This window comes from Ochlerotatus camptorhynchus, unplaced genomic scaffold, assembly GCF_037179485.1.
Source record: "Ochlerotatus camptorhynchus isolate MF236.1 unplaced genomic scaffold, CSIRO-AGI_Acam_v1.1 ptg000933l, whole genome shotgun sequence".
NCBI lineage: Eukaryota > Metazoa > Arthropoda > Insecta > Diptera > Culicidae > Ochlerotatus > Ochlerotatus camptorhynchus.
Genome location: NW_027041379.1, coordinates 125,804 through 236,010, shown reverse-complemented (window position 1 = coordinate 236,010; position 110,207 = coordinate 125,804). Strand labels below are relative to the sequence as shown.

Genomic DNA, 110,207 nt, shown 5'->3' with positions numbered 1-110,207 from the left:
CTGCTTTCAATTTTTTTGAAAATGCATCAAAGTAAAATTAATTAAAATTAGTAAAAATAAAAAAATTAATTAAGTGGAATTAAATGGAAGATAACCCTTTTTGCTGTTTTATTTAGCATTCCGCTAACAACCCAATTTCATTACTTTATTATGACGGCTACCAAGCCTTTGGGATTTTCCTTATTAGAGAGTTGAATAGATTTTTCTCCTTTAGCTTACTTAAATCTTTGGTTTTAATTAGTTAGGTAGGTTCCGATTCAACACATTGTAGTTTCATTTATATACCTGTGATCTTGACTTTTATACCTAGGGGATGAGTACTTAAGGGGGTTAGATTTTGATAAGTTCTTTAGTGGGAATGACACTGATGAAGACTGCACATTGTAGTCGAAATACGTATCTGTCATGGATACCAAAATTAATTAAGTGGAATTAAATGGAAGATAACCTTTTTTGCTGTTTTATTAAAGCATTCCGCTAACAACCCAATTTCATTACTTCATTATGATGGCTACCAAGCCTTTGGGATTTTCCTTATTAGAGAGTTGAATAGATTTTTCTCCTTTAGCTTACTTAAATCTTTGGTTTTAATTAGTTAGGTAGGTTCCGATTCAACACATTGTAGTTTCATTTATATACCTGTGATCTTGACTTTTATACCTAGGGGATGAGTACTTAAGGGGGTTAGATTTTGATAAGTTCTTTAGTGGGAATGACACTGATGAAGACTGCACATTGTAGTCGAAATACGTATCTGTCATGGATACCAAAATTAATTAAGTGGAATTAAATGGAAGATAACCTTTTTTGCTGTTTTATTAAAGCATTCCGCTAACAACCCAATTTCATTACTTCATTATGATGGCTACCAAGCCTTTGGGATTTTCCTTATTAGAGAGTTGAATAGATTTTTCTCCTTTAGCTTACTTAAATCTTTGGTTTTAATTAGTTAGGTAGGTTCCGATTCAACACATTGTAGTTTCATTTATATACCTGTGATCTTGACTTTTATACCTAGGGGATGAGTACTTAAGGGGGTTAGATTTTGATAAGTTCTTTAGTGGGAATGACACTGATGAAGACTGCACATTGTAGTCGAAATACGTATCTGTCATGGATACCAAAATTAATTAAGTGGAATTAAATGGAAGATAACCTTTTTTGCTGTTTTATTAAAGCATTCCGCTAACAACCCAATTTCATTACTTCATTATGATGGCTACCAAGCCTTTGGGATTTTCCTTATTAGAGAGTTGAATAGATTTTTCTCCTTTAGCTTACTTAAATCTTTGGTTTTAATTAGTTAGGTAGGTTCCGATTCAACACATTGTAGTTTCATTTATATACCTGTGATCTTGACTTTTATACCTAGGGGATGAGTACTTAAGGGGGTTAGATTTTGATAAGTTCTTTAGTGGGAATGACACTGATGAAGACTGCACATTGTAGTCGAAATACGTATCTGTCATGGATACCAAAATTAATTAAGTGGAATTAAATGGAAGATAACCTTTTTTGCTGTTTTATTTAATATTGTGGAATAAATTCATATTAGCGCATTGCTGGTTTGTGGAGTAATAGTAAGCTTAAATAAGTCTTGATCAGTCTTTAGATCAGCTAACTTACTAAGGTTGAATTATGGGGATGCAATTCGCTTTAAACACTACTAATCAACTATATATTCAGCATGGTGTTATTCAGCTTCGTAAACCTTAAATCAACCAATAATCAACTTCTGTTCTTACAATTCAGCTTGAATTGTTACTTGGGCGGTTAAATAAACTATGAGCATTAACTAACTGTCTTTTCCAACCCTTGTTCAGCCTTCTAGTTTCATTTAGAAAAAAAATTGAAGACCGCTTCATATCATATATATTTTATAGGACCGCAACAATGTGCTAACTAACTAATTGGATTTACATATTTATAGTGTTATTATAAGTCTTTTTTTCACTCTTTATTTGTTCCAAATTCAAAATAAATTACATTCCATTTTACCCTAGGTGCTCCAGTTACTGCAGTAACTTACCAGCCTTAATTGTTATGATATATATCTAAGTGTTTTAACATTGTTCATGTCTTGGCAATTCAGTATTTTAAACAGGTTTTTTAACCTGCATGTCAGTATAACAATTGATATCTTAAAACTAAAAACTAAAACTAAATCTTATCTAAGTATAAAGAGAATTAATCGTTGCAATTGAGGATTGCAACGATTTTTGTCTGAAATTATTAATTATTTTGTTGGACATTTGTTCTAAAGTATCAACATTCGAAATTCTATGTACCTCGGTAGTACTGTACCAGGGAGGCAACTTCAAAATCATTTTCAGAACTTTGTTCTGAATCCTTTGAAGTGCTTTTTTCCTGGTAGTGCAACAACAAGACCATATTGGCACAGCGTAAAGCATGGCCGGTCTAAAAACTTGTTTAAATATTAGAAGTTTATTCGTCAGGCAAAGTATGGATTTCCTGTTTATAAGAGGATACAAACATTTTATATATTTGTTACATTTGCCTTGAATGCCCTCAATGTGATCTTTAAAAGTTAATCTATGGTCAAGTATTAATCCAAGATATTTCACTTGGTTTGACCAGGAAATAGGAACTCCGTTTATAGTGATTATGTGACTACTACTAGGTTTCAAAAAGGAAGCTCTAGGCTTATGTGGAAATATTATAAGTTGAGTTTTGGAAGCGTTGGGAGAAATCTTCCATTTTTGTAAATAAGAAGAGAAAATATCTAAACTTTTCTGCAGTCTGCTGCAAATAACACGAAGACTTCTTCCTTTAGCGGAAATGCCTGTGTCATCAGCGAACAAAGATTTGTGGCAACCCTGAGGCAAATCAGGGAGGTCCGAAGTGAAAATGTTATACAATATAGGCCCAAGAATGCTACCCTGAGGAACTCCTGCTCTAACAGGTAGTCGATTAGATTTGGAATTTTGATAATTTACCTGCAGAGTTCTGTCAGTTAAATAATTTTGAACTAATTTCATAATATAAAGTGGAAAATTAAACTTTTTCAATTTAGCAATCAAACCTTCATGCCAAACACTGTCGAATGCTTTTTCTATGTCTAGAAGAGCAACTCCAGTTGAGTGGCCTTCAGATTTGTTTGAACGAATTAAATTGGTAACTCTTAAAAGTTGATGAGTAGTTGAATGCCCATGGCGAAATCCAAACTGCTCATCTGCAAAAATTGAGTTCGTATTGATGTGAAGCATCATTCTTTTCAAAATTATCTTTTCAAAAAGTTTACTTATTGAAGAAAGCAAACTTATTGGGCGGTAGCTAGAAGCTTCAGCTGGATTTTTATCCGGCTTCAAAATTGGAACAACTTTTGCATTTTTCCATTTATCAGGAAAGTATGCCAAATGGAAACATCTGTTAAATAATTTAACCAAGAAAGACAAGGTACTCTCTGGGAGTTTTTTGATGAGGATATAGAAAATTCCATCATCACCTGGAGCTTTCATATTTTGAAACTTTTTAGTTATAGACCTTACTTCGTCCAAATCAGTCCCCCAGGAATCATCAAAAATATTTTCCCGAGAGAAAATATTCAGAAAATCCCGAGCAACCTGATTCTCAATAGGACTAGTAAGACCCAAACTGAAATTATGGGAACTCTCGAATTGCTTAGCAAGTTTCTGAGCTTTTTCCAAATTTGTGATAAAAATTTTACCACCTTCTTTAAGCGCTGGAATAGGCTTTTGAGGTTTTTTCAAAATTTTTGTGAGTTTCCAAAAGGGTTTGGAACTCGGGTCAAATTTAGAAATATTATTTTCAAAAGTGTTGTTCCTCAGGGCAGAGAATTGCTTTTTAATTTGTTTTTGCAAATCCCGCCAGATAACTTTCATGGCAGGATCGCGTGTTCTTTGAAATTGTCTCCTACGGACATTTTTAAGACGGATCAAGAGCTGAAGATCATCGTCTATTATAATTGAATCGAATTTAACCTCGCATTTTGGTTCTGAGGCAGCTCTTGCTTCAACTATAGAAGTAGTCAGAGATTCAAGAGCATAATTAATTTCATCTTTGGTTTGCAAAGGAATGTTTGGATCGAAGTTATATTCCATAAATGTTCGATATTGCTCCCAATCAGCTCTATGGTAATTGAAAATAGAGCTGTTGGGATTACAAATTATTTCTTGGGATATTTCAAAAGTTACTGGAAGGGGATCAGAACCGAAGTCAGCATGGGTAACCAGTAGACTGATGCAAAATTTGAAATTTTCGTTCCACAGTGCTTAAACGGTTCCAAATTGGTTCCTGCTTAGCCTCCCAAAATTTGAACTACTTTAGTAAGAAACTGACTTGGCACAAACCATTTCAATGTTTATATGGGAATTACTATGGGAAAACTTATGTTTTTGTTCATATCTATGTAACAATTCCCCACATCACTATGTTTTTAAAAATGATAGCAGTTATTATAGCAAATTTTCTCAGCTACAACTTTGTTGAAAACCACTTTTCGATCAAATGTAAGGAACAAAAGTTATTAATGCTTCAAGTCACTGATGTCTTATGATTATGCTCATTCAACTGTTCAGCAGGCAACATTTGTGTTTCTAGTGCGAAGAATAGAGCACACATATCATGGCTACTATGTCACACTGCAGAAAACAGTGTTGCCCACAGAACAGCTGCTTGATCATGCCATAAGATTATCAATCTCTTAAACAATTAATAACAATTTAATTCGACATTTGGCTGAAAAACGATATTGCGCAAAGTTGTAGCTTAGAAAATTTCTCGTAAGAATAGTTACAGAAATTTTCGAAAAAGCCATATGGAAAATGGGTAGAAGACAGTGAACAAAAAGTTTGGTTTTTCCATAGTAATTTCCATATAAACTTCGAATAGTTTGTGCCAAGTCAGTTTCTTACCACATGAGTTTAGATTTTGGGAGGCTAATCAGGACCTGATTTGAAACCGTTTGAGCACTGTGGAGCGAAAATTTCAAATTTTGCATCAGTCTAGTAACCAGTTGGCTACAAAGTTGTCATGAATCAGTTAAGACTAAATCAATAGTGGAGGGATTTCTTGCAGAAGAAAAGCATGTTGGGCTATTTGGATATTGAATAGTGTAATAACCTGCAGAACAATCATCAAACAGAATATTACCTTTGGAATTGCTTTTAGCATTATTCCATGAGCGGTGTTTTGCATTAAAATCACCAATAATGAAGAATTTAGACCTATGACGGGTAAGTTTCTGGAGGTCACCCTTGAGAAAATTCTTTTGCTGGCCTACGCATTGGAATGGCAAATAGGCAACTATAAAATTAAGTTGTCCAAATTTTGTTTCAACAGAAGCTCCCAAAGTTTCAAAAACTTTGGTTTCAAATGAAGAAAGTATTTTATGTTTGATTCGTCTATGAATAATGATGGCAACGCCACCACAGGGTCCATCAAAACGATCATTTCTATAAATCAAGTAATTTGTGTCCTTCTTAACCTTATGGTCAGGTTTAAGGAACGTTTCAGTTATAACGGCAATATGCACGTTATGAACTCTCAAAAAGTTAAATAGCTCGTCTTCATTATCTTTAAGAGATCGAGCATTCCAATTTAAAATGTTTAATGCTTTAAAATCCATTACTGAATTTTAAAGTCATGACAATATTATTTGCAAATTTTACTCCAGTTTGAATAGCATCAAACATGGAGTTAGATTTAAGCATATCAGAAATCATGTCAATTAATGAATTCTGTAAAAATTCCATTTTAGGGGCAGTAATGCTTCCTAAGTCAAAATTGTCAAAATTTCCGTTAGAACGTTGGTTAGTATTTTGATTTCTACCCGGTGCAATAGCAGCATAGGTAGCTCCATTAACTCGCTGAACATTGTTAGCAGCGAGGGGAGTAGGTACAGATGAAACATTTGAAGCAGAGGTGATATTTGTACCTACGGGTACGAATGTAGAATTTGTTCCTCGCTGACCGTTGTTAACAGCAGAGGAATTTGTACCTGGTCGGAAACGTTGAGCGTTTCCTACCTGTCGCTTAGAACGAGATTGTAGGATCGCTTTGCGAGTCTTACATTCCCAAAAATTGGATTTGTGGTTTTCACCACAATTTGAACATTTAAATTTCTTAGGATCTTCCTTCACAGGACAGTCGTCCTTTGCGTGAGAGGAATCACCACAATTCATACATTTAGCTGGCATGTAGCAATTTTTAGTTCCGTGACCCCATCCCTGGCACTTACGGCACTGAGTGAGGTTTTGGGAATTTCCTCCAGTCTTCCTGAAGTGTTCCCACTTCACTCGGACATGGAGCATAAGGCTAGCTTTTTTTAAGGCCTTAAGGTTGTTTAGTTCACTAGACTTGAAGTGAACTAAATAAAAATCATTAGAAATCCCGTTGCGCGAATCGCCAGGACGGGATTTCATTTTCATTTTGAATACTTGGAGTGGAACAACTCCAAGTAATTTTGCCAGTTCATCTTTGATCTGATCCAGGGATTCACCACTGGGCAGTCCTTTCATGACAACCTTGAATACACGTTCAGTTTTGGTGTCGTAAGTAAAAAAATTGTGCTTCTTTTCAGTAAGATACTTGAGAAGACATTTAAATCCGTCCAAGGTTTCAGCCAATACACGGCATTCACCCCGACGTCCAATTTGTAGTGAAAACTTAACTTTCACGAAATTCAAAAGTTCCATGCGAAGAGGAGAATCTTTTCCTTCTTGGCATTAAGCCGGGAAAGTTTATTAGAATTTTTCTTGGATGATGGATCATTCTCATCATCCGTGAGCAAATCAAATTGATTACTCAAATTAATTTCTTCAGAAGGGGGGTCAAGAGTTTGCCCCTTTCTTTTGCGTTTAGGCGCCATGGCGGCAGTAAATTTTTATCCAAATCGACTTCCAAGCAGATTACTATAAGAATCTGAAGGATCGAAGAGGAATTTTCCAAATCGATATCCAAGAAGGATTACCTCGGGTAGGGTCCAAACAAGGATCGAAGAGGAATAAGAGTTGAACAAGGTAGAATTTTTTTTTACAGGTTGAGCACTGAAAACCCAAGCAACACGGCTTGTCATAAAGAAGTTGAAAATACTTTGTAATGACTAACGCAAAGAATCACTAATACCGTAATATACATCATTTAATACATTTATACAACCTAAAAAGCGCAAGACGCGGAGCTTATACAACTAAATAATGGTCTTATAACATGTTTTGGAAACATCATAAAAACCAGCGACAAAAAAAAACAATAAAAAAATCTTGAGCATGGGATTCGATCACTGGTCCTTGGCGTGGTAGACTTGTTTCTACCTAACTAGACCAACACCGCTTGATGAAAGGTTTGTTATAAGTATCTATCATGTTCTTGCCAATGGCATGAAAATTATTTTCTCGTTCAACACGCCTTCGATCCGTCATGAAGACGTTTTGTTAGTAGCAAAGCGTGCATCTAATTGCCAGAATGTTATTTAAACGTATTTTCAACTCCTTATAAGACAACCTGCACATTTTCAGTTGTATTAATTTATGAGATGTCATAAAAATGTATTTTCAACTTTCTTTATAACAAACCTCCGAATACCTCATAAGAAACTGTCAATCACTGCATGAAGAGACAGTCCGGCTCAATGTTTACGTCAATCTGGATTGATTTTGTATACGACAAGTTTTATAGGGGTATTAAAACAGTAAGATGCACGTTCAAATAACATTTAAAGATAAAAACAAAAGAAAACTATTTTGGAAAATGTTGAATCAAAGAAGTATGAAGAAAACATCTTTAAACCTCATATATAACGTAGGATGTTTTCTGCATCTCTTATAATACATTTATACAACAATCCGTTCTAATTCTTCTTCAAAAGATGTTTTATGGGTTACTTGGGAAGTGCTGTTTAAATTTGTTGTAGCTTTAGGTAGTAGTAACACTTCCTTCAGCAAAAAGCAAATAGATCCGCACGGCAAGAGAGCACGATGCGGACTGTTATTATAAGTCTAAAAATAACCTTTGCATTTTGGGATTCAAACCGGCAGTCGCTGATTCACAGGCATTCAGTAGTTTAAGCGTCGTTTTACAACAATGCTACGAATCGTCTTGAGTGTATTTAGAGGAGATTTGTACGCTTTGCTTCGTTGGTTACCCTGGAGAGACCCTGTAAGCCTCCCTACCCAAGTAACATTTAAGGTTTTATGAGGGTTCTGTAGACCATAAATTACACTTGTAGAATGCTTTAAATCATCGATAAAACTTGCAATGTTGCTTGGGTAATGACAAAAGTCGATGTCTGTAACTTGTTGAACCTACAACTTCTCAGTTTTCACCGTATCGTCGCTAAGACTGTCTTCATCGCTGATCTCCTGCGTTCGGACATTGACTGTAGTCCACTTTTTCAACCGCTCAACATTAACACAAGACGAGTAAATTTGCGAACCCACTATTTCTTTGCTATCCCGATTTCTCGCACAAAGTACAGTGCAAATATCCCGTGGCCTTAGATTAGTGCATGTCATATTACTTCATCACTATTGAGAAATGATGGAGTATTCGGTTTTGATAAGTTGTCATTCTTCATCGCAAGAAACCGATTCTAATTGAAAGGTCCCGCAATTTATAACCTTCGGAATGTTGGAAGACCCTCCTAAGGCACGCCCCTTTGTCAGTCAAAATTGGATTCTTTAGCAACAAAAATAAGCAATGACACTGACGATGACCATGCATCAGAACCCTAGTCCTAACCACTTTAACCAAAGGAACAACGAATAGAAGATTAGGAATCACATATATAGGTGAATACTAACTAACTCATTTTTTCCTTGTTTCAAGATCATCCTCGGCCCAGTCAACCCGAGGACTTATCACTATCAGTGCTGTAAATTCTCAAAATCATTTGAACATTTTTGATGAAAATGAGAAAAGTAGCTATTCGCTATCAAAGGGGACCTCCTCCGATTGGGTGCTATCAGTTGCTTAGTCATTTGACGAAGGCATGGATCATTCTCATTTGAGAAACGCTATATATCATTCGATTGAGTGTAACCTACACACAAACGGAGCTCTGGTCGACATTCCGGCGAAAAAGCTAAGCCAACCCGACACCAACCTGACTTCTATCAAACCCCAACCCGATGTTGACCCGACATTGACCCGACATAAACCCAAAATTGACCCGACATTAACACGACATTGGGTCGACATCGACCTTAAATTAGCCTTACATTGATCCGACATCGGGTCGACTTGTCTGTTCGGGACCATTTTCCTGGATTTCTTCCATACTCCACTGTCGTATATCAAATGATACTGAGTGACTCAATTGACAGTGACAATGAGCTTCGAATGAGAAAGGGGCTCTGCAAATTATGGTCATGTGAGAATTCGTTTACACAGAATTGATTGAATGGTTGTAGTGGTTCATCTTCAATCGAATGATATGAAAATTTACAGCACTGCTTGTTGATAGTGAATCACTATCAACAAGGCATAAAAAGTAACAAGGACTAAGATGTGTTCCTTTGATTACTGAAAAATCCCGTTTCCCCTGATTTGGAGTAGTCAGGACTAGGAATCGGTGGTTGATCTTACATCCCGTAACGTACCACGAAAAGGTGATCTACCCACGTTACGGGGCAAAATGAACCAATTACTAGCATGTATAACATTTTTAATCGATGTTATAACTTTTTATTCTTCAATGCTTCCCGTGCTAGTCTTAAGTATTTATTATGTATTTTTTATCATCCTGATTAAGTAAATATTCCTGAATTAGTTTACGCATATACCGTAATGCACTGAATACCAGACTGTCCAATGATCCAGACATTTAATTTATTAATGAATATTACGTCTACTTTGCAACATAATAAATATGTGTGACGATTCAGAACGATTCTAAAAGACTATGATAAAATTGTCGTGTTATTTTGAGAATGGTACGCAGTGATAATCTTGATACTTTTGAAATGGGCTTTTCCCTCCTGTATAAATAAATAAATAAATAAATAAATAAATAAATAAATAAATAAATAACTAAATTACTTAAAACCCAGCCAGCAATTTAAGCTGAACAACAGCTGAATAAGCTCTTATTCAGTACTTAATGTTTGGTTGGAAGTGTATCGACACTTGTCCCTGCACAGTGGTTCAGAATGGGAATTCGGCAGGAAAGATGCATTTAACCAACTGAAATTGAAACGTTAGAAAATAGTGTCTTCTGCTAAGTTGTTCGTTACAGTTAAACCCTCGTGTTGATGTCAATTTATGCAGGATTTGTCTGCACTTTTTCGGAAAAATGTCCCGCTGATGTCCCTAAAAATAGCACTTTCGACACGCAGAATGTTTGAGCAGTAAGTAAACAACAACACACATCGATGAACAGTTATTAAACGTAATGTATTAACAAATGTGATGAACTAGTATATATATAAACTGACACATTATATAGATGTAGTATTGATTTGTTGGAAATAAGTGTTAAAAAAAATTGAAACTTATGAATATAAATCTCATATAAGACCCAATAACAGGCAGCTTCATCGTAATTAATCCACCAATCTAAGCACCAATCTTCTCCACCTTCATCCACAGTCCACCCTTGATCATCAAAATTGCACTGGAGGGCTCAAGTTTCGGAGGACCCGTAATCTGCGTACCCAACTTAAAGTGAAAATTCTTCAGCAAAGTCGCCAATCCAATCCGAGTCTGCATCAGCCCGAAGCGCATCCCAATGCAGACACGAGGACCCTCTCCGAACGCGAGGAACGCAAACGGATGGCGTGCTGCCACCTGGTCCGGGTTGAATCGATCCGGGTCGAACTTCATAGGGTCCGGATAAAATTCCGGATCGTGGTGGATGGCGAGTGTGGGAATCATGACCGACGTACCCTTCTCAATGGTCAGCGACGTCCCGGGCACATTATAGTCCTGAGTTGCCGTACGGAAAATGTTCGATGCAGGTGGGTATTTCCGAAGGCCCTCTGAAAGATTTATGAATTTTGAAAAAAAAAGTGTGAAGATGAATGTAGAGCATAATCTTACCGTAAATGCAGTTTTCCAAGTATTTCATCTCATGAATTGCTTCATAGGAAAGTGATCCATGCTTGCTAATAGTGTCGAGGACATCCTTCCTGGCTTTGTCCTGGAGATTTTGATTCAGGGCAAGTTCATACAAACAGAACGACATCAGTGTCGAGGAGGTTTCAAACCCAGCAAAGAAGAAAACGAACGCCTGAGCAGCCACTTCCTTAACGGATAGCGTATCCAACTGCTGATCCGTGCTGCCCTGTTCCAAAGCTTGTCCGTTTTTCAGCTTTATCATCAAGTCCATGAAATCATTCCGTTCGATTTTGTTCTTCTCTCTGTACTCAATGTTGTCCGAGACGGTTTTCAAAAAGAACTTCGAAACACTTGGAGTTAGTGTCACGGCTCCAAGCGCACGTGATAGCGTCCTAAACTGCTGAGTCAAAAGAAGCTTCACGAATCCAAGACCACGCAAGTCAAATACATCTCTTCCCATGGTGCGAAACTCGGCATTGGGATCACGCAAACTGTTACACTCCAGTCCAAACGCACAATTCCCAATTACATCCGTCGTGAAGCGTGCGAGAATATCTTTCAACTCAATCTCACCACCACCAGCAGTCTCCTTCACGATACATCGCTCCAATTCATCGGCACAGTCCCGAACAATCGGAAGCATCATTTTCATCTTACCCGACGTAAACGTGGGCGTTAGTTTGACGCGCATGTTTTTCCACTTGATGCCTTCCATGGTGAAGAGGTGAGCTGTAAGCGGATCATCCTTTTCGTTGAAGTAAATGGACCGATCGTGAAAGGAGTTAAAGTCCTTCACCAGAATGGTTTTGATGAAGTCAAGATCCAGTGCCAGAACCACGGGGTTGATGAAGAAGTAGATTCCTCCGAACAGTGCATTTCCCTTCAGTTTGAAGTACAGGTCTTCCAAGACTTCCGACAGGTGTTGTTTCGTACCAGTTCCCCACAGGTTCCCGAGGGGGAAGGTGGGATTCGCGTACGGCACTCCTCGCACTTTCCAGTAGTTGAAGCGTTGCTTGATGAACAGCACCACCAAGGTCACGGCAGCGATTAGCAGTAGAAGAATCATTTTAAAATAGACAATTTGAATTTAAGCACAACGTAACGAAACACCGACCGGTTTGTTCGCCGTACCGTTCCGGTTTGCCAGCGGTTACCGTGTGGACTGGTTTTGGTCTAGCACACTAGCTATGAAACTGACGCATAGCACTGTGTTAGTTGCTGTACATATAATCGTAAGCGACTAGTTGAAAAAAGGTTGTATACGGACAACGAGACAACGTGCGCAGTGCGATGATTGTTGTTTTGTTTGTACACACATGCAAGTTAGTATGTTTTTTCTGCCGCACATCTGCCAATGGTGCTCGCATACGAGACAATCTACGCTTACAGTGGTACAATCATTGAAGATATGACCAATGATAATGCAGAAATTTGAACTGTTTTGGGATGACAAGAATGAAATTGCAAAATGTATACCTTATCTAAGTAGGGTAGGAACTCCTTCGGCCTAATCGCCCATTTTGGGCCTATCGAGCAGAAAACTTTAAATAAATCCATGATTTCAGAGTTAACAAGTCAATTATGCGTTTGGTACGATACTTTAATTAATAAGCTACCGAACGAAGTCAATGAGAACGCGTGATATGAATATTTGCACCCATTATTCCCAAAAACAAAAGAAGCGCTCCGACAGAATTATGTTTTATCTTCTTCCGATAGGCCGAAGTGAATTCATTGGCGTTTCAATGGCGTTTCAAGTTTCAATGCGTTAGGCCGAGTTTAGAATCCGTAGGCCATGTTTGGCGTCAAGAAGCAGTGTAAGACTTTTGACAATATCTCAACGATTGGTTCCTCTTTATCAAATCTTACGCTACGTACGGAAAGGTAAATAAATTTGAAAGCCATCAGTAATAATAACATTCCGTTTGGTGCTAAACTGCACTAGATTAAGAAAGACTAAGTGTGGGTTGTGCTTAATAGGCTGGAAATGGGGTAGTTAACCCTATATTTTGGAAAACTGCTGACTGATTAAGTCGAACACCGATGGGTCAGCAGACGCTTATCAAGGTGTGAGTTTCGAGTTGTTGCTAATAACAAGATTGTTATGAAGCTCATTTCAAGGCATGCTATTTTAAAGTTAAAATTGAAATTCAATCGGTTGTCCGTAGCCCAAAAATTACAACATTATCACTTCGGGCAAAAGGATTCAGAAAAAGCATACATTGTTGACATTGCGCACTTTTGCATACTACTCGCAGCGGCGGATCTTCTGCTTCTCGTTTAACTTTCGACCTGGTTAACTAAAGGTGGCTGAGGACACTGGCAATATTGTGGCACTCGTTAATCCTTTACAAATGGTGCAGCAAATTGCAGTAATTTAAGCTTCCTCTCACCTTTTGCCGTTGGATGCTGCTAGGGGCGCACATATGGGATCTAGTGAACAGGATAATAACAACAAGCTGTAGCAATGTTTTTCTCCTTTTATTCTCCTTTCTGTTATTGCCATGTAGGACATGACTTTATTTGAAGAACAGTTCTGTTTTTGGCTGACATACTGTTGTTGTTGATGATGATGATGATGATGATGATGATGATGATGATGATGATGATGATGATGGAGCCACCTCTTATCCCTACAAAGGTTCGAACTGATTACAGTTACCGATATAAATTCTCTCAAGAGTTGACAGTTGCTTCACCTCGTAGTTCGCCTTGCTGTCCACCTAAAATATTCATATGCAGTTCTGTGTTCCTAAAATTTGAGCTAAGTAGTCGCACCCAATATTGACCAGCGCCCTTAAAATATAAGTCTGCCTGATAAAACAATGCATTCACCCCCGACGTTGATGGCGTTGTTTCACATAGTGTATTATCTAGATTACATGGTACGTTGCAAAACATTTGCACGTTATCAAGCAGCACCGTACTCGACAGGTGGCGATACAGGGACTCCTTTCTTCTTGAAATTATGATTAGTTTCCGAAAGTTCCGTCAACATTTTCCAAGCACCATAAGGCCGGAATAAATACCCCCCCCCCCCCCCCCTTCAAAATTTTGGAATATCACCAAGGGGGAAATATAATAAAACTTTCAGTGTATATTTATTTTTCGCAAATACATTTGGGTATGGATACTCGCTTTGCTAGATTTTATTATGTTCTTGTTGTTGTTGTATCACCTTGTTCTTTTAAAGAATTTTCACATAAATTGGTACTTGACCAGTATTGCATGACAGGTCCTTGAAATCGGATCAGCCGATTTCAGTTGTTGAAAACAGATTTCATCGAACATCATTCCTAATCTTGTTTGGCAACTCACAAGGTAAGCCACCTTCAATCTGATCGATCCCTCTTGTTCGTTGCGCACATCTTCATCTTGCTCCAGTCGGATCACTACCAAGAACCATTTTCATTGGGTCGTTATCCGACATTATTACGATGTGACCAGCCCACCGTTGTCGCCAGATTTTTGCATTCGATCTAAATTTCTTAACTTACAAACCTTCTGCAATGATACTTAATGATTCACTTCTTTTCTACAGTGATTCAACAATTTCCGAGCTAAATCCAATCTTTTCAAAATTGGTTTAAAATTTTTAGAAGTGAGACCAAATCAGAAACGATTCAGGAAATTCCTAACTGAGGTGACACTTTTCAAAGCAGATTCAAAACTGAGTCTGAACTTTTTTGAAATGAGTTCAAACTTTCGAATAAGTCATCAATATTTTTCTAACTGAGCCTTAACTTTTCTGATATGTTATTCAATCCTTTTTTAAGTTGTCAAAGCTCTCCTGAAGTGATTCAACATATACCGAATCCAAGCTTTAAATAATTAGTTTTGCTTTTTCTGAAGTTAGGCAACATTAGCTGATTAATCCTTTTTCCTAAATGAATCCAAGGTTTTCTGCATTGATTCAACTTTTTCCGAACTGAAACCAAACTTGTCAGAGCGGGTTTGACATTTTCCTAAGTGTTTACTGCTTTGGCATTTGGCAAGAACACAATCTTGCTTAGTGAAAGTGTAGAAAGTTTTCCGAAGTGAACCGACAATTGTTTTAGCCTATATTTTCCAAATGGTGTCCAACCTTTTCTGAACTGGTTCGAAACCTTCCTTAGGGAGTCCAAACTTTTCTGTTGAGTGACTGAATTATATTGAATGTTAGTCTGAGCTTTCCTGAAGTTATTAACCTAACTTTTAACGTAGATTCCGCTCCCTTAAATCCCTTCCTCGTTCTTGTAAGATTCACATCCTTTGAAAATTAGGCAGAGATTTTAAAGAATGGACTTTCGTGTGTTCATACCTGATGGTAGATTTTTTTAAGTAAGCACAATTGTTGAGAAAACTGGGTTTACATTCACAAAAAGTACGTATTTTTATAGAAATTTGGATTTGATCAGCCAAGTTGGATTTTGGCTCCGTCCTTTGAAAAACAGGCTTGGATGTTATAGAATAGACCTTTGTGAGTTCATACGTGATGGTGGATTTTTTTGAAGCCAGGTTGGATTTCGGTTCAATCTTTTGAAATTTGTGCTTGGATTTTATAAAATGCAACTTGCTAAATACCGGAAGGACGCACCTGCTTAATATTCACAAAGGAAGGTATTTTCATAGAAAATTAATTTTTCTGTTTTGCCGAACTGAATTGTGGCTTCTATCTTTGAAAAATAAGCTTGTATTTTAATAGATGTTGCTGAACCCATACGTGAGGGTTGAATTTTTTTCAAGTTTTGAGAATACAGAGTTTAAATTCACGAAAGTACGTACTTTCACAAAAACTTTGATTTTCTGTTCTGCCAAGTTGAATTTCTGCTCCGATCTTTGAAAATAGACTTGAATTTTATAGAACAAACTTTGCTGAATCAATACGTGATGGTAAATTTTTTGAATCATGTACAAATTTTTAGTAAACTGGGTTTGAATTCTCAAAAGTACGTATTTTCATAGAAATTTGGTTTTTCGGTTCTGCCAAATTGCATTTTGGCTCATATCTTTGAAAAAATAGGCTTGTATTTTTTAGAATGGACCTTGCTGAGTCCATACGTGAAGGTTGAACCGGGTTTATAATTCGAAAAGGTTTTTTTTTGTTTTCCTTTTCTGCTAAGTTGGATTTTGATACTGTCCTTTGAAATTTATGCTTAGATTTTATAGAATAGACCTTGCTGAATTCAAATGTGATTATTATTTTTTTAAGCACATACAAAACCAGGTTTAAATTGACAAAACTACGTATTTGGTTTTTATGTTCAGCCTAGAGGTGTGCGCCGATTAAAAAATGGTCGGTGGCGGCGTGCGGAGTAATTATGCTCGGCGGCGGCGGTGTCATCGGCATCACGCCGACAGCACTTTTAGGCGGCGGCGGCGGCGACGTGAATCGGCGATATTTTCTTTTAATTCAAAAGAACATAAAACAAGAATAATTTGTTTGAGAAAGAACATAAGTCCATTCGATGCAAAACAAAAAAAACGGAATATTTGAAATGTTTTCCCAATTGTACTATTTATGAAGATGAGGTTGATCAATACCAGTGATGGCCTGATATCTGAGCACTTGTTTGCGTAAATGTTCAATCAGGCTTAAAATAGAGAGCTTTTTAAAAAGTGAACTTGAGCTGTTTCTCAAACAATCGAAAAACGCACTAGTTTACTTTGGCTCTTTTTGATAGTCTTATGTTGACGTAGTGCTCTAATTATGAACAAAAGCCATAGATATGATATAATATGAAATTGGCAATCGAAGTCAGGGTACAAAACCAGATTTTTACAAGTCTCACAAGTCACTTCAGATACTTGTCAACTTTTCAATCAAAAGCTTTTGGGCCCTTAACGCATGAATCGCCCACGCCCACGCCCACGAAAATCAACAACACTCACTCTAGAAAGAAATTCTACTCTTCTCAATAGTTTTCTTCTTAGCCTGAACATAAACATCGTGCGAAAAAGATCTTACAACTTTTAATTACAAAATTGTGTTGGCCTTTTTCAAACAATACGCAATAAATATTGAAACTTACCTTCCAAAAGCTGCTTCGGAACTACCGTCATCTGATTTATGATCGTCACTGTCACTGGAATCATTGTTTTCAACTTTCTTTCTTGCTTCTTGTAAACACAAATCGCAGAATACTTTGTCCTCCCACACATGGATCTTCTTATTAGCCTTGGTATAAATTAGTTTGCCAAAATGTTTCCAAACATCACTTTTTCTAGTGTCCGCGTTAATATGTTCTATATTCATTTTTAACACTGAAATTTTCAGGTCACTAATCGTGCCATTGCCAACTTCACCAGTTCCGTTTCCGCTTCCACTTATTTTCCACTTTTTAATTTAACACCAGCACTGCTTGTTTTCAAATCAGACGTTCTTTCAAATTAAAAACTGTTTCCTTCTAATCTTCAGCTCAACGTCGTCGCGGCAATAGTTTCCTTTTCCGAGAACAACAGCCAAGCACCGTTGCGGCAACGTTTATACACGAAACTAATGACAGTTTTTTACAGCATTTATCACTGGAGCGAAGAGATAAGACAAAGTCTGCAATACTTTACGCACATATTGACAGATGCTTATGGGGTTTTGTAATGGGAGTAAAGAGTTCAAATCGTCTATAAAGTGAAAAAGCAATAGGCAGTGATCCATGTCAAGGACTTCGCCCGGCGTCTAATGGAAATGGAACAGCGTGTTTGACGTTACACTCGCTGTTGACTGATAACAGTAGGAGAATGAAAGAGACGACAAATTCACATCGCCAGACCTGTTCTTCTTGACATGGGACAGTGAGTCGAAGAGACGATTCGTCAAAAGAGATATATAAAGGTTTGTATGTAAGGTATGAAAAAAAGAATACGCCATCCTTAGAGCCATATGCACCGTAAAAAATTTACCGTCGGTGTAGGAAATCGTAGACCGGCGGCGTGACGATTTCTGAACAATCGGCGCGCCGATAAAATTGTGTCGGCGGCGGCGTGGCCCAAAAAGTGCCGGCGGCGTCGGCGTGGCGCGGCGGCGCACACGTCTAGTTTAGCCTAGATGGATTTGGCTCCTTCCTTTATTACGCTTGGATTTTGTTGAATGGACCTTCCTAAATCCATACGTCTGGTTAGATTTTTTGAAGCACGAACAATTGTTGAGAAAACTGAGTTATATTTGGGTAGGGAGGAAGTATCGAAAACAGAACTTTTTTTTTCATAAGAACTGTTACGTTTGTGGTATTACGCTTGATGGTTTTTTTTTATCTAGTTCGTTTATTTGGAAGGCTCAATTGCGTTAGCTTTACGGAGCCGATAATTCATTGTTCACTGTGTGTAACAAAATTCACTTAATTCTATGTCTAGTAGGAGTTGGGCCGATTACTCGCGGCTTACTCGAGGTTAGAAGGGTACATTTTCGAAGGATAGGATCAGGGGAGGAGCTTGGGGTAGGGTTTCGTTGTCTCATCAGAGCGTTGTCGCCAGTATGAACGGTAGTGCTGTTCTAGCTTCGTCCGGAGTTCGACCGGCTATGGTGGGTGACCAGTGGGCGACGATGAGACTCATCGAGACGGGGGGACAAGACAAACAAAAACTAATAAAGAGAGACAAAAGACAAAAGGAATTAAACTCTTATACTAGACATTTAAAGAAAAACATAATCGGACTGCATATAGCAGAGATCACGGGTTGCCAACACGTCTCTGATAGGAACATAGGGTTGTCTTCCTTGGGCCTCGAGGGTATTCAAAACCATCATTATCCGTACATTGCCAAACTGCGTGTTCGATGTCATCGTAACCGTTTCCACACCGACAGATGTTGCTGTCCACGAGGTTTATTCTATTGAGATGAGCATCTAGCGAGTAGTGGTTGGACATAAGTCTACTCATCACCCGAATGAAGTCACGACTTAAGCCCAAGCCTTTAAACCACGCTCTCGAAGGAACATTAGGAATAATTGAATGTAACCACCGTCCAAGATTTCCAGTGTTCCAATCGGTTTGCCAACTCGAAAGGGTACTCTGACGTACTAAATGGTAAAATTCATCGTGTGAAATTTGCCTGTCATACAATTCGCCTTCCTGCGCGCCCACCTTTGCGAGAGAGTCCGCCTTCTCATTGCCTGGGATTGAGCAATGTGAGGGGACCCATACAAAGGTAATCATATATGATCTTTCGACCAGCACACACATCTGCTCCCTTACCTTTGAAAGGAAATAAGATGAGTGCCTACTTGGTTTCATCGACCGAATAGCCTCAATCGAACTGAGACTATCCGTGAAGATGAAGTAATGGTCTGCGGGCATGTTGGAAATCATCCCCAATGCGAAGTTGATTGCTGCCAGCTCAGCAACAAAAACGGAAAAAGGTTCCTGGAGTTTGCGGAAGGCGCTAGAGTTTTCATTGAAGACACCGAAGCCAGTGGATCCATTGAGACGGGACCCGTCTGTAAAATATCTTTTCATGCAATTGACTTGTTGGTACTTTTCAGTAAAAATACGCGGAATAATAATAGGTCGAAGTTGATCGGGAATCCCATGAGTTGCTTGTTTCATGGTCAGATCATATTCAATTGAGGAACTGCGATTGGTGAAGTGAACACGGTCTGGAGTATAAAAAGGAAGACACATATCTGATGATATGTAGTGGTGGTAGATTCTCATAAATCGAGATTGTGTGTTCAGCCCAAGAATTTCTTCAAAATTAGCAATTATAAGTGTGTTCGTCACTCCGCATTTGATTAGTATTCTGAGAGAGCTCCCAGAAACGGTTCTGGAGGGGTGTTACTCCTGCCAGAACCTCGAGACTCATGTTATGCGTTGAGTGCATTCAGCCAAGAGCAATACGCAGACAACGATATTGAATTCGTTCCAATTTTATTAGGTGACATTTTTTTGCCGAGAGAAAACAGAAAGAGCCGTACTCTAGAACAGAGAGAATAGTTGTTTTATAAAGCGTTAAGAGGTCTCCCGGATGAGCACCCCACCATGTGCCGCAAATTGAACAGAGAAAGTTGATCCCCTGTTGACATTTTTGCTTCAAATACGTAATATGGGTATTCCAAGTGCACTTTGAATCAAACCAGACCCCAAGGTACTTGAAAGACAATGATTGAATAATGTTTCTGCCCAAATTGCATTGGGCTGGGTACCGCTTTCTAGTAAACACTACCAGTTCAGTTTTCTGCGACGAGAATTCGATCACTAGATTCCTGGCCCAAGACGACAAGTTATCTAAGGAACTTTGCAATGGTCCTTGCAAGTCCACGGCATGTGGACCTTTTACGGAAACCACACCGTCATCTGCAAGTTGTCTTAGCGTGCATTGTTCTGCCAAACAGTTGTCGATATCTTTGACATAAAAGTTATAAAGAAGAGGGCTGAGACATGAGCCTTGGGGCAGACCCATGTAGCTAATTCTGGAAGTTGTCAGTTGTCCAAGGGAAAAGTTCATTTGCTTTTCTGACAACAAATTGTACAAGAAATTATTTAAAATTCCGGAAAGTCCACCTCTGTGCAGATTGTCTGACAGAATTTCAATGGAAACTGAATCAAAAGCCCCCTTAATGTCCAATTGCTGAAGGCAATTGCTCCTTGTGCGCAACAGCCAGTTGAATATCTGTGGAAAGCAGCGCTAGACAATCGTTTGTTCCTTTGCTCTTGCGGAATCCAAACTGAGTATTTGATAGCAAGTTATTTGCTTCGACCCACTGATCGAGTCTCCGAAGGATCATTTTTTCCAACAATTTCCTAATGGACGAAAGCATAGCAATCGGACGGTATGAGTTATGGTCAGACGCTGGTTTGCCAGGTTTTCGAATGGCTATTACTTTGACCTGTCTCCATTCAGGCGGTACAATGTTATTTTCTAGTAAGGAATTGAATAAGTCTAGCAAGCGTCTTTTAGCGATGTCTGGGAGATTTTTCAGAAGATTGAATTTAATCATATCGCTTCCCGGTGAGGAGTTGTTTGATGAAAGAAGAGCCATAGAGAATTCCAGCATTGTGAATGGTCTATCCAGAGAGCTGCCGCTCGGAGACGCTTCTCGAAGAATGTGTTGTGCTGGAACTGAGTCCGGACAGACCTTTTTAGCGAAATCGAATATCCATCGGTTGGAGTATTCTTCACTCTCATTAGAAGATGAGCGGTTACGCATGTTGCGAGCCACCCTCCACAAGGTGTTCATTGAGGTTTCTCGTGAGTGTCCCCCGATGAAATTGCTCCAATAACCACGTTCCTTTTCTTTGATTAATTGTTTCAGCTTTGTCTCAAGCTTTGAATATTCCTCGAAGTATTGAAAGCATCAGATTTTTCTACACACAATTTTGTGCATTCTTCGTCCCATCCAGATGTGGCGGGTCTCCTTTTGAAGGGGTCACTTGGAACTTTTCTTTTTTGTGCTTCCAGTGAACTTTTGTACATCAAATCGGCGAGGAATCGATATTCTTCCAATGGTGGAAGCGTATATATTGATTCGGCACCGATTGTCACCTCCGTTGCATATTTCTGCCAATCTATGTTCCTTGTAAGACAAAATGAAACTCGAGATGGTTCTGCAGAGTGAGGGGCACACTTAATTGAAATGATGAATGGCAAATGATCGCTACCATGGGGATCATTGATAACCTTCCACAGACAATCCAATGATATTGATCTTGAACACAAAGATAGGTCGAGTCGGCTTTCTCGAGCCGGAGGTTTTGCTATACAGTGTTCAAAATAGTCAAATTGAAATCGTCGCATAAATCGTAAAACATAGCCGCTCTATTGTCATCATATAGATTGCCCCACCCAGTACCATGGGAGTTCATATCACCCAGAATTAATACTGGGGATGGAAGAATCGAAACAAGATTCCAGAGTTGACTACGGCTAATGGAGGTTCTTGGTGGAACATAAACTGAAGCTATGCTAAGGTATTTGTTCTTCACATTTATTTGGCAAGCGATGATTTCGACGCCTGATAGAGCAGGAAGGGAAATTTTGTAGAAAGGGTAGCACTTTTTGATCCCTACAAGTACTCCTCTATAAGAATCGTCTCTATCCAGGCGTATAATGTTAAAATCGTGGAAGATGAGTTCTTTATCGGAAGAAAGCCATGTTTCACAGAGTGCAAATATATCACAATCAGAATTGTGAGGTAAAAATTTGAACGAGTCTAATTTAGGCACTAGACTACGGCAGTTCCACTGTAGCACAGTGATCATATCTTCAACCTCATTCGACGAATTATCCATCGAAAGATATGATTGATGCAAGGAGGGGCCATGAAACGCTCAATTGCTTAAGATATGATTCTAATGTTGGAAGCAAGGCAGAAACTAAGCTTCTAAGAGGGTCTTGTATGTTGAACATATTTAATATGAATTCCACAATGTCCGAAAAAGCTAGCAAACCTCGTTCAGACTTGGATTTCTTTTGGGAAGTTTGAGGAGCAGCTTTGTTATTTTTCTTATCTTTTATGGGCAATGGTGGAAAATTCCTGCTGCATCCAGGGATTGACTTTTGTTTTCTTACGGCGCACTTTCGGGGAGGCTTGGGGCCTTTCGGGGAAGGGCATTTTCTTTTTGAGGATCCGTCCATTTTTGAAGGTGCGTGTACCACCGTAGAATCACCTTCATCCGATGAGTCAGAGTCCGATTCTTCAGCTGACAAAATCGAAAATTGGTTTGCATCTTGGACGGCTGATGCAGGCTTCACCATTTGAGCATATGTCTGCTTGGAGCGTCCAGAGATTGGACGCTGCACTTTATCGGAGTGCTGCTTGTACATCGGGAACTCTTGCAAGGGGTGAGGATTCTCGCCACAGTACGTGCATTTTACTGATTCTTTATGGCAAGAATCCTCTTTGTGGTTTTCACCACATTTGCCACAACGATTTTTGTTGCCGCAATGGCTGGCCGAGTGTCCCAGCCTTTTGCAGTTGGTACAATTGTTTACCCTCTGTACAAACAGCCGCACCGGAAAAAAAGCACCATAAATTTTAACAAAGTTTGGGAGAACTGAACCTGCGAAAGTCACCCGAAACGAGTCTGAATACCGATAAACTTTTTTTTATCGTCTAGCAAAGATGCTGAATGCAGTTGCCTTACATCCAGTATCTTCACTAGCGCGGTAGCGAATGTGGAGTTTTTAAAACTTCCCGAGGCACGTTTCAAGTCCTCGACAGTCAGACTAGCGTCGGAGACCACGCCTTCTATCTCCACATCTCGAGAAGGGATGTACATGTTATACTCAACACAGAGAAAGCTCTTGTTCAGCAATTGTATTTGTCACATCATAAGTCGGTGCTTCTACCCGCAGTTTGTTGAATCTTTCCTTGTGAACCACGATTCCCGGATACTTTCGCAGCAAATTTCTCCTAATTTCGAGAGTTTTTAAAGGATTATTTTTGGGCTGAAAAAAGACAACCCATGGTCCTTTCGAAGACGGTTGGTAGTATCTGATTCACGCAACGTAGGCATCCGAAGACGCCATAAGTGTTCCGCAAAAGCGGTGCACAACCGCTTAAAAATGAAAAAAAAAACTTAGAAATAACCTTCCCCAATTTATTTACTAAACTACTAGTTGTTAATATTTTGTTGCCCGGTGTGCGAGCAACCATACGAAAAAAAAAATATCAAAAAAAAAAATTATGTAAAAAAAAATTAACTCTTTACTAATTGCAAAAATGCCCCAACCTATTAAGAAGAGAACACTGCCACAAGGCAACTTTGCTATACAATAGCAAGGCAATCGAAAAAACTATCCTATTATACTTATGTCGTTTGCTGCTGCTTGCTTGCAGCTGCAGGTGGCGATACATTGGAGACGTCGATCACTGCGATACAATACTAATACTGTTTTAGTACAAGACACTGAAGAAGTCTGCACATTGTAGACGAAATACGGGTATCTGTCAAGGATAAGCAAATAAGATTTAATAAATGGAAATTACTAGTCCTTCTCTCTCTCGCTTTATACAATTACTAATTATCTTTATAACATCTAATGATTTCATAATTTAAAAAAAAAAACATTGTTTTACAGCAAGTGAGTGGAAGCAATCCTTTTTCGAATTCCAAAGAGTTGACACAGGAGGAACTAATTGACGTGGAAAACTTACTTAGACGACAGGTGCAAGTTGAAGAGTATCTCGACGAGGCAGCGGTCGAAACTGTAAATCCCGTTCCAATTTGTTTCCTTTCTCTGTTGTTTTCTCTGATTGCGGAAAAGAGATAGAAAATAATCAGCCATGCCTCAAATCGGATGATCCCAACACTCAGTGCTATTTGAAGGGCATTTCTAAAACGTCAACACCTTTCTTTTCAATATGGTGACAAAAATCCGTTTCAGGGGTACCATTACTGAGCCAAGAAAGTTTAAATTACTAGCTTCAATAAAAAAAAAAACTTTTCTTTCATCATTCTTGTCACATTTCCTTGACAAGTTGCTTATCTACTTAGTGCAACGCATACCACCAACAAGAATGGTGCGCTGGAATCGGTTCCGGATTAAAAGGCTCCAGGCAATATGGAAGATTTGGACTGATGTTGAAAAACGTAAAAATTATATTCTCAGCATCGTACTGTTAGTCGCCGGAGTTCACCTGGATTCGGAAAACAAATCCCTCAGAAATGCATGGAATGCATATCGGATTCTGCTTCTTACTCATCCAGTTTTGTTGTGTTGGCGGTTTTGGATATGTTTCAATAGTTGGTCAAGCTTTGCATCAGTATTGGAATCGTGCCATGCAACCATCGGCATTGCTGCCATATTTACTCGTTTGTTCATTATCCAAAAAAACTATCACCTGTATGTGAAAGTGACGAAATTCATACAACGATTGGAACATCGAAGAAACGACGAAGCTGACATTGAGATAAGGCGCCAGGGAAAAAGAATCATCAACCGAGCCATCAACTTCTTCCTGGGAAATTTAATATTTCAAACAATGCTAGCCTTCTTCGGCAAATTTGAAGCTGAAGTGGTGACTTTGCCGTTTGATTTAAGCGACTGGAGCCAAGTTGCAGCAGATATTGTGCAAAAAATCTACATACTGCTTTTGATTCCTTATTGTTTCATGGTGTGCGTTAACTTTCTGATCATCTTTATACCAATGATAGGGCTGCTGTACGAACTGAAAGTTGTGGTGAAAGCTTTTGAATTTGGTGAAAAGTTTCCAGGAATAGACCAGCTGAACAATTGCATAGAAGATCACTCAACCGTTCTCAATGAACTGAAGGACTTTAGCCGAGTCACGAAATGGTCGTTCTTTTTGATCTACTTCACTACCATGATGAGTATAGCATTCGGAACAATTGTATTCATTTGGATTTCAAAACTTAATATGTACGCTCTTATGTTGCTGGACTACAATTCACGATATTTGATTGAGTGCTTCGTATTTTGCCAATTGGTGACGGTTTTAAATGAGAATGTAGGATCCGTACAAATACGTTATTGCATTAAGTATGAAGTAATGTTTTTTTTTTACAGAATTCCAGAATTGGCCAGGTTATTTTTCAAACGGAGTGGTTACACAATCATCCCTATTCGTCAAGCTACAAACTAAAATATCGATCCATAAAGGCGTCACTCCTGATGTTGATGGTTCGATCGCAGCGCAGCTTGAGAATTAGCTGTGGAGGCATTTTTGAAATGGATAAGCATTGCTTTACAAGCCTGATGAAGATGTCCTATTCTATAATAACATTTCTGTGGCATTTGAAGGCTTTGGTGGAGAAATCGTAGTTGATGGATTTGGGTGTTTCTCTACAGATTGGACATTCTCAATATACGTTGTTGCTTGTTGTTAGTTTCTCGCTATTCGCCTTTGTCCGAGCTGAGCAATTCGAAAAGACCACCATTTTATTCAGCAACTATTGGCTAGGAGTTACACTATAGACGTCTACATTCATCAGGATACTATGTATTTCACAAATCAATCACGAGACTGAATCATTCAAGGTGAATCTTTCGAGCTACATCTATGGTTCAAAATCTACTCAGATATTGATGTATTGATTGTTATTTTTACTAACTGGAATATTTGAAATAAATTTGATGCTTTTTGTGTTTTAAAAATCCCATATTCGTAATTTCTCCACATGGTCCGAAAGTCCGTCACCGCACACTGGGCATTTGAGGAGTAAACAGGATTATAATTGGCTACCGCTGAAATCCTAAATATGATATCTTTGAAATACAGCATTCAGAATCATGAGGGCCTAACTGCGATGATCGATTCCCTTAATTGATTTTATCTTTAGCTACTGACTCAATTATAATAAAACAGCAAAAAAGGTTATCTTCCATTTAATTCCACTTAATTAATTTTGGTATCCATGACAGATACGTATTTCGACTACAATGTGCAGTCTTCGTCAGTGTCATTCTTAAGTGTACTTAAAGGGGTTAGATTGTGAATAGTTCTTTAGTGGGAATGACACTGATGAAGACTGCACATTGTAGTCGAAATACATCATGGATACCCAAATTAATTAAGTGGAATTAAATGGAAGATAACCTTTTTTTGCTGTTTTATTTAAGCATTCCGCTAACAACCCAATTTCATTACTTCATAATGACTCAGTTAGATTAACATTTCACGGTGCGTTTCATATCGCTTTTGCTAACTAATACAACTTTTTACCATTCTGTGTTAGAAAAAAATTACAGAAAATTGGACCGCTTTACTGTAACATTGAAAATTGATGACGAGAATCGGTCATCGCAGTTTGGCCCTTATGATTCTGAACGCTAGAAATATGTGTTATCTTAACGTGAAGCTCGCAGTAACGAATATAATATTTTTTTGCTGGTTTTGGTTTTTCTAAAATAATGGGAAAATATATCAAAAATACAATAAAATCGGTTTTTTTCCTGCGTTTGTGAAGAACATTTCATAGAAAATTTTGTTTTGCTATTTCATCATTTTAAAAAGTTGGGGAAAATATAAGATCCACGTAAATTTTATTTAGAGAAACAGGGAGAGCTGATTTTCTAGGATTTGTTTTATAATGTTTCGCTCTTTCCCGCTGGCGGGTGCAAGCTTCGTGTTAAGGTAAATATAAGTCCCATTTACGTTCATTCTTAGTAGACTTGAGAAAGTCCACTTTTTTGCAAACTTGAATCAAATTCAACTCAATTTTGAGTCGATCTCATCGTCCGTGTAGATGAACCAATGCGGGAAGTCTTGCGCGTCCGCTCGGAGCTCCCTGGCGATGAAAGTTCTCCCGTTACTTTTCCGTTTGTAAGCCATTTAGCTCCCAGCGTAGTCACATTCTACTCGGCTAGCCCCGGCAATGGATTCAGCCTACGCCTGTAACATTGTTACAAAATGGTCGTAAAAAAAATAGTAACATCTGTAAATATATTCTCTTGAAGTGTGTATCTTCCACTTCTCAGGCTACAAGAAAGTCAAAGGGAAGGCAATTGTATACATTTGGTGATGTTTGCATTCGAGCACTTTTTATGCATCGTAGCGCTGTGAGTGGCGAGAATTGGAAACACTCATTTGAATCTGATCGTGAAGCAAGACATACCACTCCGTTTGGATCGCAGATAGTATAGCCAATGTTTTAAAAATGAAATGATGATATGCAAATTTTTGAAGCAATGGTATTAGTAGGGATCCCCGCGTTGCGTAACACTTGGCAAAGAAGGCCATCTTCAATTACCATTCTTTCTCGTTTCGATCGGCATAGTGGTTGGACGTAGTCCCGAAAAAAACTTAGTGGAAAGTTATCGTTTGTGAGAATTTTAGCCAATCGAAATAGTTATAGTGAGTTTTAATAAGATATCGACCATAGGAAAAATACGTAAAAAAAAAAAATAACATCTTGTATTTCAGTAATCGGGAAATTTAGAAAAAAAAACAATAGTGGTTGAGAACGCGTGCCTAAAATCTATTGTAAACCTAGTGAGTTCCTCTGCTAATTTTGTTGAATGTAGCCTAACCTAAAATTTGTTGTAGCATATGAATAGGCTAAAGTTGTCTTTAAAAGAGAAAAGGTGAAACACACGAAATAATCTGCTCGAGGTCCAGGTAAATATCCACAACTCGACTGTTGGAAGTTAGAAAAACAAAATTGTAATTGGTGCGTTTCTGTTCACTTGAAGGACCGAATATCCTTCAAGCGAAGGTGTTTCGTCGAGGTAGGTGTAGGGGTTCGCGTATGCCACGCGATCTCTGGGAAGGTCCGAAGACTCGTCAGCTTGTAGCTGGTCTCGTTGGCGGGTTAGCGATATTCCCCAGCGCACTTACGGGCCATCGGAAGTCACCACTACTTCCGGGGTTGTATACCGGTCGCCAATTGCCGGATCACCCCATGTTTGGCCTCGAAGCAGCACTCGCGCGAGTAGAAAAGCGGGCCCGCTAAAAAAACCGAATCAAAACGTGTAACCGTGTGGTGGCTGTCTCGAGAAAGAAAATTCGTCATAGCCGAGACACGTACCACTGACAGCATTATCAGCGAGAGGTAGTATACGGCTGCAGCCGCTCCGAGCATAACAGGTTAGATCAGTCCAGGTAACCTAAAAATAGAATAAGAAGGCATCAACACACACACACACCTACCCCGAAGATAAGAAGGTTCTAGAATAGCAATAAATGGGACAAACCAAGTGAAGTCATTAGACAGTTGATTTTGAACTACGGTCGGTATAGCAGAGCCGATGGCTATTAACTAACCCCTTTCAAAACCGAATACAAAGTGTATGAAAAAAAATAACCAACCATGATTGTCGTGAGCAAAAGAGAAAAATCTGATAATTGAGTTTTTTTAGTCCGTGCGTTGACTTAGTTTGGGTCCCCGTTGACTACATTATCTAGGGGTCATATTGGGAAGCGTTGGTTGTGGTACGATCGGAAATCGGAGTAGTATTTTGAAGGACTCGCCTTGAGGAGTCTCACCGGGCACGAGCAAACCTTGCCTCTTCACATGCAAGTGATTCCTTTGCTTGCTTGGCGCTTAAGTGGAGAGGTTGATACACTTGGAAAAGAATCTTTCGGCGAGTAGCCCGTTACACGCCAACGGAGAGTTCCCCCGGCTACTACATTCTAGCTCATCTTCTCGCCATTTTCGCTGCAACGCTAACATGTTCTGTGTTACTGCTCTGCTGACGGCATTAAAGGTGCCCTTCACTCAACACATTTCTTCGACGACATTCTCCGCACTAAGGGCGAGCATCTCCTCTCGCACAGCATCAAATCTAGGACATTCGAAAACCACGTGCTCTGGTGATTCTTCCTCATTCCCCCACTCCGGACAGAAGGGTGACGTTGTGAGTCCGAACCGATGTAGATACTTCCTGAAGCAGCCATGACTAGACAGGAACTCCCGCCGTGATTCTAACCAGAACCCGATTCTGGAAGTAACTACTTAGAATCATGCAGAGGTAGTCTGGAACCCTCATTCTATGGAGCGCCTTGGCGATGGCCTTCCAGCGGGCGCTATTGAATGCAGTCTTCACATCAATCGTAATCACGGCGCAGTATCGATCGCTTCTGTTTGGAATCTTTCTTGGCTCTGTCAATCACTGTCCGAGTTGCATCTACCGTCGATCTCCCTTTACGGAATCCGAACTGCCTCTCCGACAATCCGTGTTCACTCTCCGTACATTTTGTCAGCCTGTTCAGGACGATCCTCTCCAAGAGCTTTCCGACAGTATCCAGCAACCGTATTGGCCTATACGGGTCGGTAAATGCTGGGTAATGCTCAATACAGATCCCATTGAGATCACTAGCCTTTTCCCAGCAACTCCTATCCCTACCTCCCCGTGGTACCGGCCAGGAACTGTGAGCAACCTTAGGGAAGATCGGGTAACCAACCCCGGTGGGAGCTTTGGTCATAGGCTGACAGGGAGGGGGGGAGGGGTCTACTTCGGCAAGCCTGAGCGTCTGTTCTCCAGGAGGAGCGGCTCACAACAGCGTCTGTTCCCCATGTTAGGGGCTCTCGATTTCGCCGCCTCCAAGAACATGGCCATACGTAGCACCTTTTTCCAACACAGCCTCCCTTATCGTTACACCCGGAGATCACCACAGCAGTCGGAATCGCAAATCGACCACGTTCTGATTGATGGACGGCACTTCTACGACATTATCGACGTCAGGACCTATCGTGGCGCTAACATGGACTCTGACCACTACCTGGTGATGATCAAACTGCGCCCCAAACTTTCCGTCATAAACAATGTACGGTACCGACGCCCGCCACGGTACAACCTAGAGTGACTGAAGTAACCGGATGTCGCCTTAGCATACGCGCAGAATCTCGAGGCAGCGTTGCCAGAGGAGGGCAAGATCGATGTGCTCCCTCCAGAGGACTGCTCGAGTACAGTAAAAGCAGCCATCACCGACGCAGCCGAGAGCACCATCGGATACGTGGAAAGAAGTCGACGGAATGAATGGTTCGACGAGGAGTGCAGAGCGATTTTGGAGGAGAAGAAAGCAGCGCGGGCGGTAATGCTGCAGCATGGAACCTGACAGAACGATGAACGGTATAAACAGAAGCGGAAACAGCAGACCCGCATCTTTCGGGAGAAAAAACGCCGCCTGGCAGAAGCGGAGTGCGAGGAAATGGAACTGCTGTGCCGTTCCCAAGAAACACGGAAGTTCTACCAGAAGCTCAACGCATCCCGCAACGGCTTCGTGCCGCGAGCCGAAATGTGCAAGGATAAGGACGGGAGCCTCTTGACGGACGGACGTGAGGTGATTGAAAGGTGGAAGCAGCACTTCGAGGTGCACCTGAATGGCGAGGAGAACGTAGGCACGGGAGACCAGCGCAATGGAGGAAACGACTACGTCCGTGCAGCAGAGGACGGAACTGACCCAACTCCCACGCTGAGGGAAGTTAAGGATGCCATTCAGCAGCTCAAAAACAACAAAGTAGCTGGTAAAGATAGTATCGCAGCCGAACTCATCAAGATGGGCCCAGAAAATGCACCGGATGATAGTCAGGATCTGGGAAACAGAACAGCTACCGGAGGAGTTGAAGGAGGGTGTAATCTGCCCCATTCACAAGAAAGGCGACCATTTGGAATGTGAGAACTTCAGAGGGATCACCATTTTGAATGCCGCCTACAAAGTGCTATCCCAGATCATCTTCCGTCGTCTATCACCCAAAATGACCGAGTTCGTGGGAAGTTATCAAGCCGGCTTCATCGACGGCCGATCGACAACGGACCAGATCTTCACCGTACGGCAAATCCTCCAGAAATGACGTGAGTACCAGGTCCCAACGCATCATTTGTTCATCGACTTTAAGGCGGCATACGACAATATCGACCGCACAGGCTGATCAGACTGATCAAAGCAACGATGGACGGTGTGCAAAACTGTGTAAGGGTTTCGGGTGAACTATCCTGTTCATTCGAATCTCGCCGGGGACTGCGAGAAGGTGAAGAACTCTCAATCCTACTATTCAACATCGCTCTAAAAGTTGTAATGCGACGAGCCGGGCTCAACAGCCGGGGTACGATTTCTACGAAATCCGGTCAATTTGTGTGCTTTGCGGATGACATGGACATTATCGCAAGAACATTTGGAACGGTGGCAGAACTATACACCCGCCTGAAACACGAAGCAGCAAAAGTCGGACTGGTGGTGAGTGTGTCAAAAACAAAGTACATGCTAGTAGGCGGATCCGAACATGACAGGATTCGTCTAGGGGATACTTTCGAGGTAGTGGAGGAATTCGTTTACCTTGGATCCTTACTGACGGCATACAACAATGTGTGTCGTGAAATACGTAGGCGCATCATCAGTGGAAGTCGTGCCTGCTACGGGCTCCAGAAGAAACTACGATCAAAAAAGATTCACCCTCGCACCAAATGTACCATGTACAGAACGCTAATAAGACCGGTGGTCCACACGAGACATGAACTATGCTCGAGGAGGACCTGCAAGCACTCGGAGTTTTCGAACGACGTGTGTTAAGGAAGATCTTCGGCGGTGTGCAGGAGAACGGTGAGTGGCGGCAAATAATGAACCACGAGCTCGCTGCACTCTACGGCGAACCCAGCATCCAGAAGTTTGCCAAAGCCGGAAGGATGCGGTGGGCAGGGCATGTTGCAAGAATGCCGGACAACAACCCTGCAAAGTTGGTGTTCGCTACTGATCCGGTTGGCACAAGAAAGCGTGGAGCGCAGAGAGCACGATGAGCGGACCAGGTAGAGCGTGATCTAGCGAGCATTGGGTATGACCGATAATGGAGAGCGGCAGCCCCAAACCGATTACTGTGGCGTATTATTGTTGATTATGTCTTATCTTAAATAAATGTGATGTTGTAAAAATAAATGTATTGACCTATACGATGCAGGCTCCCCCGGTAATTTTCCGTGCTTCGGCAGCAGCACAAGGTTTTGTACCTTCCACCTATCAGGAAACTGACCTTCAGACATTTCTACAGCACTATCCTGAACATGTCCAGGAACGTCTGGATCATCGGTTTCAACGCCACGTTTGGAATTCCATCCGGGCTGGGAGCTTTCTTCGCCTTCAACCCTTTCGCTGCTGCTAGGAGTTCATCGTTGGAGATTTGTTCAACGTTGTCTCCATCTTCCTTTATATGGTGCCAGGTCGTTGGGTCATGCAGTGAAAAAAGTCCCTCCACGATGACTTTCAGCAGCACATTTCAACCGGCATCGTTGGATCCCTGATCTTCGCCATCGTGACTCGTTATGGGGTTGGCATCTTCGTCTCGGCACAGCTCCTTGAAACTTTTTGACTTGCTCAGCTTTATCTCTCCTACACACTGTCGTGACGCTTTCCGGCCATTTTCAAAATTGCTGCTTGCAGTGAATGCACGACCAACGCAGTAACTATCGCTAACAGAATCCCCAAATCTACTACACACACTAAGAATATTTCACAGATTTCTGTGAAATTTTACCGAAATCTGAACAGCTGAAATCTATTCATGAAAGAAGGATACATGTGTGGTAATATAGTAACAGGTTTCCTAATGACTACTGACTACTGATATTAGGCAGAATATAATTTTTCAACAAACACGTGTCGGTCGAATTAGGATTTATCCCAGGCTACTATTGTAGAAAAACGTAATTGATAGATATTGGGCGGAACGCGTCGGAATGTTTAGAAAAATAGGGCGCACGCTTGATCCGGTTTAAGATACATTGTTGACTGCTTTCGGAAACGTGATTTCATTTTAATAACTTGTTTACTTGTTAAACCATTGAACGTCGCGTGAAAGTGGAACTTAATGAAGGCATCAGTGCTTTTTCGTAACTTTTAGTTTTCCGATTAGAAAAATCATCGGTTGCAGGACAGTGTTACCGATTTATATTGGATAATCCAAAGCTATGTTGACCATTATAACATTACATTTTGAATAACAAATGATAAGACATTTCCTTTTCCCAAGTCCTTTTCCTTCTTCTCTTTTCAGAAAGCGAGTAATGGCGCTATAACCATATGCCATATAGGGCTAGGACAAGAGTTAGCGCTCAGGTCCCAACCGCTAGAAGAAAATGGTAGCGAGCAAGGGCGCTATAACCTAGGCGAATACAGCATTCCCTCCGTATAGGTTACGTCCGCACACCGCTCTCTGTTGTCCTTCGACTGAGGTCGGCAGTGGGTTGGCGGTGCCGTCCACGCTTGTACGGAGGGAGGACTGTACGCTCGAACACAAGGGGTAAATACCTGTGTTCCATCCCAGGAGATCGGACAACCAAGGAGTGTGCATTAACTTTCTTAGCTCTGTCACTCCCAACGATTTATATAGCCTATTTTCAAATCCTGCATACGGAGCGGTTGGTACGGTATGTCCCCGCTCTTTGATTACCTGTTGATTAAATGTTAACCACTGTCTATACTTATTAAGTAGACATGGTAAACATTCACTTCCACAAAAATTAACTAAACGCTACACAGTAGGCCTGGCCGCTTTATTGTTTGTTTCACATCCTTGATGTGCAGCAAGCATTAATAATGACAAGAAAAATGATAGATGTATCATTTTCCAGGATTCTTTCAAGTACTGGCTGTGTATGTGTAGACTAGACAGCTGAAATCTATAAACAGTTCAGTGATTTTTCACAACTTTTCTGTATTTTTTCACAGATAATCTTAGTGTGTAACTTGATGAAAACAGCAATTTAATATACATATTCGCGAGCAGTAAATACTTTACGCTAAAATCAGATCACATTTCAAATACAATAAACAATCATTCTCACTAACACAATATTCTCTATAACTCGGTGAAAATTCAGGGTACTCAAACTAGACGTGTGCGCCGCCGCCGACACTTTTGCACACGCCGTCACCACCGACGTTTTTGAGTCGTGTTTCTTGGCAAACACTGCACAGAATTATACAAAAAGTACCAAATTAATGGTATTTTTACTATAGACCAGATATTATGAATTGGTCAACTGGTTCCGGAGATATGTTCAAGTTAGTATGTATCCCAAAACTATAATATATCACATGAGAATTCAAACGCTAGATTAATGGAGGTCATAATGAGTATCCAAAACTACATTGTTCATATTCAGAAACGTTGCAGGTACCTCTGAGCAAGTGGTCAGACTCCCTAAAGAATGTTGTAGTAAATCCATAAATTTAATTTGGCTAGTTATAATTACTATAAAAACCGCCAGTACCGAAAGGGTTCCAAAACCTTTCAACGATGTTTTCGGCAACAATTTAAATCTCTCAATACTCCTTATACGACTAGACTACCATGCGTCTCCATCGATTTATAGCGACTGTGCTAATTAGTCCCAGTAATAATTTTCCACATGAGAAAACACGCGTTCGAACGATTTTGAATCATAACCCGATCAAATTCGGTTAACACAATGAAAGCAAATCGATATTAAAGTTTTCAGTTCTTATCTTAATCAAAACCAATTTTGCTTTCAATTGTCGGTACATAAGTCTGATAGCATATTGTTTCTTTATTATTTTTTCAAGAGTTTTTTAAATCTCTTTTCCTTTATTTAACGTCGATCTCTGTTCCGCAATCTAGTGCCAATCACCGACGGACATCGATTGCCATCCATTGACGGCAACCGAATGTGCAGGAAGGCAGCTTGCTTCCACACCTGCCACTATGGGGCATTTTCATACAACCAGGCGGTCAAAAATATTTCTATCATTTTTTCACAATTTCTGCTATTATTCTTGCTTTGTTTCATCAATATAAGGTGTGCGTTATCACTTTTCAACATTTTCACGACCATCTTTTGAAACGGGCCTAACTTTTGATTAATTAAAATTTAATTTTTACGATTTTATAGTTTCAAGCTTGTTTTCAGAGAATAAAATCTATTGAACAAAGACAACCTACCATGGTTTTATTGGGGGGAACACCGTAAAAAATAAAATAAAAACCTTTTTTTTTTTGGAAATATGTTTATTTTTTTCAACAAATCTTCTGTAAAAAAATTCAAAAAGCCATGATACAATAATCAAAATCAAATATGTTTCAACGAATTTCTTTTTATTCCTCTGTTACAATATCATCATGAACAAATTCTTCTTCAATTTCATCGACTGCTTTCATAAGTTCCTCCAAAGCATTGAAGTTATTAGTATCGACTACTGAATCACTTACAGAATTTTCAAATATCATGAAACTTTTCACGATGTCGGGATAATCCAGGGATACTTTTTTCTGTCGTCTTTTCGCCATCCAAATGGAACTGATCAGTGGGTCCGATTCATTAATGGCACGAATAAAGACATCATGTAAATTTTCTACTCTTGATCGTTTTCTTGCATGATGGGTTCGATATATTTTCAATTGTTTATGTTGACTTTCTGCTGCCTCTTCCGCTAATGAACCAAGTGGTGCTGGTGAATGTATGATTATTTCTCCGGCATGAGTGAGAACTTTATGCACGGTAGTAGGAATTTTGTACCAATCATATTATTTAAGATAGAGCCTATATGTTTCCTTGCAATATGCATCAAATTTTTCCGGGTTTATTGGCTCTTGGCAGTTAATAGCAATTAATATATTCCGGAATCTGAAAATTAACTCTTCATTAATGTTCAGCACGGAGCTTAAAAGCTTGGGATTTCCAAATGCTCTTCGACAAACGGTTCCTGTAGTACTGGTACCTGCTCCACCCGATCGTGGTTGATCTACTCTTATTCCAAATTTTTCGTAAAGCTGTGTCGTCACATGTTTTTTTCTTTGTTCATATAGTTCTTTGAACGGTTTCGTTACCTTCCATTTTTTGATATCCATATATGCAATATGCAAAAGACATTCGAAAAATCTTATCCAAGCATGAAGTGGAGATATGCCGTAATGCAAGGCTTCTTCGTTTGATATAAATCCTTCCTCGAATTTCTCTGCATCATTCATTACATTTGGTGTTGCCCAACATATTGGACAATTCTGCATCGACGAATTTCCAGTGATATAAGTTAAGACTTTTCCGTCTATCATACTGAGGACAAAATCAAAATCAATAAGTATAAACGTGTCGTTTGGGAGTTCAATTTTCACTGGCGTTAGTTGACTCATTTCTTTTTCTACATCCTGTTTTGTAGCCAGAATAACTTCTTTACTCTCTTTAATGAATTCAAGGATGAATGGCCTACAAAATCGAATACTTTGAGGCATGGGATTAAACCACATAATTTCCTTTCGATCATTGTACATGAACAACTGAATTGGTGTTAAAGTGGACGAAAATACATCTGAATCGTCCTGACATCCTTCTGGTTGCGAATATCCAGTTGATCCGTCCATACCCCAGCTACATAGCAGAACCAGTTCCGTAGAAACTAGATCGTTGCTATCCATATACTCGTTGAGCTCTGCATCAATTATTTGGACGATTCGTTTCACTGTATTTTCATCAGCGCCTGGAGTTTCACTCTTATTTTCAATGCACTTTCTTCGATGAATTCACTAGGAGGGGCGCATATTTTTTTCACTGCTCCGATCACATAGTAAGGTGGAAATCTTGAAGGTGATTCACTATGTATTACTTCGTATTGAAATCTACTCAATCCAGCCTCGATAAGTACACTAAAAGCCTCTTCTGGTGACATCATTCCTCGTTGATCAGTTAGTTGAGCCAGCATGGTTTTAGAGCTTTTTTGGTTTTTCAAAATATGCCCAATAACTTTAACTAAATTAAAATCCTTTCGATTATAAGCGGTCCGTCTTGCAAATAACAAAGCTTTCTCGATGGCATCGAATTTTGAATCAACTGCTTCTTTATCGATGACGCGACGTTTTCCTCTTTCACTCAAATCCAAGAAAGGTTTTGAAGGTCATCCACGTTTTGTTCCCGAGGCCGAGGTTGAGGCAACACATTGCTCCTGTTCGATGAATTCCTCGATGCCAAATTCTCCATCAAGCCAATTCCGAAAATACGACTCAAATCGCTCTTTCGTGCGATTAGCTTCATGCCATTTGTTGATGTAACGATTTTATGGATCTTTTCATCGAGACGTTTACGTTTTTCCACCGAGATGTTATAATTTTCACAAATGAATTCAATGGCTCTGTGAACATTGTCACTATGGCTTAATTTTGCGTCTAATAGATCAATAATGGTTCTATTATCCATGCTCACACTTGGTCTCAACCGTAAATTTGAATTACACTGTAGTAGTTTAAATAAAAGCTACACAAAATACACTATGGCTTCAAATTGACACTACAGTAGGATAAGTACAGACTTAGGTATAAATTAAACTCATCCGCGCATATGCGTAGGTACATACTTACGCATATGCTTCTATAATCGTCATAACCCAGGTACTTACTTTAGAATAAAGCATAAACGAATGTAGTTTTACGTTCATCCAACAGTGAACTTTATGATAATGATGACTTCTTTTTGTACAAAAGCTTAAGCCCTTTTTAAAAATTGTTCATGAAATATTATAAAATGTTCTTCAACAATATATTTCGACTATACCAACCGAATATAACTCCAAAATTTGCAAAATAATTGTTGAAAAAGTTTGTTTCCAAGCCGGCTTTTGTACAATTTGAAATCTCCCATAATAACCGAAAATTTTCAAATCGCTTATATTTCCAATGGGCAGGTTGGGACAGGCAAACTCTTCAGTACTTGTTAAAGTACACTCAAAACTTCATCCAGAGCTGAGAATTAGCCTGGGAATGTGCGAGACTCGAAAGTTGGTGATCAATAAAGTTAAATTTTCATTAATTTTCAATTATTTTTTTTTTTCTAATTTTACATCAAATTTCCAAATGGATTTTCTTTTCGGAAAGTTTATTAAATTACCTTTCCAAAGATGTATAATGATGTGGTAGTTATATGATAAATAGTGGATGAAATTTTATTTGAGTGGTAGTGTATTTTTGCGGCAAAATTTGTACTTTTCTTACTCTTTTCTGACTTTGACATCCGATATCTCAGAAACTAAAACTGCTAGAAGCTTGAAACTTTCAGATTCTCTTAGTTGAAATGTTTACTATCGACCAAAAATAACGGAATAAGGATTAGTGAAAGTCGATTTTTTGATTTTTAACCGCCTGATATCTGATAGTGCCTGTGTAGGATATCGCACCCACTCAACACACATGGGCCGGGACCAACGGCTTTACTTCCCTTCCGAAGGAAGACGTGACCAGAGATTTTTATGCCTCAGAAAAATCCCACCGACCTCATCTGGGGATTGAACCCAGACCCATTGGGGTGTTAGAAAGCAGTCACGCTTACCACTACAACACCGGCGCCGGCTTGAGTTTTTTTTTTAAATGAAAGCAATAACTTCAAGTTTTGCTGTTAACGTCTTGTTGAAAATTCAATTTATGTTAATTTGTCGTTGTACTAACTATATTTGTTTTTTGTTTGTTTATTTAACACATTTTTGGTCAATCTTAAATATTATGAATGCAAAATGGGATTGGGATTAACTGGAAAAATAAGTTACATCATAACTTAAAATTTTGATTTTAATTTGATCTCCAGCTTTGCACGGGAAGCCCCACCCAATGTGTCAAGTGCTACAATATGGATATTTTTCAAGTGCTACAATATGGATATTCTTATTCTTTTTTTTTTATTATGGATACGCTGAATTCAGGTCGAAATTCATGAAGTTAATATGATAGAAGTGAGATATGAGTTGTTAAATGGGAGCAGTAAGCTGTGAAAAGTTAATAAATAAGAAGTGTAACGCGTAGAGTAAGCTGTGGAAATTGAGTGAGATCGATCTGAGTAGTAAGTATTATTATTAAAATTTAGCAAATATAAGAAAAGTGATGAAATCCGTTAAAATTTTATTAAGATATGAAAGTCGGCTGTACTTCATTTTGTATTTTTCTCAATCTTCCGCACATTGGAAACCAGAAGCTGAAAGTAAGTTTTGTCTGCTCAACAGAATTGATAAAAAAAAAAAATATCCAGAAATTTGGACTCCTAACTGCAACATATCCAAGGGATGATCTATGAAGCTCATTAACTGATGTCAGTATATCTAGGTGCCATTCAATTTATTGATATTATTGTATTACATAGCAATGAACGAGTAAACTCAAGCATCCATCTTCTCCGCCTTCACCCACAGTCCACCCTGGAGCGTCAAAACCGCACTGGCAGGGTCAAATATCGGGGTAGTCTCCATTCGTGCACCCAACGTAAAGCGGAAATTCTTCAGCAAAGTCGCCAATCCAATGCGAGTCTGCATCAGTCCGAAGCGCATCCCAATGCAGACACGAGGACCCTCTCCAAACGGAAGGAATGCCATCGGATGACGGGCTGCCACCTGGTCCGGGTTGAATCGATCTGGGTCGAACTTCATAGGGTCCGGATAAAATTCCGGATCGTGGTGGATGGCGAATGGGGAAATCATAACCGACGTACCCTTTCCAATGGTCAGCGACGATCCGGAAACATTATAGTCCTGAGTTGCGGTACGAAGAATGTTCGGTACAGGTGGGTATTTCCGAAGGCTTTCTGAAATTTGTAACTACTTTTATAGCAACGTTTTGATGACTAAGAAACTAGATCTAACCATTAATGCACTTTTCCAAGTATTTCATCTCATGAACTGCTTCATATGAAAGTGATCCATGCTTGCTAATACTATCGAGGACGTCCTTCCTTGCTTTGTCCTGGAGATTTTGATTCAGGGCAAGTTCATACAAACAGAACGACATCAGTGTCGAGGAGGTTTCAAACCCAGCAAAGAAGAAAACGAACGCCTGAGCAGCAACTTCTTTAACGGATAGCGTGCCCAACTGTTGATCCGTGCTGCCCTGTTCCAAAGCTTGTCCATTTTTCAGCTTTATCATCAAATCCATGAAATCATTCCGTTCGATTTTATTCTTCTCTCTGTACTCAATATTATCTGAGACAACTTTCAAAAAGAACTCCGAAACTTTCGGATTCAGCGTCACGGTTCTTAATGCAAGTGCCAGCGATTTAAACTGCTGAGTCAAAAGAAGCTTCACGAATCCAATTTTCCCAAAGTTGAATATTTCCCTGCCATATTTGCGAAACTCGGCATTGGGATCACGCAAACTGTTACACTCCAGTCCAAAAGCACAATTTCCAATCACATCCGTCGTGAAGCGTGCGAGAATATCTTTCAACTCAATCTCACCACCACCAGCAGTCTCCTTCACGATACATCGCTCCAATTCATCGGCACAGTCCCGAACAATCGGAAGCATCATTTTCATCTTACCCAACGTAAACGTGGGCGTTAGCTTGACGCGCATATTCTTCCACTTGATGCCTTCCATGCTGAAGAGATGGGCACTCAATGGATCATCCTTTTCGTTGACGTAAACCGAACGGTCGTGAAAGGAGTTGAAGTCCTTCACCAGAATGGTTTTGATAAAGTCGAGGTCCAGAGCGAGAACCACGGGGTTGATGAAGAAGTAGATTCCTCCGAACAGAGCATTTCCCTTCAGTTTGCAGTACAGCTTTTCTATGGCTACGGAGAAATGTTGTGTTTTACCTGTTCCCCCCAGGTTCCCGAGGGGGAAGGTGGGATTTACGTACGGCACTCCTCGCACTTTCCAATAGTTGAACCGTTGTTTGATGAACAGAAACACCAAGGTCACGACAGCGATTAGCAGTAATACAATCATCTTTATACGGAAAATTTAATGTTACGCGTAACGCAAACAAAACACCGGTCTGTTCGCTGCACCAGCTTGCAATCGAATACCGAATGAACCGGATTGAGTTCTGTATACTAGCTGCAAGTTGTTGGTTAATGTAGTGTTAGTAATTCTTCATGGAAGCGTAAGGAGTTAGGAATTGTGCACACAATTCTAGCTGTTATAAGTTCCACTTTAGAGACAACGTTTTCAACACAACGGTTATTTCGTTTGTACACACAAATAAGTGGTATGTGCTCGGCTGTGAGGAGATCTAGGTAGACAATGGAACACACTGAAGAAATTTTCAATAATGAATCAATACCCTCAATTTATTTGCTGGGCAGACAAGGATGAAGTGGCAAAATTCGGTGCCTTATCTTTTTTATTTTCTTTTTTTTTGTAACTTATGATTGATTGCGTAAAGTGCCTTTCCATTTTTCAGACGCTTATCAAGAAAGCAATTTTTGTTTGTAATCAAGAGATGGGATGGAAACACAATTCCAAGTGTATTCTATTGAATTTTATTTATAGGCAGAAAAGCTTAGCTGCGCATATGTTGAAAACAAAAATACCGCTGTAGTTTTTAAATTCCAGGAGTTGGAAGGGGTTGCATTAATTTAATAGCTAAGTAGAATTAGTAAGATTTGTTTGGTTGATTATTTTTAGTATAGCGTGTTTCATCGACGGCTGGCAAATGACTGGGATAATGCGTACCGTATCGCGTACTTGAAGGTCATAAAATAGAGTCGTCACGCAAGTGAAAGTAATCCTTAGCCTCTTGCCCAGTAACTCCTATCCCTTCCTCCCCGAGTAACCTTAGGGAAGATCGGGACACAACTCCGGTGGGAACTTTGGTCGTATGCTGACAAAGAAGGGGGAGCTGCATCCTTTTCGGAGGATGTGGCTTACAAAACCCGTGCGTCTCCATGTTCGGGGCGTATCAACAGCGTCTGACTGGCATCCAGCGGCTGAATACTTCCCGAAAGTTATACCCAAGATGGCAGTCCCATCACGGCGGAAAGGAGACCTTAGGCCAACCACCTACTGTCTCAGAAATCTTCAAATTGTTACAGAAACCTATAATGAAAGATTACGAACTGATTTTATGGCAACGACTTTTAGCGCTAAACAACGGACAAGAATCGGAACATGGAATGTACTGACGCTAGCCCAACAGGGTAAACTGACACAACTCGCCAGTGAGGCCCGCCGTATGAAGCTAGAAATCCTGGGACTTAGTGAAGTCCGCTGGCCGAACTGTGGAGAACACAAGCTGCCTTCGGGACAGGTACTTTCATATTCTGGTATGCGAGGTGAAAACGCTCCGCGACATCGTGGAGTTGGCTTTCTGCATAGTGCCCAAGCGCTAGGGGTCGATCGCATATCAGAAGAGATGCTCAAAGCTGACCCCATGCTAGCCTCACAAATGTTGCATCAACTATCTGTCAATATCTGGGACACCGCGACTTTTCCAGCCGACTGGATGCAGGGCATCTTAGTGAAGGTCCCAAAGAAGGGGGTTCCAACTGTATGCGACAACTGGCGAGGCATCATGTTACGGTGTATTGTTCTCAAAGTTCTGTGTAAAGTTATCCTCAATCGGATACAGGAGAAGATCGACGCGGCTCTCCGACGACAGCAGGCAGGATTCCGTGCTGGAAGATCCTGTGTGGACCATATTGTCACGCTCCACATCATCCAGGAGCAGGTCAATGAGTTCCAAGAGTCCCTGTACTTGGTATTCATTGACTCCAAAAAGCTTTTGATTGACTAAACCACGAAAACTTGTGGGGCGCTCTGAGATGCAAGGGAGTCCCTGATAAGATCCTGATCAACCTCATCGAAGCGCAGTACGAGGCTTTCACATGCAGAATGTCGCACAACGGAGCTTTGTCTGACCCGACAAAGGCACCCACGGATGTGAGGCAAGGATGTATATTATCACCGCTACTGTTCCTCATCGTAATCGACGAGATCATGGTTGGAGCCGTTGACCTTGTACCGAACCGTGGGTTGCTTTGGCAGCCTATTACCATGGAGCATCTCAACGACTTTGATTTGGCTGATGATGTTGCATTATTAGCACAACGGTGCTCTGACATGCAGAGTAAGCTCGACGACATTGCGAAACGCTCCTCTGAAGCAGGTCTAACCATCAACGTCAACAAGACCAAATCGTTGGATGTCAACACGGAAAACCGTTCCAATTTCATGGTAGCTAGGCAGGCAGTGGAGAAAGTCAAAAACTTCCAATATCTTGGCAGCCAGATATCGTCGGACGGCGGCATCAAGAGCGACATAGGTGCACGGATTAAGAAGGCGAGGGCTGCTTTTGCCAGTTTGCGAAATGTTTGGAGAGCGAATCAGATCTGTCGACGCACCAAAATCCAAATGTTTAACTCGAACGTGAAGTCTGTGCTATTATACGCCAGTGAAACATGGTGTGTATCAGCGGAGAACTCTCAGGAGCTGCAGGTGTTTATCAACCGATGTCTGCGGTACATAATTCGTGCCTGGTGGCCCCACAATTGGATCGCAAATTCCGAGCTTCATCGTTTGTGTCATCAGAAGCCGGTAGAGACAGAAATTCGTGAACGGAAGTGGAAACGAAATCTGCAAGCAAGCACTGGACTGGAATCCAGCAGGACATCCCAGCAGAGGCAGACCCAGAGGCTCGTGGCGGCGGAGCCTAAACAGTGAAATTAAGAACGTTGACCGAAATTTGACTTGAGCACAGGTCAAGGCCAAAACTAGTAATCGCCCAGGATGGAAATCTTTCACAAAGGCCCTTTGCATTCCTGGAGGTGCGCAGGATCTTTTTTTTTTCTTTTTTTTTGTGATTTTTAGCCGTAGGCTAGTTCATCACATTTGATAGTAGAAGGTCAGGCTTAGGGCCTACCTTCAAGGAAACGTTTCAGTCTAACATTAACGTAACGTAAAACTGGCTCTGAGACAACATTTAAAAAAAAAAAAACTTAATGTAAAATGGGAGTTACATCGGGACTGTGGTGAGGAATGCATGCGCGAACAAGGTAGAGCTCCACCGTAAGAGACAGTGCCCCAGTCCGGCAGAGATACCCCGACGGCAGGAAAATAGGAAGGTGAAAGAACAAGGACAGCGCAGCCAACGACGAGAGTGCTAGATTTGGTTGTACAGGTGGGCGTCCTTCAAGAAAGCAATCAGCGTAGCCAGCGTCGAGGGGTCGTTGCCAAGTAGCTCCCTGATGTTCTCTGGGAGTCGGTGTTGTTCGCGTAGCCTCTGAAACTCTGGACAGACACACAGCACGTGTTCCACCGAGGCAAGGATGCTGCAGATTGGACAAACCTTGTGGAAGGGTGTCCCACCAAAATTGTGGGAAATCCTCGCATGGCCGGTCCGGAGTCTTGAAATGATCCGTTGGTCCTTGTACTTGTGGCTGTCTAGCCAGGGTCGAACGGTTTCTTTGATCTTTCTCAGGAAAGTGGTCCGCGACTGAAACCATTCCTCCTGCCAGGCTTCCATGATAATATTCGCGATCCAACGTTTGACGTCTAGGAGTGGTACGTTCCTGGTGAAGCGAGGACCAGATGGACCGGATCCCGCCAGCCTGTCCGCAGCCTCATTTCCAGGAACACTGCAGTGCCCGGGAATCCACGTAAAAACGGTTGAGGATGGGGCATATCGTGTAATGGCTTGTATCCAGGGGTGGCTTGGGGCTTCGGCTTCCAGCGCCTGGATGACGCTGTGTGAGTCCGTTAGCACAAGGATCGGTTGATCTGCGGAAAAAACGGAACACTCCTCCGGTAAACTTTGACTTGTTGCGGAGTTTGGTTCTGCCCCTCCGAGTCCCACTCCAGCCCGTGATCGCGATCCGTCTGTAAAGCGATGAACGTGCCCCGGATAGACCGACCCAAGAAGTGCGCAGGATCGTTAAGTGAGTAAGTAAGTTTTTCATCGACAGTACCTGTTTGGATTTGCTTAAGGTGATTTCGATGGAACTAATTGTATACTTTCATCTCCTCATCTATCGTATAACAATTACCACTTTAGTCTATTATTTGAAATTAGCATCTTCAACTATGTAAATCGTTGACTTCACGCAGAAGTAATACTCAACATATAGTCAAAGAATTCAATTAAATGTTATATTAATACGTGCAAACTCGCTCGGTTTTTCTCAATTTGTTTACATTTTGCTAGTTTTGCACTAATCACAATTTGCTCCGGAATTGATGAATGAATCATTTCCCTAATAAGAAACTCCAAAACAACACGCATATTACATCATTTCTGTTTGCGAACAAATACACTTGGATTGGTGTGAGCGTGCGTTGCTTAATACCAGTAAAATGTTCGTGTCGTTGAGACATTGATCGCCCATTCATAAACACGAATAGTGACCGCAGTTCACTCGTGATCATTCTGGGCGTCTTGAGAATTCATCCACCCGTAAACTGTTATACATAAAGCCAAAGTTACATGTTGAGTTGTGGGATGTTCTTGACTTTTTAAAATCAGTACCGCTCAACATCCCAATCGAACAACACGTGTCGAACGCTAGCAAGTGCCAAAACAGCCAATTTAACCGCCCAATGCCAACATGTGGATTTACCTGTTTCTGTTGATAGTCTCGCTTTCTTTTCTACTCGTACGGAGAAGATACTCGTACTGGAAGCGACAAGGTGTGCCATTCATTCCCGCACGGTTCCCGGTCGGAAGTTTCGATGGTGTTGGAATCCATGCCCACCCCTCACAGTTGCTGACCAAATTCTACAAGCAAAGCAAAGGATCACACCCATTCGTTGGAGTGTACTACTTTCTGCAACCGGTGGTTGAGGTCTTGGATTTGGACTTGGTGAAAACCATTCTCATTCGAGACTTCCAGTACTTCCACGATCGTGGTTTGTATCACAACGAAAAGGATGATCCCATCTCGGGAAATCTACTGAACCTCGAGGGAATCCGATGGACCAATCAGCGCAAGAAACTGATCCCGACTTTTTCCTCCGGGAAGCTACGAATTATGTGCCCTACGATTGTGAACGTAGCGAAAAATTTGACAGTGAGCCTTGACAGATGTATCGCCGGAACGCGGGAGGTTGAGATCAAAGATATTTTGGCACGATTTTCAACGGATGTGATCGCAACGTGTGCTTTTGGGATCGATTGCAGCAGTTTGCTCGATCCGGATAACGAATTTCGGCGCATGGGTACGAAGGTGTTTGATGTCTCGACGTGGAAACTGATGAAACTGTTCTTTGTGTTTGCCTTCGGGAACCTGGCACGGAAGTGTCACATGAAGCTGATCGATGCCGATATATCGGGATTCTTTTTCAAAGTTGTTCGCGAAACGATCGATTTCCGAAAGAAAAATTCTGTGCAGAGGAATGACTTTATGAACCTGTTGATGCAGCTTCAAGAGAAAGGTGAACTGGAAGGGTCCGAGGAGAAACTTGGAAATCTTTCGTTAAATGAGGTAGTGGCACATTCTTTTGTGTTCTTCCTGGGTGGATTTGAGACAGCCAGCACAACTATGTCGTACTGTGTGTACGAGCTGTCGTCCAATGAAGACGTTCAAGAGCGTGCTAGGAAATGTGTGATGGATGCTGTTACAAAATATGGCGAGTTGAATTACGATGCTCTGATGGATATGCCGTACCTTGAGCAGTGTATAAATGGTAAGACTCTATCCAACAAGGTAGTTTTATCGATATACAAAAAAAAATACAATTTTGTTACAGAAACTCTACGAAAATACCCACCTACAACGGTGTATCGCATAGTGACCAAAGACTACCAGGTACCTGACTCAGATGTAGTATTTCCAAAAGGAATGAGCGTCATGGTCCCGGTATATGCCATTCACCATGACCCGGAGTACTGGCCGGATCCGGAACGGTACAATCCGGACCGGTTTAGTGCCGAGGAGTGTGCCAGTAGAAACCCGCTTACGTTTATTCCATTCGGTGAGGGTCCCCGAATGTGTGTTGCTGCTCGACTCGGAATGCTGCAAACCAAAATCGGACTAGCAACTATGCTGATGGGCTTTCGGTTTTCAAGCTGCTCGTCTGCTCCGTTAAGGTTTTCGCCGAAGCATTTCATTCTGACACCCGTTGGCGGGCTGTGGATGAGAGTTGAAAGACTCTAAAAGGGGTGAAGTGCGATGAATATGACGTGCCTTCTATTCAGAAACTATACACCAACTTTCACACCTGGTTAACAAATGAAAACAAACACCATTGGTGACACGGAAGAGGTTTTTTCTACCTGTTTGGTTAGATTGGTGTAGGTCATATGAAGCATGGTGATTAACGAAAGCTGGTTTTTTCGCTGAAGGGCAATCCAATAGGAATTCGTTATTCCGGTCCGGTTTTAAAAATTATGTAAATACGAAGGTTGACATCAAATAAACTGCTCATCATCTTGTGCTGGATTGCGTTTTCTGTTTCCTTGTTAACATAGAATTACTGTTAATTAAATGTAAAAAAAAAAAAAAATTAATTCTATGCGAAATCTGGCTTTTGTAAGGGGGGATTTTGAAAATATATTTGAAAATTTCACTTCTAATCAACAGGTTTAATTTAAAAAGCACGAACCGATACCGAATCATTAACATGTGAATATCTTAATAAGGTCGGAATTTGGTATGCTTAACTTACAAAACTTAGATGAGCACTCATACATCTAGTTTTCACTATGTATGAGTTTTCATTGCAAGACCGCCTCTTTTACATGATATAAGCCATAGTTTGTACGGGGTATAAGCCTGCGAAAGTTAAATAACAATATTCGACAATGTATTAGTATAAGCACTGGCGTGCACAGGGTGGGGCAATGTGGGGCAATTGCCCCTCCTTTTATAAATAAGATTTTTATTTTCACATTTACAAAACTATGATATAAAATAACTTGATTTCTTGATAACTTAGATTGAAGGTAAAATAACTTCATTTCATAATATAAGGCCACTGAAATACTTTTATTGCGTCAATTTCTTTGAGATGGTGCCTGAAAATTGCACCAAAAGGTGCATGAAATGACAAACTTCAATTGGGTCAAAAAATTGCACCACAAAAAAAAATTCTTGTGTGAAAAAATTCACCTTCGTGGTGATAAATCGAAGAAAAAGCTTTTTATTTAATATTTCCGGTGCAAACATATCATCAAGGTGGGGCATGGAGGGACTCATCAAACTGAATAACTCTGGTGTAGAAATGGAATCACGCTAAACATTTGGAGGAGCACATTTTACTGAAAATTTCTGGTGGAAAGTTTGCAACATTGTGGTGAATGTAGAAGCAAGGTTTATTCATTTTTCTGGTGCATAATTTGCATCGTTCTGATGAATGCAAGCTTCATTGAAAATTTATGGTGGAAAATTTGCACCATTCTGGTACATGAAGAGACAAAGCTTGAAAATTGCACCATAAAAAGGTGCATGGTGAAACAAACTTCACTGACAATTTTTGGTGCACAGAACGGTGAATGGAGGAGCATGCTTTATTGAAAATTTTTGGTGCAAAATTTGCATTGCTCTGATACATGAAATGAACGAAATATTTCTGGTGGTCTGGTAAATGATGGCATAAGCTTTATTTAAAATTAAGCAATATTGAAAATTTCTGGTGGAAAATCTGCACCGTTGTAGTGAACGGGTGGGCAAGCTTTTTGGAAATTTTGTGTCCTAAAATTTGCATCCTTCTGCTGAATAGAGAAACAAACTTTAATAAAAATTTCCAGTCTAAAATTTGCACAATTCTGATGATTGGAGGGAAGCTGTTTTACTGACAATTTATGATGAAAAGTCTGAAAATAGGGGCAAACTTTATTTGGAGGAATACCTGCAACATTCTAATGATAGGAGAAGCAAGCTATAAGGAAATCTGCACCAATCAGAAGATTGGAGAAGCAATTTTTATTGAAAATTAACGGTGAAAAATTTGCATCGGTCTGATCAATTGAAATTTTCTGGTGTAAAATTTTATGGGGCCAAGTTTGTGTTGAAAATTTCTGGTGTAAGATTTCCAACAATCTGCTGCATGGGAGGCAAGCTGAATTTAAAATTTCTGGTGTAAGATTTGCAACAATCTGGTGCATGGAAGGCAAGCTGAATTAAAAATTCCTGATGTAAAAATTGCACAGTTCGTGTGAATGGAGGGGCAAGCTTTATTGAACATTTCTGGTAGAAAAACTACAACGTTTTGGTGAATGGACGGACAACTTAAACTTGACTTCCGAGAAGAACCTCAAGGGTATTGAATTCTGACGACAGTTCTAAAAGAAAATATTTCTGGAGATGATTTCATGGAATAAAATTTTGAATGAAATTCCAAAGGGATGTTGAGAAATGTTTCAAGGGAGTTCCGAGGATAACTTCAAGCGCATTTTGGGAAGAATTTCTGGAGAATACAGAGGTAATTTTTCTGAAACTTTAGGGGAATTTCAGTTCCAAGGTGTTCTAAAAAAAAAAGTTCAAAAATATTCCGAGAAGAACCTCAAGGATATTGAATTCTTATGACAGTTCCAAAATATTTCTGGTTAGAATTCAAAGAAAATTCTGCGTATAATTTTTAGTGCATCTTGCAGATAGTTCCAAGATTATTTCGAAAAGAATACCGAGAAAATCAAATTCAGTGCCGACATTTCAAAGGGGTGTAATTGCTTTTGTAAACAATGGCTTAAGCCGTCAATTTCTCGCGAATGAAATCTCACCTCTCCAAAATGCTGCTGGTAGAGGAAACATTTCTCTACGTGTTGGTGTCATTATGAGTGAGCTCTAATTCACGAGAAATCGACTGTTAAAGCCATTGTTTACAAATACAATTACGCCCCTTTGAAATGTTGGCACTGAATTTTGAGTGAAATTCCAAAGGGATTTTAAGCAAAATTTCAAGCAAATTCCGAGGATAATTTTTAGCTCATTCAGTTCCAATGTGTTCTGAGAAAAAATCATGAAGATTTCTAAATATAATTCCAGTGGACTTCTGAGAAGAATTTCAAAAGAGCTCTTAGGAGAGTTCGAGAAGAACCTCAAGGTTACAGAATCCTGAGGACAGTTCCAAAGAATTTCTGGGGAGTATTGATAATTTCTAGCTCAAGCCGGGAATAATTTTTTTGAGGAAGTTCTTCTGAAACTCTATGGGAATTTCAGTTGCAAGGTGTTCTGAGTAAAAGTCAAGAAGAGATCTAAAAATAATTCCAGAGGACTTCTGAGAAGAATTTCAAAAGAGATCACAGAGTTCTAAAAATTTCGAAAAGAACCTCAAGGGATTCTGAGGATGAACTTTTTCGCAACTGTACAAAGTTTAAAGACAGCTTTTGGATTCCCTTGAAACACCCTTGAAAAGTGGGTATTAGTTTGCCATTGAACCTTGATCTTACTAAAAAAAATCGTCTAAGAATCTTCTCTGAAAATTTCAAGTCATTTTTAACCGTAGTTAAAAAGTTACATGTTGAATGCTCGGAATCATTTTCTGTCACCGACTGGCGGTACTTTGGGACGGTTCACGATGGATGGGATTAAATTGCCAAATTCCATTGGATGTCTGAAAACAGTTTGTATTCAAGAAGATGAACCACCACCGGAGCAAAAAATATATAAAATTATCTAAATTAAACAGTAGGGAAACAGTGGTGGGTGGACAGCACCATCTCCCACGCACTTTGTAGTACTCCCCATCCCCAGATTAAATGCACCATAGAAAAAAAAATCGCCCCTCCTTAACAAGATTCCTGTGCACGCTAGTGAGTATAAGTATTAAAGACGAGCAGGGCGAAAACCATTTTATATCGATTTGTTAATTCAATTCGCAGGTAGATTACTATCAATAAATGTTGTAAAATATAACTGTAAAAATCATAATTGTCTTTGTGATGTTCATAAAGAAAACAGCAATCATCCTGATTGACTGGTGAGAAAAAATAATAAAACTAAACGTAGATTTCAGTGATATATGTGGATGTTCTTTTTTTTTTATAAAATATCAAATTTGGTTTTTAATACATATAATTTTTTAGAAATATCAAAATATGAATCCTACCGAAATTAAAAAAATGGCATATCAAAATATTTTATCAACATGATTTCAAAAACACAATGATATTTCATTTTAATAGTATTTTGATATCTGACTTTGCTCGGGTACAGACGTCTGGAGCTAATAAAAATCAACTTGTTGTTATTGAAAGTAATATGTCACAGCACTGGTCATAGAAACGAGTTGCTCGTGAAGGAGGAAGTCGCCGAAAGGTGTACCGAGAAGAAGGAGGAAGCCAAGAGAAGCAGTCGACGAAGAAAAGTGGTGGTTGGAACTGTGTGAGGCCCCGAAAAAGAAGCAAAGGACGACGAAAAAACGTCAGATACAGCTTTCCCCCGAAGAACGCGTTACCTACTGAGTTCTATCCACCGCTTTGTCTCGGAGGGATTTCAACCATGCGCTCTAATTTTCTACGAGTGACTAGTTCTCCATTGACCCTACTCACATGCAAAAATGTAGATCGACTGGTTGAAACCCCGCCGAGAAAAAGCGGTGGGTGCAACTCAGTGGGTAATGCGTTCTTCGGGGGATAGATGTAGTTAGAAACGTGTTGGCAGAAATGGAAGTTTGATAAAATAAAGTACTGTAGGAGTTTTTTCCTGTGCGCATTACGACTGGTTTTTGCCCAGTCACTCAATAAAAAACTAAAAATTGGCCAACAGCAAACGATGGAGGCATTGATGACAAAGTCAAATAGGTCAGATACTTCGTTAAATTGATGAATCATGGTGACAAAGGAACTGTTTGCAGCATAGTTGGTTGCATGTGCTCCTTCATGCAGCAAGGCTCTCGGGCAGGAACATACATTTTCATTTTGATCAGTAACTCAGGAACTCAGTAACTTAGCAACGAAGACGGTCTGCGAGACGTTTTGTCGCTCAGCAAGAGTATCCACACCCAGCAAACGCCAGCAAAAAGATAGCGCAGTGTGTATCTGATGAATTAGCGTTGAACAGCTTCGAATCGTGTACTCCACACTGGTAAGGATTCCAGACTTCTTCTTCTTCTTTTCATTTGCGTTGGTATAATTGTGTGGCAAGTACAATCATACCAACCGGTGGAAAGTAACGATTTTAAATTGGATCACTACTTGACTAGCCTATTGGTCTCAAGTAAATCGATTAACGTACCCCATTCTAGTCGAAATTCTAGTACTACACTATGTTTGTTTTGAATCGCTATAAAAGTTTGACACATAAAATGAGGGGTTCGTGGATTTTCCTATGTTTCGAGGGGTGGATCGATTAGCTTGGGACCGAAGCTAGTACCAGAGCTAAGCCAAAAAGTTGAGCATATTTATTCGGGACCTACTAGTCTTAGAGTTACCTCTTTGAAGTCCAGGGAAGTCGAGAAATTTTCCAACCCGAAAAATTCCTAGACCCGACCGGGAATTGAACCCAGCCACCTCCAGCATGGTCTTGCTTTGTAGCTGCGCCTTTACCGACCGAGCTAAGGGAGGCCTTAAGGGATTCCAGACATCAAACGCAAATTCCAGTAGTGCTCGAACCAATGATCAGTAAAGGGCTTTAAAACACAGAGGATCACGGAATTTCTTAGAGATCTTGAACATGAATGCAAGCTGACGATTTGCTTTGTCGATCGTGGTTGAAAACGGCAGTCCTAGTTCGACGGAAACTAATTAGGCAGCACTTTGAGACGCACAGGATCATGAAATTACGTTCACATCATTAAAGATTTCCAGAGGGTTTTGTAGTTCTAGATAGTCAGCATAGTCTCGAACAACTAGGTAAATGTTCAAGTCATCGGCGTCATGTTGCCACCCAAGCAACACGGGATGTAATGCAAAAGTTGAAAATACATCTTCAATACTAACTGTAGGTATTAAGGATTAACTTAAATACTTACATCTACACAACCAAAAAAGCGCAAGGGATTGCGTCATTTAAAACCAGTTTTAGTAATATAAGATGTTATTTCAAAACATCTATAGCACAACTGGATAAGTTCTGTAAACATTATTAGCTACATCGTTAAGACTAATGAGCTTCAACTATCTCCATTTAATACTTTTTAAAGGTTTAAAAATATGTCAGAAACACATTTATAAAACTGAATGTAAGTTGGCTATAGCTGAAAAAATCATACTCTCACAATTTTTAACAGCAAAACAAAATATCTGTTTTCTTGTTTTTTTTCAACTGATAAGTTCTTAAATTTCTGGATCGTTAAGAACTGTTTTCTACGTGATAATTACATTTTAAATAATTAAATATGTTTTTATCTTGCCATTTATGCCCGAATCTTAGGTGCACTTTGAAATTAATCGTGAAATGTGTTGTTTTGCTTCCAAAATTAAAGTGGGCCTGCTAAATTTTACAATATTTGAGATATTATCTTTGTGATTCATCTGGAAATAACGCTCAATATGAAAAATTATAAAAAGAAGATCGACGGGAGCAAAAATGACACATGGTGTCATGAAAATAAAAAATAAACTGCCGATTGAATAAAGGGTGATACGGTCAAAATTTGGTCAATATCAACTTGACGTATTTCTTTCAATTTTGCATTTAAAAAACCTGAACACCCCTCATTTTGAAGGTGTGTGTGTGTAGAATGTTGCTCCTTTTTTGATTTTGGAATTCACTCTTCAGTTGTCAAAATGCCGTCCAAGCAAGAAGAGCAGCGTATCAAAATTTTGCTCGCGCATCGCGAAAATCCGAGCTACTCGCACGCAAAGTTGGCAAAATCGCTAAAAGTTGCCAAATCAACCGTTACAAATGTAATTAAAGTGTTTGGGGAACGTTTGTCGACAGCCAGGAAGTCTGGATCGGGGGGAAATCGAAAACCGGAAGCCGCTGAGACGACAAAGAGAGTTGCCGGTAGTTTCAAGCGAAACCCTAACCTCTCTCTCCGAGATGCCGCAAATAAGCTGGGTGTATCGTCTACAACCGTGCATCGAGCCAAAAAACGAGCCGGACTATCGACTTACAAGAAGGTAGTGACTCCAAATCGCGATGATAAACAAAATACGACGGCCAAAGCGCGATCCCGGAGGCTGTACACGACGATGCTGACGAAGTTTGACTGCGTGGTAATGCACGACGAAACCTACGTCAAAGTCGACTACAAGCAGCTTCCGGGACAGGAGTTTTATACGGCAAAAGGAAGGGGAAAGGTAGCAGATGTTTTCAAGCACATGAAACTGTCAAAGTTCACAAAGAAATATCTGGTTTGGCAAGCCATCTGTACCTGTGGCTTGAAAAGCAGCATTTTCATAGCTTCCGGGACTGTCAACCAAGAAATTTACGTGAAAGAGTGTTTGAATAAACGTCTGCTGCCTTTCCTGAAGAAACACGGTTGTTCCGTACTGTTTTGGCCGGATTTGGCATCTTGCCATTACGGTAAAAAGGCCATGGAGTGGTACGCCGCCAACAACGTGCAGGTGGTTCCCAAGGACAAGAACCCTCCCAACACGCCAGAGCTCCGCCCAATTGAGAAATATTGGGCTATTGTCAAGCGGAACCTAAAGAAGACCAAAAAAACTACCAAGGGCGAGCAGCAGTTCAAGGCAAACTGGCTTTCTGCGGCGAAGAAGGTGGACAAGGTGGCTGTACAAACTCTGATGGCAGGGGTCAAGCGTAAGGCCCGGCGGTTCGGATTTGGAAAAGCGGAGGCCTAACTGAATATTTTTCCTGAATTTTATACTAATTGAACTTGAAAAAGAAATTTAATTTGATTTTTTAAATAAACGATTTCACCGATTTACACGCGTTTTCCCTTGACCAAATTTTCACCGTATCACCCTTTAGCAAACAAACTAGCACACTTTCATCACACTTAGTTACAGCAACTTGTTTATGACTGAAATAAGTCGTAAATAAGTTTCTACAACTGATTTGTGACAAGCGTGCTTCTAGGGCAGGTAGATGCAAGTCAATAAGGAATGAAATTAAACAATACGACATTTATAGAACATGATCTGTCCAGTAATTTCAGAAAATTAGATGCAGAAATATTGTTTAAAAGAACATCGTTATAGCTTTTAAAATACCAAAAAAGTTTTTTGTTACTTCTCTATAACTTTTATACAACATAAGTTTTTATTTTTTTCGAAAACATGTTTTCTGTGTTACTTGGGCAACAATTTTAGAACAATGGTTCAGTTAAAGGTAGGATGTTCAAGGAGGTCAGTTAAGGTTAGGGTTCATTCTTTCGTTTTGTTATTATTAGGGTAGATTTGTATATAAAGTTAATAAATAAAATTCATATTTAAAATTTAGTATAAATTGGCACTTATAATTTGTAAACTGAACCTAACATAAATATATAACCCGTATACATAATTAGTTACCCAACCCTGACAATTACATCCTATCCGTAACGTCAGTGATACACGGAGAACCAAAACTACCCATAGGTTGAGCTTTTTAAACATACCTTTGAGTTAATGCCTCTCACTTGCTCTTTTGTTGTAGTTAAAAACGAAAAGAGCAAAACAACCCGAAATTGAGTTCTATTCACTCAGCTCGACAGTACCGTGCGCCAAGATAAAATTGAGTAAGTTGTTTAAAACTTAATTTTGAGTAGTCTGAACTTGACGTTGAGTGAAAAAAAAAAACTTAAAAGTGAGTAAACCGGTTTACATGCGAGTGAATGACAACAACTCTAGAAGAACTTTAGATTAAGTACTTTTTTCTTTCCGTGTATTTATGTCTCCAATGTTGGCACCACGGATCATTGGGAAAAGGAGAAGGGATGAGATATTTAGAAGAGATAAAAAAACCTTTTTGTTTCGAGAAACACGACTGTCGGAGTGCGTTGATCAGGTTTACCACAAGCGTTCGAGAGAATTCGAGTCCTGGGAGTGATTTGTCCGGCAGATCATCGCGCCGGGTGTGATTTTGTACCCGTGAGTGAAGTACGGATAACGATCCGTTCGTTAGAATCCGCCAAGAAATAAAATTTCGGGAGTGTGTGTGTAAGGTTAGGAGCACCACGTGGAGTGCCATCACTGCCACGATCCGGAAATGTAGGTACGAGGAATCTCGGCAGACGAAGTTCGACGAGTTGCGTGCTAGTGGCTGACGAGCGTCGAGCCATTGCTGAGCAACACACGACGGTCGAGCAGTAACCTCAGTTTTGGAAGTGAGGGTGCACAATATCCGATGCGTTACTGTCCCGTCGGTGAGCACGAGGGACGTCGGAAAGCATCACGGACGAAAAACTATGGACACAAAGTGGGAGGAATCGGCACTTGGTGGCAAATTTGAGTCCGGAGCGAAGAAACCAACCCAGTCAAGGTAGTTATTGGAAGGTCCCGAGTTGGCGAGTCCCGTGCTGGTGGTTGCTTAGTAGACTGATGCAAAATTTGAAATGTGCTCAAACGGTTTCAAATCAGGTCCTGATTAGCCTCTCAAAATTTAAACTCATTTGGTAAGAAATTGACTTGGTACAAACTATTCGATGTTTATATGGAAATTACAATGGGAAACGAAACTTATGTTAATTGTCTTCTACCCATTTTCCATATTGCTTTCTTACAGGAAATTTTCTCAGCTACAACTTTGCACAATATCGTTTTTCAGCCAAATGTCAAATTAAATTGTTATTAATTGTTTAAGAGGTTGACAATCTTATGGCATGATCAAGCAGCTGTTCTGTGGGCAACAATGTATTCTGCAGTGTGACATAGTAGCCATGATATTTGTGCTCTATTATTCGCACCAGAAACACCAATGTTGCCTGCTGAACAGTTTAATGAGCATAATCATAAGACATCAGTGACTTGAATCATTAATAACTTTTGTTAATTACATTTGATTTGTTTTGAACAAAGTTGTAGCTGAGAAAATTTGCTACAATAACTGCTATCATTTTTAAAAGCGTAGTGATGTGGTGAATTGTTAGATAGATATAGTCTAGTCTAGTCTAGTCTACACATACACAGCCAGTACTTGAAAGAATCCTGGAAAATGATACATTTATCATTTTTCTTGTCATTATTAATGCCTGCTGCACATCAAGGATGTGAAACAAACAATAAAGCGGCCAGGCCTACTGTGTAGCGTTTAGTTAATTTTTGTGGAAGTGAATGTTTACCATGTCTACTTAATAAGTATAGACAGTGGTCAACATTTAATCCACAGGTAATCAAAGAGCGGGGACATACCGTACCAACCGCTCCGTATGGAGGATTTGAAAATAGGCTATATAAATCGTTGGGAGTGACAGAGCTAAGAAAGTTAATGTACACTCCTTGGTTGTCGGATCTCCTGGGATGGAACACAGGTATTTACCCCTTGTGTTCGAGCGTACAGTCCTCCCTCCGTACAAGCGTGGACGGCAGGGCCCACCCACTGCCATCCCTCAATCGATCCAGCCGACCTCAGTCGAAGGACAACAGAGAGCGGTGTGCGGACGTAACCTATACGGAGGGAATGCTGTATTCGCCTAGGTTATAGCGCCCTTGCTCGCTACCATTTTCTTCTAGCGGTTGGGACCTGAGCACTAACTCTTGTCCTAGCCCTATATGGCATATGGTTATAGCGCCATTACTCGCTTTCTGAAAAGAGAAGAAGGGAAGGGAAGGAGAGGAAAAGGACTTGGGAAAAGGAAATGCGGAATTCCTTTCCTCATTAGTATTTGCATCGTCAACTTTTATGAAAACTATATAAATCATTTTTCCTTGGATGTGACCGCGATTTATCATTATCAGGTAAAAAACAGGTAGTGTTGTACTTATTGCTATGAATGCTACACTTCAAGCTGAACAAATCGCTAGTGAAAGACCAAAAGAATTGGAAGATATGTGGGTTGAAATTTTAATAAACGGTGAAGATATTTTCGCTTCTGTCTACTTTCCTTCACACTTTTCCAAAAAAACCAGCTTATGAAAAGTTTTTCACTACTGCAGAACTGAAAATTCAAAGAGAAGATTCAAAAATCCAAATTCATATTTATGGAGATTTTAACCAGAATACTGTTAATTTTATAGAGGATAGTAATATAGTAAAGATTCTCTGCTGTTACCAATAGTAGGTGAAAACGATACTTTGCAATTCATCTTTGATGAAAGCAGCCACTTAGGACTTCATCAAATTAACCATGTTCGTAACCAGCTCAATTCCTATCTGGATTTTATGTTTACTACTTGTTCAGAAGATTTTTGTATTGTAGAAGCAGCAGTTCCATTATGGAAGAATTAAAAATTTCATACGGCTATTGAATACTCAGTGTTCACAGACTCGCATCGGTCACGCTCAAGCGTTGTTGATTTTAAATTAGTTTGTGATTTAAAAAATGCAATTTCTCCTGAATTTCACAGCAGACTGAATCTAATCTAATCTAATCTAATCTACTCGTTTAAACAGTTTCGTAAATACGGTTCCCGCGAATACTTTGAGCGGTATACGGAGCTAGAGGAAAAGTTTAAGAGCTTGGTCAGGGCCAAAAAACGCGGTTACTGGCGTCGGTTCGTCGAAGGGCTATCGCGAGAGACTTCCATGCAAACGCTCTGGAATGTCGGCAGGAGAATGCGTAACGCGGCATCGTCGGTCAACGAGGGCAAGGAGTACTCTAACAAGTGGATTTTCGACTTCGCGCGTAAGGTTTGTCCCGATTCGGTTCCGGTCCGATGCAACACTCGCGATCCGCCGCTGGAAAACGATGACATGGACTCCCCGTTTTCAATGGTAGAATTCTCAATTGCTCTTCTTTCATGCAATAACTCAGCTCCGGGAATTGATCGAATCAAGTTCAACCTGCTCAAGAACCTTCCAGAAGTCACAAAGAGGCGATTGTTGAACTTGTTCAATCGATTCCTTGAGCTCAACGTTGTTCCGGATGATTGGAGACAAGTGAGAGTTATCGCCATCCAGAAGCCCGGTAAACCCGCTTCGGATCATAATTCGTACCGTCCCATCGCGATGCTGTCGTGTATTCGGAAGCTGTTAGAAAAAATGATTCTTCTTCGTCTGGACAAGTGGGTCGAGGCGAATGGCTTACTCTCAGATACGCAATTTGGATTCCGTAGGGGCAAAGGGACGAACGACTGCATTGCGTTGCTTTCAACTGAAATCCAATTAGCCTATGCTGAAAAACAGCAGATGGGTTCAGTTTTCTTGGACATTAAAGGGGCGTTTGATTCTGTTTGCATCGACATCCTTTCGGACAAACTCCATGCGAGTGGGCTTTCTCCGATTATCAACAATTTCCTGTTTAATTTGTTGTCCGAGAAACGAATGAGCTTCTCTCATGGCAACACGGAAATTGCACGAATCAGCTACATGGGTCTTCCACAAGGCTCATGTTTAAGTCCCCTCCTGTACAACTTCTATGTCAAAGACATTGATGAATGTCTGGCCGAAAATTGCACGCTAAGGCAGCTTGCAGATGACGGCGTGGTTTCCATGGTTGGACCAACAGCACCGGACCTGCAAGGACCATTGCAAGATACCTTGGATAATTTGTCTACTTGGGCAATGAATCTGGGTATCGAATTCTCTCCGGAGAAAACAGAGATGGTTGTTTTTTCTAGGAAGCTTTATCCAGCACAGTTTCAGCTTCAACTTATGGGTAGAACAATCACTCACAGCATGTCGTTTAAGTATTTAGGTGTCTGGTTCGATTCCAAGTGCACTTGGGGAAAACACATAGCGTATCTGAGGCAGAGATGCCAACAGCGAATCAATTTCCTTCGTTCCATTACCGGCACTTCATGGGGAGCCCATCCGGAAGATCTGATAAGACTCTACAAGACCACCATTCTCTCGATTTTGGAGTACGGTAGCTTTTGCTTTCAATCGGCGGCGGGGACGCACATATTGAAGCTCCAAAGGATTCAATATCGTTGCATTCGAATCGCGCTAGGTTGTATGCAATCGACGCATACCATGAGTCTTGAAGTTCTTGCGGGCGTCCTCCCCTTAACAAATCGTTTTGCGGATTTATCGTTCCGGTTCCTCATCCGCTGTGAAGTCATGAACCCGCTGGTGATCGAAAACTTTGAGAAGCTGCTAGAGCGGAATCCTCAAACACGATTCATGAGCTTGTACTACGAGTACATGACTCTGGACATCGGCCCCTCCTCGTTCAACCCCAATCGCGCTGTCTCCCATCATTTCAGTGGTTCTTCCGTGAGATTCGATCTCACAATGAGGCAGGAGATTCAAGGAATTCCAGAGCCTCACCGTGCCCTGATTGTCCCAACTATTTTTGCGAACAAATACCGCCACGTCCCCACCGAGAAGAGATTTTTCACAGATGGGTCGGTGATAAATGCGTCCACTGGTTTTGGAGTATTCCACGATCTTCATAGCGCCTCATACAAGCTTCAAAAGCCGTGTTCGGTATACGTTGCTGAACTAGCAGCTATATCGTACACGTTAGAGCGTATTGCCTCACTTCCACCGGACCAATATTTCATTTTTACGGATAGCCTAAGCTCCTTGGAGGCTATGCGTTCAATGAGGCCGATGAAGCACTCGGCGTATTTCCTCCAGGAAATACGATCGTCATTGAGTGCTTTATCAAACAGCTCACATGTCATCACCTTGGTATGGGTCCCTTCTCATTGCTCTATCCCGGGCAATGAGAAAGCGGACTCGCTGGCCAAGGTGGGCGCTATGGAAGGCGATATTTACGAGCGACAAATCGCCTACCACGAATTTTTCACGATTTCTCGTCAGCAAGTCCTCGCCAACTGGCAACAAAAGTGGAATGATGGTGATCTGGGAAGATGGCTACATTCTATTGTCCCACAGGTGTCGATCAAACCCTGGTTCAAAGGGTTGGATATGAGTCGTGATTTTATTCGTGTAATGTCCAGGCTCATGTCCAATCACTGTTCGTTAAACGCCCACCTCTTCCGTATTACGCTTGCCGACAGCAACTTGTGCACCTGTGGAAACGGTTATCACGACATCGAGCATGTTGTTTGGTCCTGCTCCTTGCATCATGAGGCGAGATCCGTTCTGTGTGATTCCCTTAGGGTCCGAGGAAAACAACCCTTTAAGCCAATTAGAGACGTCTTGGCTTGCCGTGATATCGACTTTATGAAGCTTATTTACGACTTTCTTAAAGCTGTTGATTTATGTGTTTAGTGTTTTGTGTTTTAGTCATCCTTTACGTTTAAGTTTTAAATTAGTTCAAAATGCTTTCCCTTGTCCTCCCTCCAAATGATAAATAAATGTAATCCCTAATCTCGAGTAAACCGCGAGTAATCGGCCTCCGTTCTACTAACATTAGTTGTAAGAAAATGATATTCACACACAATTATGTAAAAATATTCGGCTCCGCAAAGCTAACGCATTTGAGCCTTGACAAATAAATGGATTATAAAAAAAAAAAAAAAAAAAAAAATAATCTAATCTAATCTAACACCAACATAGCCAGTTCATGAAAGCATCCTGGAAAATGATAGATATACCTTCATCACTTTTTTTTCCTATTTGGTATATGTTGCACATCATAGATGCGCAAAATATATCAAAACGGACAGGCCTACTGTGCAGCATTTAAGGGGCAAGATGATTTAGAAACATCGGGCCTGTTTAAATCCAAGATTTAAGCACGATGCTTCAGAATCCAATAAATGGATGAAACGTGGACATCTCGTACCATACGTTCCATTGTATTGTTATTTATAAATCATTTGTCGTTGGGAGCATCTAGTCTAAAAAGGGTAAGTGATGCTCCATTTTCTTCTAGCGGTTGGGACATGAGCACTAACTCTTGTCCTAGCCCTATATGGCGAGTCTAAAATTCCGGATAATCGAATCCCGGATAATCGAGTCTCCGCATAATCGAGTCTCCGGATAATCGAGTCCGACCTGTAGTTCCAAAGTAGCTGAAAAGCAATTGAATTGAATTGCATAAATTTTACCGAAAAGTTCAGTTGTTCAGATTTCGGTAAAAATTACCGAAGTCGGCGATAATTTCTAAGTGTGTAGCCTGGGATAAATCCTAATGTCTCCCCCCCCCCAGACCCAACTATGTTCTTGCACTCGCAAAATAGATCATGCGCGATTGAGGTTATCCCGGCAGGAAACAAACGTGTTGTTTTTAACTGTAACAAGCTCACCAAATACAATCACCATGGCAGCACCAACAACTACATACTCGAGTCTTGTTACTATTAACAAGCCATTAAAAATAACAAGGTCTAAAGTGCGTTCCCCTTCTCACTGAAAACTCCTGTTTCCCTCCTGTTCAGTACTAGAGTTCGGTGAAAATTTTGTTCCAGTAACACAACAGGAAAAGGTGTGGTAGATTATGATCGTTACTGGATTGAAAAGATATAATGAACAAAAAGGAACGAACTCACCAAGTTTAGCCGATTGAACCTAAAGGCAGCTTGAGATATGTTGATGGTGTTCACATTGCACACAGATACATCAACACACTACAAACACTATTTGCTTCGTTTCCTTGGCCGTGGGTAAAAGACTTCCACTCTTCCTGCTTGATCCGGATCTATTCGCCGTTCAAGGGAGTTCCACTGCGCCGACGGGAAGCTGGAAAAATCCTCCTGCTCCTCCAGCGCTAGTCCTCTGATTCCGGCTGCAGTTTTTCACCCGGTGGTGCTACTGCTGCGAGTGCTTTCTTCCTGCTGCCGGCTAACCAGCGGAACGCGTTTTGTACCCTTCGTTCGCGTTCGGCCCAAATTCGGAATTTCACCATTTCAACACTCGATAAACCGCGCATCCGACCCGTTGCCGTCCGTAGTTGAAAATCCGTCCGTAGTTGAAAATCATTCGAGTCAAAATGTAGAAAAATTTCAATGTGGAAAATTGAAAAAATGACGGGAGGACACAAAAATCGCGTCCGTTCACGAGCACAGCACACTTCGATCGAGTATAAAATTGATACTTTCGGTGAATTGTTAGATAGATATGAACAAAAACATAAGTTTTCCCATAGTACTTCCCATATATACTTGAAATGGTTTGTGCTAAGTCAGTTTCTTACTAAAGTAGTTCAAATTTTGGGAGGCTAAGCAGGACCCAATTTGGATCCGTTTAAGCACTGCGGAGCGAAAATTTCAAATTTTGCATCAGTCTATTGCTTAGCGTTGCTTCAATGCGCCACCACACGCGACGGGCGAGCAGTAGCCGAAGGTTTGGAGGGGTGGGTCAAGTGAGGTCTGGTGGGTTCGTCCACGCTTCCTAGCACCCAAAATCCGATGAGTTACTGCCCCGTCGACAAGCACGAGGAACGTTGAGTCAAGCAGCGACAAGCAGTGATGGCCGCGAAGAACCCCGCCCTGGTCTAGAGTCACTAAACACCAGAGCAGACATCGAACCACCAGTTATCAAGGTAATCAGCACAACTATATCAAACGCAACTTTAAGATCAGTGTATATGGCATCCACTTGAAGTTCTTGCATACATTTTCCATGCAGAACGACGTAAAGCTGACGAGATTCGTTTCCACGGAGCGGCCAGGAAAGAAGCCATGTTGACATGAACTTATGTAATGCTTGCATGAAGGAAACAATCTCTTATTTATCAGCGACTCAAATACCTTAGATTCAACCCCGTGCGAGGTAATTCCACGGTAGTTTTCCACATTGCGTTTGTCTCCTTTCTTGAAAAGCGCGGGAAATTTCTGCTGACGAAGCGACAGGTTGAAGAGCAAGGACAGCGGAGCAGCTAAGATATCGGACCATTTTTTCAGGACACCCGATGGAATATCGCTCGGACCTGGTGAAAATGATGATTCGGTTTTACTTATCACAGAAAGAACCAATTGCACATCTACGGTAAAAATATCCATGTTTTCGACGTCGGTTGGCATATCACGGACGGCTAGCTCGATTTCTGCTTGCGATGGTGAGTCATTCGAGCAGACGCTTAAGAAGTGCCTGGCAAATAGATTGGATTTGTCCTCAGTTGTCAATGCACCGTTATTGCCGGGAAACATTTTTGACAGCAGAACAGTTTCTTTCCTCTTGTGTTCACAAACGACCAGAATTCCTTGGCGTGGCTTTGCAGATTATGTTGAGTACGAATTACATACCTCTTGTAAAGAAACTTGTAGTAGTGGCGATAATCATTGCTGGAAATTGAAAAATTTAGCTCGCACTCGTTTCAGGTTGCGGAGAGTAGCGTTAGACCAAGACGGTTTTCTTGGAGGTAGGCACTTCGGTACTGAAGCACAAACGCAGTTGCGCAAAAGGCAATTATTGCGATCGACTGCTGTATCGATATCAAGTTCATTCAACACGTTCCAGTTGATCTGGGACAAGGAACGCAGCAAACGGAAATCGATCTTCCGAAAATTGAGACAATTGGCATCGAGGTTTCATCAAAATGAACTTGAGATCCGTTCGCGATAGATGTAATGATAATGATGATGATGGTCCCACCTCTTACCCCTACAAAGGTTTGAGCTGGACGATTTATCTTTAAGATAATTGAATATGACATTTTAACCAGGTTGGCAAACAAAATCGAACTGGTTTCAGTTACAGATATAAATTCCCTCTAAAGTTTACAGTTGCACGAGGTACGATCTAAGCAAGTTGCAGAAAGAAGCAGAACTGTATCCAAAGCAGGGTGGAAATTCTCAAGAGAAAACGATGCCGTCAGGTGCTTCAGCGACGACACAGCCCAGAAGTGCACTTTCGCTTACAAAAACCAAGTTAAGAAAACAAGACTGGCAATTGGGAACAAGGTCTATCTGACTCAGTCCATGCAAAGCCATGCCGTCTACAAGCAAGCAGCTGGCAGGAGTAGTTGAAGATGCAATCGGATCTGGAAACGCATAATCCTGGCCTGAGGGCGACCAGATAAGCCCAGGCTGATTAAAATCACCAAGCAGAAGAAGCACATCCGTTATATCAGCATCAGCATCCAAATGAAGCTGTATTGTGCTGCAGTCATGTCAATGTTCAGAGGGAATATACCCACTCCAGTGAGGATGTTCCACAAAGTGAGGCTAACCTTAAACCAAACCGCTTCAATTGTAGTAAATAGTTCGTCGGCGATCACGCAGGAGGTGAATGCGTTGGAAACAGCAATGAGGACATCACCACCGCGAGTAAGAATGCTGTTGGATGAATTACGGTCTAATTTGTAGACAGTAAAAGAGTCACCAAACAGTTACACTGAATTAATCCTCCCTTCGAGCAAAGTTTCCGTGAATTCATAAGCGTCATATTCCCCGTCAAGTGCCAGATAAACATCGTCCAATTTAGTCATGAGCCCCCTGGTGTTCTGATAGTAGACTCGTAAACCGCTAACGGATTCGGTGCGAGCCGTGTCAATGGTAACTTGTCCAGGATCCGAGCGGGAGAACGGTGAACTATCAGGCAGCGAAAGATCACCTGGCGTAGAAAGGCTGAAAGTGGTGGCTATAACCGAAAGCGAAGATGAATTGAAACCAAGCGGCGGATCAACAGTTGAATTCACATGGACGAGTTCATACTTGGTGAACGAGTGGTTGGAAGACCCCTTCACCAGGCTCACACACAGGGCTGGGACGGCTGCTGGTCGCTGGTGGGGTCTGTGGCAGGGGGCTCGGGGGCTTCCAGAAGTTGATGGTGTATGCCATCACTCTTCGGCAAGACTAGATCAGAAGATCTGGATGGTTCCGGTGAATTTTCTGTGGTGCGTCTCGACTCGTATACGATGGCACTCTTGAAACCAAAATCAAATCGAAAAATAACTGAAAAAAAAATTCAAAAACCAAAGCTGGATCCTCACAAAATCTGCATTTTCTTAAAATATATATTAATTTCCGGCCTTATCATGGTTTTCATTATACCGAAGAAAATATTCTGGTAGTCTTAGCAAACCTCTGATGATTTAGGTGAAAAAATAGTCTGTTTTCATCTAAAAAAAATCATGTAATATGTATCAAGATGCTAAATTGCTTTCTCAAATAAAAACTACAATGGGACAGCCCCTATGTGGTCTTATATAACACAATCGTGCAATTTTCAACAGTGACATTTTGAAAAATGATATAGTCTTAAATTTAACAGATTCGTAGAAATATTTCTGATCGACTGGTGATAAAATTATTGAAATTGGTCTAGGGGCAGCTGAGCTATTACGTCCAAAATCTTTCATAATTTTGTTATAGAAATCACAGACGCAGTCCTACGTTAAAAAAAGAGTTTGATTTCTACACGAATAAATCGTGGAGTAAACTAATTATTGGAGCAGAGCCCTTTAGATTTTTTTCTGTACTTAAATCAGGGGTTATTAGCTTGGTTGATTCCGATTATGCACGTTGTAGTTTCATTTATATACCTGGGATCTTGACGTGTTTCCCTAGGGGATGAATACTTTAGGGACACCTGTAGAGATCTATAAAAAAGGTTTTTTTTTGTAATTTTTAGAACATTAGAATAAATGAAAACGGGTTTTCAGTATGTTATAAAGCAACATTTTAGCTTTATTTTCAAAAAAAAAATCAACCTTAAATATTATTTTTTCCGTTGTTGGCAGCCCTGCAACCAGACAGATGCAGGCGATGTTTTATCGCTTGTGGACAGCGTTGTCAGCACTGAAACATCGGAGAAAAAAAATAATTAGTGTTTTGAGTTTTTCATCAAAATATCTAAAAATACGATTTTTTTTTCAAAATTCGCAAAACTACCAAGCGTTTGAAAAAAAAATCGATTTATCGTTGAAAAAATCACGACTCAAATGCGTGTTAAAAATCGAAGAGATGGCAATTCCTAAAATTCCTACGTTAGATAATCCGTTTTTACATCGCGGACAGAATAATCAGCTAAATTGATCGAATAGTCTCCGAGATCCCTGTCTCGCAAGGTAAAAATATTGTGGTTTAGAGAAAATTGCTTTTAAATACTTGAGTTATTTGTAAGTGCGTTTAACACAACAATCGATTATCTGTCAAAGTCATAGGAAAAGTCATTCCGATCGAGCAGAAGACCTGTCAAATGGATAAGATGTCGCCTCTTTATAAATTCAGGCTCTTTAGACTAAACCAGTCGTTACGTATTGACATTTTGACACGGCATTCTAGAAGGTGTTAGGATGCCAAACATGCAAAAAAGTGTGTAAGATTTTGAAAAGTTTTTAATTGGAATCGTACTGATGAAGACTGTACATTGTAGTCGAAATACGTATGGATACATAACTTACATCCTTTTAGTTTTTGAGTAAAGGGTGTATTCGATAAATATGGCACAGCGAAAATCTTTTGTAACATTTGAACCGTATGAGTAAAAAACCAGAAAATTTTAGTAAATCTTATTCATAGTGTATTGTTTACATCTCAAGAGCCACATGTAAAAAAGGGCATACAAACTTTTTGTAAATAATCCTTTATAGGCCCTTTTCTCATCAACCGAGGGTCGCCCACGCAAACCAACATCATCGGGAAGGGGAAAATTTGCCCTACCGGGTGATGTTGATGGTTTGCGTTGGTGTCATATGGGTGGCGAGAAAAGGGCATAAGAAGGTTAGCTAGTCATGTCATAGAAACAAAAAAAAAAAAAACCGTGAAAAAATTTGTGCACTTGCAATCAAAATCCAGAGGCGTCCCACCAATGAATCACTAAGAAGCTTGGAATTCCAAATACAACTGTGTCTCGTGTGATAAGAACCTTCAAGAAGCGTCTAAAGGAAGGGAATGATCGTAAAAATGGTCCAATGTACAGTAAAATTACTACGAAAGTGATGTATCAGTTGAAGAACCGTCCAAACATGTCAATTCGAGAAGTATCTTAAAAGTCCAACGTATCAGTCGGTTTTGTGCAGAAAACCATGAAGCATGCTGGGTTACATATTAACAAGCGTTAGCGTTAGCGTTGTTATGATATACTTCGTAGATTGGATACTAGCGACACTCACGTCTCTTCTGAAATTCTCAGTTAGACTACTTTCAGGAATAATGCTGAGGAGTAAACATTGGTTCCAATCTAAACAAGAGTAACAGAAGCATGACTGTCGCTATTCCCGGCCACGCCCATCTTTACCATAACTAGGGATAGGGAAGGAAATGTTGATGTAATACTTACTTAACGAGAGGCCACCGACTTAGCGACACCCTCATAAGTGCTACGGAGTTGGAGGGTTGGGTAGGGTATTCGGTTAGGATTCACCTCAAGTTGGCGATGCAACCAAAAGTATGTATTGTTTATTTGTTGTTTATTTAATCTCTCGATAGCCGGCTATCGAAAGAACATATTAATTTTGTTTAGTGATAATGAATTTTAAGAGTCATGATGGAGAGCTTGGGATTAAACCCATGATTTTCTGCTCAGTAAACAAAAACGATCCCTCCAGGGTCATCGAGCATCTCAGAACCATAACGCTTCGCGACAATACAGGACTACGTTTTCGCTTGATATGCAAATAGTTTCCGAGGTTAATGTTCAATATCAAATATACAAATGATGGTGGCGATTTATTGTGCTGTGGAAGAGCTTGGGGTTAAATCCATGATTTTCTGCTCAGTAAGCAAAATCGATCCCTCGAGGGTAATCGAGCATCTTATAATCCACAGCGCTTCGCGTCAAAGTACGAATATATGGATGAACTATCTATTTTTGAATAACTATTATTTACGATAATCACAAGAAATAAATAAAATATAAGCTACAAACAACACGTGATTGCTAAAATCTCAAAAAGATATTCTCACACATATATTTCACGCCACCAGGTATCTCAAAACCATTAGACGTTATAATGATACTCTGCACATGTTAGACACAAGAAGAGGCCTAAAAGGAAGCGTCTGACACACAAAACCCGTCAAATCCACTTGCAGTCACAATCAACGATTCTACGAATCGCGAGCGCTCACGAATCATAAAACCGCTTACTGCGACACTCTAAAAGCAAAATTGACAGGCTCTATGCGTCAAACACCCGCCCTTCAATCTCCTTTCGCATCCAACAGCACAAATCTCCATTACAACATCTAACGAATTCAAAACTTCGAAAATCACTTATCTATAGCAAGTGAGTGGAAGCAACCCTGCATGCAACCATTCTTCAATATACAATTTTTCTGCCTATCTTTCTATTAGGCCTGTGGACATGCGTTAGCTTCGAAACTTCTAACCAAACTGGGTAAATTTTCAGATCACAAAAAAAAACTTGAAAAAAACTTTCAAAGGTAATTACAAGTAAAATAAATATTGATTATTTTACGCAAAAACGAGCAAGTAATATTAAATCTCTTGTATCGTATGCTAATGCAAATTGACTGTAACAAAAATAATATGCTTAAATAAAATAAAATATTAATAAAATGATATGCAAAATTTACTAGAAGATTATTACTTTATTGGTGAGATGTTTCTAATAAGCCCTCCCAATTCCTCTGTATACAGAACAAATCTGATACTATAGTCAGAATTGCTCAGTCTGCATGAAGCAGCCGATTTCATCAAGGAAGTTCTATTAACAACCAAGAATTAATCGTATGAGGCATACTGAAGCATTAAGAAGCTGATATGTGTCACTATAGGAAATCATCATCGTTGCAAATATAAAGAAATTAAACATAAACCTTTGCTTCAGTACCGTCAACCTCCATGTCCATGGGGAGGAGGTATGCAATTTTAGCCTCAGCGTGCTCAACACAAACTCTTCAGACCCACCATGATCACAGATAAAGGGAAGTACAAAAACATCACTGAAGACATCAAACGTCTAAAACCAGAAACAAAAGCACTTGTATGACTATCTTGACGTTCTCACTCGATCTCAGCATGTGAAAATTGTGCGCTCGACAAATTACAGCATGATTGAAAAGATGTCCAAGACAAAATTGTAGAAAACTGAAAGATGGTATCGAAACAAGTGAACAAATAAACAGGAACGAACTCACCAAATGAACGATGGTTTGCACGTGAAGCCAATACTTGAAAGACTGTTGCACCTCCTAATTCTAGCTAAACATTTCACAACATTCCGTCGGATCTTCAAAGAAGCTCTTGCACCTGCCTCCAATCAGAATCATCGGGCCAGACTGCCAATCGCCTAATAAAAGTTCTGATGAAAAGGATTATGATAAACGAAAACACTTTCGAATGCATTTCCAACCGATCACTTTCACTTTCCCACACTAAAAATTAGAAAACGCCAAGAAAAAATAAAACCGTAAATTTGACACTCGGAAATTGTTCGCGTCCGTACAGAAGCAGAGCACACTTCGATCTCCGATGCGTGCTGGGTTTCATGTTTACAAGGTTCAAAAAGTTCCAAACTGGAATGAAAAGCAAAACATTACTGCGAAAACCCGCGCCCGGAAATTTTACACACAGTTGCTCGCCAAATCGTGTTGCATCGTGATGGATGACGAAACATACGCCAAGGCCGACCTCCGTCAACTTCCAAGAATATTTCGTTTCCAAGTCTAAGTTCGATCATCCGGAGCATGTTCGAAAGAAGAAATTCCTGATCTGGCAGACGATTTGCAGATGTGGTGAAATAAGCGCTCCCTTCATCACTTCCGGAACAATCAACGGTACAATTTACACGGAAGAGTGCCGTAAGAAGCGTCTCTTCCCATTCATAGGGAAGCACAAAGGATCAACTCTGTTTTGGCCTGATCTAGCATCTTACCACTACGCCTGAAACGTGTTGGAGTGGTACCGAGCCAACGGAGTCAATTTTGTGCCAACATATATGAACGCACCAAATTCACCGGAACTTCGCCCAATTGAAATGAAGACGAAACTTCGCAAACATTCCAAAACTATTAAAACAGAACAGGAATTGAAGAAAATTTGGGTAAAAACATCAAAAACACTGGGAAATCGGTTGAACCAAATTTGATGAGGCGAGGACTACTATTACTGCTAAATTTCCATTCTGTACTACTCCCAACAGACAAATTGCGCTGATTAAAAGCTGAATTGCCATATTTAAGCTGAAGAAACAAAATGTGAGTTTTTTTTCCTCTGTTCGGGACATAAATCCACTGCGACCAATTATTTGGTCTATTGTGGTATACCCCGTGTCCCTTTGTTAAGTGCATGTCGTATTACTCCATCACTATTGAGAAATGAAGTAAGTAATCGGTTTTGATACAGTTGTCATTCTTGTCTTTATCGTAAGGATCCGACTTTAATTGTAAGGTCCGGCTCTTTATACCCTTTGGAGTGTTGGAACACCCCACTCTTAGCAACAAAATCAAGCAATAACACCGATAATGACCATGCATCAGAATCCTAGTCTTAACCACTTCAAACTAGAAAACAGCGAATAAAAGATTAGGAATCACATTGATGAAGACTAACTAACTCATTTTTTCCTTGTTTCAAGATCATCCTCGGTGGACAAAGCCGAGCCTTTTCACTATCAACAAGGCATACAAAGTAAAAAGGACTAAGATGTGTTCCTTTGATTACAAAACAATTCTGTTCCTCTAGTTCAAAGAAGTTCGAACCAGGCTTTGGTGGTAGATATTAATGCCAGTAATCTTAATGTACTTTAATTCAGCATTGAATGTTTGCTGGGCTGTGCAGTGTTCACAAAGCACTCCTTAACATACAAAATGGTTTGATGTCCTGCAAATCGACCATCAATGATCCCTAGACGTACACCCAAAATTTCCTGATCCACATTGCTTTGTCACTATTTTAATAAAAATAAAAGTTTCAAATCTTCATCGTCATTGCAAAAATAAAAGTCGCATGGTTAGTCAATGGATTTCCCGCGGAAGCAAATATTAAAGCTACAATTCAAAACCAACAACATATCAAGCAAATTAAATTATGCTTGTTGTGCCCGATAAAAAAACAAAGACGACACCCTCCCAGCCTAGCCCTTTGTGTTCAAGGTAAATATGTGTCATCAAAATGGGACAAGGCGAACGAGATCCACGACGAAATTTGCTACTATCGATCGTTTGCTGAGAATTTTGTGCCTTGCTTGTAAACAGATTAGTTCCATCGAGGGATATCATCAGTTTTTTGAAATCATTTGCAGGAACAACACGCTGAATTGATTCAATTCCAACCGTTTTTTTTCCGTTGACAATTCATCGAGTCCGAATATGTGGCTTATTCTGCTAATAACTACAATCATCCTAGCAGTTTATCTCGTGCGAAGAAGATACTCCTATTGGAAGCGCGCTGGAGTTCCCTACATCAAGGGACGATTCCCGCTGGGAAGTGTCGGGAACATCGGAACTCGTATTCATTCGTCTCAGCTGCTGGCGCAATTCTACCAAAAATTGAAAGGATCCCATCCCTTCGCTGGCATCTTCTATTTTCTACAACCCGTAGCTCTTGCACTGGATTTGGAGTTCGTGAAAAATGTCCTAGTGCGTGATTTTCAGTCCTTCCACGATCGCGGACTCTACTATAACGAACAGGACGATCCCCTTTCCAGTCATCTGTTCAACACAGAAGGAACAAAGTGGACAACCCTGCGCAGGAAGTTGGTGCCGACGTTTTCCTCCGGGAAGCTCAAAATGATGTGTCCGACGGTTGTCAGCGTTGCCGATCGCTTCAAAGCATGCATCGAAAAATGCATCGCAAAACAGGAGGATATCGAGATGCGAGAACTTCTGGCACGGTTTACCACCGATGTGATCGGGAGTTGTGCGTTTGGCATAGAATGTAACAGTTTGGAGAATCCCGAGGATGAATTTAGGAAGATGGGTGAAAAGGTGTTTAACGTTTCTCCCTTTGCCATTCTTGCGTTCTTCTTTCTGTCCACATTCAAGGATTTTGCAAGGAGGTGTCGCATCACAATAACTGATTCCGAAGTAGCGACTTTCTTTTCGACGATCGTCCAAAAAACGATCAGCTATCGAGAGAAGAATAATGTTCAAAGAAATGACTTTATGAATCTGCTGATGCAACTGATGAAGAAGGGGGATCTTGATGGGTCGGAGGAGAACGCTGTAAAGCTCACGTTGGATGAGGTGGTGGCACAATCGTACGTGTTCTTCCTGGGAGGATTCGAGACGTCGAGAACGACTATGTCCTACTGTCTGTACGAGCTGTCTTTGAACGAGAAGCTTCAATGCCTGGCCCGGGACTGTATTCGAAGTGCTGTGGCCAAGCATGGTGGATTGAACTATGAGTCGTTGATGGATATGCCTTACCTGGAGCAGTGCATAAATGGTAAGTGGATTGCGGTTTTAATTTTCTTTGTTTAAAAATACTTGCATTTTCAGAGTCCCTGAGAAAGTATCCTCCCATATCAAATGCACTCAGAAGCACAACCAAGGACTACATTGTTCCGGGTTCGGGCGTAACACTGAAAAGAGGCACGGATGTCATTGTACCGATCTACGCCATTCACCATGATCCCGAGTACTACCCGGATCCGGAGCAGTTCGATCCAGATCGATTCAGCCCGGCAGAGTGTGCCAAGAGGAAACCGTTCACCTTTATGCCATTCGGTGAAGGGCCCCGAATGTGTGTGGCTTCGCGGTTCGGAATGATGGAAACCAAGATTGGCCTGGCAGCGATGTTGATGGGTTTCAAATTTTCCAAGTGTTCAAAATCGAGCTTCCCGCTGAAGATTTCACCCAACCATCTGATGCTGACGCCAGCGGGAGGCCTGTGGCTGAAAGTGGAACAGTTGGAGGAGGAGGTGACCATGTTGGGATTTTCCGATTCAATCAAAATGGGAAAATCGAAACCAGAACGGCTCGTAATGTAATGAATGATGAAAAAAGGCAATAAATTAACTACTGGACAAACACAAGGTTCTCAAAACTTTATTCAATATTTCGAAAAGTATTGCCTTACGCTGTTATTTCCATTGCTTAATAAATTACTACCTTCAAGAAAAAAAAAACTTTTACCGCATAACCTTCACTAAACCATACACAGAACTCGTCATAAAAAGTTGGCTTTCACTGGAGTGACCGCTGTGTTGCAAAGCATTTTTATTGTTGAACATGGTTCGTTGGGGAAATTATCGATTTAAAAGCTTGTGCTCCCAATGCAACATTTGCTTCTGGACTTCCTTTTTGCTAGTGCAGGTGTGCATTTAAATACAAGCATTAAATTACCAAGAACAATTTGGAACATTTACCGTCCAGCCTTACCTTACCGTTACCTTCTAGAAGGAATGCATGTTTTAATTGAATCTGCTACTATTTTTGGTCCATCTTTTATCATCCTTAAGAAATTTAATTTGCATCTGCGAGTTTCATCGACATGATTATCGCAAAAATGATGAAAATGCCAACGGGATCAAACTCAGAGGATAGCGAACCATCAATCGAGCTATTTATTTTTTGGTGGGAAACATCGTCTTTCAAGTGATGGCTGCCATCTTCGGTAGGGTTGAGGCAGATGCGTTGATTTTCTTATTCGATCTGCGTTAGGGTTATCATATGGTATCCTAAAGGAGGACATGTCCTCCTTTTTCGAATGTTTTTACATTTCCTCCTTTTGCCTCAAAATATCCTCCTTTTTAATCCATAAATATTTTCAAGCAAAATGTTAATAAATAAATTTTCCATTTTATTTTGACTCAACCTCATCCAATGCTTTGAAGTTATTAAACTGACGTTTTCGTGCAAAACAGTTCACTGGTTCATTTTCAAGTATGTACAGAACTGGTCATATTATAAAGGGTCTAGTATAAGAAAGGAGCGGACTGGCTGGTTTTGAGCCAAAAGGAACTGTCAAAGCCAGAGCCAATCGAACAGCGACAATCTTGATCTAAGAGAAGAGTAGACAATCCGGGGACGAAAACGAACCACTTTTCTGTCAAACGCGAACCAGCTCGTGATTGGCCGATTTGAAGTCCGTAAGAGAGAGATAGAGATAGAGATAAAAACGTAAGAAGCCAGTTGTCTCCTCTTCCTTTTAGATCTGGATAGCATACCAGGCAGAGGTTGCCAAGGCAGTTTGTTTTGAATCTACTCCTCTCTTAAGTCACATTAAAGGGCTAATTGTAAAGTGTTTGGCGCTCCAAAAAATGTTCAAAGAGCTGTATTTTTTTAGTATGTGCATTTATGGTGAAACTTTAAGGAAGCCTTAGCGTGAAACTTTAAAGGCACAAATGTCAGCTTCCACAAAACATACAAATTTGAAATTGCTACTCCTTGTTTGCTGTGCTACTACAAATTTGGGCTGCTGGTTGATTAAATATTCAAAATTTACCGGTATTTTTAGGACGATGATAAGTTGACTCTGCATGAAGGATGAATTATTTCGGTAAAGTGGTAAAATGCTTTTTGTTTGAATACCGTTTTTAAAATTGTAATTTCTTGAAGCACAATCAATCAAATCAATCAAACTTTTTTTTTAATTTATAGTCTCGTCTTCTCTGATCTCAAAATACTCATAGTGTAGTGTATTTTAAGCAATTTTGAAATATGAAAGTCACCATCATGGATTCAGAAATGATACTATTCGTTGAACATAAATTCTGATGTTTTCGAATAAAATAATCACAGACAAACAGACATAACACTCGCAAGTTGTTCATCGAACAAGCATTTAACGGTCAATTTAAAAGTATCGTAGTTGGTAGTACCACCACCTGTGGCGTGCATAGTCATTTCCCTTGCGTTTGGCGTTTACACACTACCGCCACCTGTGCAGTGTACTACCCACCACAGTGTACTCAACAGATGGCGGTAATGTTTTAGTGACGATGTTTTACAGTGAGAAATATTCAATGTGTTATGTCTGTTTGTCTGTGAAATAATGTTTCGACTAGAAAAAATAGTAGTAGTTTATTCTGCTTGACGAGCGAACAATTTGGAAAATGGTTGCCAAATAAGATACGTTTTACTAAAATCATTGGAAGTTTAAGCTGATTCAACTGTTTAAGCTCACAATAATTCCGTTATTTTTTTTTATTATTTAACCAACCTGCAGTAAGAATTTCATAATTTTCAATACTCATATTAATAAGTTGCAGTCTATTAAACCTGTTTAGAAGGACAAAAAATCCAGCATAAGTACCCTAATTTTACCGGTACTGTATAATTATTTTGAAGGCTAGGTAGTTGCATCCTTTAGAAAGGATTATTGCTTTTTAATATTACGTAACCCAATAGACAAACTGCCAATTACCAAAAGGGAAAGTCATTAATTTTTAAATATTCAAAATCAGTTTTTTCGTTCAAAACCAAAATAACGTAAACGAAAATTTGTTCATTGGATTCTACTTGGCTACTGGAACACAGTGAACACTTTATCATTGACAGAATTTCGGTTTTATTCGAAAAAACTGCTTTTGAATTTCCAAAAATTAATGACGTCCCCTTTTCCCTTAAAAGAATGATGATTTTTACCGAATGGATGACGACTACACTACACTACACTGAAAATAATAAATTTTGAGTAAGTGCATATGTTTTCAAAACGTTTGATAAAAACTCGTTGTCCCCCTAGTAGCACGCTTAGACGCTTGTCACAAATCAATTGTGGCAACTTCTATACAACTAATATCAGTCATAAACAAGTTGCTGCAACTTATTGTGACGGAAATGTGTTACTCGGGCCTCCTCTATTGATGATAAAGAATATCTACATACATTGTCCTCCTTTTCCTCTAAAATTGAAATGAAATGTCCTCCTTTTCAAATTTTTTAAATGGTATCCCTAATCTGGGTAGTTCCAGTCCAAAAATGGTGAACATTGTGCAACGGATCTACACGGTATTTCGGGTGCCTTATCCTTTTTTTCCTTGATTTGTTTTCCGTCGATTTTGCTTTCCATGCTGAGCACCAATGCCACCGACGCCAGGGAGGCAGCTCCCACGAACCGGGGACCAACGGCTTTATTTCCTTTCCGAAGGAAGGCGTGATCAGAGATGTTATGCCTCAGAACATCCCGGCGGCGCCGACTGGGATTGAACCCAGGCTTACCACTACACTACCGGTGCCGCTAGGGGTACCTTATCCTGTTATGGCGAGTGACAATTTCCTGTAAATTTTTGTCCCACCGATGAAGCTACTGTACGAACTGAACGTTGTGATAAATGATTTTGAATCGAATGTAACATTTTCTGGGAAAGAAGCTGATAACCACCAACTGCGGGATTTCATTGAGTACCATGCCATAAAGCTTCCAAGATTTCAATCAGCCGTGAATCAGCTACACACTTAGAAATTATCGCCGACTTCGGTAATTTTTACCGAAATCTGAACAGCTGGTTCGTTCGGTAAAATGTATGCAATTCAATTCAATTGCTTTTCAGCTACTTTGAAACTAAATCTCCACTAAAATGACAAGATTTGATAATTTAAGCAAGGTGTAACATGTTTTGAAATTAATTTCAAGTTCAATAGCCTTTAAAATAAAGGTCAACGTTTTACCACACGTTCAGCTGTTCTGATTTCGGTAAAATTTACCGAACACGAAAACAAAACCTTAGTGTGTATAAGGACTTGTTGAAGTAATAAAGCCGACATAAAAAATTGTGGCCAGTTTCTAAAGCGAGGTTTAAATTATACATTAATGGCTGTAATTAACAGCGAAATATACAGACTTCTTCTTTCTTCATTCCTTTATTTAATGTCGGTGTCTGTTCCGCAAGCTAGTGCCAATCACCGACGGACATCGATTGCCGTCCATTGACGGCAATTGAATGTGTAGGAAGACAGCTTTCACACATGCGTAGGATATCGCACCCATTCAACACAACACATGGGCCGGGACCAACGGCTTTACTTCCCTTTCGAAGGAAGACGTGACAAGAGATTTGCATGCCTCAGAAAAATCCCACTGACCTCGGCTTTGGATTGAACCCAGACCCATTGGGGTGAGAAAGCAGTTACGCTTACCACTACACCACTGGAGCCGGCTAAATATGCAGACAAAATTTAAAAAAATTAATGTGAACGAGAATTGTATTGGGGTTGTTGTGATCAGTGGATGCGCGAACAAGGTAAAGCTCCATCGTAGGGGGCAGTGCCCCATCCGGCAGAGATAACTCGACGGCCGAATACAAATAGAAATGTGAAGAGAACACGATCAGCGCGGCAACGTCGAGAGAGCTAGATTTTATTGTACAGGTGGGCGTCCTTCAAGAAAGCGATATGCGGAACCAAAGTCAAAGTTATAATCAGAGTCCCGCCAAGAGTGAAGCCAGAAGTACGAATCGAACTGTCAAGCTGGTACCCCGCAAGCACAGTAAATAAACATTATTGTTCCCACAGCCAGTGAACTACAAGTTCATTCATTACTGACAATATTTTAGTAATTTTAGATGATAAACATTACTTCGCGTACATTGTGTTCTTTAGGAGCTGTACCTAAACTACGTAGACAGTTTAGGGAGAGGGGGTTGACAATTATCCACAACATATTTAAATTTAAAAAAAAAACTGTATTGACAATTGTTCACGCAGGGGAAGGGGGCTCAAGAATCCCAAAAAACGTCTACGTAGTTAATAAACAGCCGCTTATAAGTTATACCAGGCATTTGTTCGAATATTTTTCAGGTTTTACAATTTTTTTTGTCTCCTAGAAGCTCCACTATCGACATAAAATTATTCACTTCTGAATAAAAGTCATCCGAAGCTAACGCAAAAAATCTGGTTGCCGTTTACTCTGAAGAAAAATAAATCAGAAACAGTGCGGATTGTTCGCAACATTTTTATTATAACATCGACTCTGTGTGGAACCAAGATCGAAGGGTCGTTACCAAGTGGATTCCTAAAGTTCTCCGGGAGTCCGTGTCCCGATCATACCTGTCATAGCAGTTGTATGAAAACAACGGGAGAGTTGCCAGTCTTCTTGATATGTTGTCTTCGCTTTCAGTGACAGTTTGAATATAGCATTCGTACATTCCTGTGGATGTAATGTCGGCCTAAATCTCCCTAATTTGGGCCTATATATAAATTCACCAATCGACTAAATTTTCAACAACGACCAGCAATATCCATTAGTACCGTCCCAATGACGCGTTCATCTAGATAAAATGGATGAATAGCAGATTTTAAGCGATCCATAGGCCAATATTAGAGCCATTTCCCCTATAATGCAGCGTTTCTCGATATTCCTTTTCTTCTTCTTTTTTTCCATTCGATAAGCTCACAACCCATCAATATTGAATACTGGATATGTTGAATCTAAATATTAATGTTGCATATTGTATATGTAAATAATATGATGCTGTATGCGTATACAAAACCTGAAACTTATTTATAAACACATTGACATTGAAACGGTTTGGACAAAACAAAATTCCCACAGTGATTCGCAACCCACCAGATGGGTATGATAATTATCTAAATCAACATTATCGGTCACATGTTTTTCAAACAAAAATTAGTCACGGTTGCCAGAATATATTTTTGATCTCGTTAAAACAAATTTCTATTTAGTTTTGAGTGATGTTTCTGCCCTTCATGATTTTATTATTGTTGTGTAGAAGTATTAGTTGGAACAAAATGACTAGTTTTGACTTGGTTATAAAAATAAACAATGGATTATGTTGGGAAGTGGTCCGAATCCTTCGTAGAGTGGAACTGTTGGGAGATGGCGATCCCGACATCGAGCAATACCTTGGGGTTTCAGGAAATTCATATTTGCAGGCAGATATGGGAATTGTCGCGTTTGTCATTGACGCACGACAAGATACATTAAAAAATGGTCATCCTGGAAAATTCTCGTCAAACAACAATTTCTTGTCGCACGACAAAATCACCACGACAAAATCATGAATCCATCCTGTCGCGACTATCTATTCTAGTCATATGTCACTCATTCTGTTCTCTGAGACAAAGTCTATATAGGTTGTTAAAAAAGGAGGATCACGACAAGAAACCATCCATTCTAAAACGGAGGTTAGATTTAAAACAAGGCCGGAAATAATGTTAATTTCCTTCAATATTGGTATTTCCTATTTCAGAAAAAAGTGGGAAATACTGCCAAATACCGTTCAATATGTATATTTTCGGAATCGGGATGACGTCTCGAGACCGAAAATCGATATCCAGCGCCATCTTGAAATCCAAGATGGCGGCTTCCAATTTCAGAAAAAGTGGGAAATACTGCCAAATACACTTCAATATGTATATTTTTGGAATCGGGATGACGTCTCGAGAGCGAAAATTGATATCCAGCGCCATCTTGAACTCCAAGATGGCGGCTTCCGATTTCAGAAAAAGTCGGAAATACTGCCAAATACACTTGAATATGTATATTTTCGGAATCGGAATGACGTCTAGAGACCGAAAATCAATATCCAGCGCCATCTTGAAATCCAAGATGGCGGCTTCCAATTTCAGAAAAAGTGGGAAATACTGCCAAATACACTTCAATATGTATATTTTTGGAATCGGGATGACGTCTCGAGACCGAAAATTGATATCCAGCGCCATCTTGAAATCCAAGATGGCGGCTTCCGATTTCAGAAAAAGTGGGAAATACTGCCAAATACCGTTCAATATGTATATTTTCGGAATCGGGATGACGTCTCGAGACCGAAAATCGATATCCAGCGCCATCTTGAAATCCAAGATGGCGCATTCCAATTTCAGAAATAGTGGGAAATATTGCTAAATACCCTTCAATATGGGTATTTCCGGAATCGGGATGACGTCTTGAGACGGAAAATCGATGTCCGACGGCATTGTTTAATCCAACATGGTGGCTCTCAGATTCAGAAAATTCTGTCATGTACTCTACAATATGTATGGGTATTTACGGAACGGGTTCGACGAAAATATATGGCTCTCAGATTCAGAAAAACTATCAAATTTGGGTATTTTCGGAACAAGTACTACGCGTACATCCCGAAAATCGAGGTCTGACGCCAGTTTTGAATGCAAGATGGTGGCAAGTGACTTCAGAAAAAAAACTGTCAAATACCCTATAATATGGATATTTTCGGAACTGGGTCGACGTGTACATTCCGAAAATTGATGTCTGATGCCATTTTGGAATCCAAGATGGCGGCCGTTGTTTTCTGAAAAGCTGTCAAATTCTACGATATGGATATTTTCGGTACAGGACGCGTGTATGATGCCGAAAATCGATGTACAATACCATTTTTGAAATCCAAGATGGTGGCTCTCAGATTCGGAAAAACTGCCAAATACCCTGCTTCATGGGTATTTTCGGAACAAAACTACAATTTATGTTCAACACTATTTTGTAATGCAAGATGACGGCCATTGACTTTAGAAAAACTGTCAAATACCCAATAATATAGATTTTTGAGATGACATGTAGATGCCGAATATCAATGTTCGATACCATTTTGAAATCCAGGATGGTGGCTTCCGGTTTCAGGAAAAAGATATAAATACAGTCAAATAACCTTCAATATGAGTATTTTTGGAAAAGGAATGACGTCTAGATAATTACATCTAGAAATAGAAAATGAGTGACCTGCAATCCAAAATGGCAGCTACAGGATTTAGGAAAAGTTGGAAATACTGTCAAATACACATGAATGTGGGTATTTTGGGATTCGAGGTGGTAACTACGTATTAGCAATTACTGTCCGATGCCATATTGAATTACAAGATGGCAGCTTTTGGTTGCAAATAAACTGGATAGTAATGTTAAATACCCCCATAATATGGGTATATTTTGAATGGGGACGATATGTGGAGGCTCAAAATCGATGTCCCTTCACTAGACGGAAAATTTATGGCTGATGCCATTTCGGCATTCAAATATTCGGCATCTGTACGTCATCTTTGTGCCGAAAATATCCATATTGTAAAGTATTTTACAGTTTTTCCCACTTTTTCTGAAATCGGCAGCCACCATCTTTGATTTCAAGATGCCGCTGGATATCGATTTTTGGTCTCTAGAGGTCATCCCGATTCCGAAAATATACATATTCAAGTGTATTTGGCAGTATTTCCCACTTTTTCTGAAATTGGAATCCACCATCTTGGATTTCAAGATGGCACAGGATATCGATATTTGGTCTCTAGAGGTCATCCAGATTCCGAAAATATACATATTGAAGTGTATTTGGCAGTATTTCCCACTTTTTTCTGAAATTGGAAGCCACCATCTTGGATTTCAAGATGGCACAGGATATTGATATTTGGTCTCTAGAGGTCATCCCGATTCCAAAAATATACATATTGATGGGTATTTGGCAGTATTTCCCACTTTTTCTGAAATTGGAAGCCGCCATCTTGGATTTCAAGATGGCGCTGGATATCGATATTTGGTCTCTAGAGGTCATCCCGATTCCGAAAATATACATATTGAAGTGTATTTGGCAGTATTTCCCACTTTTTTGAAATTGGAATCCACCATCTTGGATTTCAAGATGGCACAAGATATTGATATTTGGTCTCTAGAGGTCATCCCGATTCCAAAAATATACATATTGATGGGTATTTGGCAGTATTTCCCACTTTTTCTGAAATTGGAAGCCGCCATCTTGGATTTCAAGATGGCGCTAAATATCGATATTCGGTCTCTAGAGGTCATCCCGATTCCAAAAATATACATATTGATGGGTATTTGGCAGTATTTCCCACTTTTTCTGAAATTGGAAGCCGCCATCTTGGATTTCAAGATGGCGCTGGATATCGATATTTGGTCTCTAGAGGTCATCCCGATTCCAAAAATATACATATTGATGGGTATTTGGCAGTATTTCCCACTTTTTTTTTAAACCCGGACGCCGCCATCTTGGATTCCAAACATCGATTTTCGGCAACTTTCAGTTGTGTCAGTTCCAAAAATACCCATCACTGCAAACACGAAGTTAAGCGCCAAGATTCAAGCTACTTCGAGTCAGAGGTGAAATCACGTCAAAACAACACAATTCCAGTTATTTCTAACTTGTTATGTCTTGCATCCAAAGCGACATCCGTTTATTAGAAAACGACCAGCGGCAGTTTAGTCGCGACAGAATGGAAGAATGACATGACAGACTTTTTCGTCAATAACCATGTCGGCAGTTTCCGTCAATCTTGTCGTCCGACGTACGTAAAACAACTAAGTCATTCTGGAAAACGTCACGCAACAGATGTTTCGTGACCAAATGAGAGAAAGACAAGAATAGAAAATGTTTCGTCGAGAGACAGCCCAGTAGATCAGTCTTTCAAGCAGAATTTTGTTGCATCGTGCTTGTCAGATGAGCGTTGACTTTTTGTTGTTGTCGTTGTTACATAGTTTATCGTCATGAGGTTGACAATTCCCAAGCCTGTTTGCAGGGGCTCTGCGCCAGTCCATCCTCAAGATTCTCCCAGTAGTGCACTAATAAAACATTAATTTTAACATTACAGCAGTTCCACACAGATTCGCAAATCGTTTCGGATCGACCTTTTACGATTATGATGTAACTTTGCACAGTTGTTGGTTATTGCCCAACATGCCATTTTACACATATGGTTCCCTAGTTTTGCACACGACTAACACTTGAAAAGGGCTTATGCAAAAATGATACGCATAAATAGAAAAATATATATCTCGTGAACAATTTTTTTGATCGAGATGGAGTCTTAGGAGAAGTTGCGGTCAAGTATTGTGCCTTCCAAGAAAAAATATAGAGCGTAAAAAAGTATTTTTTTTTTACAAAAAAAATCAAAATTATAAAAAAAAAATTTAAATTACTCAATTTGCAATTTTTTTTTTATTATTTTTTATATTTATTTTGTAGTTTAGATAAATTAATACCTACTGACTTTGTGCATTTGCTGGGTAAATCATAAGCAAAAAAGTTATGAATTATTGAAAAAATAAGTATTTTTCAAAATACTACCTACAGTTATCGAATATCTTTAAAATAGTGTTAATATTAAAACACATTACATTTAAAACAAAAAAACTCATAATGTTTAAATTGCCCAAAGTTGTTGTTTTAGAGATACTCGTAGATTAAAATTCACGTATCGCATAATTTGAGCAATTTTCGCTCTTTTGAGATGTTATTCGTGAGTTTTCAATCTTGAAAATATTTAAAAAAAAAGCCAATTTAATTTCCTTAAACTTTGCTGTTCATAGTTTTTTAATCATACGCATGAGTTAAGATATAATTAATTAGCTAAACTAGATAGCCGTATATGGGGCCAAACAGAAAAATACACTTTTCCCATACCGTCTCCTACTCATAATTACAATACTTGTCCGTAACTTCTTCGAAGACACCATCTCAATCAAACAAATCGTTCGCAAGATATATGTTTTTCTATTGTTGCGTATCATTTTTGCATACGCCCTTTTCAAGTGTTAGTCGTGTACAAAACTAGGGAACCAAATATGTAAAATGGCATGTTGGACAATAACAAACAACTGTGCAAAGTTTCAACATAATCGTACAAGGTCGATCAAAAAATTAAAAAAAAATTCATCATTTGAAATGGAACTGCTGATTAAACCTAACATTTACTGACACTTCATTTATTTATGGAAAAAGTTATAGGTAAAAACCAGATTTCTAGGGATCGTCCGTAAAAAATCGCTCCATAGCTTAACTGTGTTAATAAACAGAGGATTGGTGTCTTGAAAACAGTTGTTTGTATTGTCATTTACTACACCTTGACCCTGGACACCAACTCTCTATCTTCACTTTGAGAAAGAAAAAAACACAATTTTGTGTCTCACTTAAAGGTATTATTTAACAAACGTGTACCGTCAAAAGATAAGGCTTTGTATGCCTAAGATGATCTGATTCTTCTGAAATGAAAGGCTTTGGAGTAATTCCACGGAATCCTGTTTTTTACCGTTTGGACCACTGTGCAATGGTTTGTTTTGAATACGACAACGATCGACGATGAAATTCCAAATCACCAGGGCGCAAACCCTGGTGGAATTTAAACTCAACTCCATAAATTTAGATCTACCCCCACCCCACAGCGGTATTCAAATCGCTAGGGGCAACGATTTTACGGTAATAATCTTCACTGCGAACAACAGGTGATCGTTGAACCCCAGTACTTTGGGTGGTCCACGAACGATGTCTTAGGTTAGACGTACCGTTCTAAAACATCAGTTTGGTTGGATAATTGAATATCCACGATTATATTATCGGTACAGCTGAAAACCGGAAAACCCCACACGCGACAATCGATTTTACTCTGGTTCTGTACGTTAAACATTAAGTCGGACATAATGCGCTGTATTCGCACAATGATGCGCTATAGTGTGCACAATGTCCGGCGATACGTTTAACGTACAGAACCAGAGTAAAATCGAATGTCGCATGTGGGGTTTTCCGGTGTCCAACTTGACCGACAACGAGACCGACAATAAATTCATGGAACCCGAGCACTACTAGGAGTAGTGCACAATTCAACCAAAAGGACAGATGATAGGCACATTGTTGCTGGCGTCTTTCAAGAACCCAGGGATCACGTACGATATCGGAACTCTGTCAACGGGTTCACTCCAATGGGCATGAAGAAATGGAACCACACTTGAGCAATAGGATGCTTAGGATGGATCAGATTTGAAAACTGTCGGGGAAACTTAAGTAAAGGAAAGGATCAGAGTGAAAGGGAACAGCAAACAACTTATCATTAACAAGACAAATAGGATCACTGCTGAAAGGAATTGGCAGCAACATCAACTGGAACTGTTCCGAAATGCAGGACATTTTAGGGTGGGTGAGTATGTTAGGGAGTAAGCTCCCCAACCCTCACACTTACTTGGATCCCATTGGAAACCTGATATGATTGAATCTCTCGGTTTAGATCTACAAACTGTAGGATAGGAAATTTTATATAATTGTAATTAGATTAGTGCAAAGTAGTTCGCCTATGGTCACTTGACCGTTCGTATACCGTATTTTACACAGAAAAAAAACATTTTTTTTTGATATCACATCAAAGTGAATGCACTTCAATCGTGTCAAAAATATGGTGTAATATTACTTGCCAAAGAGGACAAAATTATCATTAATACAGGGTATGAACTGAAATGATACTGCTCTTACTGCATTTGTTTATTTTTGTGGTCATACAAATTACATGAGATATTCGACATGATTGAAGTGCATCCTCTTGGATGTAATATTCAAATTTAATTTTTGCTGTGTATATATGTATTTATATGTTATGTTTAATTAAGTAGTTTATTTGTAAAGCATCGGTTTTATGTTAAACGAGTGTATATTAGACTGATGCACAATAAGACACTTTCACTCCACAGTGCTCAAACGGTTCCAGTTCGGGTCCTGATTAGCCTCCCAAAATTTGAACTCATTTGGTACAAACCATTTGAAGTTTATTTAGGTTATCAAATAAGTTCAAATTTTGGGAGGCCAACCAGAACCCGATTTGAGGCCGTTTAAGCTATGTGGAGCAAAAATGTCAAATTTTGCATCAGTTTAGTGTATGTGTTACCACAGATCCCCGAAACGGTCTAACAAGGGCTCCAAGAAAGGACTGCATATACCTAAAGCTACAACAAATATAAACAGCACTTTTCAGTGCTCAACCTGCAAAAAATCTACCTTGTTTGACACTTATTCCTTTTCGACCCCTGTTCGGAACCTACCTGAGGTAATTTTGCTTGGTTATCGATTTGGAAAATTCCTCTTTGATCCTTCGGATTCTTATAGTTATCTGCTTGGAAGTCGATTTGAAGATATTTGGTTCTGCCGCCATGGCGCCTGAGCGCAAAAGAAAAGGGCAATCACTTGATCCCCCTTCTGATGAAATTCAATTGAGCAATCAATTTGATATGCTTACGGATTATGAGAATGATCCATCATCCATGCAAAATTCCACTAAAAATTCTCAGCTTAATGACAAAAAGCAAAAGGTTCCCCCTATTGTGATAACCACTTTCGATTTCCATGCGCTGCGCGCGGAACGTTTGAACTTAGTTAAGTTCAAGTTTTCGCTTCAAATTGGCCGTCGGGGTGAATGCCGTGTGTAGGCTGAAATCTTGGACGGATTGAAACGTCTTCTCAAGTACCTTACTGAGAAGCAACACACATTTTTTTACTGGTGATACCAAAACTGGACGTCTGTTCAAGGTTGTCTTGAAAGGTCTTCCCAGTGGTGAATCCCTGAATCAGATCAAAGATGAACTGACAAAGTTTCTTGGAGTTGAGCCTGTCCAAGTAATCAAAATGAAAGTGAAATCCCATCCTGGCGATTCACGCAACGGGATTTCTAATGATTTTTATTTAGTTCACTTCAAGTCTAGTGACCATAAGGTAAAATTTACTTTGATGCATTTTTTAAAAATTCTAAAGCAGTTTTTTTCGACGCATTATTCTAGATTGCAAAAAGCTCGCGTCATTTTGTGTAAAATATCAAAAGGAATCGAAATGTGCGAGCTTTTTGCAATCTGAAATAATGCGACGGAAAAAACGCTTTTGAAATTTTCCAAAAAGCATCAAAGTAAATTGAACCTTACGGCATTAGAAAAAGCTAGCCTTATGCTTCATGTCCGAGTGAAGTGGGAACACTACAGGAAGACTGGAGGAAATTTTCAAAACCTCACCCAGTGCCGTAAGTGCCGGGGATTGGGTCATGGAACCAAAAAATGCTACATTCCTGCTAAATGCATGAATTGTGGTAATTCCTCTCACGCAAAGGACGAACGTCCTGTGAAAGATGATCCTAATAAATTTAAATGTTCAAATTGTGGTGAAAACCACAAATACAATTTTAGGGAAATGTAAGGCTTCAAAGCGATCCTATAATCTCGTTCTAAGTGACTGGTAGGAAACGCTCCACGTTCCCGACCAGGTACAAATTCCTCTACTGTTAACAACGGTCAGCGAGGAACAATTTCTACATTCGTACCCGTAGGTACAAATATCACCCCTGCTTCAAAATTAACAGGCTAACTCACCAACACACTCACATAAGCAAGCAAAGCAGCAACTGCTTCAAAATGAGCACAGATGAGTGTCGGGATTGTCAGGAATGACCAGATCGGTGATGGATCACAACAGAAGACGAGATTCACCAGTTGATTTTTACTTCTTTCGTCAACTTGATGGATGGTCATGGAGAGAGCTTCGACGAGCACATTGATAGGAATGTACAAAGCGTTACTACCATCAGCTGTTTGATGATGGTGATTGTTATAGGTCGCAACTCTGCTGCTAACATTGTTCAGCGAGTAAATGGAGCTACCTATGCTGCTATTGCACCGGGTAGAAATCAAAATACTAACCAACTTAATTCTAACGGAAAGTTTGATAATTTTGACTTAGGAAGCATTACTGCTCCAAAAATGGAATTTTTACAGAACTCATTAATTGACATGGTTATTGATGTATTTAAAACTTACTCCATGTCACGGAGTAAAATTTGCGAACCATATCGTCATGACTTTGAAGTATAGTAATGGGTTTGAGAACATTAAATATTTTGAATTGGAATGCCCGATCACTTAAAGATAATGAAAACAAGCTATTTAACTTTTTGAGAGTTCATAACGTGTATATTGCATATTGAAACGTTTCTTAAACCTGACCATTTGGTTAAAAGGGACGCAAATTATCCATTTATCGAAATAATCGTCTTGATGGAGTCTGTGGTGGCGTTACTTTCATTGTTCAAAGAGAAATTATTTTTTTCGCAAGGATGACCTTCAGATACTTACCCATCATAGGTCTAAATTCTTCGTTATTGGTGATTTTAATGCAAAACACTGCTCATGGAATAATTCTCTAAGCAATTCCAATGGTAATATTCTGTTTGATGATTATTCTGCAGGTTCACTATTCAATATCCAAACAGCCCAACATGCTTTTCTTCAGCAAGAAATTCCTCAACCATTGATTTGGTCTGAACTGATTCATGTCAACTTTGTAGCCAATTGGTTATCCATGCTGACTTCGATTCTGATCACCTTCCAGTAACTTTTGAAATATCCCAATAAATAATTTCTAATCCCAAAAGCTCTACTTTAAATTACCATAGAGCTAATTGGGAGCAATATCGAACATTTATGGAATATAACTTCGATCCAAACATTCCTTTGCAAACCAAAGATGAAATTAATTATGCTCTTGAATCTCTGACTACTTCTATAGTTGAAGCAAGAGCTACCTCAGTACCGAAATGCGAGGTTAAATTCGATTATTTTAGAATAGAGGATGATCTTCAGCTCTTGATCCGTCTAAAAAATGTCCGTAGGAGGCAATATCAAAGAACACGCGATCCTGTCATGAAAGTTATAGGACAAGATTTGCAAAAAACAAATAAAATAGCGATTCTCTGTCCTGAGGAACAAATAATGTTTCGAAATTAGACCCAAGTTCCAAACCCTTTTGGAGGCTCACAAAATTTTTGAAAAAAGCCTCAAAATCCTTTTCCAGCGCAGAAGGTAATAAACTTTTGATCACAAATTCGGAAAATGCTCAGAAACTTGCTAAGCAATTCAAGAGATCCCATAATTTCAGTTTGGGTCAGGTTGCTGAACATTTTCTCTCGGGAATTATTTTTGATAATTCCTGGGGACTGCTTTGGACGAATTAAGATCTATGACTAAAAAATATGAAAGCTACATGTGATGATGGCATTTTTTAATTCCTCATCAAAAAACTCTAAGGGAGTACCTTATCTTTCTTGGTAAAATTATTTAATAGATGTTTCCATTTGGCATACTTTCCTGATAAATGGAAAAATGCAAAAGTTGTTCCAATTGTGAAGCCGGATAAAAATCCTGCTGAAGCTTCTAGCTACCGTCCAATAAGTTTGCTTTCTTCAATAAGTAAACTTTTTGAAAAGATAATTTTAAAAAGAATGATGCTTCACATCAAAATGAACTCAATTTTTGCAGATGAGCAGTTTGGATTTCGCCATGGGCATTCAACTACTCATCAACTCTTAAGAGTTACCAATTTAATTCGTTCAAACAAATCTATAGGCCACTCAACTGGAGTTGCTCTTCTAGACATAGAAAAAGCATTCGACAGTGTTTGGCATGAAGGTTTGATTGCTAAATTGAAAAAGTTTGATTTTCCACTTTATATTATGAAATTAGTTCAAAATTATTTAACTGACAGAACTCTGCAGGTAAATTATCAAAATTACAAATCTAATCGACTACCTGTTAGAGCAGGAGTACCTCAGGGTAGCATTCTTGGGCCTATATTGTATAACATTTTCACTTCGGACCTCCCTGATTTGCCTCAGGGTTGCCACAAATCTTTGTTCGCTGATGACACAGGCATTTCCGCTAAAGGAAGAAGTCTTCGTGTTATTTGCAGCAGACTGCAGAAAATTTTAGATATTTTCTCTTCTTATTTACAAAAATGTAAGATTTCTCCCAACGCTTCCAAAACTCAACTTATAATATTCCACAAAAGCCTAGAGCTTCCTTTTTGAAACCTAGTAGTAGTCACATAGTCACTATGAACGGAATTCCAATTTTCTGGTCAAACCAAGTGAAATATCTTGGATTAATGCTTGACCAAAAATTAACTTTTAAAGATCACATTGAGGGCATTCAAGCCAAATGTAGTAAATATATCGAATGTTTGTATCATCTTATAAACAAGAAATCCAAACTTTGCCTGACGAATAAACTTCTAATATTTAAACAAGTTTTTGGACCGGCCATGCTTTACGCTGTGCCAATATGGTCTAGTTGTTGCACTACCAGAAAAAAAGCACTTCAAAGAAGTTCAAATGCTGAGACTGTCCAACAATCCTGCAATTGTAGCGATTAATTCCCTTTATTGAATTATATGACTCTTCAATTGGAAATTTTAAATAATCTGGAACCCTGAATTTTATGAGGCTCAGTGTGGTGGTGAAAGCTTGTTCCACCCTTGGAAAAACATATATTCTGCCCCACGAGTGATGGGAGGTGACTCGCTGTCACTAGTGAGGTGACAAAAGTCTCCGCGAGTGAGGTGACTCTTCGTGCAAATCAAATGAAGAGTCACTTCACTCGCGGTGTCTATTGTCACCTCACTAGGGTCAGTGAGTCACCACACCTCACTCGTGGCACAGGATAGGCCTCATGAAAGGCACCTATTCCATAGTAGATTAAATGTAATTGTAATGAATTTCGTTCCAAATCTATTAGATTAAAACTGTTTAAGTTCGCCCTCCCCCCCTCCTTGGTAGGAGTTGTTTCCTCCACCCTCTCATTACTAGTTCAGAATGCTCAATTTGACATGGCCCAAGGGGTGATCCATTAAGTACAACACGCTCTCAGAGGGGAGTGGGGGTTTAAAATCCTGTCTTTGATTAGCAATGCAAGAGATTTAGGAGGAAAATGACCAAAGGCCGGGGAGACGTAATTAATGGATGCTCATAAATTTGTAATAAAAATTAGATGAATTTTATGAGTGTAGTGCTCCGGACTTAACTTTTTGTATGCTTTTGTGAAACCTGAAGAGATCTAACTTTTTTTTATGCAAAATGTAATAGTTAACTGTTGCACCATCATACTGTTGGATTCGAAATATAGACAAAGTTATCAACATGATACGCATAATTTCATGCCAAGGGATTGTTTTGACTTAGATGTTGACTAATTTGTTTGTTTTGATTAGCGCGTTGATCAAGGGAATTCCAAGCTCATGTTTATTAATGGTATATTATTTCAAGGTCACATATATATTTTTAATTTATTCACATACAGTCAATTCTGTTTATACGCGATTTTTTTTCGCCTTTAGTTATGATTGTGTAAACTCAGATTGCAACCAAATTTAATGCATCTTGATTTCAAAAATCACAAATAAAATCAAAGAAAAATATGGTGGTAGTAAAATTACTGAACCCATCCTGCATGAGGGCACATTCGAAAAAATAAAATCGCACAAAAATAGAACTGAGTGTAAAACAATAAACCCTAGGAAAGACGATTCACTGATCCAATTTTCGCACCTTCAGCCACAGCCCTCCAACCGGTGTCAACATCACATGCTTGGGTGAAAACCTGGGCGGAACCTCCAGGCGGACAGATTTCGAAAATTTAAAATTCATCAACAGCGTTGCCAGTCCGGTTTTCGTTTCCATCATCCCAAATCGAGTGGCAATGCAAGTCCTCGGTCCTTCGCCGAAGGGCATATACGTGAACGGTTTCCTGCTCTCACATTCTTCCGGGCTGAACCGGTTGGGATCAAACCGTTCCGGATCTGGAAAGAACTCTGCGTCGTGATGAATGCCGTACACTGGTACCCAGATGTTCATGCCTTTCGGAAGAATCACGTTTGAGTCCGGAACTTGGTAGTCTTGGGTGACGCTTCGGAACAGATTTGCGATTGGTGGATATTTGCGGAGGGCCTCTGAAAACGACAGTGAATGAAAACCACTTCCTGATTTGAGGTAAATTAACTCACCAAAAATACACTGCTCTAGGTATGGCATATCCATCAGAGCTTCGTAGTTAAGCCCACCATGTTTGGCAACGGCCTGTTGAACACATTCCCTCGCTCGGCTCTGAATCTCCTCATTCAACGCTAGCTCATACACGCAAAAGGACATGTTCGTACTGGAAGTCTCATATCCCCCCAAGAAGAACACGTACGCCTGTGCGACCACTTCATCCAGCGTCAACGTTCCCAGCTTCTCATCTGAACCTTCCAGTTCACCCTTTTCCTTCAATTGCATTAGCAAATTCATGAAATCATTCCGTTGAACACCACTTGCCTGCCGGAAATCGATAGTTTCCCGGACGATCTTGTAGAAAAATTCCGAAACATCTGCGGGAACTGCCTTGATGTGCAACTTTCTCGCCAACTCTTTAAACGTAGAGACGAAAAAATATGCGACAATCCGACTAGTTGGAACCTCGAATATCTTGTTGCCCATTTTGAGAAACTCGGCATCAGGATTCTCCAAACTGTTGCAGTCGATTCCGAAGGCACAGGTTCCAATCACATCGGTGGTGAACCGTGCCAGGAAGTCCCTCATTTCAATTTCCGTTTGCTGAACCAGACACTTCTCTACGGACGTTCGGAACCGATCGGCAATACCGAGGATCGTTGGACACATCATTTTCATCTTGCCGGACGAGAAGGTCGGAAGCAGCTTCCTGCGAAGATTGGTCCACTTGGATCCTTCGATGTTGAATAGATGGCACGTCAAGGGATCGTCTTTTTCGTTGTGATACAGACCTCGATCGTGGAAGTACTGGAAGTCACGCACGAGTACGTTTTTGATGAAGTCGAGGTCCAGGGCCAAAACAACCGGACTGGTGAAGAAGTACATCCCAGCGAAGGGATGGGTTCCTTTCAGTTGGTTGTAGAATCGGGCCATCAGCTGGGACGAATGGACGCGATCACCAACGGGCGTGATGCTGCCAAAGGGAAAACGTGGCTGGATGAACGGGACCGCATGGCGTTTCCAATAGGAATATTTTCTTCGAACGAAAAGCGTTAGAAGCACGGTGGTTGATATCAACAAGTAGATCCACATTTTTTTTTTGTGAACGAGTCAAATTGCATCTGTTACGATAGGAGACTAAAATGATTGTGAATGGATCAAGGAAATAGAAGATCAAGCTAATTTTTGGTAGAACAGTTAAGTGCTATCATGAATTCCGGTCAAATGAATGAGTTCATCAAAAAGAATTCACTCAAAATGCAACAGTGTGTGTGTGAAGCATCCCGTTTCATCGTATTAGTAATTTCAAGGCTTTTCGGCAGTATGTTTACAAACAAACGCATGACATAATAGCCGGCTTCTTATTGGATTTTCTCAATACCCAACCAAACGTCCCCGGCTGGTCCGTAGATCAAGTTAACCGGATCAGTTTTTAAAGGAACATCCGATTTCGAACACAATCGGAAGTGGAAGTTCTTCAACAGCATTGCAATGCCCATTCTCGTTTGTAGCAAACCGAATCGCATTCCAATGCAAACGCGAGGTCCCTCGCCGAATGGAAGATGACTGAAATTATGCCGCTTTTCTTTCTCCGCTTCGAAGAATCGTTCCGGGCGGAATTGCATTGGTTCAGGGAAAAGTTCAGGATCACGATGAAAGGCCAAGTTTGGAATGACAACACCGATACCCTCCGGAAGAACGGAACCATTTGGTAGTTTGTAAGGCTTTGTGGTCATTCTATGAATTGTCGCTACCGGAGGGTAGATCCTTAGGGTTTCTACAAAAAAAAAGTGATGACATGATCTAATTTAAACTGACTTTAGATGAACTCACCTTGGATTATGCAGTCGATGTAGTTCATCTCCAACAAAGCCTCGTACGAGAATTTCCCATCATGCCTTTCTAAAACCTCGGTCACACATTTCCTACCTTGCTCCTGCACTTCCTGGTTCGATGCCAGCAGATGCAGAGCAAATGTCATAGTAGTGGCAGACGTTTCAAATCCAGCAAAAAAGAATACAAACGCCTGAGCAGCAATCTCTTCGAACGTCAGCTTTTCCAAACGACCATTTCCCACTTCTTCGACCAACCCTTCACTGTCGCCTTCCATGTATCCCTTGTTTTTCAACTCTATCAGCAACTGCATAAAATCCTTCCTCTGAACACCGTTTTCCTCCCGATATCGAATCGTATCCCTTACGACTCCAAAGAAAAACTCCGAAACGTCTTCATCGTTGAACCTAATGCCCAACCATCTTGCCTGCTTCCGGAACATCATCGCAAAGAAGATCTTCAATGCCTTCAACTTCGGGAAATTTATCATCCTTTTTCCCATCTCTCGAAACTTTGAATTCGGATTCTCTAAACTATTACAATCGATTCCAAACGCACACGACCCAATGATGTCCGTCGTGAACCTCGCCAGCAGGTCCTTAATCTCCACCTCATCCTTCTTCGCTGTGTAATCATTTAGGAACGCATCAAAATGTTCCCCCACGGCCAGAATCGTATGAAACATCGCCTTGAGTTTCCCCGTCGTAAACGTCGGAGTTAGCTTCGCCCTCAGCTTCCTCCATCGATGGCCCTCCATGAAGAACAAGTTCGCCGACAATGGATCATCCTTCTCGTTGCTATACACACCTCGATCCATAAAGTAGTTGAAATCCTTCACCAGCACAGTTTTGGCAAATTCCGGTGACAGCACAACCAGCACTGGATCTCGAAAGAAATAGATCCCAGCATAGTCACCGTACTTCTTCAGCTGCCGGTACAAATCATCCATGATATGTGCAAAGTGAATCGTCGACTTGAGAGTGTCTCCTGCGTTTCCCACCGGAAACCGTGGCTCCAGATGCGGAACATTGTGCTCCTTCCAGAAGCGGTATCTCGTGCGGAAGTGCGTGTAGATCCATTTGAACAGCAGTACAATTGCGGCTAGGAGGAGCAGTAGAAAATGCATATCTTAACACTAGTAATATCACACAGACAATATGGTAACCTTTTTGACTTGAGACTAGCACTGGCACAGTCTGGCAGCAATCACTAATCGATTTCTTATCAAATAGCTTGCTATCTTGGGAAAGATGTGAACGAAACCGATTTCGACTAATGCGCTGTTTGAGGAATGGAGCAGAAACAGATTTGAACATGTTATTCGTACTTCAGGATTGTTTATATCGGTGATGACGATTGGCGTGGATAGATGCCACCAGTTGCACGGAAACGCTGCTGCCATCTGTTAAATGATGGCGGAACAGTTTTCCTCGAGGGGTTGTTAAATGGGTGTTCGAATTGGATCCAGTTTAGGGTCATGTACCCTACTGACAGATAAATCCATGCAAAGTGTCCTTTTTTTCTGTTGTTAATTATTTTGAAGTCATACCCTCACAAAAGACGCAAAACACACACATGCGGTGTGTGCGACAGTTGTAAGATAATTGATTAGTCATATCGAATCTCTTATATTCTGCAGCAGACAATTCATACTTATGGTACACAATCCCTGGCGCTGAAGTTTTATGTTGGAAATGCGAAATGTTCTTGAATCGAACAGGTTCTTCATCTGTGTTCATCTTGGGTGGTTTGTAGTAATTTTCCAGCTGTTTGAATCCCAAAAATTCGTTTTGGTCCATTTCGATGACCTGGAAGGGCACTCTCCGTTGAATGGACGATATAAAGACAGCTCAATCCCTCGGCGTCTCTATATTAGTAGTGCATCGCTTGTTTGCCTTCTCAATACAAGCATGGGCCGACTCCACCTCCATATGACTATGTCCGGATGTCCTAAATTTATGACAGATTGTCAGCTGTCGTTGTTCAGTGCTACATTTTTCGATAAAATGTGAGAACATGTTGTGATTTTGTCCTGTACAACGGTCGGAGTAGTAGTTCATTACCTTTACTCTTTGGTCGCTATTTGATAAATCCTTCAGGATACAAGATGCTATCTCTTGTGATCCTCTTCTCGCTTTCGATTCGTTCCACAAATAGCACTCAACTGAATTTTCACCATTCCAGGTAGTGTACACAGTCAGATTAAGGGTATACAACTCAGTCCGCATCGTGCTCTCTTGCCGTGCGGATCTATTTGCTTTTTGCTGCAGGAAGTGTTACTACTACCTAAAGCTACAACAAATTTAAACAGCACTTTTCAGTGCTCAACCTGTAAAAATTTTCTACCTTGTTCAACTCTTATTCCTCTTCGATCCTTGTTTGGACCCTTCCCGAGGTAATCCTTCTTGGATATCGATTTGGAAAATTCCTCTTCGATCCTTCAGATTCTTATAGTAATCTGCTTGGAAGTCGATTTGGATAAAAATTTACTGCCGCCATGGCGCCTAAACGCAAAAGAAAGGGGCAAACTCTTGACCCCCCTTCTGATGAAATTAATTTGAGTAATCAATTTGATTTGCTCACGGATGATGAGAATGATCCATCATCCAAGAAAAATTCTAGTAAACTTTCCCGGCTTAATGCCAAGAAGGAAAAGATTCCCCCTATTGTGATAACCACTACCGATTTCCATGCTCTTCGCATGGAACTTTTGAATTTCGTGAAAGTTAAGTTTTCACTACAAATTGGACGTCGGGGTGAATGCCGTGTATTGGCTGAAACCTTGGACGGATTTAAATGTCTTCTCAAGTATCTTACTGAGAAGAAGCACAAATTTTTTACTTACGACACCAAAACTGAACGTGTGTTCAAGGTTGTCATGAAAGGACTGCCCAGTGCTGAATCCCTGGATCAGATCAAAGATGAACTGGCAAAATTACTTGGAGTTGTGCCACTCCAAGTAATCAAAATGAAAATGAAATCCCGTCCTGGCGATTCGCGCAACGGGATTTCTAATGATTTTTATTTAGTTCACTTCAAGTCTAGTGAACTAAACAACCTTAAGGCCTTAGAAAAAGCTAGCCTTATGCTCCATGTCCGAGTGAAGTGGGAACACTTCAGGAAGACTGGAGGAAATTTCCAAAACCTCACCCAGTGCCGTAAGTGCCAGGGATGGGGTCACGGAACTAAAAATTGCTACATGCCAGCTAAATGCATGAATTGTGGTGATTCCTCTCACGCAAAGGACGACTGTCCTGTGAAGGAAGATCCTAAGAAATTTAAATGTTCAAATTGTAGTGAAAACCACAAATCCAATTTTTGGGAATGTAAGACTCTCAAAGCGATCCTACAATCTCGTTCTAACCGTCAGGTAGGAAACGCTCCACGTTTCCGACCAGGTACAAATTCCTCTGCTGTTAACAACGGTCAGCGAGGAACAAATTCTACATTCGTACCCGTAGGTACAAATATCTCCCCTGCTTCAAATGTTTCATCTGTACCTACTCCCCTCGCTGCTAACAATGTTCAGCGAGTTAATGGAGCTACCTATGCTGCTATTGCAGCGGGTAGAAATCAAAATACTAACCAACGTTCTAATGGAAATTTTGACAATTTTGACTTAGGAAGCATTACTGCCCCCAAAATGGAATTTTTACAGAATTCATTAATTGACATGATTTCTGATATGCTTAAATCTAACTCCATGTTTGATGCTATTCAAACTGGAGTAAAATTTGCAAATAATATTGTCATGACTTTAAAATTCAGTAATGGATTTTAAAGCATTAAATATTGTAAATTGGAATGCTCGATCTCTTAAAGATAATGAAGACGAGCTATTTAACTTTTTAAGAGTTCATAACGTGCATATTGCAGTTATAACTGAAACGTTCCTTAAACCTGCCCATAAGGTTAAGAAGGACGCAAATTACTTGATTTATAGAAATGATCGTCTTGATGGACCCTGTGGTGGCGTTGCCATCATTATTCATAGACGAATCAAACATAAAATTCTTTCTTCATTTGAAACCAAAGTTTTTGAAACTTTGGGGGTTTCTGTTGAAACAAAATTTGGACAACTTACGTTTATAGCTGCTTATTTGCCATTCCAATGCGTAGACCAGCAAAAGAATTTTCTCAAGGGTGACCTCCAGAAACTTACCCGTCATAGGTCTAAATTCTTCATTATTGGTGATTTTAATGCAAAACACCGCTCATGGAATAATGCTCAAAGCAATTCCAATGGTAATATTCTGTTTGATGATTGTTCTGCAGGTTATTACACTATTCAATATCCAAACAGCCCAACATGCTTTTCTTCTGCAAGAAATCCCTCCACTATTGATTTGGTCTTAACTGATTCATGTCAACTTTGTAGCCAATTGGTTACCCATGCTGACTTCGGTTCTGATCACCTTCCAGTAACTTTTGAAATATCCCAAGAAATAATTTGTAATCCCAACAGCTCTACTTTCAATTACCATAGAGCTGATTGGGAGCAGTATCGAACATTTATGGAATATAACTTCGATCCAAACATTCCTTTGCAAACCAAAGATGAAATTAATTATGCTCTTGAATCTCTGACTACTTCTATAGTTGAAGCAAGAGCTGCCTCAGTACCAAAATGCGAGGTTAAATTCGATTCAATTATAATAGACGATGATCTTCAGCTCTTGATCCGTCTTAAAAATGTCCGTAGGAGACAATATCAAAGAACACGCGATCCTGCCATGAAAGTTATCTGGCGGGATTTGCAAAAACAAATTAAAAAGCGATTCTCTGCCCTGAGGAACAAAACTTTTGAAAATAATATTTCTAAATTAGACCCGAGTTCCAAACCCTTTTGGAAACTCACAAAAATTTTGAAAAAACCTCAAAAGCCTATTCCAGCGCTTAAAGAAGGTGGTAAAATTTTGATCACAAATTTGGAAAAAGCTCAGAAACTTGCTAAGCAATTCGAGAGTTCCTATAATTTCAGTTTGGGTCTTACTAGTCCTATTGAGAATCAGGTTGCTCGGGATTTTCTGAATATTTTCTCTCGGGAAAATATTTTTGATGATTCCTGGGGGACTGATTTGGACGAAGTAAGGACTATAACTAAAAATTTTCAAAATATGAAAGCTCCAGGTGATGATGGAATTTTCTATATCCTCATCAAAAAACTCCCAGAGAGTACCTTGTCTTTCTTGGTAAAATTATTTAACAGATGTTTCCATTTGGCATACTTTCCTGATAAATGGAAAAATGCAAAAGTTGTTCCAATTTTGAAGCCGGATAAAAATCCAGCTGAAGCTTCTAGCTACCGTCCAATAAGTTTGCTTTCTTCAATAAGTAAACTTTTTGAAAAGATAATTTTGAATAGAATGATGCTTCACATCAATACGAACTCAATTTTTGCAGATGAGCAGTTTGGATTTCGCCATGGGCATTCAACTACTCATCAACTCTTAAGAGTTAACAATTTAATTCGTTCAAACAAATCTGAAGGCCACTCAACTGGAGTTGCTCTTCTAGACATAGAAAAAGCATTCGACAGTGTTTGGCATGAAGGTTTGATTGCTAAATTGAAAAAGTTTAATTTTCCACTTTATATTATGAAATTAGTTCAAAATTATTTAACTGACAGAACTCTTCAAGTAAATTATCAAAATTCCAAATCTAATCGACTACCTGTTAGGGCAGGAGTTCCTCAGGGTAGCATTCTTGGGCCTATATTGTATAACATTTTCACTTCGGACCTCCCTGATTTGCCTCAGGGTTGCCACAAATCTTTGTTCGCTGATGACACAGGCATTTCCGCTAAAGGAAGAAGTCTTCGTGTTATTTGCAGCAGACTTCAGAAAAGTTTAGATATTTTCTCTTCTTATTTACAAAAATGGAAGATTTCTCCCAACGCTTCCAAAACTCAACTTATAATATTTCCACATAAGCCTAGAGCTTCGTTTTTGAAACCTAGTAGTAGTCACATAGTCACTATGAACGGAGTTCCAATTTCCTGGTCAAACCAAGTGAAATATCTTGGATTAATACTTGACCAAAAATTAACTTTTAAAGATCACATTGAGGGCATTCAAGCCAAATGTAACAAATATATTAAATGTTTGTATCCTCTTATAAACAGGAAATCCAAACTTTGCCTGACGAATAAACTTCTAATATTTAAACAAGTTTTTAGACCGGCCATGCTTTACGCTGTACCAATATGGTCTAGTTGCTGCACTACCAGGAAAAAAGCACTTCAAAGGATTCAGAACAAAATTCTGAAAATGATTTTGAAGTTGCCTCCCTGGTACAGTACAACCGAAGTACATAGAATTTCGAATGTTGAGACTTTAGCACAAATGTCCAACAAAATAATTAATAATTTCAGGCAAAAATCGTTGCAATCCTCAATTGCAACGATTAATTCCCTTTATACTTAGATAAGATTTAGTTTTAGTTTTTAGTTTTAAGATATCAATTGTTATACTGACATGCAGGTTAAAAAACCTGTTTAAAATACTGAATTGCCAAGACATGAACAATGTAAAAAAACTTAGATATATATCATAACAATTAAGGCTGGTACGTTACTGCAGTAACTGGAGCACCTAGGTTAAAATGAAATGTAATTTATTTTGAATTTGGAACAAATAAAGAGTTAAAAAAAAAAAAAAGGGTATACAACTGCCTTTTGTAAAATGCCGTGCCACACAGCAAATGTGATGGCGGCAGGCATTTCTGAAGATCGAAGGAAACCTTCCTACTGGTTTTTGCAGCCAAAACATCGACCTTCTTACTCGTATAAGCTGTTTGAGCCACCGCGTGGTGGTCATCTCGTGTGCGTTGAATCGCCTCCTTCTCGGCGCATGTTCCTGCTTGCTTTAGTAGGACAGCTAGTTTGTCGCCCAGGCAACAAGTATCTGCCTTCGGTTTCCTGAACGCCAGCTTCATAGAGCGGAATAGTAATCGATAAGTGTTGAAGTGCACAAGATGCATCCAAGTTATCCTTAGCACATTTAGCTTTGTACAAATTGTACATCTTCATCACGTTCAAATCACTGCTAAAATATAAGCGTGAAGTTTTCTCTCGGCTATAGTGAGAGGTATAAGAAGGAAAGGATTTAATGTGGTCTATTATATGATTTCGTTGTTCATTAGATATGCTTCTACGGCTGCTGTTTTCAGCCCGCATATCATCAGCTGAAATTCCGAGTCCTTTCAACTGTTTATTGGCCAACACTAGAAGTTTTTTGTCTGTAACATCGCATGTGGCCATACACATTTCCTTACAAATGTGAACTCTACCGTTTACAGCCGGAAGATAATACGATCGCGTAAAAAGTCTTCTTGAATTCAGAACCTGGGACAAAGCTACAAAAAAAAAGATTTTTGGAAATTGGGATATAAACTAGTATTGCAGTAATACTTTACCGTTGGTCGAGCAGTGATTCTTAGTGCCATATGATTACTCAAGAATTGGTTTTGACCAGAAGCAGATAGTTGTAACATGTTCTTTAACAACTGACATCGCACATTGTTGGTATACTTTTCCTTGGATTTAAGTTTCGTACAACTGCATGCGGGCCTTACAGCTCTTGCAGGAACCACTGTACCATCAGTACGGACGTAGCTTTGTCCCTTTGTGTTTGCAATTTTATTAATCTACCGACGGCTTGATCCTTTACATCGTGCTGCCTCGGGTTCGACTATTCTTGAAACCAAGATCTCCTGGTAACTTTTCAGATGCTGAAGATGCAATTAATAAGAAAAGGAATATTTTTATTTCATATACCCTAGTTTCAATTTATTTTAAAACTTACCGTCATTTCTCTGGTTGAAATCATTTGCTCCGGGAACAACATTTGAAATTTTCGCTCCACAGTGCTTAAACAGTTCCAAATTGGGACCTGCTTAGCCTCCCAAAATTTGAACTTCTTTAGTAAGAAACTGACTTGGCACAAACCATTTCAAGTTTATATGGGAATTACTGTGGGAAAACTTATGTTTTTGTTGATATCTATCTAACAATTCACCACATCACTATGCTTTTTAAAATTATAGCAGTGATTGTAGAAAATTTTCACAGCTACAACTTTGTCGAAAACCACTTTTCAATCAAATGTAAGGAACAAAAGTTATAAATGATTCAAGTCACTGATTTCTTATGATTAAGCTCATTCAACTGTTCAGCAGGCAACATTGGTGTTTCTGGTACGAAGAATAGAGCACAAATATCATGGCTACTATGTCACACTGCAGAATACAGTGTTGCCCACAGAACAGCTGCTTGATCATGCCATAAGATTATCAATCTCTTAAACAATTAATAACAATTTAATTTGACATTTGACTGAAAAACGACATTCGGCAAAGTTGTAGCTTAGAACATTTCCCGTAATAATAGTTATAGAAATATTCGAAAAAGCAATATGGAAAGTGGGTAGAAGACAATGAACAAAAAGTTTGGTTTTCCCATAGTAATTTCCATATAAACTTCGAATAGTTTGTGCCAAGTCAGTTTCTAACCAAATGAGTTTAAATTTTGAGAGGCTACCGTTTGACCACTGTGGAGCGAAAATTTCAAAATTTGCATCAGTCTAATACTCATCGTCTTCACTCAAAAGACCCTGATTCCTGAATTTTTCAAAATAATCCGTCATATCGAAATCATTCATTTCCGTGTTATCCCCGATACACACTTCTCCACCATTTTTATCCAGATCTCCGAACTCTGATTCAACACATTTTCCAACATCTGATCTCATTTTGGACATCGCCATGCGAACCAGCACGATGCATGATAGTCGCATGCGAATGTCCGCTTGAAGTGTACGGAGATGTTACCAGGATAATTGGAGGGTTAAGGTGGCCAGGACGATTTTGATCATCGCCATGCGCACCACTACAGTGCATGGTAGCCGCATGCGAATGTCCGCTTGAGTTACGGTGTTCAGGTCGATTCATGAAATCGCCATGTGCATCACCACGGTGCATTCTAGCTGCAAGCGATCTTCTATTTGAGGAGGATAGGCGACTTGTTTCCGATTCCGATTCCGATCCGATTGAATTGATACGCTAGTGCACCATCATGGTGCATCACGGGCGCATGTAAACTTCGGCTTGAATGAGATAAAGGCTTACGTCGATCATTCTTTCCGTACCGGTTCCGGGTGATGTTCTGGCTATGAAAATGCTTTGAAGCGGGCAAGAATTCATGAGGATCATTATAAATGGAGCAGTACCCTATGTCACTTAACACACTCCTATTGGGAATAGATGAAACACTGCAGCTCAAGCTCAAATAGTCAGATTTTCTATTCGTCCGAAGGTCCAGTGCCCTCACACTCAGGTCTGTTGAGAATTCAGTGGATTAGAGTGAGGTTTGCCGATCAAAAATATCTGGAAAGTCGTAGCCGTTTTTTTTTTTTTTTTTTTTGAGTGGAGAACGATACATTAGACTCTTCTAAGATGTTGGATTCCGAATACATTTCCGGCGACTTGAAGCATTCTGCTAATGGAGCTCTGTCCTTCTCTCCTTCACTTCGATTTCTTGGGTTTTCGTTTCTGGATGTGTCCACCATATCCACCTCTTCAAAATATCCTGCAGAAGGAACATGTTCTTCATTACATGCAGCATTTTCTTCGTCCATAAAAAATTGCTGCTGCATCTGAAATTTATTTTTCAAATATTCGAACGCGTTAGTATTCTGTGCATCAATGCATCAACACAATATTTATACCTAGAACTTCCTGGAAGTTGGAGGATTCCATTTGAAAGAGAATTCTCAATGATTTTAAATTGAAAACGATATTTTACCATATAAAAACACGCCAAAATTTGCATGAACTTTTAAAAACTACGAAAAAAAAAAATTTTTTAGCCGTACTGCAAACCTAGCTGTCAATTTCACCTTTTTGTTTACAAAGAAAACGAGGGACGAAACAAAGCTCACTATGACATCCCACATAAACTCAATTACGCCTTTTTGCTTATATTAAATCCTTGGTGACAAAAACCGATTTTAATAAGATTTGATGAACATATGTATTTCATTAGAGCATTAGCTGTCTACTTAAATAAAAAACGCAGTCTGCTTACAATTGTCAGTTTCGCCCTTTTGAAATATTGGTGCCGAGATGTTGTTGTTGTTTGTTAGGCCGGAACAAATCTAAAGATTTTCTTTTGTCACTAACTTTTAACGTAGATTCCGCTCCCTTAGACCCCTTTCTCGTTCTTGTAAGATTCACATCCTTTGATAATTAGGCTGAGATTTTAAAGAATGGACCTTCGTGTGTTCATAACTGATGGTAGATTTTTTTTAAGCAAACACAATTGTTGAGAAAACTGGCTTTACATCCACAAAAGTACGTATTTTAATAGAAATTTGGGTTTCTTGATCAGCCAAGTTGGATTTTGGCTCCGTCCTTTGAGAAACAGGCTTGGATGTTATAGAATAAACCTATCGTGAGTTCATACGAGATGGTAGATTTTTTTGAAGCCAGGTTGGATTTCGGTTCAATCGTTTGAAATTTGAGCATGGATTTTATAGAAAGGAACTTGCTGAACACCGGAAGGACGAACCTAGTTAATATTCACAGAAGAAGGTATTTTCATAAAAAAATTTAATTTTCTTTTTTGCAGGGTGGCCAGTTAAAGCACTATATTTTTCTTAACAACTTTGTTTTAGACCTCATTTTGATCAGAACTGACGTTTTCGTGCCACAATATATTGAATAAACAATTATGCAAAGTTTCATGCAAATCGAAGAAGGTCGCGTTTTATGGCTGCGTCATTTGGCGTGGCGTGTTATAGTACTTCCGGTTCTCTTGCTGAATGCGTTGAATGCTTTCGCGCGCCATCTACCGTAGTCCGTACATTTCTAGCTCGAAATGCTCTTGAATTTCTCTTTCCAGTAGTTCATAAAGAATTTCGTCCTGTTTCGTCCGCATTTTCACACCGAGCAATAGTTGGAATGGGGTCGTCTGTATTGCTTGTTGCCAGCTATCATTCAAACACTTTTGAACAGGAACAACATGCTTGAACCATCCATCGGGCTTCGTCACGGAGAGCTTCGTCAACATCGGAATTATTATACGGTATACTCTTTCGACTTGACCGTTGCCTCCAGGCACACCAGTAAAGATCGTGTGTAGCTCAATACCTTCTTCTTCGCAAAACTTATTGAAGTATGCAGACGTGAAAGCCGCTCCACGGTCACAGATAACTCGCCTTGGATTCCCAAAAACATCGGTTATGATACGAAGCTTCTTCACGGCTTCATCGGCAGACGTAGATTTCGTGGTGAACAACCATACAAACTTTGTGAAGGCATCAATTATGGTTGATACGTAATTATACAACTTTCTCGTTGACGGCATTGGACCGAGATGATCGATGTGTAAAGTATCCATTGGTATGTCACCTTTGGGAATTGGTAGAAGCTCGCCTTCCGGTTTGCCTCTCTTCTTTTCACCGATGACGCTAGGAATGCACCCCGTGATGCTCCGCTTAATATTTTCTTCAATCCCCGGAATGTAGTATTCTGCGTCAATCTTTTCCTTGGTTTTCTTCACACCAAAGTGTCCTTTCTCATGCGCCGTACGAATCATTTCCATCTCCATTACTTCTGGCACGTTACCTTACCTTACCAATCAGACTAAGACCTTGTTGTCCTCTGCTGTCCGAAGAAGTCGTCTCCACTCTACTCGATCCATGGCCACACTTCGCCAACCTCGTAGTCTGCGAAGGGTCCGCAAGTCGCCTTCTACTTGGTAGATCCACCTTGCCCGCTGCGCGCCTCTTCTGCTTGTTCCTGTTGGGTCGCTTTCTAGAACCATTTTCACTGGGTCGTCGTGCGGCATTCTTACGACGTGCCCAGCCCACCGTAGTCGCCCAATTTCTGCAATGTGGACAATGGATGGTTCTCCCAGTAGCTGGTGCAATTCGTGGTTCATTCGCCGCCTCCACGTTCCGTCATCTGCACTCCACCGTAGATGGTACGCAACACCTTCCGTTTAAAAACACCAAGGGCGCATTGGTCCTCCACGAGCATAGTCCAGGTCTCGTGGCCGTAGAGCACCACCGGTCTAATCAGCGTCTTGTAGACAGTCAACTTCGTGCGGCGGTGAATTTTATTCGACCGGGGCGTCCTCCGGAGTCCAAAGTAGGCACGATTCCCTGCGTCTTTGAATTTCTCTGCTGGTATCGTTTTCAGCGGTCACCAGTGATCCCAAATACACGAACTCATCGACCACCTCGATTTCGTCACCGTCAATCTGAGCTCGGGGTGAGAGGCTAACATTGTCTTCCCTAGAACCTCTTCGTTTCATGTATTTTGTCTTTGATGCGTTGATGGCAAGTCCAATCCGCCTAGCTTCAGCCTTCAGTCTGATATACGTTTCCGCCATCGTCTCAAATTTCCGTGCCATGATGTCAATGTCATCGGCGAAGCCAAGAAGCTGGATGGACTTCCTGAATATCGTGCCACTCGTGTCTATCCCAGCTCTTCTGATCACACCTTCTAACGCGATGTTGAACAGCAGACACGAAAGTTCATCACCTTGCCGTAACCCCTTTTGAGATTTAAAGGGACTCGAGAGCAGCGTTGGAAAATATCGCGATATTTCACGAAGTTCACCAACGGAAAAGTTCGCGAGTCATAGTGCGTTTTGGTGAACTTTTCCAACACTGCTCGAGAGTGTCCCGATACTCGAACAACGCACATCACTCGATCCATCGTCGCCTTGACCAATCGCGTCAGTTTGTCCGGAAATCCGTACTCGTTCATAATCTGCCATAGCCGATCTCGATCCATTGTGTCGTATGCGGATTTGAGATCGATGAACAAATAATGTGTGGGCACGTTGTATTCGCGGCATTTCTGCAGAACCTGCCGAATCGCAAAAATTTGGTCCGTGGTTGCGCGGGCACCCATGAATCCCGCCTGGTATTGCCCCACGAACTCTCTTGCATATGGTGACAGGCGGCGGCATAGAATTTGGGAGAGTACCTTGTAGGCGGCGCTCAGCAGTGTGATCGCGCGGTAGTTGTAGCAATCCAACTTGTCGCCCTTTTTGTAGATTGGGCATACGACACCTTCCATCCACTCCTCCGGTAATATTTCCTCCTCCTAAATCTTGGCAATTACCTTGTGCAGCGCTCTAGTCAGTGCTTCACCACCGTATTTTAATAGCTCACTTGGTAGTTGATCTACACCAGTTGCTTTGTTGTTCTTCAGCCGACCGATCTCCTTCTCAACTTCTTGAAGATCAGGGGCCGGTAGCCTGTCGTCTTCTGCGCGGGCTCCAAGGTATGTTGCCGTGCCACCTTCGTTTTCTGCTTCTTCACCGTTGAGGTGCTCATCATAGTACTGCTTCCACCTGTCAATCACCTCACACTCGTTCGTGAGAAGGTTACCGTCCAAGTACTTGCACTTATCGGCTTGCGGCACGTAGCTTCTGCGTGAACTAACAGTTTGCATTCGCCATCAAACCAGTCATTTCTTCGGTCCGGGATTGCAGTACCTAGTGCCGCTGCAGCAGTACTACTTATGGCGGAACGGATTTCCCTCCAGCCATCTTCAAGAGAAGCTGCGCCAAGCTGCTCTTCCGTGGGTAGTGCAACTTACAGCTGCTGCTCGTAGTCCTGGGCAACTCCGGCGTCCCGTAGTTGCTCAATGTTGGGTCGCGGCGTTCGACTTCGACGGGTGTTATGAGTTTTGAGCGCATGCATACTGCAACCAGGTAGTGGTCCGTATCTATGTTCGCACTGCGATACGTGCGGACGTTGATAATGTCGGAGAAGAATTTCCCATCGATTAGAACGTGATCGATTTGGTTTTCTGTGTGTTGGTCAGGTGATCTCCAGATGGCTTTATGGATATCCTTGCGGGGGAAAAAGGTACTTCGAACTACCATTCCTCGAGAGGCTGCAAAGTTCACGCATCGTTGGCCGTTATCGTTCGATACGGCATGCAGGCTGCTTGGCCCGATTTCCGGTCTATACATTGTCTCCCGTCCTACCTGAGCGTTCATGTCACCGATGACGATTTTGACGTCCCGTTGCGAACAGCCGTCGTACACCTGCTCCAGCTGCGCATAGAACGCTTCTTTCTCGTCGTCGGGTCTCTCTTTGTGTGGGCAGTGGGCAGCCCTCAACTGATCCATGTTGTTCTACAGCTAACTTAATCGCTTTCACTCTATCGTCGTCATTATGTGCCGCGGAGGTTTACACAACTTTTGAAAGGGCTTCCGTGCTGACCCTGCAGGTGTCGGAAAACTTCCATCCTTACTGCTGTGATTATCTTCGTCATCGTCATCGTTAAGATAGTCACCCACACCAGATGAACCACCCTCGTTGCTGTCGGCGTCAGTAGAATTTTCGACATTGGCATCTTCTTCATGCCCAAGCAGCACACTTCCATCGAAATAAGTTGCTGCAATTTGATAGTGACTGGAATAAGTTATTCACAAGTAACCACAATTATTCAGTGACAAGTGTGATGCTAGGGTGGTTTACTTCACCATCTTCGTCAGCAAATGGATCATCCTCAGCGACATCGTGGCTACAGTCATGCATCTCTTCGTTGTTGCTTTGACGTTCATCGTTTGTAGCTGTGTGCGTGGCTTCCGTCGACAATCCTATCTTCTTACACTCGCCCTTTAGTCGAACTTTCGTGAATGTCCACCACTGGATCCGCCATTTTGGTTTTTGGGATCAACTTTCCACTTCAGCGTTTAATGTTCGATTTTACTTCGATTCACGCATATTTCATATTTCCATCTCGGTTGAGCCCCCATGTAACGTGGTCGGATTGGAGAAATCGAAATAACACACGAATCTCCTCAAATCGATTTATTAATCATTTTTAGAACGATACAATATTGGCACGCACATCCGACAATAAACTACGAGAACTGACTTCTCCACAAAAGGAAGTTTATTTTGCCATACATCAACAGGCTGGCTGTAGCCCAAATGATGTTAATAATACTAATCATAATAATAATAGCAGTAAAATTACGTGTCAAATAATCACAGAAAGAAAAACAAAGCAACATGGTCAGAAGGTAAAAAACATAAATGGAAATACACTAATTTTCTCTGTCAGTCACTGCGGCCGGCGAAAACAGATGAGAATCTCCGACGAAGCGCATCACGTGTGAGGTTAAAGTCGAATACAGATGCGACTCTGTTGAACACACGCTGTAGTCCGCAAATCGCACCATATGCCCCGTAGTTCGTGCGACGCAGTGGCAGTCTCAGCTTGAGGATGTTACGGAGTGGTCGGGGTTGCACGTTTTGGTCAATTTGCCTCAGGATAGCCTCACAATCTATTCGTCCCTGTAGAGTGTCGGCGATAATCAAAGCTCTGCTGGTGTCCCTTCTAAACCGGAGAGGTTAAAGGTTTATCAGTTGGCAGCGACTCTAGTAGCTGGGCAGCCGAAGCGGATCTCTCCAGGGCAGTCTACGAAGCGCAAAACGAAGAAAGCGACGTTGAACAGATTCGATTCTCTCGGCACCATTGTTGTAATTCGGATTCCAAACCGCAGAACAATACTCAAGCGTCGATCGTACGACGGAGCAGTAAGAGATTTTAAGCAGTAGGCATCAGTGAAATTCTTAGCTATCCTGAAGATGAATCCTTAAGTCCTAGACGACTTATTGATGACATCATAAGAAATGTGTTGCCTGAATGTTAGCTGTGAATCCAACACCACACCCAGGTCTTCCACCTGATTCACGCATTCGAGTGTCGTTCCAAGCAGGTCATAGCTGAATACAATCGGTTGCTTTTTTCGTGAGAACGTTATGGCAGACCACTTTGCTGGGTTCACTACCATTCGATTTAAAGTACACCAACTGGCGAAGACATTAAGCTGATGTTGAAGAATGTGGCAGTCAGCGATCGAGCAAATTCGTAAAAATATTTTGAGGTCGTCTGCATATGATAATCGAGGTCCTTCGATAAACAGATTCACGTCGTTGAAGTAGAGGAGAAAAATCAACGGTCCCAGATGGCTTCCCTGCGGTATACCTGATGTGGCAAAGAAGCCAGCTGATTTGCAATCTCCTATAGCAACCATAAGTTGGCGACCAGTAAGATACGAGCGGAACCAACTCAAGAGATTACCGCTCACCCCAAGCCTGTCGAGTTTAGCAATCGCAATGTCATGCTTCAACTTATCGAATGCCGCGGATAGATCGGTATATATAACGTCCGTCTGTACCCGT

General features: G+C 40.3%; 5 protein-coding genes across 5 annotated transcripts; 2 read left to right on the top strand and 3 right to left on the bottom strand.

Moving 5' to 3' along the window:
* Nucleotides 1–10,513: 10,513 nt before the first annotated feature.
* Nucleotides 10,514–41,118, bottom strand: LOC135715488 (uncharacterized). Its single transcript, XM_065238752.1, has 4 exons — nt 39,974–41,118; nt 39,500–39,915; nt 11,020–12,118; nt 10,514–10,958 (listed from the first exon to the last, which is right to left on the bottom strand). The coding sequence occupies exons 1-4, from the start codon at nt 41,055–41,057 to the stop codon at nt 10,537–10,539; spliced, it is 3,021 nt and encodes a 1,006-aa protein (XP_065094824.1). The 5' UTR covers nt 41,058–41,118; the 3' UTR covers nt 10,514–10,536.
* Nucleotides 41,119–45,637: 4,519 nt separating this feature from the next.
* Nucleotides 45,638–47,200, top strand: LOC135715492 (probable cytochrome P450 6a14). The gene is made up of 2 exons (XM_065238757.1): nt 45,638–46,730; nt 46,794–47,200. Exons 1-2 carry the CDS (start codon nt 45,653–45,655, stop codon nt 47,198–47,200), a joined length of 1,485 nt encoding a protein of 494 aa, XP_065094829.1. The 5' UTR covers nt 45,638–45,652.
* Nucleotides 47,201–72,045: 24,845 nt separating this feature from the next.
* Nucleotides 72,046–73,667, top strand: LOC135715487 (probable cytochrome P450 6a13). The gene is made up of 2 exons (XM_065238751.1): nt 72,046–73,123; nt 73,177–73,667. The coding sequence occupies exons 1-2, from the start codon at nt 72,046–72,048 to the stop codon at nt 73,665–73,667; spliced, it is 1,569 nt and encodes a 522-aa protein (XP_065094823.1).
* Nucleotides 73,668–91,672: 18,005 nt separating this feature from the next.
* LOC135715491 (probable cytochrome P450 6a14) lies at nt 91,673–93,246 on the bottom strand. The gene is made up of 2 exons (XM_065238756.1): nt 92,169–93,246; nt 91,673–92,114 (listed from the first exon to the last, which is right to left on the bottom strand). The coding sequence occupies exons 1-2, from the start codon at nt 93,244–93,246 to the stop codon at nt 91,693–91,695; spliced, it is 1,500 nt and encodes a 499-aa protein (XP_065094828.1). The 3' UTR covers nt 91,673–91,692.
* Nucleotides 93,247–93,501: 255 nt separating this feature from the next.
* On the bottom strand, nt 93,502–95,270 carry LOC135715493 (cytochrome P450 6A1-like). The gene is made up of 2 exons (XM_065238758.1): nt 93,988–95,270; nt 93,502–93,931 (listed from the first exon to the last, which is right to left on the bottom strand). The coding sequence occupies exons 1-2, from the start codon at nt 95,111–95,113 to the stop codon at nt 93,516–93,518; spliced, it is 1,542 nt and encodes a 513-aa protein (XP_065094830.1). The 5' UTR covers nt 95,114–95,270; the 3' UTR covers nt 93,502–93,515.
* Between the last annotated feature and the right edge of the window lie 14,937 nt (nt 95,271–110,207).

Excerpts from the sequence above, each read along its gene's own strand:
- LOC135715493 (XM_065238758.1), bottom strand. The coding sequence starts at position 95,113 with ATGCATTTTCTACTGCTCCTCCTAGCCGCAATTGTACTGCTGTTCAAA. Across the intron at positions 93,932-93,987 it reads CATCGACTGCATAATCCAAG|AAACCCTAAGGATCTACCCT; the intron begins GTGAGTTCATCT and ends TTTTTTTTGTAG.
- LOC135715492 (XM_065238757.1), top strand. The coding sequence starts at position 45,653 with ATGTGGATTTACCTGTTTCTGTTGATAGTCTCGCTTTCTTTTCTACTC. Across the intron at positions 46,731-46,793 it reads CCTTGAGCAGTGTATAAATG|AAACTCTACGAAAATACCCA; the intron begins GTAAGACTCTAT and ends ATTTTGTTACAG.
- LOC135715488 (XM_065238752.1), bottom strand. The coding sequence starts at position 41,057 with ATGATTGTATTACTGCTAATCGCTGTCGTGACCTTGGTGTTTCTGTTC. Across the intron at positions 39,916-39,973 it reads CTTGGAAAAGTGCATTAATG|AAAGCCTTCGGAAATACCCA; the intron begins GTTAGATCTAGT and ends TACAAATTTCAG. Across the intron at positions 10,959-11,019 it reads CTTGGAAAACTGCATTTACG|AGGGCCTTCGGAAATACCCA; the intron begins GTAAGATTATGC and ends TAAATCTTTCAG.
- LOC135715491 (XM_065238756.1), bottom strand. The coding sequence starts at position 93,246 with ATGTGGATCTACTTGTTGATATCAACCACCGTGCTTCTAACGCTTTTC. Across the intron at positions 92,115-92,168 it reads CCTAGAGCAGTGTATTTTTG|AGGCCCTCCGCAAATATCCA; the intron begins GTGAGTTAATTT and ends TGTCGTTTTCAG.
- LOC135715487 (XM_065238751.1), top strand. The coding sequence starts at position 72,046 with ATGTGGCTTATTCTGCTAATAACTACAATCATCCTAGCAGTTTATCTC. Across the intron at positions 73,124-73,176 it reads CCTGGAGCAGTGCATAAATG|AGTCCCTGAGAAAGTATCCT; the intron begins GTAAGTGGATTG and ends TTGCATTTTCAG.